Source organism: Pristiophorus japonicus, chromosome 1 (genome assembly GCF_044704955.1).
Source record: "Pristiophorus japonicus isolate sPriJap1 chromosome 1, sPriJap1.hap1, whole genome shotgun sequence".
Lineage (NCBI taxonomy): Eukaryota > Metazoa > Chordata > Chondrichthyes > Pristiophoridae > Pristiophorus > Pristiophorus japonicus.
The window spans coordinates 596,512-720,923 of NC_091977.1; the positions used below are offsets into that span (position 1 = coordinate 596,512).

Here is a 124,412-nt window from a genome sequence, read left to right on the forward strand (position 1 = left end):
AAGCTGAAAAAGGCCAGGTATAGGGCGCTGAGCACTTCGAGTCTCAATGCAGAGAGCGTGCAGAAATCAAGCGCAGCCAGCAGAAAGAGCGTGCGGTAAACCAGTCCCACCCACCCCTTCCCTCAACAACTATCTGTCCCACCTGTGACAGGGACTGTGGTTCTCGTATTGGACTGTTCAGCCACTGAAGAACTCACTTGAGGAGTGGAAGCAAGTCTTCCTCGATTCCGAGGGACTGCCTATGATGATGATGATGATGAGATAACCATGTTGTTTTAGAAAGAACAGGGCTCCTCAGGGCTCATATATCACAAACATTGAGAGGGTTCTGATAGCTCTGCTGTTTCTGTTTCTGTGAGGTGGATGGCCGCTGTATAATGGGTTTTACATTTAGAGAGAGAGAAAGGTGGATGACCTGACTCGGTCCCCACCCGGTAATGTGTAGCCACACGTAGGGGATTTATTACAGAACAATAACATCTCCAGCGGAGACTCTCCCCTTCCCGTATCTTCAGTGCACCATCGCATCTCAAAGCACATTGATGTTCTCCATCTTCCCTCAGCTTTGGTCGTGGCCAGTGTTGTCCCGGCAACCATAAGGCTCCGTATCATGGTCTGTGGGAAACACCATCAGTGTAGTATTTACTCTTTGGCAGTTTTTAACTGATCAATGTGAACAATGTCTTGTACTTAACGCCCTTGAAACTCCAACCATCCAACTCAGAGGCGAGAGTGTGACCACGGAGCGCAGGTCACTTGATGGTCCTTATATGAAATATTTTAACCCAGATCAGAGGTTTATTTGGTAAGTTTTAATTATAACTCAGAATACACAAATGAATAGTCACTAGCTCAAATTGTGAACAGGCTCCTTGAGCCTATTAACTGCCGTTCAATTAGATTATATCTGATCTCTCGATCTACTCCATTCACCCACCGTTGCTCCATATCCCTTGATACATTTACGCAACAAAGATCTTCCATCCTCAGCCTTGAACATTTCAATTGTCACAGCATCCACAAACTATTGGGGCAGTGAATTCCACATTTTCACCAGCCTGTGTGTAAAGAGGGTTTGCTTGCTGTAACATACGTTTTACAAATGATGCCTCTTCAGCACAGGAAGTGCTGCAGACAGGTTTCAGAGAAAAGCCAGCAACTCAGCCTGGCCATAAACAGACCACATTAGTTCTGTTCACAGATTGTGAAAGTCTGGGTGTATTCTGTAACATCAGCATCGGAGTACAATGGAGGATGTACGAGGAAAGTGGAACGTTTTAAACACAAATAATTTCCCCAATTTCTCAACTTGTGAACCTGTCGTCATGGTGACTGACGTCCTGCTCCCCTCCCACTCCCCCACACACCCTCCCCCACACTCCCCCCATACTCCCCCTCCCCCATACTCCCCCTTCCCCACACTCCCCCTCCCCCCACACTCCCCCTCCCCCACACACCCTCCCCTACACACCCCCCACACTCCCCCTCCCCCACCACACACACTTCCCCTCCCCCACACTCCCCCCACACTCCCCCTCCCCCACACTCCCCCCACACTCCCCCTCCCCCACACTCACCCCACACTCCCCCTCCCCCACACTACCCCCACACTCCCCCTCCCCCACAATCCCCCTCTCCACTCCCTCTCCTCCACCGCTCCCCCTGCCCCATAATCTCCATACTCCACCCCCTCCTCACACTTGCCCTCTCCCCATCCCCTCCGCCTCCCACGCCCCCCACACCATTCCCCTCCCCCCTGTACCATCCCCTCCCTTCTTCCCACTCCCCCTCCCCCTCCCCCCCTACGCCCTCCCCCTCCCCCCCACACACTCCCCCTCCCCCCCCCACGCCCTCCCCCTCCCCCCACACACTCCCCCCCCCCCCCCGTGTTACTGCCTGCCCGTACATCTGATGGACAGCTCCTTCTCCACACACTCGAATGTAACTGGCAAATGGTGCCTGAGACCAGGTGGACTGATGCTCCTGGTGTTTTTTTGGTATTTGCTTCTGAATTAATCCAATTGAAAGGAAATCAGACCCACAGCAATGTGGTTGACCTTAACTGCCCTCTGCAATCACATAGCAAGCCACTCAGTTTTAACAAACCGCTACGAAAAACAAGAAGAATAAAACTGGACGGACCACCCGACATCGACCTCGGTACCTGCTTCACACACGACAACGGCCCACCCAGCCCAGCCCACCCGGCAAAGTCCTCCTCACCCACATCTGGGGACGTGGTAAAATTGGGAGAGCTGTCCTACAGACTAGTTCAGTAACAGCCTGACGTACTCATACTTACACAATCATACCTTTCAGACAATGTCCCAGACTCCTCCATCACCATCCCACCGGCAGGACAGACCCACCCGAGGTGGTGGCTCAGTGGTATACAGTGCGGAGGGAGTGGCCCTGGGAGTCCTCAACATTGACTCCGGACCCCATGAGGTCTCATGGCTTCAGGTCAAACATGGACACAGAAACCTCCTGCTGATTCCCACCTACCGCCCTCCCTCAGCTGATGAATCAGTTCTCCTCCATGTTCAACACCACTTGGTAGAAGCACTGAGGGTAGCAAGGGCACAGAATGTACTCTGGGTGGGGGACTTCAATGTCCATCACCAGGAGTGGCTCGGTAGCACCACTACTGACCGAACTGGCCGAGTCCTGAAGGACACAGCTGGCAGACTGGGCCTGCGGCAGGTGGTGAGAGAACCAACACGAGAGAGCAACCTACTTGACCTTGTCCTCACCAATCTACCTGTCACAGATGCATCTGTCCATGACAGCATTGGTAACAGTGACCACCACACAGTCATTGTGGAGACAAAGTCCCATCTTCACACTGAGGATACCCTCCATCGTGTTGTGTGGCACTACCACCGTACTCAATGGGATAGATTCAGAACAGACCTAGAAGATCAAATCTGGTCATCCCTGAGGCGCTGTGGGCCATCAGCAGCAGCAGAATTGTATTCCACCACAATCTGTAACCTCATGGCCCGACATATCCCTCACTCTACCATTACCATCGAGCCAGGAGACCAACCCTGGTTCAATGAGGAGTGGAGAAACAGCATGCCAGGAGCAGCACCAGGCGTACTTGAAAATGAGGTGCCAACCTGGAGAATCTGCAACACAGGACTACATACATGCTACACAGCAGAAGCAGCATGCTATAGACAGAGCTAAGCGATCCCACAATCAACGGATCAGATCAAAGCTCTGCAGTCTTGTCACATCCAGACGTGAATTCATGGAGCCTCCTCCTCCCATTAGTTGTTTAGTGGTGGACCATTAAACAACTAATGGGAGGAGAAGGCTCCACGAATATCCCCATCCTCAATGATGGCGGAAACCAGCTGTGAGCGTAAAAGACAAGGCTGAAGCCTTTGCAACCGTCTTCAGCCAGAAGTACTGAGTGGCTTTCTGCTGAGGTCCCCACCATCACAGAAGCCGGTCTTCAGCCAACTCGATTCACTCCATGTGACACCAAGAAATGGCTTAGTGCACGGGATACAGCAAAGGCTATGGGCCTTGACAACAGCCCGGCTGTTGCGTTGAACACGTGCTCCAGAACTAGTCTCGCCTCTAGCCAAGCTGTTCCAGTACAGCTACAACACTGGCGTGTACCTGACAATGTGGAAAACTGCCCAGGTATGTCCTGTCCACAAAAAGCAGGACAAATCCAATCCGACCAATTACTGCCCCATCAGTCTACTCTCAAACAAGTGTGGCAGCAAGGAGCCCTAGTAATTAAGTCAATGGGAATCAGGGGGAAAACTCTCCACTGGCTGGAGACATACCCAGCACAAAGGAAGATGGTTGTGGTGGTTGGAGTTCAATCATCCCTGACCCAGGACATCGCTGCAGCAGTTCCTCAGGGCAGTGTCTTAGGCCCAACCATCTTCAGCTGTTTCATCAATGACCTTCCCTCCATCATAAGGTCAGAAGTGGGGGATGTTCGCTGCTGACTGCACAGTGTTCAGTTCCATTCACAACTCCTCAGATAATGGAGCAGTCCATGCCTGCATACAACAAGATCTGGATAGCATTCAGGCTTGGGCTGATAAGTGGCAAGTAACATTCATGCCACACAAGTGCCAGGCAATGACTACCGAGAGTCTAACCACTGCCACTTAACATTCAATAGCATTACCATCACCGAATCCCCCACCTTCAACATCCTAGGTATCACCATTGACCAGAAACTTAACCGGACCAGCCACATAAATACTGTGGCAACAAGAGCAGGTCAGTGGCTGAGTATTCTGTGGTAAGTGTCTCACCTCCTGACTCCCCAAAGCCTTTCCACCATCTACAAGGCACAAGTCAGGAGTGTGATGGAATACTCCCCACTTGCCTGGATGAGTGCAGCTCCAACAACACTCGAGAAGCTCGACACCATCCAGGACAAAGCAGCCACTTGATTGGCTCCCCATCCACCACCTTCAACATTCACTCCCTCCACCACCGGCGCCCCCTGGCTGCAGTGTGCACCATCTACAAGATGCACTGCAGCAACTCGCCAAGGCTTCTTCGGCAGCACCTTCCAAACCCGCGACCTCTACCACCTAGAAGGACAAGGGCAGCAGGCGCATGGGAACACCACCACCTCCACGTTCCCCTCCCAGTCACACACCATCCTGATTTGGAAATATATTGCTTTTCCTCCATTGTCACTGGGTCACAATCCTGGAACTCCCTCCCTAACAGCACTGTGGGAGCACCTTCACCACACGGACTGCAGCGGTTCAGGAAGGCAGCTCACCACCACCTTCTCAAGGGGCAGTTAGTGATGGGCAATAAATGCCGGCCTTGGCAGCAACGCCCACATCCTGTGAACAAATAAAAAAACATTATTTCGTGTAGATGAGACTAATTTTTTACTTTTAATTTTCACTTTAACAATAAATAGCAACAGGACCCAAAAGTGTAAAGACTGACAATAAGAGCTATGTGCAGAGAATGAGGGTAAACCAGTATTTCTGTGCCTGCCCCACACCAGCCATTCTGGACAGCAGCCTGGCTCCCATGAAGGTGAGCGCTGGGCTCAGGATTCCCTCAGACCCATTCCACTGTCCCCTGCTCATTCTTCCCCTTTGTTTTACTTTCTCAATCCCTCCTCTCTCTGGGAATGTATCCGATTCTCTCTTCATCCTCTGTCTACCATCTGATTCAATGGTCTTCCCTGTTATCTGATCCCATCACTAATACCCTTTCAGTGAAAACATTCTCCCTGCCCTCGCTTCCTATGCAGAACTTAATTTGTGTCACCCGGTATGTCGCCCCTCATCATACGGAGCAACTTGTACGGATCAATTCTGTCTGCTCTCTAAGGATCTTGAACATTTCCGTCTGACAATCTCCAGGTGTGACTTCCTTAACCTTTCCTGATAAATTACACTCCTGATCTCCAAATCATCTTTCTTGCTCATCTCTGTAATCCTCTATTGGTAATAATATCCTTCCTGTTATTGGGTGACCAAAGATGTACACAGCAGTGCAGAAAGGGTTCCACTCATTGTCTGATAGATTTGTGGCTGTAAGATTTCAGTCCTTCTGAATCTGATTATAATGTTCCTGATTTGCCCTCTCTCATTTTCTGCTATCTGGAGCTATCTCCCGATCCTTATCACCAGGAGTGGACCGAGGGGGAATCACAGATTAACCTGACAGGTCTGATGGAATCACCCAAACGTGCGAATGAACCCATCCCTGGGGATTTGGGGCGGCGTCAGTGTTTATGGCTAGAGATGGCCGGGAGGTCTGCTCTGTCCCTGTTCTGTCGTGGGGCTGGAACCCCTGAATTTCAACCCTGGCACTTCATGGTAAACACTCCTTTCATTATCAAACAGCAGCTTCTCCCATTTACCATGAGCTCTGCCATTTGAGATCCTCCAGTAACATTTAAATGACCAAGACTAACCCCTTTGCCTCCCACCCGTAAATGTTTTTGAGCTTGATAAGTTCCCATTTTGAGCTGCCCTGTGTTTTATTTATTGAGCCAATATTCTATCTCAGCTCGAACAGGCACAGCACCAATGATGTCTGACCCCTGAGCTGAAAGGGAAGAGGAAGCTTGCCTGTCCTGTGCTTTCACAAGAGACTACGTCAGTTACTTTGTGCAGAGTAATGACTGAGACCTCAGAGTGTTGTGTATCGCTGGGAGCTTTGCTGCTCCGTCTCTAGACTCCTTCACTGGTCTCTTCCCACAAGGTAGGCAATCTTACTGCAATCATACTTCTTTTCAAAGGATTGATGTAAATGTGCTTTCAATAACTGATCCCATTTGGGCATTGCTCAAAGACCTTGTCCCTTGTTGATCTTTCACTCTTTCAGGTCACTTCCTCTGTTGCACCCTGTTCCTCTTTAGACTAAACACGGGCATCAAGTGCTTATTTATTTGGTTTGTCTCATTTTTCATAAAGCTCCAAGAAGGAGGTTTCTTACAACTAACTGATGGCCAACTTTTGTCTAAAATTAGGGTCTTAAATCTGAACAAAGCAAATTACGTAGGTATGAGGGGCGAGTGGGCTGAGGTAGATTGGGAAACGACTTTAAAAGATTTGACGGTAGTTAGGCAATGGCAAACATTTAAAGAAATAATTCACAACAAATATAAATTCGCTTAAGGAATAAAATCCCTACGGGAAACGTAGTCCAACCGTGGCTAACAAGGGAAGTTAAAGATAGTATTAGATTAAAGGAAGAGGCTTATAATGTTGCTAAAAGGAGAAGTAAGCCTGAGGGTTGGGAGGATTTTAGAATTCAGTAAAAGTGGACCAAGGAAAAAAAATAACAATTTTAGGCATTGCTCAACCGAGAGCCAATGTAGGTCAGCGAGCACAGGGGGTGATGGGTGAACAGGACTTGGTGCGAGTTAGGACCCGGCCAGTGAGCACAGGGGGTGATGGGTGAACAGGACTTGGTGCGAGTTAGGACCCGGCCAGTGAGCACAGGGGGTGATGGGTGAACAGGACTTGGTGCGAGTTAGGACCCGGTCAGTGAGCACAGTGGGTGATGGGGGAACAGGACTTGGTGCGAGTTAGGACCCGGTCAGTGAGCACAGTGGGTGATGGGGGAACTGGACTTGGTGCGAGTTAGGACATGGTCAGTGAGCACGGGTGGTGATGGGGGAACAGGACTTGGTGCGAGTTAGGACATGGTCAGTGAGCACAGGGGGTGATGGGTGAACAGGACTTGGTGCGAGTTAGGACCCGGTCAGTGAGCACAGGGGGTGATGGGTGAACAGGACTTGGTGCGAGTTAGGACCCGGTCAGTGAGCACAGGGGGTGATGGGTGAACAGGACTTGGTGCGAGTTAGGACCCGGTCAGTGAGCACAGGGGGTGATGGGGGAATAGGACTTGGTGCTAGTTAGGACCCGGTCAGTGAGAACAGGGGGTGATGGGGGAACGGGACTTAAACATAGAAACATAGAAAATAGGTGCAGGAGTCGGCCATTCGGCCTTTCGAACATGCATCACCATTCAATGAGTTCATGGCTGAACATGCAACTTCAGTACCCCATTCATAGAAACATAGAAACATAGAAAATAGGTGCAGGAGCAGGCCATTCGGCCCTTCTAGCCTGCACCGCCATTCAATGAGTTAATGGATAAACATGCAACTTCAGTACCCCATTCCTGCTTTCTCACCATACCCCTTGATCCCCCTAGTAGTAAGGACTACATCTAACTCCTTTTTGAATATATTTAGTGAATTGGCCTCAACAACTTTCTGTGGTAGAGAATTCCACAGGTTCACCACTCTCTGGGTGAAGAAGTTTCTCCTCATCTCGGTCCTTATCCTTAGACTGTGACCTCTGGTTCTGGACTTCCCCAACATTGGGAACATTCTTCCTGCATCTAACCTGTCTAAACCTGTCAGAATTTTAAACGTTTCGATGAGTTTCCCTCTCATTCTTCTGAACGCCAGTGAATACAAGCCCAGTTGATCCAGTCTGTCTTGATATGTCAGTCCCGCCATCCCGGGAATCAATCTGGTGAACCTTCGCTGCACTCCCTCAATAGCAAGAATGTCCTTCCTCAAGTTAGGAGACCAAAACTGTACACAATACTCCAGGTGTGGCTTCACCAAGGCCCTGTACAACTGTAGCAACACCTCCCTGCCCCTGTACTCAAATCCCTTCGCCATGAAGGCCAACAAGCCATTTGCTTTCTTAACCGCCTGCTGTACCTGCATGCTAACCTTCAATGACTGATGTACCATGACACCCAGGTCTCGTTGCACCTCCCCTTTTCCTAATCTGTCACTATTCAGATAATAGTCTGTCTCTCTGTTTTTACCACCAAAGTGGATAACCTCACATTTATCCACATTATACTTCATCTGCCATGCATTTGCCCACTCACCTAACCTATCCAAGTCACTCTGCAGACTCATAGCATCCTCCTCGCAGCTCACACTGCCACCCAACTTAGTGTCATCCTAATTTGGAGATACTACATTTAATCCCCTCATCTAAATCATTAATGTACAATGTAAACAGCTGGGGCCCCAGCACAGAACCTTGCGGTACCCCACTAGTCACTGCCAGCCATTCTGAAAAGTACCCATTTACTCCTACTCTTTGCTTCCTGTCTGACAACTAGTTCGCAATCCATGTCAGCACACTACCCCCAATCCCATGTGCTTTAACTTTGCACATTAATTTCTTGTGTGGGACCTTGTCGAAAGCCTTCTGAAAGTCCAAATATACCACATCAACTGGTTCTCCCTTGTCCACTCTACTGGAAACATCCTCAAAAAATTCCAGAAGATTTGTCAAGCATGATTTCCCTTTCACAAATCCATGCTGACTTGGACCTATCATGTCACCTCTTTCCAAATGCGCTGCTGTGACATCCTTAATAATTGATTCCATCATTTTACCCACTACTGAGGTCAGGCTGACCGGTCTATAATTCCCTGTTTTCTCTCTCCCTCCTTTTTTGAAAAAGTGGGGTTACATTGGTTACAATGCTGACACAGGTCAGTGAGCACAGCGGGTGATGGGTGAACGGGACTTGGTGTGAGTTAGGACACCGGTCAGCGAGCACAGGGGGTGAAAGGTGAGCGGATTCGGTGTGAGTTAGGACACAGGTCAGCACAGTGTGTGATGGGTGAGCGGGACTTGGTGCGAGTTAGGACACAGGTCAGTGAGCACAGGGGGTGATGGGTGAACGGGACTTGGTGCGAGTTAGGACACAGGTCAGTGAGCACATGGGGTGATGGGTGAATGGGTCTTGGTTTGAGTTAGGACACGGGTCAGCACCGGGTGATGGGTGAGTGGGACTTGGTGCGAGTTAGGACACAGGTCAGTGAGCACAGCGGGTGATGGGTGAGCGGGACTTAGTGTGAGTTAGGTCACAGGCAGCGAGCACAGGGGGTGATGGGTGAGCGGGACTTGGTGCGAGGTAGGACATGGGTCAGCGAGCACAGGGGGTGATGGGTGATTGGGACTTGGTGCGAGTTAGGACAGGGGTCAGCGAGCACAGGGGGTGAAAGGTGAGCGGATTCGATGCGAGTTAGGACACGGGTCAGCACAGTGGCTGATAGGTGAGCGAGACTTGGTGCGAGTTAGGACACGGCAGCAGACTTTTGGATGAATTTATGGAGCACAGGACGTGGGAGGCCAGCCAGGAGTGTGTTGAAATAGTCAAGTCTAGAGGTAACAAAGGCATGGATGAGGGCTTCAGCAGTAGATGAGCTGAGGTAGGGGTGGAGTTGGGCGATGTTACGGAGGTGGAAATAGATGGACTCAGTGATAGCACGTTCAACTGTATGAGGGACACCATCACCAGCGCTATTTAAATGTATCATAAAATACTTGCGGGTTAGTTGGTGGATTATTTCTTCTGTAAGTTGCTGAAATTCTATGGTTTGGATGTTTTCCATACTGGTTAAAAGTTTCAATATTCCACATGGAGCAGTCTGTCTGGTGCTGAATTACATTTTGGTAACGTAAAGGCTTGTGCACAAACCAGTTGCTTCCAGGCATAAGTGGCCTAGTAGGGTTTCCTCTTGGCTTTGAGCGTGACTGGGAGAGTGAGCAGAGGCCACGCAGAGCAGTACATCTGCTGGAAGAGGGAGGAGGAGGGAGGAGGAGGGGGGTAAGTGTGCTCAGCAGGAGGCCATATCCACAGAGAGCCTTCAGGGAGGGGGTCTGTTGATGAACAAACTCCTGGAGTGTTGTGATGCCCTGGAAAGTCCTTTGAACATTGGTATCTATGGCCACAATGGCAGCAGTCTGAGGATCCAATGACCACACGCTGAGATTGCCTGACAACAGTCTGAGCCTCCAATGACCACAAGCTGAGATTGCCTGACAACAGTCTGAGGATCCAATGACCACAAGCTGAGATTACCTGACAACAGTCTGAGGATCCAATGACCACAAGCTGAGATTGCCTGACAACAGTCTGAGCTGCCAATGACCACAAGCTGAGATTGCCTGACAACAGTCTGAGGATCCAATGACCACACGCTGAGATTGCCTGACAACAGTCTGAGGATCCAATGACCACACGCTGAGATTGCCTGACACCAGTCTGAGGATCCAAAGACCACACGCTGAGATTGCCTGACAACATTCTGAGGATCCAATGACCACAAGCTGAGATTGCCTGACAACAGTCTGAGGATCCAATGACCACAAGCTGAGATTGCCTGACAACATTCTGAGGATCCAATGACCACAAGCTGAGATTACCTGACAACAGTCTGAGGATCCAATGACCACAAGCTGAGATTACCTGACAACAGGCTGAACCTCCAATGACCACAAGCTGAGATTGCCTGACAACAGTCTGAGGATCCAATGACCACAAGCTGAGATTGCCTGACAACAGTCTGAGCTGCCAATGACCACAAGCTGAGATTGCCTGACAACAGTCTGAGGATCCAATGACCACAAGCTGAGATTACCTGACAACAGTCTGAGCTGCCAATGACCACAAGCTGAGATTGCCTGACAACAGTCTGAGGATCCAATGACCACACGCTGAGATTGCCTGACAACAGTCTGAGCTGCCAATGACCACAAGCTGAGATTGCCTGACAACAGTCTGAGCTGCCAATGACCACAAGCTGAGATTGCCTGACAACAGTCTGAGGATCCAATGACCACAAGCTGAGATTACCTGACAACAGTCTGAGGATCCAATGACCACAAGCTGAGATTGCCTGACAACCGTCTGAGCTTCCAATGACCACACGCTGAGATTGCCTGACAACAGTCTGAGCCTCCAATGACCACAAGCTGAGATTGCCTGACAACAGTCTGAGCCTCCAATGACCACAAGCTGAGATTGCCTGACAACAGTCTGAGGATCCAATGACCACAAGCTGAGATTACCTGACAACAGTCTGAGGATCCAATGACCACAAGCTGAGATTGCCTGACAACAGTCTGAGGATCCAATGACCACAAGCTGAGATTACCTGACAACAGTCTGAGGATCCAATGATCACAAGCTGAGATTGCCTGACAACAGTCTGAGCTGCCAATGACCACAAGCTGAGATTGCCTGACAACAGGCTGAGGATCCAATGACCACAAGCTGAGATTGCCTGACAACAGTCTGAGGATCCAATGACCACAAGCTGAGATTGCCTGACAACAGTCTGAGGATCCAATGACCACAAGCTGAGATTACCTGACAACAGTCTGAGCTGCCAATGACCACAAGCTGAGATTGCCTGACAACAGTCTGAGGATCCAATGACCACAAGCTGAGATTGCCTGACAACAGTCTGAGGATCCAATGACCACAAGCTGAGATTACCTGACAACAGTCTGAGGATCCAATGACCACAAGCTGAGATTGCCTGACAACAGTCTGAGCCTCCAATGACCACAAGCTGAGATTGCCTGACAACAGTCTGAGGATCCAATGACCACACGCTGAGATTGCCTGACAACAGTCTGAGGATCCAATGACCACACGCTGAGATTGCCTGACAACAGTCTGAGCCTCCAATGACCACAAGCTGAGATTGCCTGACAACAGTCTGAGGATCCAATGACCACAAGCTGAGATTGCCTGACAACAGTCTGAGCCTCCAATGACCACAAGCTGAGATTGCCTGACAACAGTCTGAGCCTCCAATGACCACAAGCTGAGATTACCTGACAACAGTCTGAGGATCCAATGACCACAAGCTGAGATTACCTGACAACAGTCTGAGGATCCAATGACCACAAGCTGAGATTGCCTGACAACAGTCTGAGGATCCAATGACCACAAGCTGAGATTACCTGACAACAGTCTGAGGATCCAATGACCACAAGCTGAGATTACCTGACAACAGTCTGAGGATCCAATGACCACAAGCTGAGATTACCTGACAACAGTCTGAGGATCCAATGACCACAAGCTGAGATTGCCTGACAACAGTCTGAGGATCCAATGACCACAAGCTGAGATTACCTGACAACAGTCTGAGGATCCAATGACCACACGCTGAGATTGCCTGACAACAGTCTGAGGATCCAATGACCACACGCTGAGATTGCCTGACAACAGTCTGAGGATCCAATGACCACACGCTGAGATTGCCTGACAACAGTCTGAGCTTCCTCTGCAACACTCAGACTTTGGGTGGGTGCTGCTTGTGTTGCAATGGATGCTGGGACATTGGCCATCAGACGCTGCGTCCTGGTTGGTTCCACAGGTGTGCTGCTGGAGGTAGCCACCCGTTCCATGTTGGAAATGATGGGCTCCAAGCTCTGCACAAAGCCCTGTGCCAAGTTAGTGCCTGAGTTGTCCATGCTCCTTAACATTGAAGGTAGGCTTCTGGCAGGCTTTCCGGTGTGTCCACCCAGCAGCCTCTGGTGTAGCCTGGCCCATCGAAGTCATTAGCTGAGTCCTCTGTATCAGAACTAGTGCGTGACCTCAACCTGCGGCGAGCTGCTACCTGAGCTGTCATTTCCCCCTGCCCTGGCTGCAGCGCACTTGTGCCCAGTGTCTCACCGTGTGCAGATCCCACCTCTTTCCTCTCGCAATTACACACAATGTCAGTATGTGAGCTGGTGGCTGCGACTGTGAAACCCAGTGACGGTGTGTCTTCCTGCTCTGCCTCCACTATCTGGGCAGCTTGTAGTTCCTGGCTATTTCAAATGAAAAGTGACACGTGAAGGGTTGTGGTGAGGGGCGAGGAGAAAGTAAGAAGTGCTTGTTTACACCATCTGCAGCTCATCAGTCAGAAGAGAATGTGGGATGGGACAGAGGTGGGATGAGAGAAGGAGGATTAGGAATGTGGATACCCTTATCTTCAATGGTCTCAGCCCCGCTAGTGGCCACGGCCTCAACAATGGCCCTTCCCAAAATGGCCAGCATCGTATCTCCATAGAGATTCCAACATGCAGGCACGCCTCACCCTCTCCGGTTAGTCCCTGCTTCATCCGGTTCTGCATTACCTTCTCCACCGAGAAAGATGGAAATGTGTCAGTGAGTATTGTGCAATCTGTCCGGGTGATGTGACTGACATGGTTGAATAGCTGCCTGTGTGTGCAAGCTGTGAGATGTTGGTTGGAGGATTGCAAAAGTGCTAAGTGTGTGAGGGTGAGGTGAAACACATGAATGTTTGGGTTGAGTCCTGATTGATAGAGATTAGAACGCTCTATCACGTTCTCAGGGGTTATTCAATTTAACCCCTACTGCCTTTCAATTCTGTTTGGAAATATTTAAACGGAAGGATTACTTCCCATTTACAGTTACCTGGGCCTTGACAGTTCAGTGAAGGATGTAAATATGGTTAATGCGAAACAGTGACACTAAGATAACTATCTACTGCTTTGGGTCTCTCACATGACCAAAGTCAGGACCAATTAAACAAGCCCACCACCATTTCACTATTGTCCGACATTTCAAAGATTCATAAGAAAACATTTTAGCTCGTGTTTCGGAGTTGGTATTCTACGTTTTATTTGTAACACGAAATATAAAAATGATTAGTTTCACCTAACTTTCAGACACAAGACTCTGTATATAAGGTGTCAGCCGTGGCTCAGTGGAACACTCTCACAGATACGTTTGTGCATCTTTAAGGGAAAATTGGATAAATATTTGAAGCGGGGTAAGATTTAGGGCTGTGAGAGTGAGTGGGGCAGTGGGATTAGTTTTTGGATTGTTCGAGCAAAGTGTTGGCACAGACACAACGGGACAACTTCCTCTGATGTAATCTTCAATGTCTCTATAGAAAGGAGTGACACCATTGAAGAATATAGTGAGCAATTATCTTTGTATCCATCAGAGTGAACCGAATCCTGGAGCGAATCAGTTACTTGTATAGATTCTGCCTGAGATGTAGAGAACAAGAAATGCTGCTGAGAGAATAAGCACAAAGTGGGAGATCTTGTACAAGGAATGGTGTCTCTTCAGCTTCACTCCAACCCAGTTCCACACACGCACACACGTGTATGTGCATGCACACACGCATTAGAGAGAAAGAACTGGTACTTATATACTGTGCTTGAAATCAAGACAGCATTTAACCAAGTGAGGCAGTAAGGAGCCCCTGTAAAACTGGTATCAGTGGGAATGAGCGACGACGATGGTTGTGACAATTTCAAGCCAATCATCTCAACCCTATGACATCGCTGCCCACCATATTGGAAGGTTAGGGATCCAGCTTGTGCCCAAAAAATGGGTGCTGCCCCATCGAGTTTCCAGGCCTATGAGTCTCAGCCTCAAGATAGCTTCCAACTCCAGGCTGCTGATTTGATACAACCTCATTTACAAAGAGTTTCATTGGTCACTACAGAGAGCACCAACCTGAGGGAAGGCTGCCAAATAGATCACACAACTGAGGTGCAAAATGTAGCGGTGGTCAGGTGTGATGGAACTAAGTTAACTCTGATTTGGCTCAGTGTTAGTGATAGTCACACCAGGACTTTCCTTTTGCTAACTAGTTCTTTTAACCCCAATCCCGACCAGTAGTTTATGTTTTACATCAGTTTGTGAGATGGTATCCTGTAATACCTTTTTGCCGGGGTGCATAACGGCCTGGTAAAGGTCTTTCAAATGTATTTTATTTATAATTCTTCTCGGGATATGGGCGTCGCTGGTAAGGCTGGCATTTTTGCCCATCTCTAGTTGCCCTTGAGAAGCTGGTGATGGGCCGCCTTCTTGAACCGCTGCAGTCCGTGTGGCAAAGATATTCCTACAATGCCCTTAGGGAGGGAGTTCAAGAATATAGACAGGGTGACATGTGACTTGGAGGGGAACTTGGAGGCGATGGTGTTCCCATGCGTGAGGAAATCATTTGGTAAGCTGTTTTATCTGTTTTATTTTTCTTCACAGTCCGAAGTGTTAAACATATTGAAGAAATGTGCCTCAGTTTTACGTCTGGTGGTTTTCTGGTACAATATATATCTGTATCTATGTGTGTATTTCTTACAGGGAAAGAGAGTGAATCTGTGAAATGAGTCAACGATTTGTCTGCAGCAAAATGCCAGCTGGTTTGATGTTCAGTTTCTGTGTGTTTCTCCTTCCGTCTGTTCTCACACATAGTAAGTGTCTTATTTCCACCAATCACAGTTTTACTGTATCACTGTTTAATGAATTCATTCAGCGGGTATTCAGGAAGTACGTAAGGTCTATGGCCTCAAATTTCCACAATGCTGTTTTTTTGCGTATTGCCAGAGTTACGCCTCAACTCCAAAAAAATAAGTAGCAAGTTTCCCCGTTCTATTGTTTGAAATTGGGGCCACGCAGCCTGCCCTGTATCTTCAGGGGGTGGAGCCTAATGTCTGCACCGAAAAAACAATGCCCCCCTTCTGCGCATGCGTGAAAAAAATGGATGTTTTTGACATGATTGCTATGGGCGCGCATGTACAGGACAGCTCTCGGTCTGCTTTCGGCCATTTGTAAAGGACCAGTTGGGTGTGAGAACTTTAATTCTCATTGGAAAAATCCGAGCTGCAATACAAGATGCAACGCGGCACAAGGACCTAGAGTTCCTTACAGGGTGAAGTGGACGCACTAGTTACTGTGATTGAGGCCAGATGGCACGAGCTGGACATCAGCAGAGATCACATAAAAGTTTCACCAAAAGAAATGAAGAAAAGCTGGAACCAACTTGCAGAAGATTACGGTGCAATGCTGACCACCCCGAGGTCTGGAGGTCGGTGCAGAGAGAAGTGGCAGGACCTTGGTCAAGTAGTCAGTGTAAGTAATATTTTCATTTATTCAATGGAATTGCAATTGTAAATGTGACCAGCTGCATGTCCCACCCAGCAGAAAGACACCCTCCCTCAAAAGTTATGTTTTCATCTTTGCAGAGGAAGCTGGCACACAACAAAAGGGAAAGAACTCGAACAGGAGGAGCCTGGTAAACCTGCACCCACTGACACCCTTGGAAGAGAGGCTCACTGCTTTGATGGTCCTGCCTGGAGAAAAGCAATCACCACGACACAAGCTGGGCCCACACTCGAGGGAGAGGGTAAGTCCTGCAAATTCCACAGTCTGCCTTTGCTAAATGTTAAGTACCGCGCGGGCTAGCCACGCTTCGGTTCATGGGGATGTCTCCGTCAGCTACACTTCAGTTGATGCAATGTGCTATCATTCATCGTGGTCCTTCAAATCAGCCTGCTGCCTGCACTGTGTGAGCCTCCTCCTACCACCCACCCTGGCCCCTCCTCTGCTGCTAACCATTTGTGTGTTCTGTTATATTTTGCAGAACTTGAGGCCAACCTTGACGATGCAGAAGATTGAGACGCGGACGAGACAATCCCACCTTCCCGACCAAGAGCATGAGGGTGAGGGGGAGGGGTTGTACTCACTCTGGAGGAGGTGCAGGTGTCCCCCATTGAGGTGCCAACCCTTTTCCTGAGTGGTACGAGTGTTGCTGGGACATTCCATGGGTTCCCACAGTCCGAGGCTGTGGGTCCCAGTGGGATGTAGTGAGCCACACCCAGGGCCCCACTGTCTGAGGCTGTGGGTCCCAGTGGGATGTAGTGAGCCACACCCAGGGCCCCACTGTCCGAGGCTGTGGGTCCCAGTGGGATGTAGTGAGCCACACCCAGGGTCCCACTGTCCGAGGCTGTGGGTCCCAGTGGGATGTAGTGAGCCACACCCAGGGCCCCACTGTCCGAGGCTGTGGGTCCCAGTGGGATGTAGTGAGCCACACCCAGGGTCCCACTGTCCGAGGCTGTGGGTCCCAGTGGGATGTAGTGAGCCACACCCAGGGCCCCACTGTCCAAGGCTGTGGGTCCCAGTGGGATGTAGTGAGCCACACCCAGGGTCCCACTGTCCGAGGCTGTGGGTCCCAGTGGGATGTAGTGAGCCACACCCAGGGCCCCACTGTCCGAGGCTGCGGGTCCCAGTGGGATGTAGTGAGCCACACCCAGGGTGAGGAGGGGAAGGAGAGCTCGACAGCGCTCTCCTCAGGTGCAGGATCTAACAGATGTGGTTCAGATGATGACAATGAGTGCGGAGAGCATTGACCTTACACGATCACTCCTGGACACCAATAGTGGGGTGGGTGATGAGGTATCAGGACTGTCGGGAGAAGTAACAACACTCTCAGTAGAAATGGAAACACTGCGGGAACATGAGGGAGGGAGTTTTGCAGGTGGCTGATACATTGTCGGTGAACATGAGGGAGGGAATGTCACAGGTAGGTGACACACTGTTAGTGAACATGAGGGAGTGAATGTTGCAGGTAGTTGACACACTGTTAGTGAACATGAGGGAGGGAATGTCACAGGTAGTTGACACACTGTTAGTGAACATGAGGGAGGGAATGTCACAGGTAGTTGACACACTGTTAGTGAACATGAGGGAGGGAATGTCACAGGTAGGTGACACACTGTTAGTGAACATGAGGGAGGGAATGTCACAGGTAGGTGACACACTGTTAGTGAACATGAGGGAGGGAATGTCACAGGTAGGTGACACACTGTTAGTGAACATGAGGGAGGAATGTCACAGGTAGTTGACACACTGTTAGTGAACATGAGGGAGGAATGTCACAGGTAGTTGACACACTGTTAGTGAACATGAGGGAGGAATGTCACAGGTAGGTGACACACTGTTCGTGAACATGAGGGAGGGAATGTCACAGGTAGGTGACACACTGTTAGTGAACATGAGGGAGGGAATGTCACAGGTAGGTGACACACTGTTAGTGAACATGAGGGAGGGAATGTCACAGGTAGGTGACACACTGTTAGTGAACATGAGGAAGGGAATGTCACAGGTAGTTGACACACTGTTAGTGAACATGAGGGAGGGAATGTCACAGGTAGGTGACACACTGTTAGTGAACATGAGGGAGGGAATGTCACAGGTAGGTGACACACTGTTAGTGAACATGAGGGAGGGAATGTCACAGGTAGGTGACACACTGTTAGTGAACATGAGGGAGGGAATGTCACAGGTAGGTGACACACTGTTAGTGAACATGAGGGAGGGAATGTTGCAGGTAGTTGACACACTGTTAGTGAACATGAGGGAGGGAATGTTGCAGGTAGGTGAGACGCAGTCGGGGCACATGAGGGAGGGAATGTTGCAGGTAGGTGAGACGCAGTCGGGGCACATGAGGGAGGGAATGTCGGAGTTAGCTGCTGCAATAGGGGAACGCGCTCAGACCCTGCGCCCATTGACAGAATCAGTTGCCACTCCCACTCCAATCCCCAGACCAGCCACTGAAGGGACCCAAGTCGGGCCTTCTACATTACCGCCCCTCCCCACCCCCCCGACCCCCCCATCAAGAAGTGTGCAATATCCGAGATGTTCGAAAGAATAAGCTTGGTACCAACCCAAGAAACGATGCGTGTCACCAACACCAAGTGCAGCTGTGGTCTGAGAATAAGGTGGAGGAGAGATGGGTGCTGCCTTTCTTTGCTGCTGCTGTTCTTTTTATTATTGCTGTTACTGTTGTCACTGTTCTCAAATTAAACATTTTTGTAAGTTATATAAATTTACAAGTTTAAAAGTTTCCAAATGATCTTTAAGTTTTTAATGATCTTAGAGTTTGAAGTGATCTTAGATTTGTAAGCATTGTTAAAGTTTGAAAGTGATCTTAACTGAAAACTTTAAAGTTTGATCCAAGAATATTTTTATTAAAGGTAAGTACAAACAAATGTTTGTTAAACTTTTGAATAAAATATATTTTAAATTATAACTGAATCATTGCCATTATTTGTTCCATTACTAACACAAGATTTTGAAGTAAACAAGAATCATTGCCATGATTTGTTCCATTAACACAATTCACATTACGGAATAGTTGCCGCTGATCCCTCGGCAGCAAAGTGTTCATGGATGAGCTGCTGGTGCAAGGCTCGAGCAATCGTTAAAGGGGCACGAAGGCCCGCTCTCCTCCGCCATCGTACTCTGGGTTCAGGTAGTTGCATGGCTTCCTCCTCCTCCTCCTCCTCCTCCTCCTCCTCCTCCTCCTCATCTGCAGCTTCCTCATCATCATCAGCCACTCTCACCTCAGGTGGGTCTTCACTACCAGCTGCTGCTGCCTCATGACTAAGTTATGCAGCATGCAGCACACAACAGTGAACTGACCGATAATCTCAGGGGAGTATAGCAAGTAGCCTCCAGAATGGTCCAGGCATCGGAAACACTGTTTCAAGATGCCAATGGTCCTCTCTATTATGCTGTGCGTCGCAATGTGCGGCATGTTGTATTCCCGGTCAGCTTCCGTCCGGGTTATACGCAAGGGCATCATGAGCCAGGTGGCAGGCCGTACCCTTTGTCTCCCAGTAGTCAGCTCTGCCCTTCTGGCTGCTGCTGAAACATGGTAGATATAGCGCTCTTGCATAGGATGAATGCATCATGGGTGCTCCCAGGGTATCTTGCATCAACTGACATGATGCGATTCATGTCGTCACACATGAGTTGCACATTAATGGAGTGGAAGCCTTTTCTGTTCCTGTACAACTCACATTACTCCCAAGATGCACGCAAGGCGATGTGGGTACAATCAATGCCGCCTTGTACCCTTGGGAAGCCAGCAATCCTGGAGAAGCCCACAGCCCTTTCACGCATTGCCTGGGTGGACATGTAGTCATTCCTCCGGGCATATACTGCAGCAGTCACCTGCCGAATGCAGACATGTGTTGCATGTTGAGAAATGGTGCACACATCCCCAGTTGTAGCTGGAAACGATCCAGATACATAGAATGAAAGTGCAGCTGGAACCTTCACTTCAACTGACAAAGCAGTCCTCCTGACGCTTCTAGGTTGCAGGTCTGCTTTCACTAACTCACAGATCTCAGTTACAACTTTTTTGTGGAAACGCAGCCTTCTGACACAGTCTGCATCACTCAGGTGCAGGTACTAACACCTGTCTCAATATACCCGAGGTGGGTAAGGCCTCCTGCCCATCATCCTACATGTTCTGAGGTTCCTCACACGATGGTGTCTAATCAATTGTCTCCTCCGCAGCACCATCATGCAGAAGGCTTGCACGTAGTATGACATTGTCACTATTGCCCCCATGATTAAATTGTACCTTTGCAAGAAGCTCAAAAAGACAGGCAGGACAAGTTTCTTTGTTGTCTCGCTCCCCAAGGTCAATGTCCCAGTATGGACCACACCCAGGTCTGAGCATGTGCAATGGGTTTGCATAGATCGGGAACCTCCCCCCGCTGGATTTATTTGATGCAGAGTGACATAGTGTAAGGGTTCTCATCCCTTCAGTTCAGATTCCACACCCCGCCACCCCCCAGCCCACCCCGCTGGGCTTTTCGAGCCGAGCCCCGAGCCCCTGTGTGCGGGCGAGGGACTGATTCTGCCGGTTGACGCTCCGACCCTCGAGCCCGGTTTGGAGATGTCCGGTGGGGGCGTGGCACTTTAAAAATTATCCAAACTTAAAGAATTGCACGAAAGCTCCATTCTCTGTATCTTCAGTTGGAAAAATGAAGCCCGATGATGTGTATTTATGTGTTCGTGACTCCCTCCAAAACTTCACCGAAACACAACGGTGTCTTTCTGCGTTGATTTTTTGACGTGCGCTGGTTTTTTGTTAAAACCCAGAAGGTTTTTTAGGAGTGGTCACATTCGCTGTCCTCGGAGAAATGGAAGTTGGCCAAACTTGCATAATTGTGTAAAAATGACACAGACATCAGGTTACTATGTCTCAAAAAAACCGTAACTAACTGAGTTACGCTGGCACACAATCTTTGGGGAAACTTGGACTTTAAAATTTAGGCCAAAAAAACGGCACAAATCACTGGGGAAAATTGAGACCCATAATTTTCATGTCCCTGCTCCTTTAGAATCAGAGACTCATCGGGGCTGAAATTGGGGAGCACCACGTGTGGGCTGTTAACTTTTAAAAGTTTAAAAAATTAGTTCCAAACGCAAATGATTTCAAACTTTTACAACATTTTCCGTTTGCCCAGTGGGCAGTAAGGTTCCACTTCCTTCCTGGAGCGCGATGGGCAGTGGGCAGGGGGAGGGGTCACTGGGCACTGGGGGGCACACTGGGCACTGGGCTGGGGGGCACACTGGGCACTGGGGGGCACACTGGGCCGGGGGGGGCACACTGGGCTGGGGGGCACACTGGGCACTGGGGGGCACACTGGGCCGGGGGGGCACGGGGGGGGGACTGATCTGGTGGGGGGTGCACACTGTGCCGGGGGGGGTAGGGGGGGGTCACTGAGTGGAGCCGTGGAGCAGAGACCTTGCAGAAAGCAGCGGTCCCAATACCGACCCTGGGGAACACCACTGTGTACCGACCCTGGGGAACACCACTGTGTACCGACCCTGGGGAACACCACTGTGTACCAACCCTGGGGAACACCACTGTGTACCGACCCTGGGGAACACCACTGTCTCCCGACCCTGGGGTACACCACTGTGTACCGACCCTGGGGAACACCACTGTGTACCGATCCTGGGGAACACCACTGTGTACCGACCCTGGGGAACACCACTGTGTACCGACCCTGGGGAACACCACTGTGTACCGACCCTGGGGAACACCACTGTGTACCGACCCTGGGGAACACCACTGTGTACCGACCCTGGGGAACACCACTGTGTACCGACTCTGGGGAACACCACTGTGTACCGACCCTGGGGAACACCACTGTGTACCGACCCTGGGGAACACCACTGTATACCGACCCTGGGGAACACCACTGTATACCGACCCTGGGGAACACCACTCTGTACCGACCCTGGGGAACACCACTCTGTACCGACCCTGGGGAACACCACTGTGTACCGACCCTGGGGAACACCACTCTGTACCGACCCTGGGGAACACCACTGTGTACCGACCCTGGGTAGCACCACTCTGTACCGACCCTGGGGAACACCACTGTGTATCGACCCTGGGGAACACCACTCTGTACCGACCCTGGGGAACACCACTGTGTACCGACCCTGGGGAACACCACTGTGTACCGACCCTGGGGAACACCACTGTGTACCGACTCTGGGGAACACCACTGTGTACCGACCCTGGGGAACACCACTGTATACCGACCCTGGGGAACACCACTGTATACCGACCCTGGGGAACACCACTGTGTACCGACCCTGGGTAGCACCACTGTGTACCGACCCTGGGGTACACCACTGTGTACCGACCCTGGGGTACACCACTGTGTACCGACCCTGGGGAACACCACTGTGTACCGACCCTGGGGAACACCACTGTGTACCGACCCTGGGGAACACCACTGTGTACCGACCCTGGGGAACAACACTGTGTACCGTTCCTGGGGAACACCACTGTGTACCGACCCTGGGGAACACCACTGTGTACCGACCCTGGGGAACACCACTGTGTACCGACCCTGGGGAACACCACTGTGTACTGACCCTGGGGTACACCACTGTGTACCGACTCTGGGGAACACCACTGTGTACCGACCCTGGGGAACACCACTGTGTACCATTCCTGGGGAACTACACTGTGTACCAATCCTGGGGAACACCACTGTATACCGACCCTGGGGAACACCACTATGTACCGACCCTGTGGAACACCACTGTGTACCGACACTGGGGAACACCACTGTGTACCGACCCTGGGGAACAACACTGTGTACCGACCCTGGGGAACACCACTGTGTACCATTCCTGGGGAACACCACTGTGTACCATTCCTGGGGAACACCACTGTGTACCATTCCTGGGGAACACCACTGTGTACCGACCCTGGGGAACACCACTGTGTACCTCCCTCCAGTGCGATAAACAACTGTTGAGTTGATCTTCTCGCTGCAGATGGTCAGTAAATGTTTAGGGACCAGTATCGCCCCCCAGAGGTAACAACGGAGGTGCTGAGGAGGCCAATTCCTCGACCTCTGTGTTTAAACTTCACTGTGTATACATTGAGCATCGAACACTTTTATTTTTGGTAACTGTGATGTGAATTGCTATTTAATCTAGAGTCACAGATACTTGGAATTTATCACTTCAGCTAATTTCATTTATGAACAAGTAAATTTAAAAATGGTTACAATGGGGATTGTACTGTTACCCTTGAGTATCCAATAATATTTGTTTACTGCTGTGCTTAGAGCGAAGGCACCTCATGAATCAAAGGAGAAAGTGCAGTTCTGTGATTGGTAGTGATGGACTATTGACTGAATGATGTGACCACTGTCACCAGAGGCCACCTGGAAGTATCGGAATACATTAACCTAAAGTACATTTGTCACTGTCACAGCCACAGTTGACCAGGAGTTGTAACAGTAACATGGGGGTACTGGTGCATGAAACACAAAAGGGTAGTATGCAGGTACAGCAAGTGATCAGGAAGGCCAATGGTATCTTGGCCTTTATTGCAAAGGGGGTGGAATATAAAAGCAGGGAAGTCTTGGTACAGTTATACAGGGTATTGGTGAGGAGGCCACACCTGGAATACTGCGTGCAGTTTTGGTTTCCATATTTTTACGAAAGAATATGCTTGCTTTGGAGGCAGTTCAGAGAAGGTTCACTAGGTTGATTCCGGTGATGAGGGGGTTGACTTATGAGGAAAGGTTGAGTAGGTTGGGCCTCTACTCATTGGAATTCAGAAGAATGAGAGGTGATCTTATCAAAACATATAAGATGATGAGGTGGCTTGACAAGGTGGATGCAGAGAGGATGTTTCCACTGATGGGGGAGACTAGAACTAGGGGGCATGATCTTAGAATAAGGGGCCATCCATTTAAAACTGAGATGAGGAGAAATTTCTTCTCTCAGAGGGTTGTAAATCTGTGGAATTCGCTGCCTCAGAGAGCTGTGGAAGCTGGGACATTGAATAAATTTAAGACAGAGATAGACAGTTTCTTAACCGATAAGGGAATAAGGGGTTATGGGGAGTGGGCGGGGAAGTGGAGCTGAGTCCATGATCGGATCAGCCATGATTTTATTGAATGGCGGAGCAGGCTCGAGGGGCCGTATGGCCTACTCCTGCTCCTATTTCTTATGTTCTTATGTTCATAGTGGTTATGTTACTGGGCCAGTAATCTAGAGGCCTGGACTAATGATCCAGAGGCCAGAGTTCAAATCCCACCACGGCAACTGGGGAATAAAATATTCAGTGAGTTAAAATCTGGAATGAAAAGCTATTATCAGTAATGGTGACCATGAAACTATCTGATTGTTATAATCCCCATCTGGTTCACTAATGCCCTACCTGGTCTGGCCTACATGTGACTCCAGACCCACAGCAATGTGATTGACTTTGAACTGCCCTCTGCGGTTCAGGAAGGCGACTTACCATCAGCTTCTCACGGGCAATTAGGGAGGGCCACTAAAGGGTGACCTTGGCAGTGATGCTCATATCACAAGAATTAATTCAAAAAAACATTTTTACAATTGCTGAAGTACAGAGAAAAGGAATAATCACTGGCCACAATGATCTAACAATACTTTGGGGGAAAGCTTGCCCTGTGCCCTGATTGGGGCAGTAAGTTTCTGGGGCCGGGACTTTGAGCGCCCGGAATTGCCCCACACAGGAAGTGGAACACAATCTCACGCGCTGCACTTCCTTTGGGGGTGAGACCCGGAGCACTATTGGGGAACTGAAGGAAGCTCTATGTGGATGCTCCACACAGTGCTGACACACTTCAACGCCTCTCCCCTTGCTCTCTGCAAGGCCTCAGATGTGGTTGACCCTTAACTGCCCTCTGCAATCACATAGCAAGCCACTCAGTTGTAACAAAACCGCTACGAAAAACAATAATAAGAATAAAACCGGACGGACCACCCGACATCGACCTTGGCACTGGCTTCGGGCACGATAACGGCCCACCCAGCCCAGCTCACCCGGCAAAGTCCTCCTCACCAATGTCTGGGGACTTGTGGTAAAATTGCGAGAGCTGTCCCACTGACCAGTCAAGCAACAGCCTCACATAGTCATACTCACACAATCATACCTTTCAACCAATGTCCCAGACTCCTCCATCACCATCCCACCGGCAGGACAGACCCACCCGAGGTGGTGGCTCAGTGGTATACAGTGCGGAGGGAGTGGCCCTGGGAGTCCTCAACATTGACTCCGGACCCCATGAGGTCTCATGGCTTCAGGTCAAACATGGACACGGAAACCTCCTGCTGATTCCCACCTACCGCCCTCCCTCAGCTGATGAATCAGTTCTCCTCCATGTTCAACACCACTTGGTAGAAGCACTGAGGGTAGCAAGGGCACAGAATGTACTCTGGGTGGGGGACTTCAATGTCCATCACCAGGAGCGGCTCGGTAGCATCACTACTGACCGAACTGGCCGAGTCCTGAAGGACATAGCTCCCAGACTGGGCCTGCGGCAGGTGATGAGAGAACCAACACGAGAGAGCAACCTACTTGACCTCATCCTCACCAATCTACCTGTCACAGATACATCTGTCCATGACAGCATTGGTAGCAGTAACCACCACACAGTCATTGTGGAGACAAAGTCCCATCTTCACACTGAGGACACCCTCCATCGTGTTGTGTGGAACTACCACCGTACTCAATGGGATAGATTCAGAACAGATCTAGAAGATCAAATCTGGTCATCCCTGAGGTCCTGTGGGCCATCAGCAGCAGCAGAATTGTATTCTACCACAATCTGTAACCTCATGGCCCGACATATCCCTCACTCTACCATTACCATCGAGCCAGGAGACCAACCCTGGTTCAATGAGGAGTGTAGAAACAGCATGCCAGGAGCAGCACCAGGCATACTTGAAAATGAGGTGCCAACCTGGAGAATCTGCAACACAAGACTACATACATGCTGCACAGCAGAAGCAGCATGCTATAGACAGAGCTAAGTGATCCCACAATCAACGGATCAGATCAAAGCTCTGCAGTTCTGCCACATCCAGTCATGAATGTAACAACTGGAGGAGGAGTCTCCATGAATATCCCCATCCTCAACGATGGCGGAACCCAGCACGTGAGTGCAAAAGACAAGGCTGAAGCGTTTACAACCATCTTCAGCCAGAAGTGCCGAGTGGGTGATCCATATTGGCCTCCACCTGAGGTCCCCACCATCACAGAAGCCAGACTTCAGCCAAGTCGATTCACTCCACGTGATACCAAGAAAGGGCTGAGCGCACTGGATACAGCAAAGGCTAAAGGTCCCAACAGCATCCTGACTGTTGTGCTGAAGACTTGTGCTCCAGAACTAGCCGCGTCTGTAGCCAAGCTGTTCCAGTACAGCTACCACACTGGCATCGACCTGACAATGTGGGAAACTGCCCAGGTAAGTCCTGTCCACAAATGGAGGACAAATCCAATCTGGCCAATTACAGCCCGATCAGACGACTCTCAAGGCTTCTTCGGCAGCAACTCGCAAACCTGCGACCTCTACCACCTCGATAGACAAGTGCAGGAGGCACATGGGAACACCACCACCTCCACGATCCCCTCCGAGTCACACACCATCCTGACTTGAAATATATCGGCCGTTCATTCATCGTCGCTGGATCACAATCCTGGAACTCCCTCCCGAACAGCACTGTGGGAGCACCTTCACCACACGGACTGCAGCGGTTCAAGAAGGCGGCTCACCACCACCTTCTCAAGGGGCAGTTAGTGATGGGCAATAAATGTCGGGCTTGGCAGTGACGATCACATCCCATGAATACATTTTTTTAAAGATATTTGGAGCCTTTATATCCTGTAACCTGGAATGAACTATTTCCTCTCTTTTTATGTTGATAATTGTAGTAATGCTGTATGTTTTATCACTCTAGTAATGGATACACTGAATGTATAATGGAATTGTTCTGTTTTTCTCTGTAATAGTGACTGCAGTGAAGGTAACATGATCAGTTAAATATACAAATATGACTGTAAATAAATGAACTACATAAATAATTACGAACATTGGATTAAGGAATTGTGATTTGATATCAAAGTGCTGACATTGTTTCTCTTTCCAACAGGAAACACCAATCATATTTATTTTTTAGATGAGAGAGCTGACATTCGATTAAAAGGACCAGACAATCCTGGGGATGGCCCTGTTGTCTGGGAATGGAAACCACACTCAGGGCAAGTAATGCAGCGGCTGGTTACTTTTCACAAGAGGAGTTCGGTCCGGTGGGACGCACAATGGAATGATCAGACTGGAGACCAGGACTTGTATAGTAAAGTACGGCAGGATTCTGGTACCATCAATCTGATAATTTACAATCCCACATTTAAAATTGCGGGATCATTCATCTTAACTCAAACACAGCCGAGTAATAAAACCCTGAAACTGTACGAACTATTTGGGATCAAAGGTGAGTGGGACAAAGAGCAGAAAAGGGTCAACAAAACGATTCTCGGTAAATAATTTCACATGTAATGATGAGAGATTGCCAGGACCACGTGAGATTGATATCACCCAGTGCAGAGAGCAGCTCTCATTAAACAGGGGAAAGATTTTGTTCGTTGTTTCTCTTGAAATAGTCAACATGAGTAAAAATGTGTTGATAATTTCACCAGAAATAGCAAACGGAGGAATCTAGCCCACAGAGAGTATTACGGTCTGTACACTGACGCACTCTCTGTAAGATAGAAACATAGAAACATAGAAAATAGGTGCAGGAATAGGCCATTTGACCCTTCGAGCCTGCACCACCATTCAAGATCATGGCTGATCATTCACCTCAGTACCCCTTTCCTGATTTCTCTCCATATGCCTTGATCCCTTTAGCCGTAAGCGTCATATCTAACTCCCTCTTGAATATATCCAATGAACTGGCATCAACAACTCTCTGCGGCAGGGAATTCCACTCACCGAACCTGTCCAAGTCACCCTGCAGCCTCGTAGCGTCCTCCCAGCTACCCAGCTTAGTGTCATCTGCAAACTTGGAGATATTACACTCAATTCTTTCATCCAATTCATTGATGTATATTGTAAAGAGCTGGGGTCCCAGCACTGAGCCCTGCGGCACTCCACTAGTCACTGCCTGCCATTCTGAAAAAGACCCGTTTATCCTGACTCTCTGCTTCCTGTCTGCCAACCAATAGTAGTAATAGGCCTCAGCACTGTGGGACAGGTATACGATGGGCCAGTATCACTGCTCCTGATTGGTGCCCACTGAACCCGTTAGATGTGGCACTTGGTTCAGGTCCCAGAGGATGTGGGGTGTCTGTGGAACTTGTGCTCTGCCAAAGAGTTAACGCCTTCAGGAAAGCGGGAAGGAACATGACAGAGAAAAATAGGTATATTGTGTCAATTCAATAATATTTAAAATCTTTAGTGCAAATAAATCAAAATCTTTAAATGGTGCCAACAAAAGATGTTGCTGAACAGCTTCACATCCTGGTTGATTGATGGGTGGAACATCTAAATGAGGCGAAGGTCACCGTCAAATGAACTTGACACAAAATATCATCCTATCCTGAAATATCATCATGGACAAAATATGATCGTGACGGTACTGTCCCTGGACCATTACATAGGAATACATCGGATATCATCATCAGAGGCGGTCCTCGAAACGCCAAAAAAAGGACGAGTTCACAGGTGTTTCAATGAAGGACCTAATATTCCCGATCCCGAACTCCATGTTGAAGGGTGGAAGATGTCTCTGCGTGGATTTTTTTAACGTGGGGTGACCGTTGCACACCAGCCACCACACGGGCTTGACAGAGCGCTAGGTCTTGGTCCAGTGGCAAGGATTACCCAAGACAACTGGAGACCTGCTCTGCTGCACGGGCCTAGTGCGCACAGATATCGCAGTGTGGGCTGGACCGTGCTGCCCCTGGGCCCCTGGCCCTGAACTCATGCCTCCCCTGGGCCCCGATCACCTCCCTCCACAGTCTCTCACAGCTCCTTCGCCCCGACCTCGCTGCTCCTGCTGTATCTGCCCACGCTCCAATCACTGACCTGGACCTTGATGACTTCACTCTTGGTTGCCGTCGCCCTCCTGCACCAGCTCGCGCAGTACCTTGCCGTGGTATGCAGCCACGCTGCCCATGGCCATCGCTCACTGCTCCTTTTATGGCCTGACCTGCCGCTGATGTTCCCTCGCAGGTCGGGGTCTCCACGCTGCCCATGGCCATCGCTCACTGCTCCTTTTATGGCCCGACCTGCCGCTGATGTTCCCTCGCAGGTCGGGGTCTCCACACTGCCCATGGCCATCGCTCACTGCTCCTTTTATGGCCCGACCTGCCGCTGATGTTCCCTCGCAGGTCGGGGTCTCCACGCTGTCCATGGCCATCGCTCACTGCTCCTTTTATGGCCCGACCTGCCGCTGATGTTCCCTCGCAGGTCGGGGTCTCCACACTGTCCATGGCCATCGCTCACTGCTCCTTTTATGGCCCGACCTGCCGCTGATGTTCCCTCGCAGGTCGGGGTCTCCACACTGTCCATGGCCATCGCTCACTGCTCCTTTTATGGCCCGACCTGCCGCTGATGTTCCCTCGCAGGTCGGGGTCTCCACACTGCCCATGGCCATCGCTCACTGCTCCTTTTATGGCCTGACCTGCCGCTGATGTTCCCTCGCAGGTCGGGGTCTCCACACTGCCCATGGCCATCGCTCACTGCTCCTTTTATGGCCCCGAGTGGTCACTAAGGGGTTTCGGAAACATAGAATGAGCCATTGATCTCCAACCACTAAATTGATTGTTAATATCAAACATCCATCTGCCGCCTGTGGTTGTATGGTGGCTATATATCAGTTACAGATAGAGTATCCCTTCCACTTCTGCAACACCGCCCGACTCTTCCCCTACTCCAGCCTATCTGCCGCTAAAACTCTCATTCATGTATTTGTCACCTCCAGACTTGACTATTGCAATGTTTTCCTGGCCGGCATCACACCCTCTACCCTCTGTAAACTTCAGCTTGTTCAAAACTCTGATGTCCAAATTCTATCCAACACCAAGTTCCACTCATCCATCACCCTTGTTCTTGAGGACCTACATTGGTTCTGGATCCCACAATTAATCTAATTGAAGATTATCATCCCTGTGTTTAAATCCTTTCATGGCTTCACCCTTAGGTCACTGTAACCTTCCCTAACCATGCAACCCATCCCTTCCATGCCCCATAACTGCATTCCTCTAACTCTCGCCTCTTGTAAATCCCCTCCTTCATCTCACCATTGGTGACCACGCCTTCAGCTATCAGATATACAGAACATAAACAGGCCATTCGGCCCAACCAGTCCAGTTTATGCTCCACTGGATCCTCCTCCCGTCTTACCTCATCTAAATCTATCAGCATAACCCTCCATTCCCTTCTCCCTCATAAGCTTATCCAGCCTCCCCTTAAATACATCGAAACTATTCACTTCAACCCCTCCCTGTGGTAGTGAGTTCCACGTTCTCACCACTCTCTGGGTAAAGAAGTTTCTTCTGAATTCCCTATTGGATTTCTTGGGTGACTATCTTATATTGGTGGCATCTAGTTCTGCTCTTCCCCACAAGTGGAAACTCTCTCTCTGTATCTACTCGATCAACACCCTTCATCATTTTAAAGACCATTATCAGGTCACCCCTCAGCCTACTCTATTCAATAGACAAGAGAAAAGAAAATTGTTCCTGAGGTGTTGGCCCAAACTGCACCAGCACGAGTTGACCATGATAGAAAGTCCACCCATTTACACGTGTTAGTGGCACTCATGGTACATCGTGCGTGGTACATGGGGAATGCCACATGGGTCGGGCACCAGTGTGTTGGGTGCCAGCACCTAATGGATGCCACCATTATATTGGCCTGGCATTGGAAATAAAGTCCCTGTTGAAGATTTGATTTTTACTTGTTATGTTGTCGGTGGGACTGAACGTGAGGGTGAACATTTTTAGAACAAGTGTCTCCTGAAGTTCCATTCCTCGTGGAGGCTCAATGATTGGAGCTCTGCTCAGGAGCATTCTGGGAGCACACTCATTTAAATAATGTCTGGGACTGTAATGACCTTTGAGGTGGGTTTTGTGAACAGGCTCCCAGTGCATGTGTTGGCTGGTCTTACTGCAGTGTGCTCGGCCCATAGAGAACTGAGTAGGACTGGAGCCCTCTCCATGTCTGATAATATGGTGCTACATTTCCAGCACACCCTCCTCTGGTGAGTTTCTTCACCTGTCCATTGTGGTGTCACCATCCCCAAATACCATCCATACTGTGTAACCTTGACCTGACCCCGGATACTCCAGCAGGGTCAGGGGTAAAGTTCACCGACCCCACTCTGCCTCACTTACATTGGTGGAACAGGACCGAGAGATTTCGGGCCCAATATTTTACTGATTAAAATGCACTGTGTGTAACCTGGCCTGACTCTTTAATGCAGCAAGTTACAAGTATTGATAATGGGCACATTCTACTGTCAGTTAGAACCTAATCATTGGATTGTACATGTCACGACGTACACTAAATCTTATTGATCTGTTTTTCACAGTTGAGAGAAGTCCACAGAGAGCTGTGGTGGGCAGTGACGTTACACTCAGCTGTACCATCTCCAAACTCTCAGATACAGTCAGTCTTCAATGGAAACCCAGAGACTCATCTCAGCAGGACAGGAGGAACACTGATCAGATCCGACTAAATAACACAGTCTATCTGATAGTCAGACACGTTGCAGTAGAGGATCAGGAGTTGTACACGTGTGAAGTGCAGGAAAATGGATCCAGTATTCTCACAGGAAAAGCACATTTCTCTGTGGCCAACAGTAAGTGCAGTTACCTCACAGTGGATATTAAAGAGTTACTAATATAAAACTGTTACATATAAAGTGGAACCATACATTACAACCATCAGCACCATGCCCACAGTCAGCATGTGGGGGCCTGGTGCACATATCAGCATTGAACACAAACTGGCCTCTCTCCCCTCAATGTCACTTCTAACCCAGTTCTGCTGCTATTGGAAGTGATTCCAGGCGCTGCATACTCTCAGCTTCAAATAAGCATTGAGCCAGGAGCAGGATTAAGGGAAGAGGGAAGGGCAGGGAATCAGTGGCCATGAACGGGAGAGGGAAGGATGGAAATGTTGGGAATGTAGAGGAGAGATGGTGGGCAGGGGGAAACGACAAAGGCTGGGAGTGGGGCTTTGGGGGAGGGAGAGAGGAAAAGCTGGGAGTGGGGCTTTGGAACAGAAGATAAGAATGTGTATTTGTGTGAAGTGTAGAAAAAATACTCTTATTAAAATAGCATCAAAACTATTGATGTGGATCTGGGTAAGCCCAGAACTACCTTTCAGTAGATATTAAAGAGCTACTGAAATAACACTGTTCCACACAATGTCCAGGGAGCACAGAGACATCAGATGCTTTTACTACATACTGGGCTGTATTTTCTCTTTGGAACATTGGTGTAAATATAACATTGCAATACACTGGGCAAATATCAACAACCAGGTCTTGATGGATTGGATAATAAATAGCTAAAGGGTTAAAGGTGAACAGAAACATTCTCACACAACTCATCAGTGACCATAACACAGAGACAATTATTTTCTAAATATGGTTCACTTTACTCACTGCACAGGCACAGAATTACAGTCCAGCCCTGACTGACTACTCAGTGCTCTCCCAATACACACACATAGGGGACAATACTGAGTGACTTTGGTTGAACATCATTGGTCGTACCAGAAGTGTACAAACAGTTATGGTGCTGTGTGGTCGTTAGCATCTGATATCAATAGATTGGGAGTGGAGGGAGGGTGGGTGGTTATAATGTGGCCGGTTCTGTACAGGTAACTGAATGGGGAACCACTTCACCAGCTGTTGAGAGGCAAGTGGAGGAGAGTGACAAGGCTGCAGTCAATGTTGGTTTATCTTGTCTAGAATTGTTAAAGTATATGAAGCAGTTCAACACTGGAAGGTAGAAAATCTGAATTGCAGCGTTTTTTTAATAAATGGTACCGGAGATAAAACAAAAACAGAAAATGCTTTCAGTAACAGCACCTTGAAGAAAGAAATAAAACGATACTTCACTGAGGAAGAATGAAGTGGACATCGGTATTAGTGAGAAAGAGAGGTGACTGAAAGCTTGGTCAGAGATAGGTTTTCAGTGTGTGTGTAGACAAAGTAGGAGGTTTTAGTGTGGGAGAGAATGTGGATGGGTCATTTTGACTTTGTGCAATAGTAAGTTATCTTTGTGAGATGTAAAATGTGTTTCCAATTCACTACCAGCTGTTTTACACTATCACATAATAGAGCTCAACCTGGTGGACTACTGATCCACCTAGTGGACTACTGTGGTAATGTAACTACTCACGTATATACAATAAAAGCATCATGTGACAAGGTCACCTGACAAGTTCCAGTACAGCCATCTTGTGTATGTGTGTGTTTGTGATGTTGTAAGGAAGATATCACATTGGCGATGTAGGATGGGATTTCTGGATTCCCGAGCTGAAATTTTTTTGGTGGCTGTTCCAGCCAACCAGCAGAGAGACTTTGAGAGGTTCTTTGATTTGCAACACAACTAAAAATCCAAGGTAAATTTCAAGCACACTGTTGACATTGCCAGAGTATCAGATGGCCACACCTATGGGAATAATAGGGTGCTTGGGTGAGTTCCATCCTGACTGAGAGACTTTCGAGCATACATGGAGTGGCTAGAAATGTTTTTCACCGCGAAAAGTATCATCGAGGTCCCCGATGATGAAAACCGTCACCGGGTGGTGTTAGAAAGAAAACGGGCTATTTTCCTGACTTAATCAGGCCTGGAGGTGGATGCAACCCTGAAAAATGTGCTTGTTCCTGACAAGACAAAGGGCCCGCCACTGACGGAGATTGTTAGCACGACAGTCCTGAGCCCCTGGAAGTTGCTGAAAGTTAATGTTTTGGAATATGAAATCAATTCATTGACGAGAGTATCAGTGAGTACATTGTAGCTTTAAAAAAGCTTCCCATTCACTGTCATTTCGTAAACTTTCAGGACCAAGCATTGCGTGACCACATTGTTTGTGGAATGAAAAATAAAGCAATCAGAAGAAAGTTGTTGACAACCCCTAACTTGACTTTTGATTTAGCTTGTAAGACAGCTATGTCGATGGGTATGGCAGACCAATATTCCCGAGAATTTCACGCCATTTCCAGTCTTCAGACAACCGAAGTGACTCGGCTTCAGAATAGAAGTAAAAGGCAGTTGGACCTCAAGGCCTCTGCAACTGACCAAGGTAACAGCGCATTGAAGTCATGCTATCGGTGATTGGGACAACACATCGCTCAAAATTGTACGTATGTGAAGGCAGAGTGTTTCTTCTGCAAGAAAACTGGATATCTTGCGAAGGCATGCCGACTGAAGGGTAAACTATCAGTAGAAATCACCAGAGACTATGTAGCATTGAACAGAAGCATCAGGATGAGGAGGTTCTGAAGACACACGTCATCAGGAGCACAACGGTACCTAACAACGATTCATGAAGTATCGTCATCCAAGTAGACGTTGCAGGAACCAGGATACCCATGGAAATCAACACTGGTGCATCCGTGAGCGTAGTACTGGAATTGTTATATCTCGACAAGTTGAGTGATTTTTCACTGGAAAAGTCAAACATAGAACTGCGAGGCTACTCAGGAGAGCAAATCCCTGTGGTAGGATGTATCACCGTACCGGTAAAATACAAGGATCAGTTTCAGAGCTTACCTCTCTTAGTCATAGCAGGAGACAAGCCTTAATAGGTAGAAATAGGTGGGGATCATTGAAACTGGATTGGAGTGAGATTTTTTGAGTTGAAACGAGATTTGCATCGAAGGATGATGTCATCAAACAGTATCCAAAGGTGTCCGTGAAACAGGCAGTGCAATCCTAGGTTTCAAGGTGAATGTCAGGGTACAGAAGAATGCTTGACCAGTTTACTGCAAGCCATATCCCATGCCATACGAACTCAAAGAGAAAGTTGGTCAAGTACTCAAAAGACTAGAAACTGAGAACATTATCTCTAAAGTAGACCTAAGTATTGGGCTATACCCATTGTTGTTGTACCTAAGTCAGATGGTAATGCTGATGCTATGTCCAGGTTACCATCCCCATCACAAGTTACACCCAATGAGGAAGAAGTGTTCTATTTTTCATACATTGATCAGTTGCCTGTCACAGCTGAAGAGCTTGGTAGAGCAACTAAGCATGACTCAGTTATGTCAAAGGTGTATGATTGTATAGCAAATGGCTGGCCAAACCAGATATCAGAGGAAGATATTCATCCATACTTTGTCCATAGGAATGAATTATCAGTCGATAAAGATTTATCATGTGGGTGCAAGAGTAGTTATCCCAAATAAGTTCAGGTCCAAGTTGTTAGGAGATCTTCATGACCAGCACCTAGGAATGTGCCTGACCAAGAGTTTTGCACGCAGTTACTTATGGTGGCCAGGTCTAGGTAAAGATACAGAGTGCATCATCAGTCAGTGTACAATATGTCAATCGGTAAGCACGATATCACCATCAGTACCATTACAGCCATGGAAATGGCCTCCCAGGGTGTGGCAAAAGTTACATGTAGATTTTGCTGAGCTAGAAGGACAACAATTGTTCATTGTGATTGATAATCATTCGAAATGGGTAGAAGTATTTCCGATGCAGAAAATAACAACAAATAAAATAATAGACAATTTGCAAAGATTGTTTTCTTCATATGGTGTCCCAGAAGAAATTGTTTCTGATAATGGGCCGCAATTTTGTTTAGAAGAATTTTCACAGTTCATGAGCAGGAACAGTGTGAAACATACCAAGGTTCCACCATACCATCCTGCTTCAAATGGTGCACCGAGTGCACAGTACAAATTGTAAAACCCTGTCCTCAACAAGCAAATATTGGATCCAAATCCAAAGAAATGGCAGTTGTCATTGGATCACAAACTAGCAAATGTTCTGATTATGTATCGTAATACTCCTGATACAACTACTGGTAGAACACCAGCAGAATTGTTTCTCAAACGACAACCACGAATCAGGTTCTCGTTGTTGAAGCCAAACTTGGCACAGTTAGTAGAAGAGAAACAACTAAGACAGAAAAAGAATCATGATAGAGGTAAAATAAGAGAGAGAAGTGTGAAATTAAATCAGAAGGTGAGAGTGAAGAACCATCACCATAATTGGTTAAAATGGTTACCAGGAAGCGTAGTGAGGATATGCGACTCTCGAACATATTTGGACAAGATGTTTGATCATGGAAAGGTTAGGTTTGTTCACATTGACCATATTTTACCTACAGATGTGGAAGGAGTTGAAAGTTGGAATGATTCGATTATTTCTGATGAGACAGATAGTCTTATTACAAGTAGAGTACCAGTAGCAAATCCTACATCAGATGTTCTAGAAACAAGTCCAAAAGAAAGTCAGAATTTAAGTCTGAGTCTGAGTCAGGCAGACAGATAGTCTGAAGTTGTAGAGAGTCAAAATGTAGATCAAGGGTTGCCCTTGAAGAAAAACTCTCCTCAGGCTCAGCCTAGAATGAGTTTAAGTTCGACATCAAGTTTGGAAAGATCTGTTCGAGAGTGAAAGTATCCTCTTCGAAACAGAAAACAAGTGGTAAAGTTTGATTTGTAAAAATGGAAAAATAAGTCTATATTTGTTGTGTTTAACCATGCAAATTATGTATGGTGATTGTTTAGAAACATAGGAAATAGGTGCAGGAGTAGGCCATTCGGCCCTTCGAGCCTGCACCACCATTCAATATGATCATGGCTGATCATACAACTTCAGTACCCCATCCTGCTTTCTCTCCATACCCCTTGATCCCTTTAGCCGTAAGGGCCACACCTAACTCCCTTTTGAATATATCTAACGAACTGGCCTCAACAACTCTCTGCGGTAGAGAATTCCACAGGTTCACCACTCTCTGGGTGAAGAAATTCCTCCTCATCTCGGTCCTAAATGGTTGCCCCTTATCCTTAGACTGTGACCCCTGGTTCTGGACTTCCCCAACATCGGGAACATTCTTCCTGCATCTAACCTGTCCAGTCCTGTCAGAATTTTATATGTTTCTATGAGATCCCCCTCATTCTTTTAAATTCCAATGAATATAAGCCTAGTCGATCCGATAAGATTACTGCACAAGAGATTACTCCAGAAGATTAAGGGGTGTGGAATTTGGAGGAGGATAGCAAACTGGATTAAAAGGAAGGTGAAAAAAAAAGTAGGGGTTAAAGGCAGTGTATTTTTATTTGTTCCCAATGATGTGGGCATCGCTGGCAAGGCCGGCATTTATTGCCCATTCCTAATTGCCCTCAAAGTTGGCGATGAGCCGCCTTCTTGAACCGCTGCAGTCCGTGTGGTGAAGGTGTTCCCACAGTGCTGTTGGGGAGGGAGTTCCAGGATTTTGACCCAGCGATGATGAAGGAACGGCCGATATATTCCCATGTCGGGATGGTGTGTGACTGGGAGGGGAACGTTGAGGTGGTGGTGTTCCCATGTGCCTGCTGCCCTTATCCTTCTGGGAAGTAGAGGTCGCGGGTTTGGGAGGTGATTTTGGAGAAGCCTTGGCGAGTTGTTGCAGTGCATCTTGTAGATGGTACACACTGCAGCCACGGTGTGCCGGTGGTGGAGGGAGTGAATGTTTAACGTGGTGTATGGGGTGCCAATCAAATGGGTGCTTTGTCCTGGATGGTGTCGAGCTTCTTGAGTGTTGTTGGAGCTGCATTGTTATGATTACTTCTTCATTAAGAAGGGAGAAGTGTAATAGAGCTCCACTTAGTGGACTACTGTGGTAATGCAACTTCTCATGCAAATTCAATACAAGCATCATGTGACAAGACATAACAAGTTCCTGTCGAGCCATCTTGTGCATGTGTGTGTCTGTGATGTGGTAAGGCAGATATCACATTCACTATCACCTCTTTTACACTATCGCACAAGGCCAAATTACCCCCATGTTTTTGAAAGAAAGTATCGTGATTGCCCCTTGGACAATAAGGAAAGGTTTTCCAATTTTCCCATCTTGTCAACTGCCAAGTTGTATTGCAAAAGCAATTAAAATGACTCTGGGTTAGTCTTGCTGAGAAAATGTGAAGGCTTTAGTGGAAATAGTGAAAGAAATATCAGGAGAAAGAAAGAAAGTAACAAAGAAAGAATAGAAAAGGCACAGGTATAAAGTCTGTGCAGAATGTTCAATACAGAAGGAGACAGATGCTCACTGTGAATGAACCACTCCACTGAATACAAACTGAGTATCGTGAGCAGGTTATTGGTGAGTAAGGGCTGCTTGATAGCTCTGTTGACGACACCTTCCATCACTTTGCTGAAGATTGAGAGTAGACTGAAGGGGCGGTAATTGGCTGGATTGGATTTGTCCTGCTTTTTGATTGTAGGACATACCTGGGCAGTTTTCCACATTGTCGGGTAGATCCCAGTGTTGTAGCTGTACTGGGACAGCTTGGCGAGAGGCGTGGCTAGTTATGATAATCAAAACACAAAATAGTTTTATATAATTTTTGCCAATAATTATTCTGGCTTTTCTCTCTACCTTAGAAACTGTTAAATTCTAACACGTTGTTCTCTGTCTCTCTATCACAGATTTATATCAAGAGAGTTACACACTTTATCGGTCAGGCACAGATCGCAGTGAACTCGACCTGATTTGCTATTCTGTTGCCTCTACTTACAATGCTGCTGCATGGACCTGGAGCTCACATCATCTTCCAAATCAGGAGAAAAAAATAGCAACTGCTTCGAAATCTCAGCCTATCGATGTGAACAGGACCGACTTTGGGAGTCGACTGGTGCCCACAGTGGGACATTTTAATGGCAGGACCTTCAGTGTGAGGATTGTCCCTGTACTGTTTGACGATGCAGGAGTTTACACATGTTCTCTGGGATCAAGTAAATTTGTGACCATTAAACTAATCACAGTTAAAGGTAGGACACAGAATGTTGCTGGTGTTTTCAATGATAAAGTCATTGTGTAAAAGCTGAATGATTTTCCTGTTTCCACAGTCACAGCTGAACCATCTGATGCAGAGACTGAGGGAGACACCGTTACCCCGACCTGCTCTGTGTCTGATGTCACTGAACCAATGAGACTGGTTTGGATCAATAGTGACGGCAGAACTGTTGGAGAGAAAACATTGAATGGACGGAATGGGGAAGAGAAATCATTGCGACTGATTATTCAGAAAGCTGACAGAGGCAGAGGGAACTGGATATGTGCTGTGTTTTATCAAAACCAGCCCCAGGTTTTAGTCCCGTACTATCTGGAGCCCAGTGGTAAGTGACTCAGGGTTTGCTCTTTAATCTTATAATCTCCACAGGAAATTCTTGTCACTTATTGTTCTTGTTGCCAGGAGTAACCCCTCCTTTATATCCTGTGTGTGAAGCTGTACAGTGATTCAGAGCCTCAGGAAATCTACCCTGAGATAACTCAGCACAGCCTGGGATCGAGCGAGGAACTTTCCTGCTCTGTGTGCCTCAACTACGCTCTTGGTAAACTCAGTGAGACAGGGCAAGCATTTAAGTTTGACAATCCAGTGGTACAGAAGTCATTTCTGTTGGTTTTCTGACACAGAATCAATCAGAATGCTCCGAAAAATCAGAGCAAATAATTCCCAGCTGCAAATATTGCAATTGGAAGTCTCCCCAAAGCCCATCTTGGAGAGCACGTCCATCAGGTACGTGTGCGATATCCTGTCAAAGGCCTTCTCCTGGTCCAAGCTGATTAAACAGGTGTCCACCCTCCTGTCCCGCACGTAGGCGATCGTATCCCTGAGTAGCGAGAGGCTATCAGAGATCTTCCTGCCGGGGACAGCGCAGGTCTGGTCCGGGTGGATCACCAGCTCCAGAGCAGACTTGACCCTGTTGGCGATGACCTTTGACAGGATCTTGTAGTCCACATTGAGCAGCGAGATGGGCCGCCAGTTTTTGAATTCCTCCCTCTCCCGCTTCTGCTTGTAGATGAGGGTGATGATGCGTTTCCTCATTGATTCTGACATACTGCCGGCCAGAAGCATACCCCCGTACACTTCCAGCAGGTCTGGGCCCATCCAGTCCCACAGAGCCCAATACAACTCGACCGGTAAGCCGTCGCTTCCGGGAATTTTACTCGTCGCGAGGGACCGGACGGCCTTTGTCAGCTTGTCCAGAGTTAGCGGGTGGTCCAGACTCTCCCGCTCGCTGTCGTCTAAGACCTCTGAGATAGATGACAGGAAAGACTGGGAGGCCACACGGTCTGTGGGCTTGACGTCGTACAGCCCGGCATAGAAGGATTTGCTGATCCTCAGCATGTCGGGCTGTGAAGACATCACAGAACCATCTTCTTCCTTTAGGCTGGTGATCACAGAGCTCCCGCTGTGTACCTTTTTGGAAGAAGAAACGCGAACACGTCTCATCCTGCTCGATTGAGCGGACTCTGGAGCGGAAGATGATTTTGGAGGACTCTGAGGCAAGGAGCGAGGCTTGCTGGCCCTTCACCTCTTGGAGTTCCTCCGCGACATCAACCCCCATCGACTGCAGCAGGATCAGGTTTTGCATACTCTTCTGGAGTTGGGACAATTCCCTCTGTCTCCTTCTCGCCTGCTGAACACCTTTGAGGATGAAGAACCTCTTGATGTTTGTCTTGATTGTTTCCCACCAGTGCATCGGGGAATCACAGAGGGGTTTTACAGTTCTCCAACTTTTGTAATCCCTCTTGAGTTCCTCAACGTTTTCCGGGGTCAACAGTTTCACGTTCAGCTTCCATATCCCCTTGCCAACTTTCTGGTCTTCCTGTGGGAGGCAGTCGGCCAGTAGGAGGCAGTGGTCAGAGAAGAACACCGGCGTGACGTATGTGGATCGACCTTGAGCGTGTGGGACACAAACAGGAAGTCTATTCTGGAATGGACGGACCCGTCTGGTCTCGACCAGGTGTATCTGCGCGGTGCTCCGTCTGCAGGGTTGCTGAAGATGTCGCACAGCTTGGCATCTTTTACCGCGTCCATCAGGAGTCTGGACGTGGTGTCCAGTTTGCTGTCAGCTCTGCTGGATCGTCCAGCCACATCGATGATACAGTTGAAATCACCGCCCAGAACGACCGGTCTGGATGTCGCCAGCAGCAGTGAGAGCTGCTGGAGGAGGGCCAGTCGCTGGCTTCTGAGAGGTGAGGCATACACGTTAATTAGCCTTAGAGGAACATTTTTATACATTACATCTGCTACGAGGAGGCGGCCGCCCACCACCTCCTTAACTTCGGTGATGGTGAAGTGACCTCCCCGCAGCAGAATGCCCAGGCCGGAGGCCCGGCAATCGTTGCCTCCTGACCAGACGGATGGTCCATTGCGACCACTGCCAGTAACTGCTGAAGTGCGGCAGGCCACACTCCGGCAAGAACAGTAGGTCTGCCTTGACCTTGGCGAGGTACCCCAAGGTGGAAACACATCGCGTAGATGACTTAATGCTACGCACGTTAATGGATGCTATCTTTAAACCCATTTTTAAATTGGTGATTACAATCCAAACATTACATTTCAAACACACAGTCCTTTGGCCCTGTGGCCTGTTCCCGTATACATAGGTTAACTTTAAACTTTTCTACTGCACCTTGGCTGAGATATGGGTTGTCCTCTGCCTTGGGGATGGTTTGACCAGAGGACACCATCAGTATGGACGGGGGACCTCCATGTTAACTGGGCTGCCCTTGCCTGGTGTTGGTTGTTCCTTGTGTGCATCCCCTGTGATGTCGTCGCTCCCAGAGATCCGGAGCGGGGGTGCATCTGTCACTTCATCGCTCCCAGAGATCCGGAGCGGGGCGTATTGGTGACATCACTGCTCCCAGAGATCCGGAGCGGGGGTGCATCTGTCTCTTCATCGCTCCCAGAGATCCGGAGCGGGGGTGCATCTGTCACTTCGTCGCTCCCAGAGATCCGGAGCGGGATGCATCTGTCACTTCATCGCTCCCAGAGATCCGGAGCGGGGGGGTATCTGTCACTTCGTCGCTCCCAGAGATCCGGAGCGGGGGGGGCATCTGTCACTTCGTCGCTCCCAGAGATCCGGAGCGGGGGTGCATCTGTCACTTTGTCGCTCCCAGAGATCCGGAGCGGGGGTGTATCTGTCACTTTGTCGCTCCCAGAGATCCGGAGCGGGATGCATCTGTCACTTCATCGCTCCCAGAGATCCGGAGCGGGGGGGTATCTGTCACTTCGTCGCTCCCAGAGATCCGGAGCGGGGGGGCATCTGTCACTTCATCGCTCCCAGAGATCCGGAGCGGGGGTGTATCTGTCACTTCGTCACTCCCAGAGATCCGGAGCGGGGGGGCATCTGTCACTTCATCGCTCCCAGAGATCCGGAGCGGGGGGGCATCTGTCACTTCGTCGCTCCCAGAGATCCGGAGCGGGGGGTATTGGTGACATCACTGCTCCCAGGGTCCCGGAGCTGGACTGCGCTGGTCACATTGCTGTTTTGCCCCTTCTGCTGGTGGTAGTGGGGGCTTTTGCCTCGCCCTTCGTCATCGGGTGAGCTGCAGCCACTGCTGTCCGTCGTGGACAGTAGCTGTCTTTTGCCTCTCATTTCTGCAGGAGGCCTCTTTTCCCTTGACTTGTGGGCCGCCTTCTTCTTCATCTTGATGAGCTGCCATTCCTGTTTTCCTTCTGCTCCTGCTCCCTCCTCTTCCATGGACTCGGTGTCTCGGGGGGAGTTTCACTGCTGGGTGTTAGTGTCTGGCGGCTTGCTGTGGCAGACTGCCCTTCCTCCTCTCGGTCAGTGTCGACTAGGGCAGTGGTTTGTTCGCACGGTGTGTTGGGAGGGAGGGCGGTGTCGGTCTCCTCTGGAGCATTGTGTTCCTCAGCTTTCTCCTCACGTGTCACCATGTTCTTTGCCGCCTGCGCAGAGCTGACATTGTGCTTGGGGCAGGCCTTGTACAGATCTCCAGCCTGACCACAAAGGTTGCAGCACTTGGTCTCCTTACAGTCCTTTGTCTGGTGGCCTTCCTTCTTGCAGTTGCAGCAGATGACAGTTGTGCAGCTTGCCACCACGTGGCCTGCCTTCCCGCAGGTCCGGCACACGTTGGGTTGTCCGGCGTACACCATGTAGCCCCGACTTCCTTCGATGGTGAAGCTGGAGGGAGGGTGCAGGATGGTTCCGCTGGCGTCCACTTTCATGGTGACCTGGATCTGGCGCTTGCTGGTCTATATCCCGTGGAGGTCTTTCAGGTCGATGCTGCTTCCTGCCCCATCGACATACCTGGCGAGGAATGTCAGCACATCAATGACCGGGATGTGGGGGTTGTACATCTGCACTGTGATAGTGCGTCTTCTCTGCGACGGGAGGGTGAACAGTGGTTCCCAATTCAGCACTGAGCGCAGTGGTTCACTCACCTCCTTCAATCCCCTCAGGAACTTCAGGCATAGGGTGACGTTTCTGAAGGACACATCAAAGTAACCTCTCTTCGGGATGTCCTGCAAGGTGAAGATATCCGCGACTTTCATGCCACAGGTTCCAAGCAGGACTTTCTTCACGAAGAGGTCCCGGTGCATCGTTGTCTGTCCTTCCACTTTCTTCACCCTCACTCGGATGGTGTTTCGGACGCCCTGGTTCACCGCTCGGTTGGCCACCATCCATTTGCAGATTCCTCCTTTCAGCTTGTGTTTTGGCCGAAGCCTTCAATCTTTCGTGGTGCCAGTCCGGCACCTTGGCTGACCGTTGGTCGTTCGACGTGCAGATTTCTACAATTGGTGCTTGTCCCGAGCAAAAAGACCAGACCCAGCCAAACTGGAAAGATGAGTTTCTGCAATTAGTCAATTAGCACATGAATGGCCAATCCACAGAGAGTGCCACTGAGCAGCAACACTTCAAAGCACTCAGCTCCCAAAAGGGACTGCCTATGATGATGATCCCTCCTTTTTTTTAAATTTCAAAATGTACTTTATTGATATAAAAATGTGCACAATACATTGGAGGCAGTTCAGTACATTTGGATGTGGTCAGTAATTCCATACAATACATTTGGATGCTGACGGCAGTTCAGTTCAATACATTTGCTTGCTTTACATTTCGAGGTATATTTCAGTACAATCCAGGATACATTGTAATACAGTCATCATATTACTTTACTAGTGACACTATACGGTACACGGAATGGGTGAGGGTACAGTTACATTTCTTTGCAACATACATTACTAAACAGAACTTGCATTATACATGGCACTACACAGGTGTTTTCAGATCATGGTGCTCTATGTATACAACAAGTTTACAAGTACAGCCCGAGGGGAGTTTTATACTGATTCCTGCCCCTTGGTTTACCGTGGTGGAAGGGCTTTAAACTGTGGCCCTTCCCCACCGTGCCTTTGCGGCGACTGCACCAATTGTTAGTGTGACCCTTGGATTGTGCCAGTCTGCAACACGCAGACGTGGACATCTCCTTGCTCTGGAAGACCAGCAAGTTTCGGGAAGACCAAAGTGCGTCTTTCACTGAGTTGATGGCCCTCCAGCAGCAGATGATGTCTGTCTCGGTGTGTGTCCCTGGGAACAGCCCGTAGAGCACAGGGTCCTGTGTTACCTCGATGAACCTCGACAGCAACCACTGCATCTCCATCCAGACCTGCCTTGCAAAGGCGCAATCCCGAAGGAGATGGATGACTGTCTCGTCCGCTCCACAGCCAACTCTGGGGCAGAGGGCCGTGTCTCTGAAACCCCGGCTGTGCATGAAGGATCTGACGGGTAGGGCCCTCCTCACCGCCAACCAAGCCACACCTTGGTGCTTGTGTGAAAGCTCTGGCGATGAGACGTTCTGCCAGACGAGTTCGACAGTCTGCTCGGGCTTGTGCACTGTGAGATCAAAAGCAGGAAATTCAAGGCTGCAAATCCACTGGCCCTCCTTATAATGAGCTAATTTGGGAACTCCACAGGCAGATTGTGGGAAGGGACATTCCCGGGGATTAACGTTGGTATGAAAATTAAACAACTTCTTCTGCATTTCACTGTCAGAAACATTTACACTGGGAGTGTGGAATTGCTGAGTTTACTCTCAGTCAGTGAGCACTGGTTGGGAGGTCCCCCTCAGGTACAAATCTCTTCACCTGTGCAGCCTTCTGTAAGCAGATAGAGAAGAGACATTTTCTGGTATTGTGAGCAGAGACAGTGCCACCCTAGACCGAGCCTAACATCCACCGTTTGTGAGTCTGTGAACACGCAGTGTGCAGATATCTTGTGTTGGCAGTGTGCTCGGGTGTCTAGTGTTTCTGTGTATTTGCAAAGTGGGTGAACAGTTGTCAGAGAGCTGTACATTTTCCCACCTTGATGCCCCATTAAACTTGCAGTGAAGTGCTGACAGCCTGTGTTGGAAGGTCAGATTGTAAAAGGAGGCAAAGTGTAAGCACAGTTACCATAGCAACCCTTGGGCGATTAGTGAATGTCTTCCTCCTCGGATCACTAAGCAGTGTGTAAGATGGGGGAGAGGAGGGAGCAGAGGAGCCACAGGCTGCCTAGCTTTTGGTCAAAACGTTCCATTAACTCATTGCACAACAACAATAACACAACAACTTGTATTTATAGAGCGCCTTTAACGTAGTGAAACATCCCAAGGTGCTTCATAGGAATATTATGAGACAAATATTTGACACCGAGCTGCATAAGTAGAAATCACGGCAGGGGACCAAAAGCTTGGTCAGAGGTATGTTTTAAGAAGTGTTTTGAAGGAGGAAAGAGAGCTAGAGAGGCGGGGAGGTTTAGGCAGGGAGTTCCAGAGCTTGGGGTCTAGACAACAGAAGGCATGGCCACCAATGGTGGAGCGATTCTAATCAGGGCTGTTCAAGAGGGCAGAAATAGAGGAGCGCAGACATCTCGGGGGATGGGGGGCGGGGGGTGAGGGGCTGGAGGAGATTACAGAGATCGGGAGGGGCGAGACCATGGAGGGATTTGAAAACAAGGATGACAATTTTGAAACCGAGATGTTGCTTAACTGGGAGCCAATGTAGGTCAGCGAGCACAGAGGGTGATGGGTGAGTGGGACTTGGTGCGAGTTAGGACACGGACAGTCGAGTTTAGCATCATCTCTAGTTTACGTAGGGTAGAATGTGAGAGGCCAGCCAAGAGTGCTTTGGAATAGTGAAGTCTAGAGGCAACAAAGGCAAGGATGAGGGTTTCAGCAGTGGTTATCATGGCCAACAGTGGAGGCTGTGGGAAGGGAGGTCTGAAGAGGTAGTACAGTATGTGGTAGAGGAGGAGAGTTTGCAGGGGTCCAGCATGAACCTGGAGTGTTGGGGATATTTGGTCACAGGGCGATGCCATGAAAAGGTCCAGAATGTGCTGCCCACCCTCTGGAGGGTAAGAAAGCCCACCTAAAGTTCTGGAGTTTTTCTCTGCCCTGGTACATAGATAGACTAGATACCTGTGGAAAAGCAAAAACATAGATGAGGTTGAAAAAAGCAGCTGGTTGTTTCCGAATATAATGTTCCTTCCTTTTCCTAATCTACATGTTGCGTCTCGGTGACATCATGCACGGGGTCACTGCCCGTGTGTTGAGGACACCCAGCTCTCCCACTCCACTATTTCCCCTGACTGCCGTGACTACCTTTGATCTTCAGCCTTCAGCCAGAGTCTGGAAATACCACAAAACTTTCCTCCTCTTCATTTCTCCGCGCTGCTTTAAAAACATTCTCCTATTTTTTTTAATATTGAGTCTCATCTCCTAATTTTCATATCGAGGTTGGATGAAACCCTCCGAGATCTCTGCTCTCCTACAATGTTGGCATTTTGTGCAAGCCTGATTTTCATTGCTTCACAATCGGTGGGTGTGGCTTCAGCTGCCTATGCCCTGAGCTCTGGAATTCTCTCTCTGTCATGTATGTACTTTTGGGCTCACTAGCCACTAGATGGCGTCACTGTTGGAGGCCATTGGGCTGCATGCGCGTGTGTGCAGCCCAAGTATAAAAGGCCAGCCATTTTGTATATGAGTCACTTTGGCCTTAATAAAGCAGAGCCAAGGTCATACCTCTTGGAGTTACACAGTACTCAGTCTAACAGTTATTGCATACACAACACTCTCTAAGGCCAGAATTTCTATCAGGAGGTTGGGTGGGAGAGGGGGGTGCTAGAAGCTGATAACTTAATGGTTTTCCTTGCATGCAGTGTTGCTATGTGGCTATTTAGATGCTCAGTTCAGTCGATTCTCCCCTTAAATGTTTGGGAACATTTTTCTTTTGGTATCCCATCTCTTGCACCATATCGTGTGGAAAATGCTAGAATCTATTATTAAGGACGTGGTAACGCCATTTAGAAAATAATAATAGGAGTGGGCAGATTCAACAAGGATTTATGAAAGGGAAATCATATTTGACAAATCTGTTGGAATTCTTTGAGGTTGTAACCAGTAGAATAGATAAGGGCGGACCAGTGGATGTGGTATATTTGGATTTTCAGAAGGCATTTGATAAGGTGCCACACAAGAGGTTATTAAACAAAATTAGGGTTCATAGGACTGGGGGTCATTTTTTAAATTCCTGGGATGTGGACGTCGCTGGCAAGGCCGGCATTTATTGCCCATCCCCAATCGCCCTTGAGAAGGTGGTGGTGAGCCGCCTTCTTGAACCGCTGCAGTCTGTGTGGTGAAGGTACTCCCACAGTGCTGTTAGGGAGGGAGTTCCAGGATTGTGACACAGCGATGATGAAGGAACGGCCGATATATTTCCAAGTCAGTATGGTGCGTGACTCGGAGGGAAACTTGGAGGTGTAGGAATAAACGGGTCATTTTCGGGTTGGCAGGCAGTAACTAGTGGGGTGCTGCAAGGATCAGTGCTTGGGCTCCAGTTATTCACAATCCATGTCAATGATTTGGATGAGGGGACAAAATGTAATTTATCTAAGTTTGCTGATGATACAAAGCTCGGTGGGAATCTAAGTTGTGAGGAGGATACAAAGAGGCTTCAAGGGGATATAGAAGGCTGGGCAAGAACATGGCAAATGGAATATAATGTGGAGAAATGTGAAGTTATCCACTTTGGTAGGAAAAATAAAAAAGCAGAGTATTTTTTAAATGGTGTGAGATTGGGAAATGTTGGTGCTCTTGTACACGAATCACTGAAAGTTAATATGCAAGTACAGCAAGCAATTAAGAAAGCAAATGGTATGTTGGCCTTTATTATATAAGGATTTGGGTATAAGACTAAAGACATCTTACTGCAATTATATCGGGTCCTGGTGAGACCACACCTGGAGTATTGTGCACAGTTTTGATCTTTTTACCGAAGGAAGGATATACTTGCTGTAGAGGGAGTGCAACGAAGGTTCACCAGACTGATCCCTGGGATGGGGGGATTGTCCTATGAGGAGACCTTGAATAAACTAGGCCTATATTCTCTAGAGTTTAGAAGAATGAGAGGGGATCTCATTGAAACATATACAATTCTAACAGGGCTTGACAGGGTAGATGCAGGTAGGATGTTTCCCAGGCTGGAGAGTCTAGAACCAGGGGTCACAGTCTCAGAATAAGGGGTCGGTCATTTAGGACTGAGCTGAGGAGAAATATCTTCACTCAGAGGGTGGTGAATCTTTGGAATTCTCTACCCCAGAGGGCTGTGGAGGCTCAGTCGCTGAGTATATTCAAGGCAGTGATCGATCGATTGTTGGATATTAAGGAAATGAAGGGATATGGGGACAGTGCAGCAAAGTGGAGTTGAGGCATGATCGACTCTCGAGGGACTGAATGGCCTACTCCTGCTCCTAAACCTTATGTTCTAGGATCTACCCGAGACAGTGTGGACAGGTCTCTACCAAAGGTGCCCTCCAACCTGCCACAGGGAGGTGCATGAGGTGAGTTGTTGCCGCTGCATTTTTTCATCCTCCCTGGGGAATGCTCATCCACACTTTTCCCACCTTCTGAAACTTGGACTGAGATTGTATGTTTGGGTTGTGACACATCGTGGTCACAATCTCATTCCATGGTCATGTCTTGCTGCTCTAATATACATTGTCAGGCCATACCTGAGGGAGCACTGTCATGGATTAATTATTGCTCAAAATTATAGCCAGGAAGATATTGTACAAATTTTCTGTCAAAATTATCTGTCTGTTTCTCCTCTTTCCTCTTCACCTCCCATGTTGGGGTAGATCTTCATAGAATCATAGAAATTTACAGCACGGAAGGAGGCCATTCGGCCCATCGTGTCCGCGCCGGCTGACCAAGAGCTACCCAGCCTAATCCCACTTTCCAGCTCTTGGTCCGTAGCCCTGAAGGTTACGGCACTTCAAGTGCATGCCCAAGTACTTTTTAAATGTGGTGAGGGTTTCTGCCTCTACCACCCTTTCAGACAGTGAGTTCCAGACCCCACCACCCTCTGGGTGATAACATTTCCCCTCAAATCCCCTCGAAACCAATTACTTTAAATCTATTTCCCCCTGGTTGTTGACCCCTCTGCTAAGGGGAATAGATTTTTCCTATGCACTCTATCTAAGACCCTCATAAGTTTATACATCTCAATCAGGTCTCCCCTCAGCCTCCTCTGTTCTAAAGAAAACAGACCCGGCCTATACAATCTTTCCTCATAGCTAACATTCTCCAGTCTAGGAATCAGCCTCGTAAATCTCCTCTGTACCCTCTCTGTGGCAATCACATCTTTCCTGTAATGTGGTAACCAGAAATGCACATAGCACTCCAGCTGTGTCCAAACTAGTGTTTTATACAGTTCAAGCATAACCCCTCTGCTCTTATATTCTATGCCTTGGCTAATAAAGGCAAGTATTCTGTATGACTGTCCCTGATTAATCTATGTCTTTCTCAATGAAGATTTATTCTGTCCCTCAGTATTTTCTCCAACAATTTTCCCACCACCGAGGTTAGGCTGACTGGCCTGTAATTACTCGGTCTATCCCTTTCTCCCTTTTAAATAAGGGTGCCACATTAGCAGTCCTCCAGTCCTCTGGCACCTCACCTGTGGCCAGAGAGGATTGGAAAATGATAGTCAGAGCCTCTGCTGTTTCTCTTAACAGCCTGGGATACATTTCATCTGGGCCTGGGGAGTTATCCACTTTCAAAGCTGCTAAACCCCTTAATACTTCCTCTCTCACGATGTTTATTCCATCTAATATTTCACACTCCTCCTCTCCGATTGCAATGTCTGCATCGCCCCTCTCTTTAGTGAAAACAGATGCAAAATATTAATTAAGAACCAAACCCAGGTCTTCCGCCTCCACACACAGATTACCCTCATGGTTCCTAATAGGCCCTCCCCTTTCTTTAGTTATCCCCTTACTCTTAATGTATTTATAAAACATCTTTGGATTTTCCTTGATTTTACTTGTCAAAATGTTTTCAAGGTCTCTCTTGGCTTTCCTAATTTCCTTTTTAATGTCACCCCTGCACTTCTTATGCTCCTCGATGGTTTCTGCAGTATAGAGCCCTCGGTATCTGTCATAAGCCTCCCTTTTATTCTTTATCCTACCCTGTATGGCCCATGACATTCAGGGGGCTCTAGTTTTGTTAGCCCCACCCTTTTTCTTTAAGGGAACATACTTGCTCTGAACCCTCAGGATCTCCTCCTTGAATGCCTCCCACTGCTCTGTCACTGATTTACCTCCCAGGAGCTGTTTCCAGTCCACTGTGGCTAAATCACCTCTCAGCTCAGTAAAATTGGCTTTCCTCCAATTAAGAACTTTTATTCCTGGTCTATCTTTGTCCTTTTCCATAACTACCCTAAATTTAACTTAATTATGATCACTAGCACCAACATGCTCTCCCACTGATACCCCTTCCAGCTGCAAAAGCAGAAGGCATTTGACAAGGTGCCACATAAAAGGTTACTACACAAGATAAAAATTCACGGGTTTGGGGGTAATATATTAACATGGATAGAGGATTGGCTAACAACAGAAAACAGAGAGTTGGGATAAATGGTTCATTCTCTGATTGGCAATCAGTAACTAGTGGGGTGCCGCAGGGATCAGTGCTGGGACCACAACTATTTACAATTGATATTAACGACTTGGAAGAATGGACCGAGTGTACTGTTGCCAAGTTTGCTGACGATACAAAGATGGGAGGAAAAGCAATGTGTGAGGAGGACACAAAAAATCTGCAAAAGGACATAGACAGGCTAAGTGAGTGGACAAAAATTTGGCAGATGGAGTATAATGTTGGCAAGTGTGAGGTCATGCACTTTGGCAGAAAAAAATCAAAGAGCAAGTTATTATTTAAATGGAGAAAGATTACAAAGTGCTGCAGTACAGCAGGACCTGGGGGTACTTGTGTATGAAACACAAAAGGATAGTATGCAGGTACAGCAAGTGATCAGGAAGGCCAATGGTATCTTGGCCTTTATTGCAAAGGGGATGGAGTGTAAGAGCAGGGAAGTCTTGCTAAAGCTATACAGGGTATTGGTGAGGCCACACCTGGAATACTGCGTGCAGTTTTGGTTTCCATATTTAGGAAAGGATATACTTGCTTTGGAGGCAGTTCAGAGAAGGTTCACTAGGTTGATTCCAGGGATGAGGGGGTTGACTTATGAGGAAAAGTTGAGTAGGTTGGGCCTCTACTCATTGGAATTCAGAAGAATGAGAGGTGATCTTATTGAAACGTATAAGATGATGAGGTGGCTTGATAAGGTGGATGCAGAGAGGATGTTTCCACTGATAGGGGAGACTAGAACTTGGGGGCATAATCTTAGAATAAGAGGCCGCCCATTTAAAACTGAGATGAGGAGGAATTTCTTCTCTCAGAGGGTTGTAAATCTATGGAATTCACTGCCTCAGAGAGCTGTGGAAGCTGGGACATTGAATAAGGGGTTTTGGGGAGCGGGCTGGGAAGTGGACCTGAGTCCATGATCGGATCAGCCATGATTGTATTAAATGGCGGAGCAGGCTCGAGGGGCCGTATGGCCTACTCCTGCTCCTATTCCTTATGTTCCTATTATTCCCTAGAACAAATCCAGAACTGCCCCCTCCCTTGTTGGGCTTGCGACATACTGGCGAAGTACGTTCTCCTGAATGCATTTTAGGAATCCCGAACCCTCCATACCTATCACATTACATCTATCCCAGCTAATATTAGGGTAGTTGAAATCCCCTTCGATTACAGCCCTATAGTTTTTGCACTTCTCAGAAATTTGCCGACATATTTGCTTTTCTATCTCCCTCTGACTACTTGGGGATCGATAGTATACACCCAGCAGTGTGATCGCTTCTTTTTTGTTCTTCATTTCAACCCATATGGCCTCATTTAATGATCCCTCTGACATATCATCCCCCTCACAGCTGTAATTGTTTCTTTAATCAATACTGTGACCCTCCCTCCTTTTCCCCTCTCTATCCCGTCTGGAAACCCTGTAACTGGGAATGTTGAGCTGCCATACCTGCCCTTCTTTCAGCCATGTCTCAGTAATAGCGATAATGTCGGACTCCCAAGTGTCTATCTGTGCTGTCAGCTCACCTGCCTTATTCCCCAGACTCCTTGCATTGAAGTATATACCATGTAGCACGGCCAAACTCCATTGTTGTCTATTTTCTCTTCGTTTCCAGGAATGAAACCGAGGGCCCTCTGCTCTGTATGGTTCAATGGTGAATCAGGCAGTAGGTTTATCCACTGGGTCATTGGGGCAGCCTATTTTTGTTTAAGAAGTTAATCTATAAACTAAACGTGAAATCTATGCTTATTCTTCTGCCAGATGATTACACTTTTAAACACACCAATGTGGTTATTTTCGGGAGTCTGGCTCTTCTCCTCGTCATTGTCCTGACAGTGGTGCTGTGTCTGAGAAAACGCAAGGTTGCAGGTAAGATCTGGAAATTGCTGCAAACTATTTCAGGTTTCATACATGTGATAAAATGTGAATGTGGCACATGATTCCAAAAATTAGGAATGACAATTATATCCTTGTTTGAAATTGATAATTTAATCCATTAGGATTAGATTAACCAATGTGTTTGCATTTCTATGTGTCAAATATTCTCGGGAGGCAATAGTTCCTGAACTGGCCAGAATGATAGGAGTTCAAGACTGGGTTATCCAACTGGTCACAGATAAATAACAACAACAACTTGCATTAATATAGTGCCTTTAATGTATTAAAATCTCAAAAGGCACTTCACAGAAGCAGTATAAAATAAAATTTGATACTAAGCCTGTTGTGGAGTGTTACAAAGATACTCAACACAAGTCTGTTTTGGAGAAAAGAATTGTTTATTATAAAGTACTCGATCAAGGAAGAGACAGCTTCTACACGAGTTTAGTAACTCGGTGACCCAAATCAGCCGTTCTCTTCGAACAATCATCGGGTTACTGTTTTTATACAGTCAAAATACTTTCCATTTGTTGTTTCCCTGCCGCATCACAAAGTTTCGACTAACTACTATGATTACAAATATTAATTGGGTAATACAATTATATTGACAGCAAGCTTCATTACCTCCCCTGTGCGCCTTTTATCTGATCAGTTACGTGCTACATCATTACTTTTCTACGGTTAAGCAATTCCTGTGAAAGTACTTTTTCCCAGACCTATTTGTCCTTGGCCAAATCTTCTGTTAATAAACAGACAAAGCTGGGGTGTTTATCGATATCTCGTGTAATTCTGTCTATGCTTGGACATCTGCCAAATACTCCCTTCTCGAGAGTTATACGTTCTGGTCCCACGCTCAATTTAAGCTTAGCCACAAACTTTTTAGAAATACTAAATGATTTTTAATTCCTTCAGATCCACACAAGGAGATATTGGGATAGATGACAAGAAGCTTAGTCAAAGAGGTCGGTTTTAAGGAGCATCTTAACTAAAGATAGGCAGTTGGCACGGCGGAGAGGTTTGAGGAGGAAGTGCCAATGCTTAAGGTCTGGGCACGGCGCCATGATGCAGAGATGATCATTGGGGATACGCAAGCGGCCAGAATTGGAGGAGTGCAGAGATCTCGGAGGTTGTAGGGCTGGGGGAGTTTACCGATGTAGAGGGGGCGAGGCCATGGAGGGATTTGCAAACAAGGATGAGAACTTTAAAATCAAGGCATTGCCAGACTGGACATTGTATCGGTTACAAGATTTGACGGGTATTCTGGATATTTTCTGTTATCTTTGAAACCAGGGGAAACATAATTTGGGATATTTAGTAAGTTGGTTGGATTTCACAATAGGACCATCTGCACACGGTCTGCCGGAGGAATGGGTTTAATGGGCTGAATGGTCCTCATATTATCTTTGGCACTTATTTTGGTTATATCTGGTAATGAAAAGATTTGTATGGCACTGGAATAAACCAATATATTATAATATTCTCTCTAGCTCTGTTCATTTTCTGAAGTTTATCCAGGAGATGTAGAATGTTGCCTTGAATAATGTTGATTATGTCCTCGAGTTTTTCATGAAATGTGTGGATGGGCACATTTGTAGAGAAGAAGATTGGGCCCAACAGTGAGGCTCCAGGTTCACACATGACGGCCGGTTGCTCAGTTGAACAGGTTCCCTGGTGAGAAAGTGGAAGCACACAGGGGTCGAGATTGGTTATGGCCGTTTTTGGAGCGGTGTCACCGCCTGAGTGCTGATTTTAGTGCCGGACGTTAGGCGCAGCCTCAGAGTCCTCAGTTCAGTTTTTACACCCAAGGATGAGAGAGCAGCACCAACAAGTGGTGTTGTACACTGATCCTCGAACAGGAGCTCAGCAGGCCGACTGAATCTCTCATCGGGAGGCTGCCGACATGCTAGAGAAAAAAGGGAAGAAAAAATCACTCACACTTCTACGATCCACACACACACACTTTGACACTCTTAAAACTAATGAAAACACGCAGAAACGAATAAAGATTCTGCCCGAGATCCACTCGTTTATGACCACCTTTTCCTGGCTGTACAGCCGCCTCCTGTTACACCAGCCGTACAAAGCAAATCTCGCGACAGAGGCGACAGAGGGATTGTACCCTGGATGATGTCACCTCGGGGGTGATGTTGGCTGGTGTAGCGTTGCCTCTGGCACCTCTGTCAAAGAGCCGACTGAATTTAGGATGCAGCGTCAATGCCGCTTACTGTCGAAGGAAGTCCTTTGCCACCCGTTAGTCACCTAACACCGGGTGTTAACAGGCAGCGTTATCAAGCAAGTTTCACCCTGTTGTGTTCATACTCCGTTTGTTTGTTACACGAACCCTCACTAGGCAGGCATTAGGACCCTGCAGGAGATATTCACATACTGCTGTAAACATGCTGGTTCATGCTGGTTTGGGGACAACCATTTTGGGAGTTGCTTTAAAGGGCACAGTTAAGTTACATTACTCCTGTTTCAGTTAGTCTGTTATTTATGTACACAACATAGTTTGGTGACGAGGATGTGTTATGTATCTGGACTTGTATATATTCTGTACAGCCACCAGAGGGCTCATTCCCCAGAGTCCCAAGGGATCTGATAATCCCTTAGGAGCACAGGTATTTAAGAGTGCTTCACAGGTTGGAGAGGCACTCTCGAGACCTGCAATAAAAGGCTAAGGTCACACTTTACTTTGAGTCTGTTCAGTCTGACTCTTTCTCCATACACCACAACTGGCGACAAGATACAGATAGTGAACCAAAAGATGCAGAGAACAGTGGGCATCCTAGAGAAATTCTCAGAGGGAGATGATTGGGAAACTTTTGTGGAGCGACTCGACCAATACTTCGTGGCCAACGAGCTAGATGGGGAAGAGAGCGCTGCCAAACGAAGGGCGATCCTCCTCACCGTCTGTGGGGCACCAACGTATGGTCTCATGAAGAATCTGCTCACTCCAGCAAAACCCGTGGAAAAATCATACGATGATTTGTGCACACTGGTCCGAGAGCATTTGAACTCGAAGGAAAGTGTTCTGATGGCGAGGTACCGGTTCCACACCTACAAAAGGTCTGAAGGCCAGGAGGCAGAGGAGGCCAGAAAGTTATGTCGCTGAGCTAAGATGTCTTGCAGGACACTGCAAATTTGAAGGACATTTGGAGCACATGCCCAGAGACTTTTTCTTACTTGGCATTGGCCACGAAATCATACTTCGCAAACTTCTGACTGTAGAGACCCCAACCTTGAGTAAGGCCATAGCGATAGCCCAGGCGTTCATTGCCACCAGTGACAATACGAAGCAAATCTCTCAGCACGCAAGTGCTGCTCCAAGTACTGTGAACAAAGTGATGTTGTTTTCGAGTTGTAACGGACAGGGCAGGTCACACATACCTGCAGCTACACGTCCACAGATGTCTCAGAGTCCACCATCAAGGGTGATGAATGCAAGGCCATTAACTCCTTGTTGGCGCTGCGGGGGTGATCATTGTTTCCATTCATGCTGATTCAAAGGATACATTTGCAAGGGCTGTGGAACAATGGGACACCTCTAACGAGTGTGCAGGCGAGCTGCTCGGCCTGCTAAACCTGCAAACCACCACGTTGCAGAGGAGGACAGATCCACGGAGGATCACGATGAAACAGAACCTCTGATAGAGGAGGCAGAGGTACATGGGGTGCACACATTCACCACGAATTGTCCCCCGATAATGCTGAATGTTGAACTAAATGGACTCCCGGTGTCAATGGAGCTGGACAGAGGCGCGAGCCAGTCCATCATGGGCAAAAAGACTTTTGGAAGGTTGTGGTGCAACAAGGCCTCAAGGCAAGTCTTAATTCCAATTCGCACGAAACTAAGAACTTGCATGAAAGAACTGATACCTGTAATGGGCAGTGCTACCGTAAAGGTCTCCTACGATGGAGCGGTGCACAAGCTCCCACTCTGGGTGGTACCGGGCGATGGTCCCACGCTGCTCAGCAGGAGCTGGCTGGGAAAGATACGCTGGAACAGGGACGATGTCTGAGCACTGTCGCCCGCTGACGACACTTCGTGTGCCCTGGTCTTAAACAAATTTCCTTCGCTGTTCGAACCAGGCATCGGGAAATTCCAAGGAGCAAAAGTGCAGATCCACCTAATTCCGGGGGCGCGACCCATCCATCACAAGGTGAGAGCAGTACCGTACATGATGAGGGAAAGGGTAGGGATCGAGCTAGACTGCCTGCAAAAAGAGGGCATCATCTCACCGATCGAGTTCAGCGAGTGGGTCAGTCCTATTGTCCCAGTCCTCAAGAGAGACGGCACCGTCAGAATCTGTGGCGATTACAAAGTTACTATCAATCATTTCTCCCTCCAGGACCAATACCCACGACCAAAAACCGACGACCTCTTTGCAACGCTGGCGGGAGAAAAGACGTTCACGAAGCTGGATCTGACTTCAGTCTACATGACGCAGGAACTGGAGGAATCATCGAAGGCCCTCACCTGCATCAATACGCACAAAGGTCTTTTTGTTTATAACAGATGCCCGTTTGGAATCCGATCAGCGGCGGCGATATTTCAGAGAAACATGGAAAGTTTACTGAAGTCAGTCCCGCACACCGTGGTCTTCCAGGATGACATCTTGGTCACAGGTCGGAACACAGTCGAGCATCTGCAGAACCTGGAGGAGGTTCTTATCGGCTCAACCACGTGGGACTTAGGTGAAGTGCGTTTTCCCGGCACCTGAAGTGGAGTTCTTTGGAAGGAGGATTGTGGCGGACGGCATCAGGCCCACCAATGCGAAGACGGAGGCAATCGAGAACACACCGAGACCACAGAACGTGACGGAGCTGCAGTCGTTTCTGGGACTCCTGAACTACTTTGGTAACTTCTTAGCTTGTCTCAGCACACTGCTAGAACCACAACCTGTCAGACTATGAAAAGGGGGCGAATGGGATTGGGGCAAAAGCCAAAAAAATGCCTTTGTAAAAGCAAGAAAATTGTTATGCTCAAACAAATTGCTTGTGTTGTATGATCCAGTAAACGTTTGGTACTAGCATGTGATGCGTCGTCATATGTTGTCGGGTGTGTATTGCAACAAGCTAATGATTTCGGGAAACTGCAACCGGTTGCTTATGCATCCAGGAGTCTGTCTAAGGCCGAGAGAGCCGATAGCATGATTATAAAAGAAGCATTAGCGTGTGTCTATGGGGTAAAGAAAATGCATCAATACCTGTTTGGGCTAAAATTTGAATTGGAAACTGACCATAAGCCACTTATATCCCTGTTTTCCGAGAGCAAAGGGATAAATACCAACGCATTGGCCAGAGATGGGCTCTCATGTTGTCCACATAAAACTACACCATCTGCCACAGGCCAGGCACAGAAAACTGCGTCGATGCTCTCGGTAGGCTGCCATTGCCCACCACGGAGGTAGAAATGGCGCAGCCTGCAGATCTAGCCATGGTTATGGAAGCATTTGAGTGTGAGCAATCACCCGTCACTGCCCAGCAGATCAAAACCTGGACAAGCCAGGACCCCTTATTATCCCTAGTCAAAAGCTGTGTGCCTCATGGGAGCTGGTCCAGTGTCCAGTGGAATTGCAGGAAGAGATAAAGCCGTTCCAACGGCGCAAAGATGAAATGTCTATACAGGTAGACTGCCTTCTGTGGGGCAATCGAGTAGTGGTCCCCAAGAAGGGCAGAGACACCTTCATCAATGACCTCCACAGTACCCACTCAGGCATCGCAATGATGAAAGCGATAGCCAGATCCCACATGTGGTGGCCCGGCATCGATGCGGACTTAGAATCCTGCGTTCACAGATGTAATACACGCTCGCAGTTAAGCAATGTACCCAGCTAAGTTTATGGTCTTGGCCCTCCAAACCGTGATCAAGGGTACACGTCGACTATGCAGGCCCGTTTTTGGGTAAAATGTTCCTTGTGGTTGTAGACCATGAGTCCATTTGAGTCCAAGTGGATTGAATGTGAGATAATGCCGGCCAGCACGTCCACTACCACCACTGAAAGCCTGCGGGCCATGTTTGCCACCCATGGCTTACCTGATGTCCTGGTGAGCGACAATGGGCCATGTTTTACCAGTGCTAAGTTCAAAGAATTTATGACCCGTAACGGGATCAAACATGTCATATCTGCCCCGCTTAAACCAGTGTCCAATAGTCAGCCTGAGAGAGCATTGCAAGGCTTGAAGAGGGTAACTGAAGGCTCACTGCAGACTCATCTATCCCGAGTCCTGCTTAGCTGCCGCACGAGACCCCACTCACTCACTGGGATCCCACCTGCTGAACTGCTCATGAAAAGAGCATTTAAGACAAGGCTCTCGTTAGTTCACCCTGATCTACATGAACAGGTAGAGAGCAGGCGGCTTCAACAAAGTACATACCATGATAGCGCAAATGTGTCACGCGAGATTGAAGTCAATGATGCTGTATTTGTATTAAATTATGGACAAGGTCCCAAGTGGCTTCCTGGCACTGTCGTGGCCAAAGAGAGGATCAGGGTGTTTCGGGTCAAACTTTCAAATGGACTCATTCACCGGAAACATTTGGACCAAATCAAACTCAGATTCACGGACTACCCTGAGCAACCCACCTTGGACCCTGCCTTTTTTGATCCCCCAACATACACACCAGTGGCAACCGGCACCACGGCTGACCACGAAGCAGAACCCATCATCCACAGCAGCCCAGCGAGGGACTCAACAACACCAGCCTTCACACCGAGACGATCAACCAGGGCAAGAAGGGCCCCAGATCGACTCACATTGTAAATAATTACACGATTAACTTTAGGGGGGAATGTTGTTATGTATCTGGACTTGGATATACTCTGTACAGCCACTAGGGGGCTCATTCTCCGGAGTTCCAAGGGATCCCATAATCCCTTGGGAGCACAGGTATTTAAGGTGGCTTCACAGGTTGGAGAGGCACTCTGGAGACCTGCAATAAAAGACTAAGGTCACACTTTACTTTGAGCTCACAGTGTTCAGTCTGACTCTTTCTCCATACACTACAGGATGAATCAAATTAACCTCCCTACGCCCCAACCCACTGACCCCGCCTTGCCTCTCCACACCCGGGGACCCTCCAATCCCGTGGCCGAGATGGATAAAACGTTTTTCGACCTACATCACGGTGAGTGGGTTAGACGGTGACAACGCAACACCAGCTCACCACCGTGCAATACTTATCCACTGCCTCTGCACCGAAGGCCAACGCATCTTTGGCCAAATCGAAGACACGGAGTCCTACGACAAAGCGGTAAGCACCCGAGAGAAATATTTTTGGCCGAGGAAAAGTATCATGATGGAAAGATTCCATTTTCATCAAAGGGGGCAAGAGAACGGTGAACCAATCAAACAGCACATCATTTCATTAACTGAACTGGTCGCTACGTGTAACTTTGGAGCATCACCGAGGAAATGATCAGGGATCAAATGATTGAGAAAACAACGATCTCCCGCATTCGGGAACGCTTGCTAATGGAAGATGACAAATTGCCATTTGACAAAGCAACTAATTTGGCCATCCAAATCGAATCAGCGTTTTCCGATTCAAAAGTGATCAGATCCCCTGCTCCCCCTGTACAGTCGACCAGTTACAGCCCATGTGCAAGGCATTCGTCCAAAGTGGGAATCACAGCAGAGACCCAGGGCTAGTAATAAGCCACCCACTATGGATCACGGGCTTAACTTCCACTGCTTTAACTGTGGAGACAAATCACATGCAGCAAAGAGTCCTAACTGCCCTGCACGTGGGAAGAGATGCTCTGCATGTGGTAAAATGATCCATTTTGCTCGTGTCTGTCGCTCATCGCAGCATATTCTACAGGTGGATAACTCCAATAATGATGAACCCAGTATGGTTTACACCGTTAGTGACATTTCGCACATCGGTTCGGGCAAACTCAAGGACTGTGATGTAAACATTGACGGCACGCCCATCTGCCTCCTCATTGACCTTGGAGCCAAAGTCCCCATTTTGAGCGAGGCTGTGTACAAAACCCACTTCACGCACTGTCAACTGCAGCCCGCAACTTCCACTCTACATGGGCACTCCGACTCCAAAATTGAGGTACTTGGGGTCATATATGTCCCGATATACTACAAGGGCATAACATTGGAGAACTTTTCCTTTCATGTCGCGAAGGGACGAAGCATCATGGGTGTTGACCTTTTTGACAAGCTTGGGTTCAAAGTTTACAACCCAACCGACACACCTGTATACACGGTGGACTTTGACAAGCAGTATCCCTCAATTTTCACAGGGTTTGGAGTGACAACAAAATTCTGCCGTTGTCCCTGCATTGACCCTTCCGTCAAACCAGTTACGCAGTGACTTCGCCGTCTCCCATTCACGGTTTGTGACCAAGTATCCGCAGAATTAACGCGACTCGAATCTCAGGGAATCATTCAGAGCATCGACTCCTCACCCTGGATCTCGAACTTAGTCATTGCTTGGTGTAAACATGGGGAGATCCGCCGATACATCAACCTGAAAAAGGTCAACAAGGCCATCATCCCCGACAAGTATCCTCTTCCTACCATCGTCGAACTGTCTTCAGAATTCCACGGCTCAATAGTTTTTACGAAACTCGACATGCGCCGCAGTTACCTGCAAATACCCCGAGCGGAGGACAGCAAACTGCTCACGGTATTCACGACACATGATGGTCTGTATCAGTATCGACGCATGCCCTACGGACTATCTTCTGCACCAAGTGCATTTCAGAAGATTGTCACTACTATGCTAGCAGGCATAGAGGGAGTCCTCAATCTGCTTGACGATATCGCAGTCCATGGACGGACAATGGAAGAACATGACCAGCGACTTCACACATTTATGGCTAGACTTGCTACACATAACATTACACTTAATGCCAATAAATAATGTACATTCGCTGCTGGAGAAATAAACTTTCTGGGCTACAGAGTCACAGCACAACATTGAGGCGATCCAGCGAATGCAGGAGGCTACCAATGTCGAAGAACTTTCATCATCCTCGGCACTTGCAACTTCTATCTGAAGTTGGTCCCGCACTACGCGCACATTGCCGAACCACTTCTCAAGTTGCTGTGCAAGGACATCCCTTGGGAATGGACAGATCCCCAGGCTCAGGCATTCACCACTCTTAAGGGGAAAATCACATCCCCTCCTATCCTTGCACACTTTGATCCGAATGCCACTACATATGTCACCATAGATGCATCAGGCACCACCATGGGTGCTGTGCTCTGGCAATGGATTGACGGCCTGGAACATCCAGTCGCATTCGCCTCTCACACGCTCTCGTCTGCAGAACGTAAATACTCTACAGGAGAACGCGAAGCACTCGCTTGCATCTACGCATGTGAACGCTGGCACATCTACCACTATGGCAGGAAATTTACCCTCCGTACAGATCACCAAGCACTAACTACGCTACTCGCTACAACTGGATCTGGGCACAGACCACTACGGATCAGCCGATGGTCAGATCGCCTTCATCAGTATAACTTTGATGTCCAGTACATTGCTGGCAGTCACAACCACGTAGCTGACATGTTCAGCCGCTCAACACCTGCTTCAGACTCTGGTGCTGACTTGTTCACAGATGACGACACACATGTCACGTTGATCATCACTCAGTCCATCGCAAATCTTTTCTCCTGCGACAAATTCGAAGGCCTTTGTGAGGTCAAAGAAAGCCATGTACAGAGGTTGATGCTGCTCTCTACATTTTACGTGGATTTTTTGCGTGGTGAAGATCATGTCCGTTGTGTCCCTTAGTGGGTGGAATCCACATTGCGACTCTGGGAGGAGTTCTTCAGCCACTGGGAGGAGATGATTGAGGAGGATTCTTGTGATGGTTTTCCCTGTGGCAGACAGCAGGGAAGCTCTTGTTTAATTACCGCAGTCGGACTTGTCTCCTTTCTTTAATATGGTCACGATTATGGTGTCTCTGTGATCCCCTGGCATGCTCTCCTCCTTCCAGGTCAGAGAGAGGAGGTCATGGATTTGTGCCAAGAGTACTTCTCTGCCATGTTTTAGTGCTTCAGCGTGGATTCCAGCTGCTCCCGAGGCCTTGTTGTTCCTCAGTTGTCGCAAGGCCTTTTCAACCTCGTGCCGGGCTGGGGTTTTATTGAGATGGTGACGGGTGACATGCTGCAGGATGGAGTCAAGGACACTCAGGTCAAAGACAGAGTTTTGGTTGAGAAGATCCTCGAAGTGCTCCTTCCAGTGGGCATTGACCTTTCTAACCTCTCCTTGACTCTCAGTGGTATTGGACCTTGAGTGCTTGGGCCGTAGGTGGACTTGATGGCGCTAAAAATTCCATGCACCTCGTGATTATCGGTTACATGCTGGATCTCCTGCGCTTTTTCCAGCCACTGTTTATTCTTTAGGTCGTGAGATTTTCATTGGACCTCGGCCTTCAGTTGTCTGTAAGTCTGCTTTCTTTCACTCCAATTGTGGAGTTGTTTCAATTCAAAAATGCCTTGTATTTGCGGTTTATTAGCTCCTGGATCTCCTGATCGTTCTTGACAAATCTTCTGGAATTCTTTGAGAATGTAACTAGCAGAGTGGACAAGGGAGAACCAGTGGATGTGGTGTATTTGGACTTTCAAAAGGCCTTTGATAAGGTCCCACATAAGAGATTGGTGTGCAAAATCAAAACACATGGTATTGGGTGTTAATGTTCTGGCATGGATAGAGAATTGGTTTGCAGACAAGAAGCAGAGAGTCGGGATAAACGGGTCCTTTTCGGAATGGGAGGCAGTGACTAGTGGAGTGCCGCAGGGCTCAGTGCTGGGACCCCAGCTCTTTACAATATACATTAATGATTTGGATGAAGGAATTGAGTGTAACATCTCCAAGTTTGCAGATTACACTAAACTGGGTGGCGGTATGAGCTGTGAGGGGGACGCTAAGAGGCTGCAGGGTGATTTGGTCAGGTTAGGTGAGTGGGCAAATGCATGGCAGATGCAGTATAATGTCGATAAATGTGAGGTTATTCACTTTGGGGGCAAAAACACGAAGGCAGAATATTATCTGAATGACGGCAGATTAGGAAAAGGGGAGGTGCAACGAGACCTAGGTGTCATGGTTCATCAGTCATTGAAAGTTGGCATGCAGGTACAGCAGGCGGTGAAGAACGCAAATGGCATGTTGGCCTTCATAGCTAGGGGATTTGAGTATAGGAGCAGGGAGGTCTTACTGCAGTTGTACAGGGCCTTGGTGAGGCCTCACCTGGAATATTGTGTTCAGTTTTGATCTCCTAATCTGAGGAAGCACGTTCTTGCTATTGAGCGAGTGCAGTGAAGGTTCACCAGACTGATTCCAGGGATGGCTGGACTGTCTTATGAGGAGAGACTGGATCAACTGGGCCTTTATACACTGGAGTTTAGAAGGATGCGAGGGGATCTCATAGAAACGTATAAGATTCTGACTGGACTGGACAGGTTAGATGCGGGAAGAATGTTCTTGATGTTGGGGAAGTCCAGAACCGGGGACACAGTCTTAGGATAAGGGGCAGGCCATTTAGGACTGAGATGAGGAGAAACTTCTTCACTCAGAGAGTTGTTAACCTATGGAATTCCCTGCCGCAGAGAGTTGTTGATGCCAGTTCATTGGATATATTCAAGAGGGAGTTAGATATGGCCCTTACGGCTAAAGGGATCAAGGGGTATGGAGAGAAAGCAGGAGAGTGGTACTGAGGGAATGATCAGCTATGATCTTATTGAATGGTGGTGCAGGCTCGAAGGGCCGAATGGCCTACTCCTGCACCTATTTTCTATGCTTTCTATGTTCTCATCGAACCAGTCTAGATGTTTTCTGATAGAGTGACCGAGTGTCACTTCTCAGGTGCTAATTATGGTGGACTTGAGGACAGACCAGGCACTGTGGACACTCTGCGGCTCCGGTTCATTGGAAGTCGTCAGGTTGTCTATGAGGTGTTGGCTGACTCGGGCTTTCTTTGTCGGGTCTTTGAGTGTTTCAGCGTTGATCCTCTTGCGGCAGTCATTCTGTTGCCACAGCATTTTGAGGCTACATTGATGGACATCACCGAGGGGTTTAGGCAGTGGTCCGTCCAGCAGCTCCTGTCATGGCGCGAGTGATGTGCACACCCTTGCGATCCCTCGCTCGAACGATGATGTAGTCGAGCAGATACCAGTGCTTGGAGCGAAGGTGTTGCCAGGAGGCCTTGTAGTTACGAAACAAGGTGTTTGTTATAACAAGCCCATGTTCTGAGCATTTTGTCAGGAGGCAGATACCATTGGAATTGGTTTTCTCTACCCATTCCCTGCCACTCACCTCTCCCCAGAGCTCTGTGTCCTTTCCAACTCTGGCATTGAAGTCGCCAAGGAGGATCAGCTTGTTGCCCGTTGGGAGTCGGGACAGGGATTGTTCAAGGCTGGAGTAGAATTCCTCATCAGTAGCTTCCAGGTTTGGGACATATGCACTGATGACCGTAGCACACTGGTTCTGGGTTAGGGTGAGCCGAAGGGCCATGGGGTGTTTGTTTATCCTGTCGGGGGAATCTCTGAGACGGCCCACTAGCTCATTTTTGATGGTGAAGCCAACCCTTACTACTAGGGGGATCAAGGAGTATGGCGAGAAAGCAGGAAGGGGGTACTGAAGTAGAATGTTCAGCCATGAACTCATTGAATGGCGGTGCAGGCTAGAAGGGCCGAATGGCCTACTCCTGCACCTATTTTCTATGTTTCTATGAAACAGCATTCTTCTTCTGGTTTGCCTTTCAAGAAGAAAGTGTATCCAGCACCTTGTTCCTTGAGCTGACCTTCTCCTGCCTGACGCGTCTTGCTCAGGGTTTTTTTTAAATTTCAAAATATACTTTATTCATATAAAATTTGTACAGTACATTCAAAAGCAGTTCAGTACGTTTAGCTGTGGTCAGCAATCCCATACACTACATTTGGGTGCTGACGGCAGTTCCGTTCGATATATTTCCTTGCTTTTCAGTCCAAGTACAATTCGGTCCAATACGGGATACATTGTAGTACATTCAACAAATTACATTACGTGTGTCACGATACAGGACACGGAATGGGTGACGGTACATTTACATTTTTACTTTCCAACGTGCATCACGAAACAGACCTTGCATTATGCATGGCACTACACAGGTGTTTTCAGTACTTGGTGCTCTATGTATACAACAAGTTTACAAGTACAGCCCGAGGGGAGTTTTATACTGATTCCAGCCCCTGGGTTTACCGTGGTGGAAGGACTTTAAACTGTGGCCCTTCCCCACCGTGCCTTTGTGGCGACTGCACCAATTGTTAGTGTGTCCCTCAGCACGTACTCCTGGATCTTGGATTGTGCCAGTCTGCAACACGCAGACGTGGACATCTCCTTGCTCTGGAAGACCAGCAAGTTTCGGGAAGACCAAAGTGCGTCTTTCACTGAGTTGATGACCCTTCAGCAGCAGATGATGTCTGTCTCGGTGTGTGTCCCTGGGAACAGCCCGTAGAGCACAGAGTCCTGTGTTACCTCGATGAACCTCGACAGCAACCACTGCATCTCCATCCAGACCTGCATTGCAAAGGGGCAATCCTGAAGGAGATGGATGACAGTCTCGTCCGCCCCACAGCCAACTCTGGGGCAGAGGGCCGTGTCTCTGAAACCCCGGCTGTGTATGAAGGATCTGACGGGTAGGGCCCTCCTCACCACCAACCAAGCCACATCTTGGTGCTTGTGTGAAAGCTCTGGTGATGAGACATTCTTCCAACGAGTTCGACAGTCTGCTCGGGGAACCACCCGACAGGATCCACCCTCTCCTTCTTTCATAGGGTGTCCAGGGCCTTACGTACCGACCACTGCTCTATGGCCTTGTGGTCAAAGGGGTTTTTGCACATCTTGCTCAGGGCGGTGATGTCGATGGCGTAGTGTCTGAGTTCCCGGGTAATGATAGTAATACGACGTAAGTCGTGGAGTACGGATGGTGGCGGCCCAACGAACAGGTGTCCCAACGAACAGGTGGCCCAACAAACAGGTGTCCCAACAAACAGGTGTCCCAACGAACAGGTGTCCCAACGAACAGGTGTCCCAACAAACAGGTGTCCCAACGAACAGGTGGCCCAACGACGACATCCGGCAGCAAGGTACGAGAATCCAGTAAAAAATGTAGCCGGGGGCCATGGGTGGTGATAATCGACGGGTGGCAGGAATTGGAGAATCGGCGATCGGCAAGGAGCGGAGGATCGGCTGGAATCAGCGAGCGGCAAGGAGCGGAGGATCAGCGGGCGGCAAGGAGCGGAGGATCGGCTGGATCTGCGGGCGGCAAGGAGCGGAGGATCGGCTGGATCTGCGGGCGGCAAGGATTGCCAACAGGGAGGTGCTCAGCATGGACCAGCAGCGAGGTCGGGACACGAGGCCAGAATATGCGTGGTCACTAGTAAAGAACTAACGGCCAAAGCGTGAGCGGCTGGAGAGAGCGGAGAAGTGCAGGAGACCAGTGCGCTGGAGATGCAGCCGCGGGGCCCAGGGCACAATGTCAGTATTTTATGGACAAATTCACAAGCTGCTCCAAGATGCCTTCACCTACACTGCGATCTCTGAAAAGCAGAGCGAGAGGACCTGAGGGAGGGAGGAAGGGAGGGAGGGGCTCAGTAGGAATGTAGGCCAGACCCACAGTAGGAGTATGTTTGTGTCTATGTACTAGGCCCATGTAGCGGAGCCTGGTCTCCAGTCGTGTTTGATCCCATTGCCACTGGACCAAGACATCGCTCTGTCAAGCCCGTGTGGCGGCTGGTGTGCAGTGGCCACCGCACAGGCATCTTCCACCCTTTACAATGAAGTTCGGGACCTGGAACATCAGGACCCTCATGGACAACCCCAACAGTGACAGACCGAACGTCATACTTCTATCATTGTCTTGAACATAATCAAGGACTGAGCCTCCACAGCCCTCTAAGCTAGTGAATTCCAAAGATTCACCACCCTCTGAGTGAAGAAATTCCTCCTCATCTCAGTTCTAAATGGCCGACCCCTTATTCAGAGACTGTTACCCCTGGTTCTCGACTCCCCAGCCCGGGGGAAACATCCTCCCTGCATCTACCTTATCAAGCCCTGTAAGAATGTTGTACGTTTCAATGACATCACCTCTCATTCTTCTAAACTCTAGAGAATACAGGCCTAGTCTACTCAATCTCCCCATCCCAGGAATCAGTCTGGTGAACCTTCGTCGCACTCCCTCTATGGCAAGTATATCCTTCCTTAGGTAATAGATCAAAACTGTACACAATACTCCAGTTGCGGTCTCACCAGGGCCCTATATCATTGCAGTAAGACGTCTTAATCTTATACTCAAATCCTCTTACAATAAAGGGCAACATACCGTTTGCTTTTTTAATTTCTTGCTGTACCTGCATGTTAACTTTCAGTGATTTGTGTACCAGGACACCCAGGTCCCTCTGAACACCAACATTTCCCAATCTCTCACTGTTTAAAAAATATTTTTCTATGTTTCCTACCAAAGTGGATAACTTCACTTTTCTCCACAATATATCCCATTTGCCATGTTCTTGCCCACTCACTCAGCCTGTCTGTATATCCGCTTGAAGCCTCTTTGAATCCTCCTTACAACTTACATTCCCACCGAGCTTTGTATCTTCAGCAAACTTGCGTATATAACATTTAGTCTTCTCATCTAAATCATTGATATAGATTGTGAAGAGCTGGGGCCCAGCACCGATCCTTGCGGTACTCCACTAGTTACAGTCTGCCAACCCGAAAATGGCACGTTTATTCCTACTCTCTGTTTTCTGACGGTTAATCAATCTTCAATCCATTCCAGTATATAATCCACAATACCATGAGCACTAATCTTGTTTAGTAACCTCTTGTGTGGCAACTTATCGAATGTCTTCTGAAATCCAAATACACCACATCCACTGGTTCCCCCTCATCTATTCTGCGAGATACAACCTCAAAAAACTCAACAGATTTGTCAAACATGAATTCCATTTCTTAAATCGAAGTTGCCTTTCCCCAATCCTATTAATATTTTCTAAGTGCCCTGTTTCCACATCCTTAATAATAGATTCTATCATTTTCCCTCCGACTGATGTCAGGTTAACTGGTCTGTAGTTCCCCGCTTTCTCTCTCCTTCCTTTCTTAAAAAGTAGGGTTACTTCCATAGATTCTCATTGGATCTTTGGTTCTCCACTCCAGGGAGGTTTTTTACATCTTCTTCTGTGAGAATATGGACACAAAGTATTTGCTTATTTTCTCTGTCATTTCCATATTCCCCATTATAATTTCTCCTGTCTCAGCCTATAAGGGACCCACATTTACTTTCGCTAACCTTTTCCTTTTTACATACCTATAGAAGCTTTTACAGTCTGCTTTTATGTCTCTTGCCAGTTTACTCACATTCTATTTTCCCTTTCTTCGCCAATTTCTTGGTCCTCCTTTGCTGAATTTTAAAACCCTCGTAATCCTCAGGCTTACTGCTCTTTTTGGCAACATTATAAGCCTCATCCTTTGATCGAATACTATCTTTAACTTCTCTTGTTAGCCACAGTTGGACCACTTTTCCTGTGGGGTTTTTGTGCCTTAAAGGTGTGTTTGTTGTAAATGATGTATTAGTTCTTTAAATGTCAGCCATTGCTTGTTTACTGTCATACCTTTTAATGTCATTTCCCAATCTATCTTAGCCAACTCAGAGAAACATAGAAACATAGAAAATAGGTGCAGGAGTCGGCCATTCGGCCCTTCGAGCCTGCAGCACCATTCGATAAGATCATGGCTGATCATTCCCTCAGTACCCGCCCCTCATACCTACGTGGCTTGCTTTGTTTAGATTGAAGACCCTAGTTTCGGATTTAACTAAATCACAATGAAACTTAATATAAAATTCTATCATATTATGTTCACTCTTCCCTAAAGGCCCCTTTACTACAAGGTTATTAATTAACCCTTTCTCATTGCACAAACTATAAACATTCAGAAATCACATCACACAACAATGCAACCTGCATTAGTTTAAATCTCACTTATAGTTAGCCATGTATCTCAATTCATCATCATCTCATCCCTGGAACCAGGATGACTTGCTTCCACATGAGTTCACAGATGTTTCAATGAAGGACCCGATGTTCCAGTCCTGATCTCCAATTGAGGGGGTGGAAGATGCCTGTGTGTAAATTTTTTTAACGTGTGGTGACGTTGTACATCAGGCTAGGTCTTGACAGAGCTAGGTCTTTATCCAGTGGCAAGGGTTAACCAGGACGACTGGAGACCTGCTCTGCTGCACAGACCTAGTGCGCACACATATCGCAGTGTGGGCTGGGCCCGTGTTGCCCCTGGGCCCTCGGCTCTTCTGGGCCCCGTATCCTCATTTGCCGTACCTCAGCCATGATGGTCCAGGCCCCAGCGCTCCAGCTCTATAGCCCCGACCTGTGGTGATGTTCTCACACAGGTCGGGACAGCCCATGATGTTCCAGGGCCCAGTGCTCCAGCTCTATTTATAGCCCCGACCTGTGGTGATGTTCTCACACAGGTCGGGACAGCCCATGATGTTCCAGGGCCCAGCGCTCCAGCTCTATAGCCCCGACCTGTGGTGATGTTCTCACACAGGTCGGGACAGCCCATGATGTTCCAGGGCCCAGTGCTCCAGCTCTATTTATAACCCCGACCTGTGGTGATGTTCTCACACAGGTCGGGACAGCCCATGATGTTCCAGGGCCCAGTGCTCCAGCTCTATTTATAACCGCGACCTGCGGTGATGTTCTCACACAGGTCGGGACAGCCCATGATGTTCCAGGGCCCAGTGCTCCAGCTCTATTTATAGCCCCGACCTGTGGTGATGTTCTCACACAGGTCGGGACAGCCCATGATGTTCCAGGGCCCAGTGCTCCAGCTCTATAGCCCCGACCTGTGGTGATGTTCTCACACAGGTCGGGACAGCCCATGATGTTCCAGGGCCCAGTGCTCCAGCTCTATTTATAGCCCCGACCTGTGGTGATGTTCTCACACAGGTCGGGACAGCCCATGATGTTCCAGGCCCCGGTGCTCCAGCTCTATTTATAGCCCCGACCTGTGGTGATGTTCTCACACAGGTCGGGACAGCCCATGATTTTCCAGGGCCCAGTGCTCCAGCTCTATTTATAACCCCGACCTGTGGTGATGTTCTCACACAGGTCGGGACAGCCCATGATGTTCCAGGGCCCAGTGCTCCAGCTCTATTTATAGCCCCGACCTGTGGTGATGTTCTCACACAGGTCGGGACAGCCCATGATGTTCCAGGGCCCGGTGCTCCAGCTCTATTTATAGCCCCGACCCGCGGTGATGTTCTCACACAGGTCGGGACAGCCCATGATGTTCCAGGCCCCGGTGCTCCAGCTCTATAACCCCGACCTGTGGTGGTATTCTCACTACTTTATATTCTGATTAATAGCTGTATTTTGAGTCCTCTTCCCCTCCAAAAGCGTGGTCACACATTTACTAAACTATCACGCTACAACCCTTAAATACCTCGAGCACACGTCACAAATACTCCAGTGTTTCTAAATCCACTCGTAACATCTAATGCCAAAGATTCAGTATAACGTGAATATCTTTTCTAGGCAATCTTGTTTTCTCTGAAGGACTGATCCCACTTTGCTGATCATTCCAATATATCTCATTCGCAATGGAGAAGCTTTTGTAGAAATACCTGATACAGCTTTCTGAAAATCAGGCCATGCTAATGTCTTCATCATAAAAATATATTTTCCAGGTGTTACCGAGATGCCGGTGCCTGAGACAAGTCGTGTGGCTGAAAATACAACTGTCAATAGAAAGGCAAAAGTAGACGGTGAGCAGATGAATCATATTATGTGGTTCTCTCTGTGTCGGGATTGTTAACATAGCAACTGTCAGAGTTCATAAAATGTTGTTTCTAGTTTCATACTTTGGCTCAGGAGCTCTCCAGATATGTAATGTTAGACTCTGAAATACTTGAACAATCTTCAGTAAAATAGATCTTTGTGATGCTGGTCCACTATAAAAGGTTTCACGCACAATACAGAAACCTATTTATTCAGTCACTTTACTGATTGTGTATATCACAAGTTTGCAATAGGAATGGCTGTTTAGAAACAATATGAATCACTAAAAGAAAGTAAACAAGTAGCAACAAGTGCGGATGTCAGGATCCCGCTCAGTTTGAGACTCCACATGATCCGAGAGCTTCCCAACACTTCATATCCAGGCTCACACATGAAGCACCAACATTTGAGTTATAGACTGGAGGGCTGTCAGGCCTTGTGGACCCAGAGCCCAGTGAGAGTCAGGAGAGGTGGGAGAAAAGAGAATCAAATGGGAAAAGTCCTGATCCGTGAGCAATGCTTTTCATTTAACTTGTTTAGTAAATCTGCAGCCACAGAACCACTTTGTTCATTCTCCAATTTATGAGTCAACTTGTCATTTTGGGGGCAGGAACTTGTGAGTTCAAGCCCCACTTCAGACTTTCACAGAATCATAGAATGGTTACAGCACAGGGGGCCATTCGGCCCATCGAGCCCGTACTCTTCACTGACACTTCAGGGGATTGCTGCATTTTCAAAAGTGCTGCCTTTCAGTTAAGACCTTTTTTGGTGAATGTTAAAGATATAATTGTATCTATTGATGGCGAGCAGGGTGTTGTCCTGACATAATTCTTCCCTCAACCAACACCACCACAAGAGATGAACTGGTTGTTATCTCATTTCCTGCTTGTGGGACCTTGAATGGTGTTTGTTTACCTGACAACAGGACTTCCACTCTAACAGTGATCATTACTTGCTTTGGGATATGGCCAGCCGCGATATATATATCGATGCAAATTCTTTATCTCCATCTTATTCTCTGCAGACACAGAAAGAGAAGATATTCATTACGGATCCATCGCTTTTCAGACAAGTTCACCAGGTAATGAAACCCAATATTGCTATTTCTTTCTCTCAGTTTTGTGTTCTTCAAGGTGAGGAATGTTAATGCTGGGTAATAAAACTCGTTGGTGCCTCTGTTTTTTCCCCGGAGGGGCGGTAATGGCGGCAGAAAGCATTTCCGAGCCGGGGGCCAGCATCCAGCGCCCTGCCGGGACATTCGGTGTCAGGTACCCGGCGGGCGGGGGAGGGGCAGTACGGCCTGGGGGAGGTGAGCCGTGTGTGTGTGTGGGGGGGGGCCCGGGGGAGGTGAGCCGTGTGTGTGTGTGGGGGGGGGCCCGGGGGAGGTGAGCCGTGTGTGTGTGTGTGGGGGGGGGGGGCCCGGGGGGAGGTGAGCCGTGTGTGTGTGTGGGGGGGGGGGGCAGTACGGCCCGGGGGAGGTGAGCCGTGTGTGTGTGTGGGGGGGGGGCCCGGGGGAGGTGAGCCGTGTGTGTGTGGGGGGGGGGGGGCAGTACGGCCCGGGGGAGGTGAGCCGTGTGTGTGTGGGGGGCGGGGGGCCCGGGGGAGGTGAGCCGTGTGTGTGTGTGGGGGTGGGGGGGCAGTACGGCCCGGGGGAGGTGAGCCGTGTGTGTGTGTGAGGGGAGTGGGTGGTGGTGGGTGGCAGTACCAAGGAGTGAGGTCAGGGCCCAGGAGTGAGGTCAGGGCCCAGGAGAGAGGTCGGGGCCCAGGAGTGAGGTCAGGGCCCAGGAGAGAGGTCGGGGCCCAGGAGAGAGGTCGGGGCCCAGGAGTGAGGTCAGGGCCCAGGAGAGAGGTCGGGGCCCAGGAGTGAGGTCAGGGCCCAGGAGTGAGGTCAGGGCCCAGGAGTGAGGTCGGGCCCAGGAGTGGGGTCGGGGCCCAGGAGCGGGGTCGGGAGGGGTGAGGTCGGGGCCCAGGAGTGAGGTCAGGGCCCAGGAGTGAGGTCGGAGCCCAGGAGTGAGGTCAGGGCCCAGGAGTGAGGTCAGGGCCCAGGAGTGAGGTCAGGGCCCAGGAGTGGGGTCGGGGCCCAGGAGCGGGGTCGGGAGGGGTGAGGTCGGGGCCCAGGAGTGAGGTCAGGGCCCAGGAGCGAGGTCAGGGCCCAGGAGTGAGGTCAGGGCCCAGGAGTGAGATCGGGGCCCATGAGTGGGGTCGGGGCCCAGGAGTGAGGTCGGGGCCCAGGAGTGAGGTCGGGGCCCAGGAGTGAGGTCGGGGCCCAGGAGTGAGGTCGGGGCTCAGGAGTGAGGTCAGGGCCCAGGAGTGAGGTCGGTGCTCAGGAGTGAGGTCGGGGCCCAGGAGTGAGGTCAGGGCCCAGGTGTGAGGTCGGGGCCCAGGAGTGAGGTCGGGGCCCAGGAGTGAGGTCAGGGCCCAGGAGTGAGCTCAGGGCCCAGGAGTGAGGTTAGGGCCCAGGAGTGAGGTCAGGGGCCAGGAGTGGGGTCGGGGCCCAGGAACGGGGTCGGGAGGGGTGAGGTCGGGGCCCAGGAGTGAGGTCAGGGCCCAGGAGTGAGGTCAGGGCCCAGGAGTGAGGTCGGGGCCTAGGAGAGAGGTCGTGGCCCAGGAGTGAGGTCGGGGCCCAGGAGTGAGGTCGGGGCTCAGGAGTGAGGTCGGGGCCGAGGAGTGAGGTCGGGGCCCAGGAGCGGGGTCGGGAGGGGTGAGGTCGGGGCCCAGGAGTGAGGTCGGGGCCCAGGAGTGAGGTCAGGGCCCAGGAGTGAGGTCGGGGCCCAGGAGTGAGGTCGGGGACCAGGAGCCATGTCGGGAGGGGTGAGGTCGGGGCCCAGGAGTGAGGTCGTGGCCCAGGAGTGAGGTCGGGCCCAGGAGTGAGGTCGGGGCCCAGGAGTGAGGTCGGAGCCCAGGAGTGAGGTCAGGGCCCAGGAGTGAGGTCAGGGCCCAGGAGTGAGGTCGGGCCCAGGAGTGGGGTCGGGGCCCAGGAGCGGGGTCGGGAGGGGTGAGGTCGGGGCCCAGGAGTGAGGTCAGGGCCCAGGAGTGAGGTCGGAGCCCAGGAGTGAGGTCAGGGCCCAGGAGTGAGGTCAGGGCCCAGGAGTGAGGTCGGAGCCCAGGAGTGAGGTCAGGGCCCAGGAGTGAGGTCAGGGCCCAGGAGTGAGGTCAGGGCCCAGGAGTGAGGTCGGAGCCCAGGAGTGAGGTCAGGGCCCAGGAGTGAGGTCAGGGCCCAGGAGTGAGGTCGGGGCCCAGGAGTGAGGTCGGGCCCAGGAGTGGGGTCGGAGCCCAGGAGCGGGGTCGGGAGGGGTGAGGTCGGGGCCCAGGAGTAAGGTCGGGGCCCAGGAGCGAGGTCGGGCCCAGGAGTGAGGTCAGGGCCCAGGAGTACGGTCGGGGCCCAGGAGTGAGGTCGGGGCCCAGGAGCGAGGTCGGGGCCCAGGAGTGAGGTCAGGGCCCAGGAGTGAGGTCGGGGCCCAGGAGTGAGGTCGGGGCCCAGGAGCCGGGTCGGGGCCCAGGAGTGAGGTCGGGGCCCAGGAGTGAGGTCAGGGCCCAGGAGTGAGGTCGGGCCCAGGAGCGAGGTCAGGGCCCAGGAGTGAGGTCAGGGCCCAGGAGTGAGGTCAGGGCCCAGGAGTGAGGTCAGGGCCCAGGAGAGAGGTCGGGGCCGAGGAGTGAGGTCAGGGCCCAGGAGTGAGGTCGGGCCCAGGAGCCGGGTCGGCCAGTGTGGTGGCTGGTGTTAAAATGAAGTTTGGGACCTGGAATGTCAGGACCTCATAGACAACCCCAACAGCGACAGACCTGAATGCCGTACTGCTATCGTTGCCCAGGAACTCAAACGCTTCGACATAGACATCGCTGCCCTTAGCGAGACTCAGTGGGCAGGGGAAGGCTAACTCAAAGAACAAGGTGGTGGCTACACCTTCTTCTGGAAAGGGAAGCCAGAAGAAGATCACCGCCTCCATGGGGTTGGCTTCATCATAAAAAACGAGCTGATGGGCCGTCTCAGAGACTCCCCCTGCGGGATTAGTGAACGTCTCATGACCCTTCGGCTCACCCTAGCCCGGAACCAGTGCGCTATGTCATCAGTGTGTTCGCCCCAACACTGGAAGCTACAGACAAGACCAAAGAGGAATTCTCGTCCAGCCTCGAACAATCCCTGTCCCAAGTCCCACCGGGCGACAAGCTGATCTTTCTCGCCGAATTTCACACCAGGGTCGGAAAGGACACAGACCTCTGGGGAGGAGTGATCGGGAGAGAAGGGGTAGGGAAAACCAACTCCAGCGGTACCCTCCACCTGGCGAAATGGTCAAAGCATGGTCTTGTCATTACCAACACCCTGTTCGGTCAGAGAGACAAGTACAAGGCCTCCTGACAACACCCTCGCTCCAAGCACTGGCATCTGCTCGACTACATCATCGTCTTAGCGAGGGATCGCAAGGATGTGCGCATCACCCGCGCCATGACAGGAGCTGACAGCTGCTGGACGGACCACCGTCTAATCCGCTCAGTCATTTCCATCAATGTAGCCCCAAAACAGCGGCAGCAACAGAAACAATGCCGTAGCAAAATCAACGCTGGAGCACTCAAAGATCCTGCGAAGAAAGCCCTATTCAGCCAGCGCCTCACAACCAACCCTGACGACTTCCAATGACCCAGAAATGCAGAATGTCCAGAGTGCCTGGTCTGCCCTTACCTGGGACAGCACCGGACCGAGATAGCAGTGGGTCATGTAATCTCCCAACAATCACAGAAGGAGCTTTGTTCATTAATGACCACCCCTGTGGCTCACTGTGTAAATGCAGGGCTCAGTGTGGATCTGAGTCATACAGAGGACAACTGGGTTCACTGTCAATCACTGTCTTGCTGATCATTGGCTGTCCCAGTGAAATGCAGTAAGTTGGCCCAGAATTCCCGGTTTCTTCTTCCCGTGGGCGTTCGGCTACCAATAGGACAGAAGATGCGCACTTACCTTTTGGTCGAATGCCCGCCAGAGATCCCGGACTTGAGGTCTCCTCTTTTTGCGCAACGGAGCGTGCTCACATCGGGACGTGCGCAGGCCAGGAGCTGGAGTCACATGGCTCTGGGCAGCCAATCAGGTAAAGTATATTCCCATTATTATGAATGAGAACCCTCCCCAAAACACTAATATGCAATAATAAAAGTTATTATTATAAAATATTAAAAACATATTTTTATTGATTTAATTTCAAATTATTTATGTATTTTAAAAATATTTTTCCAATTTTCAAAAAAGTTTTTAAAATTATAGTTTAAAATAAACTTACTGTAGTGGGGAGGGTTTTAACAATAATACGTATTTTTAAAATGTTATTTTACAATGTGTTTGTGTGTTTTAAAACTCTTATGCCTGTAACAGTGGGCTATGCACCTGGTTTTATCAGGCGCGAGAGTTTTGAGGATATTTGCCGGGCAAGATATGGGTAAATCCCACAATCCTGCCCGTACAAATATCCTCGCTCCCGAGATGTGCGAGATCTGTCAAGCAAGAAACTTGACAGATCGGAAAAGCCGGTCTCAGCGCATTGCGTATTGCGTAGACGCTCCGTACGGACTCAGGGAGTCCGGGATTTCCGGGCCATTGGTTTACCGTTAGTCAGGTTTTATTGTTAGAGCAATCGATCAATGTCATCCTTTAATTGTGATATTTGCAATTATCACAGGGTCCAGACACGGTACGCAGTGCAATAAACAATCTTCAGATCCTGTAAGTATATCAATCCCTATTGGTGAAATCACACAACCTACAATATTAATAACGGCAACAAATTTGTAAAGTTGTTATCTGATGTTAAGAGATGCAATAATAGATCACATTATTATAAATGGTTAATTTCTCTCTTGCAGAACCTGGCTCCTTCAAAGGAAGATGGTTCATCTGTCATCTATGCACAAATAGCACAAGCAGACTATACATGAGTTGCACAGGACAGAGAGGAAGAGCTTGGAGTTCGATATGTGGAACATAACATTTTGGGAATTTATATTTTTACCTGAGAACAGATATGGAGCTTTCTTCCTGGTATCTGCTCTGATTTATCACAATCATTGCAGCACGCTTTTCAAACATGAACATAACTTATGAATGATAACTTGCAATAGAAATGGTTCTTTTAACATTGCTTCAACAACGCTTCTGCAGACGCTATGTAAACACAAACATCGGCTACATTATGGAAATTAATTGGATGTTGCACGTAATTTTGTTGCCCACTCAATTAATATCTCAGAAGTGTAATAACCAACAATGATGATTCAACTGCGCAATGTATTGATTAAGCTCAAATTTTTCTGTTCCCGACTGGGTTAATTTGGATAAATTCATCCCATTAACAGCCACCAGCATTGAATTAGTTCACTCAACAATGCATCGACTGCTGTTATCCTTATTTACTAGTGTCAGTTCCATCTAATGCGGCCATTTTTCACCACACCCGACTAAAAACTCAAAATTAAAAATCAACTTTTTATGTAGAATTACTTTTATACGGGGCCTGAAATTGCTGGAGGCTCCTGCCCCTGATGGAAGTGCAGGGGATGGGATTTCCCATTGTCAGCATGGCCCAGCGTTGACCCTGTCCCGAGGGCCTGTGGCCCCACAGGGTGGCTGGCAGTACAGAGGGGCAGCTTCCCACTCTCGGGGTGCCGGCCCCTACAGACAAGGGTAGGTTTTATTCAAGATGATCCTCAGATTGCTCCATTTTTAATGTAAATAAAATCAATGCCCATTTTCACTCTAGAATTTAAAATTCTGAAAAATGGTCAAAAAATTAAATCTTGTGCCTTCGAAACTGGTGCTCTCCTAAAACTTTCATAAACTTCTGACTTTTCTCGTTCACGATGAGTAATAATTTTGGGTGCACTTTGCAGCATAAATGACCACACACATTGTACACTCACATTCAGGGTGGCTTGGGAGTTGTTGGTCTTTCTGATTGTTTGGCAACTTTCTTTTGAAGCTGTTGCTTAGCTTTTAGTCAATGGCAGTGTATTTATATCTTGACTTCAACACGTTGAGGATGTGGGTAAGAGGCAGAATGAGTCAGATGACAAATCTGTACCTTAGGAGGAACAAGGAGAAAAGCTCAGAGAAGCATTGACTACAACAGTATGGTTAATATAGCAAGACAAGAAATGTTGCAAAGGGAGATCCATCTGGTCCATGCAAGACTTTGGTTGAAGTGAAATCAAGATTTTCCATCAATGCCTGAAGAATGATTCCTACTTCTGATAAGACTGTGTTCCCACAATCCAGGTCTGTACCATGTACATGTTATTCTCGCAGGCTGGTGTAAACTGACTCAGCCCCAAAATAGATGGCCGCTGTAAATAATGGCCGATGAGCTGTGAGGATAAGGAGTTGGAGTGAAAGTGAAGTGAGACACAGGCCAGTCACAACTTTAACAACATCTCCTTTAATGCGAAAAAACCAGTGAATGATTTAACAATTTACCCAAGGGAAACACAAGTGTTGTAGACATGTGACTCTGGTTAATTTTAACTTGAAGCATGTTTCTAACAGGCGGGGCGAGCCTCAAAACCCTCCCCCACACCTCAAACCCCTCTCCCATACCTCAACCCCCTCTCCCACACCTCAAACCCCTCTCCCATACCTCAACCCCCTCCCCCACACCTCAAACCCCTCTCCCATATCTCAACCCCCTCCCCCACACCTCAAACCCCTCTTCCATACCTCAACCCCCTCTCCCACACCTCAAACCCCTCTCCCATACCTCAACCCCCTCCCCCACACCTCAAACTCCTCTCCCACACCTCAACCCCCTCCCCCACATCTCAAAACCCTCCCCACACCTCAAACCCCTCTCCCACACCTCAAACCCCTCTCCCATACCTCAACCCCCTCCCCCACATCTCAAAACCCTCCCCACACCTCAAACCCCTCTCCCATACCTCAACCCCCTCTCCCACACCTCAAACCCCTCTCCCATACCTCAAACCCCTCCCCCACACCTCAAACCCCTCTCCCATACCTCAACCCCCTCTCCCACACCTCAAACCCCTCTCCCATACCTCAACCCCCTCCCCCACACCTCAAACCCCTCTCCCATATCTCAACCCCCTCCCCCACATCTCAAAACCCTCCCCACACCTCAAACCCCTCTCCCATACCTCAACCCCTTCCCCCACATCTTAAACCGCTCCCCATACCTCAAACCCCTCCCCCACATCTCAAACCCCTCCCCCATACCTCAAACCCCACTCCCACAGCTCAAACCCCATCCCCACAGCTCAAATCCCACCCCCACAGCTCAAACCCGTCCCTCACACTTCAACCTCCCCCCCACACACACCCCACCCCCATACCAAAAACCCCTCCCCCACTCCCCACCTCAAACCCCTCACCCACGCTCACCCCTCCCCCACACCTCAACCCCCTCCTTAGCGCCTACCCCTCCCCATGCCTCAAACACTTCCCCTACCACTGCCCACACTCGGGCAATTTTAACCTCTGGGCCTCATTTACATCTCACCAGCCAGCTGCCCCCCCAGCAATGGGGGAGGGGCTGCCCTCCGGCAATGGGGGAGGGGCTGCCCTCCGGCAATGGGGGAGGGGCTGCCCCCCGGCAATGGGGGAGGGGCTGCCCCCTGGCAATGGGGGAGGGGCTGCCCCCCGGCAATGGGGGAGGGGCTGCCCTCCGGCAATGGGGGAGGGGCTGCCCCCCAGCAATGGGGGAGGGGCTGCCCCCCAGCAGGTGAAGATTGTGTGGCCTAGAGGCAACCCACTGGCACTGAACAAAGTTGCAAGGGAGGGATGGCAGGGGTTCCGTGGGGTATAACGGGTTCGAACGGCAGAGCCCAGGACATCAGAGGCCTAGACCTGACTCCTAAAGATAAGTTAAAATTGATTAATTTGAGGCTTTCGCTTCTTCCCCAAGAAGGTTTACTGAGTGGAGTTGCTGCAATCAGTTACCAGTTAAAATGCCGTCATGTCCTAACGGCAGGCTCTTGATTTGCAAATAGTGAGACAACTCCCACTCCAGGTACCTGGGCGTTACCTAAGAAACAGCCCAGTTAAGGTGGGAGCATGTGGGATTGGAGCGACAACACAACACGACGGTCTGAGGGGCAATTTTAATGACATTGCCCAGTAGCTGCTGGACAGGGGGTTAATGTCACCCCCTTATTTTCGAGAGGAACATTCCCAGAAAGTTACGATTTGATCAAGTCTTTATTTGGTGCATTGCCTGATAGTTTGAAGCCAACTGTAATTCTACCTTTTAAGCCAAACATAATTTCTCCAGAGTTTCAGATATTGTAAATATATGAGAGTAATAGTGACTTCAATAAACTTTACAGGTGCAGTAAATCTGACCCTGGGTACAGGCCGCTTGTGTGAACTGAATCTTTTACATCACACACCGATAGAAAGAGCTGGTCCTTTTAAAGAACTGTCATATCTTCAGGTTATTTCGATCGTCAATGAAGCACTTTGTGAACTGAGGGAAAGAGGCCGTTAATGGGCCCACAGCCAGCAAACAATGGGGGAGAAAGTGGACATGGCCGAGGACACACAAGGGGCAGAATGGTGTTTGCCGACTGTTATACAACACGCCCGATTGTTGTATTGAAGTCAATGGAACTGAAAAAATACCACGGAGGCTGGAAATTGGGAATACAAACAATGCTGGAAATACTCAGCGGGTCAGGCAGCGTCTGTGAAGAGAGAAACAGATAATGTTTCAGGTCGATGATCTCTCTGCAGAACTGACTATCGGGCGGAGAGTATCCCAGATGAACGATGTGATATCGACTAATTTACATTCCTGCCCTCGTCCAATTGTACCCCCAACCTGTTTTAGTGATGTTTGCTGAGCAACAAATGTGGACCACAATAACTCTGCTGCTAATATAGGTCACTGCCCTCTATATCGAATCGGTGGCGATATTGGACGACTTTTTCTGCTTTTGCATTCGCCAATCTGTGATTTCTGTTGTGTGTTTTCACTTTAATAGTAAGAAAGTCAGAGGCTGTGAGCACAGAGTCGAAAGCACAGGCCAATCGGTCATGGCTTTGAGTATCCCAAATTCTGCACCAGCTCAATTAAAACAACACTTTTTTTTGTAGAATTATGCAAAGTTAAGAGAGACTTTAAGTGGACTATCCATCCAAAAGCAAAGCATCAGTAATGAAAACATGAAGCATTGAGGAGAAATGTTCACTCAGAGGATGGTGAATCTTTGGAATTCTCTACCCCAGAGGGCTGTGGAGGCTCAGTCGTTGAGTATATTCAAGACCGAGATCAATAGAGTTGTGGCTATTAAGGGAATCAAGGGATATGGGGATAGAGCAGGCAAGTGGAGTTGAGGCAGAAGACCAGCCATGATCTCATTGAATGGGAGAGGGAATTGGTGGGCCCAATGGCATATGTTGTCTGGGTACATGTTGTCCTTGTGGTTCCTCGAAACCTTTATACCCTGTTTTGATAGTGTCCACCGCCGTCCCATTGACGGACTTTCCTTTCAATCAGGGATATGATATATCCCTGAATATCGATGACTTCTTTTGGCACAAAACAGAAGTCGATGATCGTGATAGGCAGCGGGTAATTCTCCCCACCGTCATGTTGATCGCCGTGGTGCTCACATACCATCCTCCCTTTCCTTGTGAGGCAGCAGTCATTTCGGAGTCCAGTGTCAGCGGTGTGACACTCAACACACATCCTACTGTTCTGTTATGTCTGTGATGTGCTTATGAATGACTCCACGAGGCAATGTGTTGTACTCAAACTGTAGTGACCTTGGTCCTTTATCCGTAACTCCAGAGTGAGGCACATGCATTGTGGGCAGCCTTTTATACAGCCCCTGCCACCAGGGCAGGAAACCCTGGTCTCCACCAGTTGCACCCTCTAGTGGTGCCAGCATAGTATAGACACAGTGTAAACCTTATTGTCAATATATCAGGTAAACAAGCCTCCAACTTATGCAACTATACAGTGACTACACAGAGAGTATATCTATAGTCTGCATATATAACATCACTCTCCCCCAAGTCCTTTGTGCAATTACCTTTGCACTATATGCTCTGGTTGAGCTCTCCCCAGACTTAAGTGCCAATAGCCCTTGCACCTTGGCTGTGCTTTGGCTTGGCTCTCTCCCTGTTAACCCCAAGTCCTTTTGCCACAACGTTGGGTAGTGGGTGTCCGGCCAGTTCCCAGCGCTGTCCCAGCGGGCCTGGAGTGGGCTGGTTTGAGCCGGAGCAGGATCCGTGGTCCGGACTGTAACGTAGAACGGGGACTCAGGCCTGCCGTTGTTGCTGCCGGTGTCGCGAGGTGTGGATGTCTGAGGCAATCGGCGGGCAGGGGGTGGGGGGGGCGCTCGGTGCCCAACAGCTGCCGCGGGAGCCCGGCCGCTGCCATCTTGGATGTGTTGGAAGCCGCCGCGGGGACGCAGGAGTGTCGACACAGATTACTGCTGTCAAGGTACAGCACGAGCTGGTGCAGGAGGGTGACGGCAGTGAAGAGGGACATCATCAAGGTCCAGGTCGGTGATTGCAGCGTGGGCAGGTACATCAGGAGCAGCAAGGTCGGGGCGAAGGAGCGGCGAGAGAGCGTGGAGCAACGTGATCGGGGCCCAGGAGAGGCGCGAGTTCAGGGCCAGAAGAGGCGAGAGCCCAGGGGCAGCACGGACCAGCCCACACTGCGATATGTGTGCACTAGGCCCGTGCAGCAGAGCAGGTCTCCAGTCGCCCTGGTTAATCCTTGCCACTGGACCAAGACCTCACTCTGTCAAGCCCGTGTGGTGGCTGGTGTGCAACGGACACCCCACGTTAAAAAAATCCACGTACAGGCATCTTCCACCCTTCAGGATGTAGTTCGGGATCGGGAATATTAGGTCCTTCATTGAAACACCTGTGAACTCATCCCTTTTTTGGCGTGGAAGCAAGTCATCCTCGTTTCGAGGGACTGCCTGTGATGATGGGTTAGTGATGACCAGTTTGGATGGTTCGATGATGCTGTGGAGGTTCCAGTGGGTTCTGGGTGTGATCCACATGTGTGTGTGTCCCTGGCTATATATATCCATTCCCCCCCCACAGCGAGATCATGCAGCTGGCCCGTTACATTAACATACAGGATCAGACACAGTGCAAGTACAAAGAAAGGGAGAAAAAGAAACAGTTTGTATTGTGACACCTTGGTTCAGTGACTTACATTTGTTACGTTTTGTGGTCGTGCGCCAGGATTGGGTAGATTGCGTTCATGGTTCAGTCATGGTCAGTACTGAGGTATGTACAGGTATATGAGGACGCAGGTTCTAGAGCAACCGGACAGGGTCCTAGTCGTCTGATAGTGACACTGTGCCCCCTGCTAGCGGGGGGGCTTGGTTCTCTCACCTAGCCAGGACTCAGGGCCTTTACCGTTGCCTAGTGGTGGGCAGAGCCACAGATGTGTGTGGCCTCCCTGTCCTCCTTTGAGGTGCTGCAGAATCTTCTGCCTGCTCTCTAACGGTGTTGGGAACCTGGCTGTTCCAGGTCCCGTTTGGGGAACTCGCTGGATCTGACCTTTCACTCCTGGACATGGCCGAGGTAGTGACTGTGTCTGGGGGCTGCACCATCTCCACCCGGGGGGTGGGCAATGGCAGCCGACTGCGCGTACTGGTGCCATTTCCGTTTCTGGGCCCCTGGCGAATGATGCCATTGGATGCCTGCAGCATGGGATCGGCTTGGGGCAGGGTATCAGGGTCAGTGCCTTCACCCTCCTGAGGTCACTGACCTATAACTTGTGGGGACACCTGGGGCAGGGCATCAGGGTCAGTGCCTTCACCCTCCTGAGGTCACTGGCCTATAACTTGTGGGGACACCTGGGGCAGGGTATCAGGATCAGTGCCTTCACCCTCCTGAGGTCACTGACCTATAACTTGTGGGATAGACCTGGGGCAGGGTATCAGGATCAGTGCCTTCACCCTCCTGAGGTCACTGACCTATAACTTGTGGGATAGACCTGGGGCAGGGTATCAGGGTCAGTGTCTTCACCCTCCTGAGGTCACTGACCTATAACTTGTGGGATAGACCTGGGGCAGGGTATCAGGGTCAGTGCCTTCACCCTCCTGAGGTCACTGACCTATAACTTGTGGGGACACCTGGGGCAGGGCATCAGGGTCAGTGCCTTCACCCTCCTGAGGTCGCTGACTTATAACTTGTGGGGACACCTGGGGCAGGGCATCAGGGTCAGTGCCTTCACCCTCCTGAGGTCACTGACCTATAACTTGTGGGATAGACCTGGGGCAGGGTATCAGGGTCAGTGTCTTCACCCTCCTGAGGTCACTGACCTATAACTTGTGGGATAGACCTGGGGCAGGGCATCAGGGTCAGTGTCTTCACCCTCCTGAGGTCACTGACCTATAACTTGTGGGGACACCTGGGGCAGGGTATCAGGGTCAGTGCCTTCACCCTCCTGAGGTCACTGACCTATAACTTGTGGGATAGACCTGGGGCAGGGCATCAGGGTCAGTGTCTTCACCCTCCTGAGGTCACTGACCTATAACTTGTGGGATAGACCTGGGGCAGGGTATCAGGATCAGTGTCTTTACCCTCCTGAGGTCACAGACCTATAACTTGTGGGGACACCTGGGGCAGGGTATCAGGATCAGTGTCTTCACCCTCCTGAGGTCACTGACCTATAACTTGTGGGGACACCTGGGGCAGGGTATCAGGATCAGTGCCTTCACCCTCCTGAGGTCACTGACCTATAACTTGTGGGGACACCTGGGGCAGGGTATCAGGGTCAGTGCCTTCACCCTCCTGAGGTCACTGACCTATAACTTGTGGGATAGACCTGGGGCAGGGTATCAGGGTCAGTGCCTTCACCCTCCTGAGGTCACTGACCTATAACTTGTGGGGACACCTGGGGCAGGGTATCAGGATCAGTGCCTTTACCCTCCTGCATTCGCTTGCTTGCTACTTTCGGGGACACTCTGTTCCCGACATCTCACAACAACATTTAGTTCTTTATATTAGTAATGGTACCGATGCATTGATTGCCATGCATACAATGTCTCTTTAAGTTCAGTTGGTTGCAGGTTTCCTTTAAGAGAACCCTGCTGGCTTTACCCCAATCAGATCCTTTGTTGGACACCACGTGTTGGTCCCTCAGCGTTGCACCTCGTGGTCTGGCCGTGGACATCTTTTTTTTCAGCCACGCTGCCCCTCACTGCAGCAGGGACGCCATCTTGCCTCTGTCCTCGAGGTCGACTGCCTTGATCCTTCTCTCCCGCGATTCTGCCACAAAAGCTGGAAGAGTGCCTGTGAATTCGATCTTCCCCCCCAGGAGTCCTGCCACTGGAGCTGGGAAGGTACTTTTAGGTCGGTCCACGCAGCCGTGATGGACGGTCTGTGCCTCAGGTGCTGCACTGGTCTGTTCTCTGGTGCCTGGCCCAAGTGAAGGTGAGGTTTTGCTCTGCCTCTCAGCACGGGGGACATCGATTGCTGGAGTGAAGAGGTCTTCCCATTTCCACTGGATCTTCCCCATCCACCTTCTTCTGAGTAACGTTGGACCATCACCTGCAACAATCCACAGAGGTCACTTGTGCACCACGCCATTATGGATTACACTTACATCCGCACTACCAAGGACTGGGATCAGCTCCTTGGTGTAGGTGCGCAACTTTTCCTGTACTGGAACCAGCTCGGGTCATTTTTCAATCCATAGCCTCTCAAAGGCATCCTGGCTCATCACTGACTGGCTCGCTCCCGTGTCCACTTCCATGAAGAATAGAATGCCGTTTATCTCGACTTCCATCTTCACTGGAGGACAATCGGTGGTGCGGGTATACATTCCATACACTTCTTCTTGGGGCTGAGCTGCCTCTCTGGCCAAATCATCAGACTCCCCACTGGATTCAAAGTCATCTACCGACTCCTCAGCTAGACGATGAGTCGTATTTCTTTTATACATACGCTGGAGGTGGCCCTTCATGTTACAGGCTTTGCCGATATACTCAGCAAACCGACACTGGTGAGCCCTATGCTTTCCTCCACAATGCCAGCATGGTGCTACTCGATTAGCACCCCTCGGCAGACTCTGAGTTCTGGAACCCTGAGGTCTGTGCTCTCTGCCCTGGGCAGAGCTGCGTTCTACAGACTTGCCTGTGAAAGGCACCATTCTGTGTACAGTACTTGCCGGGTTTGAGACCCACAAGATGAATAATTTGCTTGGTGCTGCAGGTCGGGGTCATGAATGCCTGACTGATGCTGATGGCCTTCTGCAGGTTGACTGTGGTGTCGACAGATAATAGCTTGTGAAGGAGGCCCTCGTGGCCAATTCCTATAACGAAGATGTCTCGCAATGCTTGAGGTGCGTGCCAAAATCACACGGTGCCGCAAATCTCCTGAGGTAGGCAGCTTATTTTGCAATCTCCTGGCCCTCAGGTCTGCGGTGAGTGTAGAATCTGTGCCTGGCCGTGAGGATGCTCTGTTTTGGTTTTAGCTGGTCACGAATTAGTTCAATCAGCTCATTGTATGTCTTATCCTTGGCCTTCGTGTGTGCCAGCAAGTCCCTGATGAGGCGGTAGACCTCGGGCCCACAACTGGGCAGCAGTATAGCCTTGCGCTTCTCCGCCAATGTGTCCATCTCCCCTGCCAGGTCGTTTGCCATGAAATATTGCTTGAGGCTTTCCGTGAAGGCATCCCAATCATCACCCTCTACAAAGTCTTTTAGTGTGTCAAAGGTAGCCATAATTGCGTGAAATTCTGTATTCTCATCGCCAGTTGTTATGTCTGTGAATGACTCCACGAGGCAATGTGTTGTACTCAAACTGTAGTGACCTTGGTCCTTTATTTGTAACTCTAGAGTGAGGCACAAGCTTGGTGGGCAGCCTTTTATACTGTGCCCTGCACACCTGTACAGGTGACCCTCAGGTTTCCCACCACAATGCCCTCTGGTGGACAGTCTCTGCCACAGGGGCAGGAAACCCCGGTCCCCACCAGTTGCACCCTCTAGTGGTGCCAGCATAGTATATACACAGTGTAAACCTTATTGAAAGTACATCAGATAACAAGTCCCCATCTTATGCAACTATACAGTGACTACACAGAGAGTCTGCATATATAACACTTCCAATAGTACAATTTCTCTTAAAGTTGCCTTTCTGTTACCTCCTCCCACTCCTTGTATGCTGATCGTTTCCTTGGTAAGGGGTAAGTCTCGATTAGTTATGGATATTGATGCTCCTGTGTCTATCAGCATCTCGCACTGCCGATCCTCTAACACTGCGCTAACAAACATTCTTGCGTCCTCTCTTTGTGATCCCACATCTTCACTGGGGGCCGGTAACCCCTATTGGGTGGCTGCCAACCGTAGCACACTTGTGATGTACTCGTTAGAAAGCGTCTCTTGTGGGGGGGTTGGCCGCGAAGGCCGCTGAGCTTCTCTAAGGAGCACTACCACTTCTCCCCTGGTCAGAGGTGGTCCTTCACCTGGGACTGCTCTAATCTGTCCGGGTCCCTGTCCTTCCCCCTCCCCCCTTAGCCCAGCATGTGCTCATTACCATTTCTCCCCTGGTCAGGGGTGGTCCTTCACCTGGGACTGCTCTAATCTGTCCTGGTCCCTGTCCTTCCCCCTTCCCCCTTAGCCCAGCATGTGCTCACTACCACTTCTCCCCTGGTCAGAGGTGGTCCTTCACCTGGGATTGCTCTAATCTGTCCTGGTCCCTGTCCTTCCCCCTCTCCCCTTAGCCCAGCATGTGCTCACTACCACTTCTCCCCTGGTCAGAGGTGGTCCTTCACCTGGGATTGCTCTAATCTGTCCGGGTCCCTGTCCTTCCCCCTCCCCCCTTAGCCCAGCATATCCTCACTGCCACTTCTCCCCTGGTCAGAGGTGGTCCTTCACCTGGGACTGCTCTAATCTGTCCTGGTCCCTGTCCTTCCCCCTCCCCCCTTAGCCCAGCATGTGCTCACTACCACTTCTCCCCTGGTCAGAGGTGGTCCTTCACCTGGGATTGCTCTAATCTGTCCTGGTCCCTGTCCTTCCCCCTCCCCCCTTAGCCCAGCATGTGCTCACTACCACTTCTCCCCTGGTCAGAGGTGGTCCTTCACCTGGGACTGCTCTAATCTGTCCTGGTCCCTGTCCTTCCCCCTCCCCCCTTAGCCCAGCATGTGCTCACTACCACTTCTCCCCTGGTCAGAGGTGGTCCTTCACCTGGGATTGCTCTAATCTGTCCTGGTCCCTCTCCTTCCTCCTTCCCCCTTAGCCCAGCATATCCTCACTACCACTTCTCCCCTGGTCAGGGGTGGTCCTTCACCTGGGACTGCTCTAATCTGTCCTGGTCCCTGTCCTTCTCCCTCCCCCCTTAGCCCAGCATATCCTCACTACCACTTCTCCCCTGGTCAGAGGTGGTCCTTCACCTGGGACTGCTCTAATCTGTCCGGGTCCCTGTCCTTCCCCCTCCCCCCTTAGCCCAGCATGTGCTCACTACCACTTCTCCCCTGGTCAGAGGTGGTCCTTCACCTGGGACTGCTCTAATCTGTCCTGGTCCCTGTTCCCCCCCCTCCCCCCTTAGCCCAGCATATCCTCACTACCACTTCTCCCCTGGTCAGGGGTGGTCCTTCACCTGGGACTGCTCTAATCTGTCCGGGTCCCTGTCCTTCCCCCTCCCCCCTTAGCCCAGCATATCCTCACTGTGTGGCCTAGTTTGTCACAGTTCTGGCACTCTGGCCTTGATTGTTCACCCCTCCCTTGAGCCCCTTTTTTCTGCTGGCACTCTCTACTAAAGTGGCTTTCTTTTCCACAATTAAAACACGTCAAGGGGGCTTACTCGTTCCTTCCACAGCTGCTGCCACTGCAGCCACATGTGCTTCTGTCGCTGCTACTTTCCTTTTCTGAGTAGCATCCAACTCAGATGCCCATCTGGACAAGTGGTCATAGTTTGGCCTTGTGACTAGCCCTGTTTATAATACGTCGAGGTGTGCAGTACTCAACCCGTCTTTGTATATTTTCAGGAATACTTGATTATCCCTGGTGGGGCTCAGTATTCCCGAATACGCTGGGAAGTTCAACCATTTTCGCTCTGCATAGTCCTGTGCGGACTCCCCCTTGTTTTGAGTGACCCCCCCATGATTATTCCCCAGTTTATGGGTATTGTCCCTGCTACCCGAGTTAGGTCTGCTTTAAACGCCTGATATTCTGCCTCCGATTGGCAACAGTGGGGGTTATCATCGCACACCAAGTGCCGTCCCTGTATCGTTGTCCCAACTGTTGCCACATTTCTTCAGTCATTTTTGCTCTTACTAACGCTTCCACATCGCGGTTGTGAAGGCTGAGCATATTCTTATTTCCCGTATTTTCTGCCAAAACTCTTCAGTACTTCGTCTCCTCTCTAACTTGGGTAACATTTGTAATAACTTCAATGTGTCCCCGGGTGTCAGTGACACAGAGGTGGTTTTTATCCGAGGCACCACGGCGGGTATTGTGGGTGTGCCCGGGTTGCCTCCGGCAGCTGGTACCGCTGGGACAGCTGGGTACAGATTCTACCCAGATCGGGGCTGCCTGTACCTTCTGGTATGGGGGAGGCCCACCTTCTCGTCCCCAATCGTCATAGTCTGGATTATATTTGTGATCCTCATTGGCCAACTCATCCCACTCTGGTCCCCCACTATTCTCGATTTCTTCACTCAGTGGGGGATATATTGTGGGGCAGTGGGGCAGTGGGTCAGTGGCGCTGTTGGTCGCCCAGTTACTGTGGAACATTTTCTACCATTCCTGCTGCTTACTTCTGCCTCTTCCATCTTTTTTATTTTAGCTTTTAGTTCCTGTATTATCTTATCCTTTCTTTCCATCTCTTTATTTTTTTTCCAATAGCAGGCTAATATTACCATATGAACCTGGTCCCCTTTATTTCTTGGCTGGCACTCCCACCACTTTGCCTGCCTCTCCGGTGGGTCATCTGGTTGCCATCCCTTTTTCTTCATTCCCTCAATTAATTTCATGTTTTATCTGCTAGCATGTTCCCGACAGATCCCTCGGTCCCCAGTCACATTCACCGGCCATTTCCAAGATCGCTAAGGGGCTGCCTTTCCCTCAGTGGGCTACTCTTGTACCTCCATCGTGTCTCCTGACCGATACTTGTTCACTAGTACTGCGCCCCGGTTGACCATGTTAGAGCCTACTCACACCCCAAACCATCCTTATTCCTTGGTCTCCATCCTCTCCGTGGCTCATTTATTTCTTCTTTCTACAGATTTCCTCCTTTCCCATAAACAGTGTAACAGCTCTAACTTGTAGCTGGTATTTAAAACTTACTCACCCCAACAGCTGCCACATCGTTTCGGGTCAGCGAGTCTGTATCCTGCCGACTACGCCAATTGATGGGGAGAATCGCCCTTGTCCTCTCTTAACAAGCCCGGATCCAACAGACGGATTCCTTGGATAAGTTTCAATGACTTTAATTCCAACACGTGAAGGGGGAGCATCTCACTTCTCAGCCCCTGAGAGAGGATCACCATCGAGCTGTTCAAATTGCACCTTAATTATACAGGGTTTAGCACATGGGTGTCCTCGTGGGCAGACCTTAACAGTGACATGATTGGTTCTACCAATGCATGATCAAATACCCATTTGTTCCCTCTTTCCAGGTGTCACTCGCCTTATATGGTTATATGGTTCTATTAGTTCCTCTTTGGATGTTCTTTATTGCTGCCTTGAGCCCGAGGTCAACGAGTGGTCATCTTGTATACGTCTGGTTCGAAGCATACCTTTTGTTGAGCCAGCTCAGGGCCTGCATAATAGCCAGATAACATCCTTGATATTCAATCTTGTTCTTGCACCAATTAGTCCAACTCCTTGTTCACTCGGAGCGGGTGCAGGACATTCTGAAAAGGGAGGGTGAACAGCCAGTTGTCATGGTGCACATTGGTACCAACGATATAGGTAAAAAAAGGGATGAGGTCCTATGAGACGAATTTAAGGAGCTAGGAGCTAAATTAAAACATAGGACCTCAAAAGTAGTAATCTCGGGATTGCTACCAGTGCCATGTACTAGTCAGAGTAGGAATTGCAGGATAGCTCAGATGAATACGTGGCTTGAGCAGTGGTGTAGCAGGGAGGGATTCAAATTCCTGGGCCATTGGAACCGATTCTGGGGGAGGTGGGACCAGTACAAACCAGACGATCTGCACCTGGGCAGGACCGGAACCAATGTCCGAGGGGGAGTGTTTGCTAGTGCTGTTGGGGGAGAGTTAAACTAATATGGCAGGGGGATGGGAACCGATGGAGGGAGACAGAGGGAAACAAAATGGAGACAAAAGCATAAGACAGAAAGGAGATGAGTAAAAGTGGAGGGCAGAGAAACCCAAGGCAAAAAACAAAAAGGGCCACTGTACAGCAAAATTCTAAAGGGGCAAAGTGTATTAAAAAGGCAAGCATGAAAGCTCGGTGCGTCAATGCAAGGAGTATTCGGAACCCAGGATAGGGCTCTGAGCTGGTTAGAGTGGGTGAGCACTCAGATGAACAGGACCCCAAGAAAGAATGCAAAGGCAGGAGGCAACAGAGCAGAGTAGCACTGGGGTAAGTGTAAACCACAAGGTGATAGGAAGGGACAATATGAATGAATATAAAGGGGCTGCAGGAGGGGTCAAAACTAAAAATCATGGTTTAAAAACTAGTATTAAAACACTCTACTGAAATGCACGCAGCATTCGAAATAAAGTAAATGAGTTGACGGCACAAATCATTACAAATGGGTATGATTTGGTGGCCATTACAGAAACGTGGTTGCAGGGTGGCCAAGACTGGGAATTAAACATACAGGGGTATCTGACAATTCGGAAGGATAGACAAGAAGGGAAAGGAGGTGGGGTAGCTCTGTTAATAAAGGATGATATCAGGGCAGTTGTGAGAGACGATATTGGCTCCAATGAACAAAATGTTGAATCATTGTGGGTGGAGATTTGAGATAGTAAGGGGAAAAAGTCACTGGTGGGCGTAGTTTATAGGCCCCCAAATAATAACTTCACGGTGGGGCGGGCAATAATCAAGGGAATAATGGAGGCATTTGAAAAAGGAATGACAGTAATCATGGGGGATTTTAACCTACATATCGATTGGTCAAATCAAATCGCACGGGGTAGCCTGGAGGAGGAATTCATAGAATGCATACGGGATTGTTTCTTCGAACAGTATGTTACAGAACCTACAAGGGAGCAAGCTATCTTAGACCTGGTCCTGTGTAATGAGACAGGAATAATAAACGATCTCCTAGTAAAAGATCCTCTCGGAATGAGTGATCACAGTATGGTTGAATTTGTGATACAGATTGAGGGTGAGGAAGTAGTGTCTCAAACGAGCGTACTATGCTTAAACAAACGGGACTACAGTGGGATGAGGGCAGAGTTGGGTAAAGTAGACTGGAAACACAGACTAAATGGCGGCACAATTGAGGAACAGTGGAGGACTTTTAAGGAGCTCTTTAATAGGGCTCAACAAAAATATATTCCAGTGAAAAAGAAGGGCGGTAAGAGAAGGGATAACCAGCCGTGGATAATGAAGGAAATAAAGGAGAGTATCAAATCAAAGACCAATGCGTATAAGGTGGCCAAGGTTAGTGGGAAACTAGAAGATTGGGAAAATTTTAAACAACAGCAAAGAATGACTAAGAAAGCAATAAAGAAAGAAAAGATAGATTATGAAAGTAAACTTGCGCAAAGCATAAAAACAGAGAGTAAAAGCTTTTACCAATATATAAAATGGAAAAGAGTGACTAAAGTAAATGTTGGTCCCTTAGAAGATGAGAAGGGGGATTTAATAATGGGAAATGTGGAAATGGCTGAGACCTTAAACAATTATTTTGCTTCGGTCTTCACAGTGGAAGACACAGAAACCATGCCAAAAATTGCTGGTCACGGGAATGTGGGAAGGGAGGACCTTGAGACAATCACTATCACTAGTGGGGTAGTGCTGGACAGGTTAATGGGACTCAAGGTAGACAAGTCCCCTGGTCCTGATGAAATGCATCCCAGGGTATTAAAAGAGATGGCAGAAGTTATAGCAGATGCATTCGTTATAATCTACCAAAATTCTCTGGACTCTGGGGAGGTACCAGCGGATTGGAAAGCAGCTAATGTAACACCTCTGTTTAAAAAAGGAGGCAGAGAAAAGGCAGGTAACTATAGGCCGGTTAGTTTAACATCTGTAGTGGGGAAAATGCTTGAAGCTATCATTAAGGAATAAATAGTGGGACATCTAGATAGGAAAAGTGCAATCAAGCAGACGCAACATGGATTCATGAAGCGGAAATCATGTTTAACTAATTTACTGGAATTCTTTGAGGATATAACAAGCATGGTGGATAGAGGTGTACCGATGGATGTGGTGTATTTCAAAAGGCATTCGATAAGGTTACTGTTGAAGATAAAGGTATGCAGAGTCAGAGGAAATGTATTAGCATGGATAGAGAATTGGCTGGCCAACAGAAAGCAGAGAGTCGGGATAAATTGGTCCTTTTCAGGTTGGAAATCGGTGGTTAGTGGTGTGCCACAGGGATCGGTGCTGGGACCACAACTGTTTACAATATACATAGATGACCTGGAAGAGGGGACAGAGTGTAGTGTAACAAAATTTGCAGATGACACAAAGATTAGTGGGAAAGCGGGTTGTGTAGAGGACACAGAGAGGCTGCAAAGAGATTTAGATAGGTTAAGCGAATGGGCTAAGGTTTGGCAGATGGAATACAATGTCGGAAAATGTGAGGTCATCCACCTTGGAAAAAAAAACAGTAAAAGGGAATATTATTTGAATGGGGAGAAATTACAACATGCTGCGGTGCAGAGGGGCCTGGGGGTCCTTGTGCATGAATCCCAAAAAGTTAGTTTGCAGGTGCAGCAGGTAATCAGGAAGGCGAATGGAATGTTGGCCTTCATTGCGAGAGTGATGGAATACAAAAGCAGGGAGGTCCTGCTGCAACTGTACAGGGTATTGGTGAGGTCGCACCTGGAGCACTGCATACAGTTTTGGTCACCTTACTTAAGGAAGGTTATACTAGCTTTGGAGGGGGTACAGAGACGATTCACTAGGCTGATTCCAGAGATGAGGGGGTTACCTTATGATGATAGATTGAGTAGATTGGGTCTTTACTCATTGGAGTTCAGAAGGATGAGAGGGTGATCTTATAGAAACATTTAAAATAATGAAAGAGATAGACAAGATAAAGGCAGAGAGGTTGTTTCCACTGGTCGGGGAGACTAGAACTAGGGGGCACAGCCTCAAAATACGGGGGAGCCAATTTAAAACCGAGTTGAGAAGGAATTTCTTCTCCCAGAGGGTTGTGAATCTGTGGAATTCTCTGCCCAAGGAAGCAGTTGAGGCTAGCTCATTGAATGTATTCAAGTCACAGATAGATAGATTTTTAACCAATAAGGGAATTAAGGGTTATGGGGAGCGGGCGGGTCAGTGGATCTGAGTCCACGGCCAGATCAGCCATGATCTTGTTGAATGGCGGAGCAGGCTCGAGGGGCTAGATGGCCTACTCCTGTTCCTAATTCTTATGTTCTTATGTTCTTATGTTCCTCTGTTTTTCCCCAAAGACTTGCCATTTCATTTCCTTCAAGTATTATCCAAATTCCCTCTTCAATGTCACTATTGTATTTGCTTTCTCCGACCTTTCAGGATGTGCATTCCAGGTCAGAACAATTTGCTGCAAAACATGTTTTCATTCTGTCACCTCTGGGTCTTTTCCCAATGTTCTTCAATCTGTGTCCTTGGGTTACCAACCCTTCTGCCACTGAAATCAGTTTTTCCACATTTACTCAACAACAACTGTATTTATATTGCACCTTTAACGTAGTAAAATGTCCCATACAAGACTCCCAAAAAAGGCCCTCTACTCTGAGCTCCAACACAGCAAGCAAGTCCCAGGAGGGCAGAGAAAATGCTTCAAGGACATCCCCAAAGCCTCCTTGAAAAAATGTACCATCCGCACCGACTGTTGGGAATCCCTGGCCCTCGGCCCACTCAGAGTGGAGAAGCAGCATTGGGGAATGTGCCGAACACTTTGAGTCTCTTTGTCGGAACCACCACCTGCTCCACCTGGGACAGAGTCTGTAGATCCACATTGGACTCAACAGCCAGCTTCGAACTCATGTTAGTGTGGAAGGTAGTCATCCTCGACTGCGAGGGGCTGTCTAACAACAACTTTAATTTATATAGTGCCTTTAACGTAGTTAAACATCCCAAGGTGCTTCACAGCAGTGTTACAGACAAAACAGATAGATTGGACACCGAGCCACAAAAGGAGAAATAACGGCAGATGGTCAAAAGCTTGGTTAAAGAGAGCGGTTTAAAGGAGCGTCTTAAAGGAGGAAAGAGAGGTGGAGAGGTTTAGGGAGGGAGTTCCAGAGCTTGGGGCCGAGGCAACAGAAGGCACGGCCACCGATGGGTGAGCAATTATAGTCAGGGATGCTCAAGAGGGCAGAATTTGAGGAGCACAGACACCTCGGGGGTGTTGTGGGGCTGAAGGAGATTACAGAGATAGGGAGGGGCGAGGGCCATGGAGGGATTTGTAAACAAGGATGAGAATTTTGATATCAAGGTGTCGAGGAAATTTCTAAGTTAAATTAACTCAAGCGGAGATTTCAGAGTCTTGCTTCAAGAGATTCTTTATTTTACACGCGAGATATCTCGGAGAGCTGCTTGGTCGTTACCAAGGCAATACTCTGAATTCTACAGAAAACTCATTCTATCTTTATACAGAAACAAAGGAATTTTATCTCATACAATTGATAACCTCATTATTCATAAACATTACTAATTCTAAACAGGGCACAAAGGTCAGTTCGAAAAGCATGACTTTATCTATTCGGGGACATTTATCATTTCTTCTGAGGGTCAGCAAGATCATCATGAAAAGCCCCTCTTATCAGTTCCTGCATAGTTGAGAAATCTGTCTGCCTCCAGGCCATGGGGGTATCTTATCATATACAAATACCAGATGTACAGCCTTCATGTTATCTGTTCTTTTCTGTAATTTAAGGAACATTAAGTATTTTCTGGCTTTGCTGGATTCTGCTGTCTCAGCAAAGAAGCAAACTCAATTTACAGAAAGGAATTTAACCCCTTCTTATACTGTGAAAGCGGCTGGTTACTTTCTTCCACAACTCCCTCCTTGTTGATCTTTTTTAATTGATCAACATATTTTCTTTCTCAACTAAAAAGGGAGGCTCATATCCCTCGGGGTAAGGTCTCATCTCTAAGCATTCTTTTTCATTATAGTCATCTAACTGTCCTTCTATTCGGTTTAACCTTCCCTTCCCGATCATATTTTTCTGTTCCATTCTATCTACTAGGTTCATTACTTGACCTAATAGAGATTTTACTTTCAGCCCCATTCCACAAACGACTAGTAGTAGAAGTAGCATGATCACACCTAATACTACTATAGGATGTATTGCAAGCTTTAATACGACTGTTGCCTTGGGGGACCAGCCTAGGAATATATCCCACCAGTGATGTGCTGTTATTGAGGTGACTGTATTTGCTATTCGTACTAACTGTCCCTTTTTGAAACTCATTTCTATCTCAAACTGGTGGATGTCTCGGCCCCGTTTTGACAATGCCTCTTCAATTTGTTTGTCATTTTGTATTAAATTATGCAGTCGTGTCAAATTAATTGTAGGGGGTAATGGTTCAATTCTGTGCACGGTTAAATAATTCTCTACATTTTTCCACTGTCCAAAAGTATAAGTTCTTTTTTCTTCTGGGTCATATAGAGTGTAGACTTCTCTCACACAAGTATTAATAGGAGGCATATATAAAATTCCGTCCAAATAGACGGGTTTATTTCCTGTTAAGCAAACTTCGTTTTGTCCTATTTCTGAGACCTCTGTGTCATTGGCTTGTTTTAGTTCCCACTTGCATATTCCTGTTGGGTGTTGTAGGGAGCATGGTTCGTGTATGGCGGTTCGGTAAGGACATACCACCCCGAATGGCCATTTAACACATCCCCTATCGTGATGTGTTAGATTCCTTTCATCGACCCAGTCCCCTTTAAATTTTGGGTACCAGAAGTTCTGTCCAAACAGTTGGGGTATTACTTGGTACTGACACCAAATTTCCTTCTTAGTCATACTTATTATTTCCATAGTAATATTACATCCTTCTACATCACATCTAGTATATTTTTCTTGAGGTTTAAGGGCTAGATCAGGAAATTTATTTCTCTGTTTGATTCCCAGTAATCTTTCCCAGGTCTCAGCGTGGAAAGATAGTATTTTCCTTTCTAACTCGGCTCTCAATAACTGTCTGATTGTCTCTTTAAACATGCAATTGGTGTACCAATTCACCCCCTTTTGTTCCTTCATTAGGTTCTCTATTTCCTTTTCTATTTTATCTGTTATGTAGCCGGATACCTGCAGTTGCTGTAGCCCTTCATCCCAAACATTTCTTAATTCTATACTTTTCCCGACTAGTCCTCCGACGACCTGGATTTTATTTTGTAAGGTCTCTTTATCCATTGAGTTTAACGCTCCCATCCCTGCTCCTACTCCACCCAATACAGTTCCCAACACATCCTGCTTCCTTCTCGGGGATCGGTCCAGTGTGACTCCAACACTTGTCGTGTTGCAGCCATCCTTTTCCCTTGGTGGATACATGATTTGTATTGTTAAATTTACTATACCTGGGGATCTTACTACCGAGATGCAGGTGGTCAATACCCGTTTTAAATGGCCCGGATCCCGGGGGGAATGCTTATTTTTATTGTGCGTCCACTGTTTGATATAGGTTCCTCCATTTAGTATTCGTTAAAATAATAGCTTACTAGCACAATAGTAACAGTGATCCAAAAAAAAAAAAATAAAGGCCCAAATTGGTATACAGGCAAGTTCTGACATTTAGCTCTGTACTTCTGGGTGTCGCACTCTTAGTTCAGTCTGGTTTTATAAAAAGGGGAGATGAGTACAGTTCTTTTGCGGGGTATACTGCCGTCTCTGGCATGGGGCACCGCCGCCCGTCCTAGCTCTGTATTTCTTCTTCTTTCTGCGTTTCGTCTGGAAAGTAGTATTTACATCGGGTGGCGTGTACCCAGTTTGGATGTTTTTCCAGTTTCAGGGCGGTTCTTGTCGTGAGGATTATTTGATATGGTCCTTTCCACCTAGGAGAAAAAGATTCTTTGTTTAGAGTTTTTACTAATACTTGCTCTCCTGGCTTAAAAGGGTGCATATTTCCTTCTGACGGGGGTACTTGGGTCTGCTTTATTCATTCATGCAGGCTTCTTGCTATTTCACACATGGCCCGAGCATATTTTAGCGACTTCTCATCATTCCAAATTAATGCTACCTTTTCCGCTCCCAGTGGTGGTTTTACACCCGTAGGCATTGGCCTTCCTAATAAGGCTTCATGGGGTGTCAAACCAGTATTTCGGTTTTTCTGGTTTCTTATAGTATATAGTACCAATGGAAGGGCATCTGGCCATTTTAGTTCTGTTTCTTGACATACTTTGGTAAGGGTGGATTTTATTACTCCATTTACTCTTTCCACCATTCCTGAGGACTGAGGTTGATACGGTATGTGCAATTTCCACTGGAAACCTAACGCTTCGGCAAGATTCTGTACTATTTTCCCTGTAAAGTGTGTTCCTCTATCACTGTTAATTCCCATAGGTATCCCATATCTTGGCACTATTTCTTTAAATAGAATCTTCACTCCCGTTCGGGCGTCATCCTTCCTCGTTGCGTATGCCTCTACCCATCTTGTAAACATATCTACTATGACTAATAGATACTTGAAACCTAATACTGGAGGCATGTGGACAAAATCAATTTGCAAATTTTCAAAAGGCACGTTTGGTTGGGGTAGATAGTCATATTCTGCAGGTGTTTTACCTCTATTGTTTTGTTGGCAAATTTGGCAGGTTCTAGCAATTTTTTCAATTACTACTGTTATTCCTGGTGCATACCACTGCGCATTGATAGCATGTATCATCCCTCCTTTGCCCATGTGAGCCTGACCATGCGCTAGGCGAGACAGGGGCAAAAATAAGGATCTAGGACATACAGTTCGCCCATCAGGATGAGACCATATATCATTTTTTAAAAAACAACCTTGATTCTCCCATGTTTTTCTTTCCTGCACGGTAACTTGTTGTTGTGCTATTTTAAGTTGTTGGGTGCTTAGTGTTTGTGGAGGGGAGACTGAAACTGCTTGAAGGCAGTATGCCTGTGCTAAAGCGGCCTGTCTGGCTGCTTCATCAGCCCTCCTATTTCCTATTGACACTTCATCCTCACCGGTTGTGTGAGCTGCACATTTAACAACAGCCACCTTGCTTGGCAACTGAATGGCATCTAACAGGTTTAGTACCAACTGTGAATGCTTGATGTGTTTTCCGCCAGAGGTGATGAAGCCTCTGTTTTTCCACAGTTGTCCAAAATCATGAACCACACCGAATGCATATCTAGAATCGGTATAAATATTAGCGGTTTGATTTCTGGCCAATATACAAGCTCTAGTTAGGGCAAACAATTCAGCAGCCTGTGCCGAGGTTCCGGGAGGCAGGGCAAATGCTTCAATGGTTTCATGCTGGTTTACAATAGCATAGCCGGACAATAGCAAATTGTCTGACGGTCTATGTGATGACCCATCTGTATAGAGAATAAGATCGGGATTGTCCATTGGCTCTGTAAGCAAATCTGGTCTGGGTAAGGTGGCTATTTCCATGGTTAGCAGACAGTCGTGTTGATCTGGGTCCTCTATTTCTCTGGTGAGACTGGTGGGAACAAAAACCGCAGGGTTCACTACCGGTGCACATCGAAAGGTGTAGTTAGGATGCGACAACAGCAGCACTTCATATCCTGTTCTCCGGGATGCTGTGAAGTGCTGAGTGGCTGCGGAGTTTAACAACAAAAGCACCGCGTGCGCTGTTATAACAGTGCACGGATAGTCCAAAACAATCGGTACTGATTTTTACACCATAACCGCAGTAGCGGCTATAGCACGCAAGCAGGCGGGCATTCCCCTTACTACTGGAGGGAGCATTACTGAGTAATAAGCAACTGGTCTATTTCCCCCACCATGTTCCTGGGTTAGTACCGCTGTTGCAAATCCTTCTTTCTCGTTGACATACATCTGAAATGGTTTCGAATAGTTCGGTAGTCCCAGTGCCGGGGCGTTAGTGATAGCTGTCTTTAACTGTTTAAACGCTTCTTCCCTTTCAGGGGTCCATTCTACTTTGGGTGGGGCCTCTTTTAGGGCAGCTGATCGTAAGACCGCATCCCATTCTCGATAGTCGGGGATCCATTGTCTACAGTACCCCACCATTCCTAGAAAGGATAAGATATCCTTCTTTGTCTTCGGTTTAGGGGTGCTTTGAATAGTCTGAATTCTTTCAGGTCCCAATTGCCTCTGGCCATGGGATATGCGAAAACCTAAGTACTGCACTTGGACCTGGCAAAATTGTAGCTTTTGTAAGGATACTCGATGCCCTCTTTCACATAGGTGCTGTAATAGTTTCAGAGAGTCTTGCATGCATCCGTACCCGTGGCTGGACGCCACAAGCAGATCGTCCGCGTATTGCAATAGTACAGATTGGTCCGATAGCGAGCAGTCTTCGAGGTCTCTTTTTACGGCTGCTGCATATACTGCGGGACTTTCAGTGTACCCCTGGGGCAGCCTAGTCCATGTGTACTGTTGTTTCTTGTACGTAAATGCGAACAAATACTGACTTTCTCATTTTAATGGAATGGAGAAAAAGGCGGAACATAGATCTACTACAGTAAAGACAGTAGCTGTGGGTGGGATAGCAGATAGTATGATGTTGGTGTCCGGTACCACAGGGGTGATAGGGACTACTATCTTATTTATAGCTCTTAGATCTTGTACAAATCTCCACTCATTTGGCCTATTAATCTTTGGTATAGGCAGTATCGGCGTGTTACACGGGCTTTGTGTCTTCTCCAGGACGCCTTGTTCTAATAGTGCTAAAATGACTGGCTCTATCCCTTCTTCCGCCTCTGGTGGCAGTCTGTACTGCCTTATGCTTGGTAGCACAGCATTTTTTAATAATTGTACCCTATGGGGTACTGCAGAATATACTTGTCCAACATGGTTTTTATGTTTTGCCCAGAGTTCAGGGGATACCTGATTCAATGCCATTGGTATGTTAGGGCTTGTTTGTCCGGGGGGTTGCTGTTTTTTAAACGTGGAGTCATGTCTTTTTCTCTTCCATTGAAGAATTCCCCGGGCACGGGTGATAAATTCTACCCGAATATTCTGCAGTTCTATAATTGCCCAAGGTTGATAGCCTGGTTGCTGTTTTTTCTCTTCTATCTTTAAGATCATCTCGCCCATATCTCTGGGTTTTGCTGGTGGTTTTACAGCCAAGGTCAGATGGGGTGTCGAGTTCTCTTCTTTAAACCGTTTTTGTTGTAACGGTGTTAGCTCCACGGCCACCCCCAACCCTTCAGATCCGAAATAAACGTGGGGAGTAGCTTCTATTACTTCGTTTTTATTTAAGAACGGTTGCACAAAGCGCTGATAGTCTTCAGCCCTGTGTCGAGTATACCAGGCTGTACAGTGAAGCTGAACTGCCTCAAAGCTTGTTAAGATGATATACAATAACTCTTTAATATTAGGGTCAATTTTAATCTTTAAGTTTTCCACTGCCTCTTTTATCAGGGGGGAGTAGAAGTTGCCACTCAGTTGCCAACTATAAAGGGCAGCACTTTCTTCATTCTTTTCCTCTTTCTCTCTTTCTATCCCATTAAAGAACTGATGAATGTTATTTGGAGGGATCTCCATAAACATAGAAACATAGAAACATAGAAAATAGGTGCAGGAGTAGGCCATTCGGCCCTTCTAGCCTGCACCGCCATTCAATGAGTTCATGGCTGAACATTCAACTTCAGTACCCCATTCCTGCTTTCTCGCCATACCCCTTGATCCCCCTAGCAGTAAGGACCTCATCTAACTCCTTTTTGAATATATTTAGTGAATTGGCCTCAACAACTTTCTGTGGTAGAGAATTCCACAGGTTCACCACTCTCTGGGTGAAGAAGTTCCTACGCATCTCGGTCCTAAATGGCTTACCCCTTATCCTTAGACTGTGACCCCTGGTTCTGGACTTCTCCAACATTGGGAACATTCTTCCTGCATCTAACCTGTCTAACCCCGTCAGAATTTTATATGTTTCTATGAGGTCCCCTCTCATTCTTCTGAACTCCAGTGAATACAAGCCCAGTTGATCCAGTCTTTCTTGATAGGTCAGTCCCGCCATCCCGGGAATCAGTCTGGTGAACCTTCGCTGCACTCCCTCAATAGCAAGAATGTCCTTCCTCAGGTTAGGAGACCAAAACTGTACACAATACTCCAGGTGTGGCCTCACCAATGCCCTGTACAACTGTAGCAACACCTCCCTGCCCCTGTACTCAAATCCCCTTGCTATGAAGGCCAACATGCCATTTGCTTTCTTAACCGCCTGCTGCACCTGCATGCCAACCTTCAATGACTGATGTACCATGACACCCAGGTCTCTTTGCACCTCCCCTTTTCCTAATCTGTCACCATTCAGATAATAGTCTGTCTCTCTGTTTTTACCACCAAAGTGGATAACCTCACATTTATCCACATTATACTTCATCTGCCATGCATTTGCCCACTCACCTAACCTATCCAAGTCGCTCTGCAGCCTCACAGCATCCTCCTCGCAGCTCATCCCTTCCTTTGTGCAATATATTGTGGCTCCTAGTTTGCACAAAGTCTGTCTTCCTAATAGAGGGAGAGGCGTTGTCTTAGAGACTATCAGGGTCTCGTCATTAACTTGTTGTCCTTCAATTGTCAATTTAGTAGGTTCGGATAAAAAATCTTTCAAGGGGACGCCGGCCACACCCTTGCTTAAAACAGTGGTGTTGCTTACGGGTAATCCCACAGAGGGCGGTACAGAAGACATAGTAGCGCCGGTATCCACCAGAAACTTCACATAAGTGTTTCCTACTTTTAGTATTGCCAAGGGATTTTCTTCTATGTCTGTTGAAAAGCGGAGAGTTGCTGCCTGTACCATTACGCCTCTGGGGCATCCCTATGCTGACTGATACGGATTGGGATTAGAAAAGGAAAATTGAGGGGCCAGTGGAGGTGGAGGTTCGGAAAAATTCCCTTGTGACCCTCCAGACTGTTTGGGCGGACATCTGCAATCTCGAGCCCAATGCCCTTTCCTTCCGCAATTTCTACACTCGTCTTGAGAGCGATCTCGCTGGGACCACTGTCCTCTTCCTCTTCCTCTACCCCCAAACCCTCCTCGATTCTGCGTCTGTCCTCTGCCTCTCTGCTGATAGTATTGTCCTGTTACTTTGGTTTTACTTACGTAGGTGAATAATCCCTCCCTATCCATGTTAGCCAAGACAGTGACTGTCTCTTTCCAGGTTTTTCCTTGCCAATCCAAAACTTTAATCTTGTAGGTTTTGGCATGCTGTGGTAACATACAATTCAGCAGAGTTTGTACTGCTAAAGGTTCATTTGTATCCAAGGGTATTCCTGCATGCTCCTCCCAGCTATTTTTCCACCTGGCTGCGAAATCTATCATTGACTCTTCCGCTTTCTGCAGACAGCGGGTGACTTCCCCAATATCCCCATGTTTTTTAGCCCCTTGCAGAATTGCGTTCCGTCCTCTATTTTGTAGCCAGTGCGTTAAAGATTCATTTCCCTCATTTAACAAGTCATTATCTGCTCTCCAATCCCCTCCCTCCCCGGGCGGGATAGAGAACATGTCTTTTACTCCCTGCCAGGAGGATCCATAGGCTGCTTGTAATAATAATTTAATATCCCCGGGTAGCGGATTGTAAATTGTACACGTCTGCTCAAGCCAGTTGTGAAATGCAATCGGTTTCTTTACCGGGTTAGGGGCGGCAGAGATCATATCTCTGGCCTCTCCCGGAGACCAGGGTTTTAAAACCGCTGTGGTTCCTATCATTACTCGGGGATTTTGGAGGAGGAGGGTAGAGTCGGCTTCTGACTGAGCTGGGGTTGTTTGTGACCTTAGGACCATACCAGCTCTCAGATTGGCTCCCCCTCCCTCTGCTGCTTCAGCCTCTGCTGCTTCAGCCCCTGCTCCCAATACCCCCGGGTTTCCTTCATCAGCTCCTCCATTAGGTGGTGGGGCCAGGAAGACAGCTAGTTCTCCCTGGGCTTGATCTCTATGGGCAATAACCATTTCTAAAATTTCCTGCCAGCTATTTCGCTTTGGGGGTTCTATGCGAGGATAGAGTCCCACGGTTGGTGCTGAGGGGATAGGGAGGTTTGGAGGGCTATAAGAGGGAGGTTTTTCAGTTTCCCCCTTTTCTTTCTCTCCTGATTTATTCTCTGATATTTTTACTTTCGGAGGCTGATGTCTTTTTGCAACCTCTAGCCATTTAATAAAACATTTATCCATATAATCTTTGTCCCAAGTAGGGTCTCCTCCCCCTTCCTTAGTTATTTTCCTCCATTCTTCGATTAAAGACAATTTAAAACTTCCTCCATATGGCCAGTCCCCATCAGACCAACCATATAAATCGCTACTAAATGTTACCGCTTATCGGTCATCTCCTGTTTCTTTAATTATTGTGTCCGCCGGCGAGCCGGGTGGCACAATTGGATCTCCTACCTTCTCTCGTTGCTTTACTACCTTACGAATCCTTTTCTCAGTTTTACGCTGTATACTCATTCCTTTGTTTGGAAGGTCGTTTTTCTTTCCTTTTCTAGGAGCTGGATGCAAGCATCCTGCTCGACTAGAGCTGTTTCCAATTCTTTCCGGGTTCAGTGTCTCGCGGTGTTTTCCTGAAATTAGAATTTAAGACACACCTACAAAAATATATATACACAGTACTTTACAAAGCGCTCACCGGTGCTCTCTTTTCGGCTCGGCTCGGGTCTCCTTTAGCTTTCTTGTTATTCTAGCTTCTTATGGTAGCTACCCTAATGCCTCACCCTTCAGGGATCTTGGCGGCTTGTCCCCTTTTTCTAGGACAGCCTAGGCACTTTTCCCCCTTTAGCTAGGAAAGTCCTTTTTTAAAATTCCTCTTTTTCTTTTAAGCCAATCTTACTTTTGTTCGTTTTGGATCTCGTTATCAGAGATCCTGCCGACTACGCCAGAAACTGTCGAGGAAATTTCTAAGTTAAATTAACTCAAGCGGAGATTTCAGAGTCTTGCTTCAAGAGATTCTTTATTTTACACGCGAGATATCTCGGAGAGCTGCTTGGTCGTTACCAAGGCAATACTCTGAATTCTACAGAAAACTCATTCTATCTTTATACAGAAACAAAGGAATTTTATCTCATACAATTGATAACCTCATTATTCATAAACATTACTAATTCTAAACAGGGCACAAAGGTCAGTTCGAAAAGCATGACTTTATCTATTCGGGGACATTTATCATTTCTTCTGAGGGTCAGCAAGATCATCATGAAAAGCCCCTCTTATCAGTTCCTGCATAGTTGAGAAATCTGTCTGCCTCCAGGCCATGGGGGTATCTTATCATATACAAATACCAGATGTACAGCCTTCATGTTATCTGTTCTTTTCTGTAATTTAAGGAACATTAAGTATTTTCTGGCTTTGCTGGATTCTGCTGTCTCAGCAAAGAAGCAAACTCAATTTACAGAAAGGAATTTAACCCCTTCTTATACTGTGAAAGCGGCTGGTTACTTTCTTCCACACAAGGTGTTGCTTCACTGGGAGCCAATGTAGGTCAGCGAGCACAGGGAGTGATGGGTGAGTGGGACTTGGTGCGAGTTAGGACACGGGTCAGCGAGCACAGGGAGTGATGGGTGAGTGGGACTTGGTGCGAGTTAGGACACGGGTCAGCGAGCACAGGGAGTGATGGGTGAGTGGGACTTGGTGCGAGTTAGGACACGGGTCAGCGAGCACAGGGAGTGATGGGTGAGTGGGACTTGGTGCGAGTTAGGACACGGGGCAGTGAGCACAGGGAGTGATGGGTGATCGGGACTTGGTGCAAGTTAGGACACGGGGCAGTGAGCACAGTGGGTGATGGGTGATCGGGACTGGGTGTGAGTTAGGACACGGGGCAGTGAGCACAGGGGGTGATGGGTGATCGAGACTTGGTGCGAGTTAGGACACGGGTCAGCGAGCACAGTGGGTGATGGGTGATCGGGACTGGGTGTGAGTTAGGACACGGGGCAGTGAGCACAGGGGGTGATGGGTGAGTGGGACTTGGTGTGAGTTAGGACACGGGGCAGTGAGCACAAGGGGTGATGGGTGATCGGGACTTGGTGTGAGTTAGGACACGGGGCAGCGAGCACAGGGAGTGATGGGTGATCGGGACTGGGTGCGAGTTAGGACACGGGGCACAGTGGGTGATGGGTGATCGGGACTGGGTGTGAATTAGGACACGGGGCAGCGAGCACAGGGGGTGATGGGTGATCGAGACTGGGTGTGAGTTAGGACACGGGGCAGTGAGCACAAAGGGTGATGGGTGAGTGGGACTGAGTGCGAGTTAGGACACGGGGCAGTGAGCACAGGGGGTGATGGGTGATCGGGACTGGGTGTGAGTTAGGACACGGGGCAGTGAGCACAAGGGGTGATGGGTGAGTGGGACTGGGTGTGAGTTAGGACACGGGGCAGTGAGCACAGGGAGTGATGGGTGAGTGGGACTGGGTGTGAGTTAGGACACGGGGCAGTGAGCACAGGGGGTGATGGGTGAGTGGGACTGGGTGTGAGTTAGGACACGGGGCACAGTGGGTGATGGGTGATCGGGACTTGGTGCGAGTTAGGACACGGGTCAGTGAGCACAGTGGGTGATGGGTGATCGGGACTGGGTGTGAGTTAGGACACGGGGCAGTGAGCACAGCAGGTGATGGGTGATCGGGACTGGGTGTGAGTTAGGACACGGGGCACAGTGGGTGATGGGTGATCGGGACTTGGTGCGAGTTAGGACACGGGGCAGTGAGCACAGGGGGTGATGGGTGAGTGGGACTGGGTGCGAGTTAGGACACGGGGCACAGGGGGTGATGGGTGATCGGGACTTGGTGTGAGTTAGGACACGGGGTCAGCGAGCACAGTGGGTGATGGGTGATCGGGACTGGGTGTGAGTTAGGACACGGGGCAGTGAGCACAGGGGGTGATGGGTGAGTGGGACTTGGTGTGAGTTAGGACACGGGGCAGTGAGCACAGTGGGTGATGGGTGATCGAGACTTGGTGCGAGTTAGGACACGGGGCAGCGAGCACAGGGAGTGATGGGTGATCGGGACTTGGTACGAGTTAGGACACGGGGCAGCGAGCACAGCGGGTGATGGGTGATCGGGACTGGGTGTGAATTAGGACACGGGGTCAGCGAGCACAGCGGGTGATGGGTGATCGGGACTGGGTGTGAGTTAGGACACGGGGCAGCGAGCACAGTGGGTGATGGGTGATCGAGACTTGGTGCGAGTTAGGACACGGGGCAGTGAGCACAGTGGGTGATGGGTGATCGGGACTGGGTGCAAGTTAGGACACGGGGCAGTGAGCACAGGGGGTGATGGGTGATCGAGACTTGGTGTGAGTTAGGACACGGGGCAGCGAGCACAGGGAATGATGGGTGATCGGGACTTGGTACGAGTTAGGACACGGGGCAGCGAGCACAGGGGGTGATGGGTGATCGAGACTTGGTACGAGTTAGGACATGGGCTGCCGAGTTTTGGATGACCTCAAGTTTACGTGGTGTAGAATGTGGGAAGCCAGCCAGGAGTGCGTTTGTGTAGTCAAGTCTGGAAGGAGATGCAGTGGTTGCTGTCGAGGTTCATCCCAAGCAGCTCCATAACACAGGACTCTGTGCTCTACGGGCTGTTCCCAGGGACACACACCGAGACAGACATCATCAGCTGCTGGAGGGCCATCAACTCGATGAAAGACACACTTTGGTCTTGCCGAAACTTGCTGGTCTTCCAGAGCAAGGAGATGTCCACGTCTGCGTGTTGCAGACTGGCACAATCCAAGATCCAGGAGTACGTGCTGAGGGTCACACTAACAATTGGTGCAGTCGCCGCAAAGGCACGGTGGGGAAGGGCCACAGTTTAAAGCCCTTCCACCACGGTAAACCCAGGGGCTGGAATCAGTATAAAACTCCCCTCGGGCTGTACTTGTAAACTTGTTGTATACATAGAGCACCATGATCTGAAAACACCTGTGTAGTGCCATGTATAATGCAAGTTCTGTTTAGTAATGTATGTTGCAAAGAAATGTAACTGTACCCTCACCCATTCCATGTACCGTATAGTGTCACTAGTAAAGTAATATGATGACTGTATTACAATGTATCCTGGATTGTACTGAAATGTACCTCGAAATGTAAAGCAAGCAAATGTATTGAACGGAACTGCCGTCAGCATCCAAACGTATTGTATGGAATTGCTGACCACATCCAAATGTACTGAACTGCCTCCAATGTATTGTGCACATTTTTATATCAATCAAGTATATTTTGAAATGTAACAAAAAGGTGCTCCCAGGCTGAGGCTATCTCTCCCATTGCACTTGGGGTGTGGTGACTCCTGCGATGTCCCCAAATGTGGGATACTCGACTGCAGAATTTGTGGTAGTGGGGGACTGCGTTCGCTCTCCTCTGGCTTTACAATCAAAATCAGAATTTCAAATGCATCTATTGGCAAATTCAACATTTTGTTGATCAATCTCACGGTCTGTTTCAATTCCAGCTCTATTTTATTTCCAATAGAGGGAACTACGAAATCGGCCTTCCTCAGAAACACACAACACCATCCTGCACCTTTTCCTTCCACAGTCCCCCTGGTCCACCATCACTTCTTTCCTCACTAACATCACTTCCAACCTCACTCAGCACACCAATGTCGATCACCTGCACCACCTTTAAAACAACTCACCAGTCAGTCTATTCAAATGGCCCCATAAGTCATACCAACATTCACATTCAGTTCATCTCCACGCTCACATTTAGATTCATCTCTGCAACTATCAAATGCCACATTTTACACAAAAAATCAACAATTTTTCACACTTGCAACTCAGTCAGTCATAGGCAGTCCCTCGGAATCGAGGAGGACTTGCTTCCACTCCTGAAGTGAGTTCTTTGGTGACTGAACAGTCCAATACGAGAGCCACAAACTCTGTCACAGGTGGGACAGATAGTCGTTGAGGGAAGGGGTGGGTGGGACTGGTTTGCTGCACGCTCCTTGCACTGTCTGTGCTTGATTTCTGCATGCTCTCGGCGATGAGACTCGGATGTACTTCCTCCACTGAGGGCGGTCTTTGGCCAGGGACTCCCAGGTATCAGTGGGGATGTTGCACTTTATCAGGGAGGCTTTGAGGGTGTCCTTGTAAAGTTTCCTCTGCCCACCTGGGGCTCATTTGCCGTGAAGGAGTTCCGAGTAGAGCGCTTGCTTTGGGAGTCTCGTGTCTGGCATGTGAACTATGTGGCCTGCCCAGCGGAGCTGGTCGAGTGTGGTCAGTGCTTCAATGCTGGGGATGTTGGCCTGGTTGAGGACGCTGATGTTGGTGCGTCTGTCCTCCCAGGGGATTTGTAGGATCTTGCGGAGACATCGTTGGTGGTATTTCTCCAGCGACTTGAGATGTCTACTGTACATGGTCCATGACTCTGAGCCATACAGGAGGGCGGGTATCACTGCAGCCCTGTAGACCATGAGCTTGGTGCAGGATGGTGTTGTGTGTTTCTGAGGAAGGCCGGTTTTGTAGTTCCCTCTATTGGAGGGCCTGGTCTTCAAACACTCTTTTCCTCAGACAACTCACACCACATCCAACAACATTTTCAGAGCAACATGCCAACTCTGCACTTTACCTCATAAGTATTAGTATCAGGCAGTCCCTCATATGGAGGATGACCTGGTTCCACACCAAAAATAGATGAGTTCACAGGTGTTTCAATGAGGGACCTGACAATCTAGGTCTCGAACTACAACCTGAAGGGTGGAAGATGCCTGTGCGTGGATTCTTTTAACGTGAGGTGGCCGTTGCACACCAGCCACCACACGGGCTTGAGAGAGCTAGGTCTTGGTCCAGTGGCAAGGGTTAACCAAGGCGACTGGAGACCTGCTCTGCTGCACAGACCTAGAGCGCACGCATGCTCCTAGTATCCATAGATCGCAGTGTGGGCTGGCCTGTGCTGCCCCTGGGCCCTCCCTCTCCTGGGCCCCGAACCCTCGCCTCTCCTGGGCCTCGAACCCTCGCCTCTCCTGGGCCCTGAATCCTCGCCTCTCCTGGGCCCTGAACCCTCGCCTCTCCTGGGCCCCGAACCCTCGCCTCTCCTGGGCCCCGAACCCTCGCCTCTCCTGGGCCCCGAACCCTCGCCTCTCCTGGGCCCTGAACCCTCGCCTCTCCTGGGCCCCGAACCCTCGCCTCTCCTGGGCCCTGAACCCTCCCTCTCCTGGGCCCTGAACCCTCGCCTCTCCCGGGCCCTGAACCCTCGCCTCTCCTGGGCCCCGAACCCTCGCCTCTCCTGGGACCTGAACCCTCGCCTCTCCTGGGCCCCGAACCCTCGCCTCTCCTGGGCCCTGAACCCTCGTCTCTCCTGGGCCCTGAACCCTCGCCTCTCCTGGGCCCTGAACCCTCGCCTCTCCTGGGCCCCGAACCCTCGCCTCTCCTGGGCCTCGAACCCTCGCCTCTCCTGGGCCCCGAACCCTCGCCTCTCCTGGGCCTCGAACCCTCGCCTCTCCTGGGCCCCGAACCCTCGCCTCTCCTGGGCCCCGAACCCTCGCCTCTCCTGGGCCCTGAACCCTCGCCTCTCCCGGGCCCTGAACCCTCGCCTCTCCTGGGCCCCGAAACCTCGCCTCTCCTGGGCCCCGATCACGACGCTCCTGGGCCCTGAACCCTCGCCTCTCCTGGGCCCCGAACCCTCCCTCTCCTGGGCCCAGAACCCTCGCCTCTCCTGGGCCCCGAACCCTCGCCTCTCCTGGGCCTCGAACCCTCGCCTCTCCTGGGCCCCGAACCCTCGCCTCTCCTGGGCCCCGAACCCTCGCCTCTCCTGGGCCTCGAACCCTTGCCTCTCCTAGGCCCCGAACCCTCCCTCTCCTGGGCCCCGATCTCTCACTGCTCCTCCACCCCAATCACAAATGGAACAGTCAGAAACAGGACATCAATTAGTCTCCTCTTATAGTGGAGACATCAAATATGAACACACTGTTATTTGAAATATCAAAATATTAAACTCCAGCCTAGTTGAAGGGTTATTGACATCAGCAGAAACAAACAGTAACTAACAGAATGAAGACAATTCAGTAGGATGTGAATAACAGCAGAATCCAAACCCTGCAGTCACTTGTGAACTCGCTGGTGTCTCAGCAGGTTGGATGACTGAGTGAATCCCTTCCCACACTCAGAGCAGGTGAACGGTCTCTCCCCAGTGTGAACTCGCTGGTGTGTAAGTAGTTTGATGGCTGTAAACTGCTTTGCGGTTGTCAAAGGCGCTATATAAATGCACCTCTTTCTTTTTCCACAACATTTTCAATCTTATACGACACAGCACAAGACGAGGCCATTCGGCCCATCCTATCTCTGACGGCCCTTTCAAAGGGCTATCCAATTCATCCCACTCCTCTCTTCTTTCCCCAAAGCCCTGACATTATTTATCCTTCAAGTATTATCCAAATTAACTTTTCAACATTACTATTCAATGTGCTTCCACCATGTTTTCAGACAGCTCACAACAATTTGCTGCCTAATGTTGTTTTACCTGAAGTCGCTTCAGGCCGGCGGGGGAACATCCTTCTGTTGCCTCTGGTTCTTTGGCAAATTTTCTCCAATCTCTGTCCCCTGGTTAATGACCCTTGTGACACTGGAAAAAGTTAATCCTTATTTACTTATCAATTTATAATTTATATAGCGCCTTTAACGTAGTAAAACATTCCAAGGCACTTCACAGGAATGTTATCAAACAAAATTTGACACGAGCCACATAAGGAGATATGAGGACATGTGACCTAAAGTTTGGTCAAAGAGCGAGGTTTCGAGGAGCGTGTTAAAGGAGGCGAGGTTTGGGGAGGGAATTCCAGTGTTTAGGGCCGAGGCAGCTGAAAGCAGGCCCACCAATAGGGGCTGTGCAAAAACGTGAAACTCCACTTAAAGCAAAGAAGGTGGAGTGAGATGAGCTACGGGAAACTGGTGAAATGGTTCCAGCACAGGGGGTGAATGTCACAGTCCTGGGAAATCCCTTGGGAAGTCTCACTGTGTGAGCTGATTTGTAGCAAAGCTTTGCAGGATGTATTGAGAGAGTGTTTGAGCAAATATTGCAGTGAGGCAGAAGTTGCAGCCTTGGGTTGCATATTGACCTTGAAAGTAAGGAAGTGTGTCGATGAGTAATTACTCTGGAGCCATTAAGGGCGGGAAAAATGTCTTGCAAATGCATGGCAGCTCTTGGTGCAGATAAAGTAACTGTTGGTGACGTGCGTGTGAAGAAAGCAGTTTCTATTGTCACAGATAAAGACAAACTAGGGAGTGAGAGCAGAGGATAAAGAAAGTGTAGAAGAGAGGCACTTTGCTGAAATCTAACTTTGAATTGTAAAGCCAGGGGAGAGTGCAGATGCAGTCCCACACTACCACAAATGTTACAGTCGAGTATCCCACATTTGGGGACATCGCAGGCTCCAGCACACCCCAAGTGCAATGGGCTAGCCTCATCCTGGGAGCTTGTTTTTTGTTTCACAAATATACTTTATTCATATAAAAATATTCACAATACATTGTAAAATACCTTGTGGTCAGCAATTCCATACAATTCGATGGATGCTGACAGCAATTCCATACAATGCACTAGCGTACATTTCATTTCAAGGTACAGTTTAGTACAATCCGTAAATCATGTTACATGTAGTACTGAGCAAATAAGGGTATTACATGGAGCAGGTAAGGACAGGTTTACATTACATTTCGGGATACATTTCAACACCGATGACCAATCACGGTACAGGTAGCACTGTGCAGATGAAAGCAGTACACAGAACGGATGAGAATACATTTATATTTCTTTACAAGTTACTAAACAGTGCAGAACTTGCATTATACATGGCACTACACAGGTGTTTTCAGATCATGGTGCTCTATGTATACAACAAGTTTACAAGTACAGCCCGAGGGGAGTTTTATACTGATTCCAGCCCCTGGGTTTACCGTGGTGGAAGGACTTTAAACTGTGGCCCTTCCCCACCACTGCACCAATTGTTAGTGTGACCCTAAGCACGTACTCCTGGATCTTGGATTGTGCCAGTCTGCAACACACAGACGTGGACATCTCCTTGCTCTGGAAGACCAGCAAGTTTCGGGAAGACCAAAGTGCGTCTTTCACTGAGTTGATGGCCCTCCAGCAGCTGATGATGTCTGTCTCGGTGTGTGTCCCTGGGAACAGCCCGTAGAGCACAGAGTCCTGTGTTACGGAGCTGCTCGGGATGAACCTCGACAGCAACCACTGCATCTCCATCCAGACCTGCCTTGCAAAGGGGCAATCCCGAAGGAGATGGATGACTGTCTCGTCCGCACCACAGCCAACTCTGGGGCAGAGGGCCGTGTCTCTGAAACCCCGGCTGTGTATGAAGGATCTGACGGGTAGGGCCCTTCTCACCGCCAACCAAGCTACACCTTGGTGCTTGTGTGAAAGCTCTGGCGATGAGACGTTCTGCCAGACGAGTTCGACAGTCTGCTCGGGGAACCACCCGACAGGATCCATCATCTCCTTCTTTTGTAGGGCGTCCAGGACCTTGCGTGCCGACCACTGCTTTATGGCCTTGTGGTCAAAGGGGTTTTTCTTGAAAAACTTTCCCACGAAGGACAGGTGGACAGACATGGTGTAACTGGTGGGAGCGTTTCGCGGCAGCGTGGCCAGACCCATCCTTCGCAACACCGGGGACAGGTAGACCCTCAGCACGTAGTGACACTTGGTGTTTGTGTACCGTGAGTCTGTGCACAGCTTGATGCAGCCGCACACAAAGGTGGCCCTCAGGATAAGGGCCACGTTCGGAACATCCTTTCCTCCACTGTCCAGAGATTTGTACATCGTGTCTCTGCGGACATGGTCTATTTTCAATCTCCAGACAAAGTGGAAGACGGCCCGGGTGACTGCCACAGCACAGGAGCGTGAGATAGGCCAGACCTGTGCCACGTACAACACCGAGAGCACCTCACTCCTGATGACCAGGTTCTTTCCTGCGATGGAGAGGGAGTGCAGCTTCCACCATCCCAGTTATTGTTTCACTTTGGTGATACGCTCTTCCCAGTTTTTGGCGCATGCCCCGTCCGCTCCGACCCATATTCCCAACACCTTCAGGTAATCTGGCTTAACGGTGAATGGAATAAAGGATCGGTCGGCCCAGCTCCCAAAGAACATGGCCTCGCTTTTGCTGTGATTAACCTTTGCCCCCGAGGCCAGTTCAAACTGGTCACAGATTGTGAGCAATCCGCAGACCGGCTGTGGATCTGAGCAAAAGATGGTGACGTCGTCCATGTACAGGGAGATCTTGACCTGAGCACCTCCGCTGCCTGGGATCGTCACCCCTCTAATGCCCGCATCCTTCCTGATGGACCCGGTAAAGGGTTCGATACAGCACACAAACAAGACAGAGGAGAGGGGACAGCCTTGCCTGACTCCTGACCTGATCGGAAAGCTTTCAGTTTCCCACCCGTTGATTAGAACTGTGCTACTGATGTCTGTGCAGAGCAGTTGGATCCAATTGTGGATACCCTCCCCAAAGCCCATCTTGGAGAGCACGTCCATCAGGTATGTGTGCGATATCCTGTCAAAGGCCTTCTCCAGGTCCAAGCTGATTAAACAGGTGTCCACCCTCCTGTCCCACACATAGGCGATCGTATCCCTGAGTAGCGCGAGGCTATCAGAGATCTTCCTGCCGGGGACAGCTCAGGTCTGGTCCGGGTGGATCACCAGCTCCAGAGCAGACTTGACCCTGTTGGCGATGACCTTTGACAGGATCTTGTCGTTAACATTGAGCAGCGAGATAGGCCGCCAGTTTTTGATTTCCTCCCTCTCCCCCTTCAGAATGGCAGGCAGTGACTCGTGGGGTACCGCAAGGTTCAGTGCTGGGACCCAGCTATTTACAATGTATATTGCTGATTTAGACGAAGGAATTGAATGTAATATCTCCAAGTTTGCAGATGGCACTAAGCTGGGTGGTGGTGTGAGCTGTGAGGAGGATGCTAAGAGGCTGCAGGATGCATGGCAGATGCAGTATAATGTGAATAATTGTGAGGTTATCCACTTTGGTGGCAAAAACACGAAGGCAGAATATTATCTGAATGGCGGCAGATTAGTAAAAGGGGAGGTGCAATGAGACCTGGGTGTCATGGGACATCAGTCATTGAAAATTGGCTTGCAGGTACAGCAGGCAGTGAAGAAAGTAAATGGCATGTTGGCCTTCATAGATAGGGGATTTGAGTATAGGAGCAGGGAGGTCTTACTGCAGTTGTACAGGGCCTTGGTGAGGCCTCACCTGGAATATTGTGTTCAGTTTTGGTCTCCTAATCTGAGGAAGGACATTCTTGCTATTGAGGGAGTGCAGCGAAGGTTCACCAGACTGAATCCCGGGATGGCGGGACTGACATATGAGGAGAGACTGGATCGACTGGGCCTGTATTCACTGGAGTTTAGAAGAATGAGAGGGGATCTCATAGAAACATATAAAATTCTGACGGGACTAGGATTGGTTAGATGCAGGAAGAATGTTCCCGATGTTGGGGAAGTCCAGAACCAGGGGTCACAGTCTAAGGATAAGGGGTAAGCCATTTAGGAACGAGATGAGGAGAAACTTCTTCACTCAGAGAGTAGTTAACCTGTGGAATTCCCTGCCGCAGAGAGTTGTTGATGCCAGTTCATTGGATATATTCAAGAGGGAGTTAGATATAGCCCTTACGGCTAAAGGGATCAAGGGGTATGGAGAGAAAGCAGGAAGGGGCACTGAGGGAATGATCAGCCATGATTTTATTGAATGGTGGTGCAGGCTCGAAGGGCTGAATGGCCTACTCCTGCACCTATTTTCTATGTTTTGTTTAGCATGTGTTTATGGGGTAAAAATAATGCACCAGTACCTGTTTGGGTTTCGCTTCGAGCTGGAAACCGATCGCAAGCCGCTTATATCGTTGTTCTCTGAACACAAAGGTATCAATACCAACGCATTGTCCTCCATCCAGAGGTGGGTGCTGACATTATCTGCCTATGATTATGCCATTCGCCATAGACCAGGCACCAACAACTGCACTGATGCATTGAGCCGGTTACCGTTGCCCACACCAGAGGTGGAAATGCCAATGCCCGCAGAGCGACTCATGGTCATGGATGCCTTTGAGAGAGAAGGGTCGCCTGTCACTGCTCAACAAGTTAAGACCTGGACCAAGCAGGATCTGACCCTATCGGTTGTAAAACGTTGTGTTCTTAATGGGGACTGGTCGACCATCCCCAAGGAAATGGGTGATGAAACCAAACCGTACAGCCGTCGCAAAGATGAGCTTTCCATCCAGTCCGACTGTTTACTGTGGGGTAATCGTGTTGTAATGCCCAAGAAAGACAGGGTGAGATTTGTACGGGAGTTACATAGTACGCATCCCGGTCTTGTCATGATGAAGACCATCGCCAGGTCCCATGTTTGGCATTGACTCGGACTTAGAGTCACGCGTGCATCAGTGCAGCACCTGCATGCAGTTAAGCAATGCCCCAAAGGAAGCTCCGCTCAGTCTGTGGTCATGGCCATCCAAACCGTGGTCTAGAATCCACATCGACTTTGTGGGCCCCTTCCTCGGTAAAATGTTTTTTGTGGTGGTGGATGCATACTCCAAATGGATAGAATGTGTGATCATATCATCCAGCACTTCCACTGCCACCATTGAGAAGCTGAGAGCCATGTTTGCCACACATGGTCTGCCAGACATCATTGTCAGCGACAACGGCCCGTGTTTCACGAGCCTGGAGTTTCAAGAGTTCATGAAACGCAATGGCATAAAACTCGTGAGGTCAGCCCCGTTCAAACCCGCGTCCAATGGTCAAGCGGAGCGGGTAGTTCAAACCATCAAGCAGAGCCTGAAACACGTAACTCACGGTTCCTTGCAGACACGCCTGTCACGCATACTGCTCAGTTACAGGACAAGGCCACACACACTCATCAGGTTCCCGCCTGCAGAACTATTGATGAAGAGAGGTCTCAAAACCAGGCTCTCTCTCGTCCATCCTAATCTTAACGATCATGTTGAAACCCGACGTCAACGCCAGCAGTGGTATCACGACCACGCTGCAGTGTCACGCGACATATCTGTAAATGACCCAGAGTATGTACTTAACCATGGTCAAGGGCCCAAGTGGCTCCTGGTCAATGTCATGGATAAGGAGGGTAACCGGGTGTATATGGTTAAGCTCAAGAATGGGCAGATGTGCAGGAAACACATTGATCAAATCAAGCTAAGACATAATGACGAACCGGAACAGTTGGAAGAAGACACTGCGAGCTTAGACAACCAACTCACGTCCAGCCATCAGAAGAACCCACTGTGGTCAACGCCCAGCCCCAAGTCTTGAGAGACTCGGAAAGCACTGGGATTGTACTGAGACGGTCAACGTGGGAGCGAAGGGCTCGGGACCATCTCCACTTGTAATATGGACTTGTGCCAAGAACTGGGGGGGTGAATGATGTACTGTATGTACATAAGGTCTGCCCACCACCAGAGGGCGCTACCATCGGAGGTCCGAGTGTCATAGGTACACCCGTGCTGGACCCGGTATATAAGCTGAACTTCTCCTTTGTATCTTCACTTCTGGAAGCTATTAAAGACTGACCAGGTTACACCTGATCGTTCGGGCTCAGAGAGGGGAAAGTGAGAGGGGATGGTGAAAACACGGCAAGGGCTGAGATTGGAAGAAGGGGTGGGATCAGAGGGAAGAAGGTTCCGGAAGGGCGTAGGTGTCCAAGAGTTGTTGAAGTTTACCATCCTTGACACCTGAAAGGAAGGAGAAAAGTTATTTGTTAAAGTGCCGGATGAGGCGAAGGATGAAATGGAACTGTGGACCAGGACAGCTGGGAGATCGAGTGAGTCGGTGCTGCTGTCCACAGCGGGTGTCCAGGGAGGCCTACAAGAGGCCCATCAGTCGGTGGGAGATCGTCGTTGGAGAGGAGGGGGAGCGGGTGTCAGGGAGACCTACAAGAGGCCCATCAGTCGGTGGGAGATCGTCGTTGGAGAGGAGGGGGAGCGGGTGTCAGGGAGACCTACAAGAGGCCCATCAGTCGGTGGGAGTTCACCGTCGGAGAGGAGGGGGAGCGGGTGTTGGGGAGACCTACAAGAGGCCCATCAGTCGGTGGGAGTTCACCGTCGGAGAGGAGGGGGAGCGGGTGTCAGGGAGACCTACAAGAGGCCCATCAGTCGGTGGGAGATCGTCGTCGGAGAGGAGGGGGAGCGGGTGTCCAGGGAGGCCTACAAGAGGCCCATCAGTCGGTGGGAGATCGTCGTCGGAGAGGAGGGGGAGCGGGTGTCGGGGAGACCTACAAGAGGCCCATCAGTCGGTGGGAGATCGTCATCGGAGAGGAGGGGGAGCGGGTGTCGGGGAGACCTACAAGAGGCCGACTGGTGCAGCTGCAGCAGGGAGAGAAGGCAAAAAAGAAGTCGAATGAAATAGAAGGGTGACCTCAGAGCCAAGGGGGTACGTGATTGGCTGGTGATTGGTGAGTAGTTTTTATTTTTCTTTTCTTTATCAGTAAGTAATCTTTTAGCATTGTTGTTGCCAAACTAAGTTAATCTAAGGGTTAAGTCACGGCAGGAGAGCTCGGGCACGTGTTATGCTCCTCCTGCACTATGTGGGAAGTCAGGGACACTTCCCGTGTCCCTGACGACTACATCCACCTGCAGCACCTGACAGACCGCATTGCGGCACCGGAGCTATGGGTGGATTTACTCTGGACATCCGCGATGCTGAGGATGTCGTGAATAGCATGTTTAGTGAGTTGGTCACACCGCAGGTAAAGGGTACACAGCCAGATAGTAAATGGGTGCCCAGCAGGAAGAGCAGTGCAAGGAAGGTAGTGCAGGGGTCTCCTGCGGTCATCCTCCTGCAAAACAGATACGGGGAGGGCAACAGCAGCCAAGTTCATGGCACTGTGGGTGGCTCTGCTGCACAGGAGGGCAGGAAAAAGAGTGGGAGAGCGATAGTGATAGGGGATTCTATTGTAAGTGGGATAGATAGACGTTTCTGTGGCCGCAACCGAGATTCCAGGATGGTATGTTGCCTCCCTGGTGCAAGGGTCAAGGATGTCTCGGAGTGGGTGCAGGACATTTTGAAGAGGGAGGGTGAACAGCCAGTTGTTGTGGTGCATATCGGTAGCAAAGATATAGGTAAAAAAACGGGATGAGGTCCTACAAGACGAATTTAAGGAGCTATGAGCTAAATTAAAAAGTAGGACCTCAAAAGTAGTAATCTCAGGATTGCTACCAGTGCCACATGCTAGTCAGAGTAGGAATCGCAGGATAGCTCAGATGAATACGTGGCTTGAGGAGTGGTGCACAAGGGAGGGATTCAAATTCCTGGGACATTGGAACCGGTTCTGGGGGAGGTGGGACCAGTACAAACCGGACGGTCTGCACCTGGGCAGGACCAGAAGAAATGTCCGAGGGGGAATGTTTGCTCGTGCTGTTGGCGAGGGGTTAAACTAATATGGCAGGGGGATGGGAACCTATGCAGGGAGACAGAGGGAAGTAGAATGGGGGCAGAAGCAAGAGATAGAAAGAAGAAAAGTAAAAGTGGAGGGCAGAGAAACCTAAGGCAAAAAGCAAAAAGGGCCAATTTACAGCAAAATTCTAAAGGGTCAAAGTGTGTTCGAAAGACAAGCCTGAAGGCTCTGTGCCTCAATGCGAGGAGTATTCGGAATAAGGTGGACGAATTAACTGTGCAGATAGCAGTTAACGGATATGATGTAATTGGCATCACGGAGACATGGCTCCAGGGTGACCAAGGCTGGGAACTCAACATCCAAGGCTATTCAACATTTAGGAAGGTTAGACAGAAAGGAAAAGGAGGTGGGGTGGCATTGTTGGTTAAAGAGGAAATTAATGCAATAGTAAGGAAGGACATTAGCCTGGATGATGTGGAATCGGTATGGGTGGAGCTGCGGAATACCAAAGGGCAGAAAACGCTAGTGGGAGTTGTGTACAGACCACCAAACAGTAGTAGTAAGGTTGGGGACAGCATCAAACAAGAAATAAGGGATGTGTGCAATAAAGGTACAGCAGTTATAATGGGGAACTTTAATCTATATATTGATTGGGCTAACCAAACTGGTAGCAATACAGTGGAGGAGGATTTCCTGGAGTGTATTAGGGATGGTTTTCGAGACCAATACATCGAGGAACCAACCAGAGAGCTGGCCATCCTAGACTGGGTGATGTGTAATGAGAAAGGACTAATTAGCAATCTTGTTGTGCGAGGCCCCTTGGGGAAGAGTGACCATAATATGGTAGAATTCTTTATTAAGATGGAGAGTGACACAGTTAATTCAGAGACTAGGGTCCTGAACTTAAGGAAAGGTAACTTTGATGGTATGAGGCGTGAATTGGCGAGAATATACTGGCGAGTGATACTTAAAAGGTTGACAGTGGATAGGCAGTGGCAAACATTTAAAGATCACATGGATGAACTTCAACAATTGTACATCCCTGTCTGGAGTAAAAATAAAACGGGGAAGGTGGCTCAACCGTGGTTAACAAGGGAAATTAAAGAAGTGTTAAATCCAAGGAAGAGGCATATAAATTGGCCAGAAAAAGCAGCAAACCTGAGGACTGCGAGAATTTTATAATTCAGCAGAGGAGGACAAAGGGTTTAATTAGGAGGGGGAAAATAGAGTATGAGAGGAAGCTTGCCGGGAACCTAAAAATTGACTGCAAAAGCTTCTATAGATATGTGAAGAGAATAAGATTAGTGAAGACAAATGTAGGTCCCTTGCAGTCAGATTCAGGTGAATTTATAATGGGGAACAAAGAAATGGCGGACCAGTTAAACAAATACTTTGGTTCTGTCATCACGAAGGAAGACATAAATAACCCTCTGGAAATACTAGGGGACCGAGGATCTAGTGAGAAGGAGGAACTGAAGGAAATCCTTATTAGGTGGGAAATTGTGTCAGGGAAATTGATGGGATTGAAGGCCGATAAATCCCTGGGGCCTGATAGTTTGCATCCCAGAGGACTTAAGGAAGTGGCCCGAGAAATCATGTATGCATTGGTGATCATTTTCCAACAGTCGATCGACTCTGGATCAGTTCATATGGACTGGAAGCTAGCTAATGTAACACCATTTTTCAAGAAAGGAGGGAGAGAGAAAACGGGTAATTATAGACCGGTTAGCCTGACATCAGTAGTGGGGGAAATAGAAACATAGAAAAAAAACATAGAAACATAGAAAATAGGTGCAGGAGTAGGCCATTCGGCCCTTCTAGCCTGCACCACCATTCAATGAGTTCATGGCTGAACATTCAACTTCAGTACCCCATTCCTGCTTTCTCGCCATACCCCTTGATCCCCCTAGCAGTAAGGACCTCATCTAACTCCTTTTTGAATATATTTAGTGAATTGGCCTCCACAACTTTCTGTGGTAGAGAATTCCACAGGTTCACCACTCTCTGGGTGAAGAAGTTCCTCCGCATCTCGGTCCTAAATGGCTTACCCCTTATCCTTAGACTGTGACCCCTGGTTCTGGACTTCCCCAACATTGGGAACATTCTTCCTGCATCTAACCTGTCTAACCCCGTCAGAATTTTATATGTTTCTATGAGGTCCCCTCTCATTCTTCTGAACTCCAGTGAATACAAGCCCAGTTGATCCAGTCTTTCTTGATAGGTCAGTCCCGCCATCCCGGGAATCAGTCTGGTGAACCTTCGCTGCACTCCCTCAATAGCAAGAATGTCCTTCCTCAGGTTAGGAGACCAAAACTGTACACAATACTCCAGGTGTGGCCTCACCAATGCCCTGTACAACTGTAGCAACACCTCCCTGCCCCTGTACTCAAATCCCCTTGCTATGAAGGCCAACATGCCATTTGCTTTCTTAACCGCCTGCTGCACCTGCATGCCAACCTTCAATGACTGATGTACCATGACACCCAGGTCTCTTTGCACCTCCCCTTTTCCTAATCTGTCACCATTCAGATAATAGTCTGTCTCTCTGTTTTTACCACCAAAGTGGATAACCTCACATTTATCCACATTATACTTCATCTGCCATGCATTTGCCCACTCACCTAACCTATCCAAGTCACTCTGCAGCCTCACAGCATCCTCCTCGCAGCTCACACTGCCACCCAACTTAGTGTCATCCGCAAATTTGGAGATACTACATTTAATCCCCTCATCTAAATCATTAATGTACAGTGTAAACAGCTGGGGCCCCAGCACAGAACCTTGCGGTACCCCACTAGTCACTGCCTGCCATTCTGAAAAGTACCCATTTACTCCTACTCTTTGCTTCCTGTCTGACAACCAGTTCTCAATCCATGTCAGTACACTACCTCCAATCCCATGTGCTCTAACTTTGCACATCAATCTCTTGTTGGAATCAATTATGAAAGATGAAATAGCAGCGCATTTGGAAAGCAGTGACAGGATCAGTCCCAGTCAGCATGGATATATGAAAGGGAAATCATGTTTGACAAATCTTCGAGAATTTTTTGAGGATGTAACTGGTAGAGTGGACAAGGGAGAACCAGTGGATGTGGTGTATTTGGACTTTCAAAAGGCTTTTGACAAGGTCCCACACAAGAAACTGGTGTGCAAAATTAAAGCACATGGTATTGGGGGTAATGTACTGATGTGGATAGAGAACTGGTTGGCAGACAGGAAGCAGAGAGTCGGGATAAACGGGTCCTTTTCAGAATGGGAGGCAGTGACTAGTGGGGTGCCGCAGGGCTCAGTGCTGGGACTCCAGCTATTTACAATATACAATAATGATTTGGATGAGGGAATTGAGTGTAATATCTCTAAGTTTGCAGATGACACTAAACTGGGTGTCAGTGTGAGCTGTGAGGAGGATGCTTAAAGGCTGCAGGGTGACTTGGACAGGTTAGGTGAGTGGGCAAATGCATGGCAGATGCAGTATAATGTGGATAAATGTGAGGTTATCCACTTTGGTGGCAAAAACACGAAGGCTGAATATTATCTGAATGGCGGCAGATTAGGAAAAGGGGAGGTGCAACGAGACCTGGGTGTCATGGTACATCAGTCATTGAAAGTTGGCATGCAGGTACAGCAGGCAGTGAAGAAGGCAAATGGTATGTTGGCCGTCATAGCGAGAGGATTTGAGTATAGGAGCAGGAAGGTCTTACTGCAGTTGTATAGGGCCTTGGTGAGGCCTCACCTGGAATATTGTGTTCAGTTTTGGTCTCCTAATCTGAGGAAGGACGTTCTTACTATTGAGGGAGTGCAGCGAAGGTTCACCAGACTGATTCCTGGGATGGCAGGACTGACATATGAGGAGGGACTGGATCGACTGGGCCTGTATTCACTCGAGATTAGAAGGATGAGAGGGGATCTCATAGAAACATATAAAATTCTGACGGGACTGGACAGGTTAGATGCAGGAAGAATGTTCCCGATGTTGGGGAAGTCCAGAACCAGGGGACATAGTCTAAGGATAAGGGTTAAGCCCTTTAGGACTGAGATGAGGAGAAA

The 124,412-nt window shown here is 48.9% G+C and overlaps 1 protein-coding gene and 2 non-coding genes across 3 annotated transcripts; 2 read left to right on the plus strand and 1 right to left on the minus strand.

Annotated features, from left to right (window-relative positions):
• The first annotated feature begins 6,144 nt into the window (after nt 1–6,144).
• LOC139273350 (uncharacterized) lies at nt 6,145–79,682 on the plus strand. The gene is made up of 10 exons (XM_070890205.1): nt 6,145–6,219; nt 27,346–27,687; nt 31,792–32,061; nt 38,858–39,199; nt 39,278–39,547; nt 52,903–53,010; nt 71,736–71,813; nt 72,851–72,907; nt 77,490–77,533; nt 77,674–79,682. The coding sequence occupies exons 2-10, from the start codon at nt 27,462–27,464 to the stop codon at nt 77,743–77,745; spliced, it is 1,467 nt and encodes a 488-aa protein (XP_070746306.1). The 5' UTR covers nt 6,145–6,219; nt 27,346–27,461; the 3' UTR covers nt 77,746–79,682.
• A 29,513-nt stretch (nt 79,683–109,195) lies between these two features.
• On the plus strand, nt 109,196–109,357 carry LOC139278593 (U1 spliceosomal RNA). The gene has a single exon (XR_011596312.1). It is a non-coding gene; the product is annotated as a U1 spliceosomal RNA (small nuclear RNA).
• Nucleotides 109,358–113,286: 3,929 nt separating this feature from the next.
• On the minus strand, nt 113,287–113,447 carry LOC139278604 (U1 spliceosomal RNA). Its single transcript, XR_011596317.1, has one exon. It is a non-coding gene; the product is annotated as a U1 spliceosomal RNA (small nuclear RNA).
• Between the last annotated feature and the right edge of the window lie 10,965 nt (nt 113,448–124,412).

Excerpts from the sequence above, each read along its gene's own strand:
- LOC139273350 (XM_070890205.1), top strand. The coding sequence starts at position 27,462 with ATGCAGCGGCTGGTTACTTTTCACAAGAGGAGTTCGGTCCGGTGGGAC. Across the intron at positions 39,548-52,902 it reads GTACTATCTGGAGCCCAGTG|ATGATTACACTTTTAAACAC; the intron begins GTAAGTGACTCA and ends TTCTTCTGCCAG. Across the intron at positions 77,534-77,673 it reads ATAAACAATCTTCAGATCCT|AACCTGGCTCCTTCAAAGGA; the intron begins GTAAGTATATCA and ends TCTCTCTTGCAG.